General features: G+C 43.3%; 6 protein-coding genes and 2 long non-coding RNA genes across 16 annotated transcripts in view; 5 read left to right on the top strand and 3 right to left on the bottom strand.

The window, feature by feature from the left end:
* The first annotated feature begins 9745 nt into the window (after positions 1-9745).
* tmem178a (transmembrane protein 178a) lies at positions 9746-20375 on the top strand. 3 transcript variants are annotated; one of them, XM_047366766.1, is made up of 5 exons: positions 14380-15143; positions 16103-16259; positions 16426-16539; positions 16995-17132; positions 17931-20375. In XM_047366766.1, the coding sequence occupies exons 4-5, from the start codon at positions 17027-17029 to the stop codon at positions 18170-18172; spliced, it is 348 nt and encodes a 115-aa protein (XP_047222722.1). In that variant the 5' UTR covers positions 14380-15143; positions 16103-16259; positions 16426-16539; positions 16995-17026; the 3' UTR covers positions 18173-20375. The 3 variants fall into 3 exon arrangements, with proteins under 3 accessions (XP_047222720.1, XP_047222722.1, XP_047222721.1); XM_047366764.1 differs by lacking the exons at positions 14380-15143; positions 16103-16259 and adding an exon at positions 9746-11961; XM_047366765.1 differs by lacking the exon at positions 16103-16259 and having other exon boundaries at positions 14383-15143.
* A 9877-nt stretch (positions 20376-30252) lies between these two features.
* LOC124868148 lies at positions 30253-34322 on the bottom strand. The gene is made up of 3 exons (XR_007038251.1): positions 32662-34322; positions 30507-30536; positions 30253-30343 (listed from the first exon to the last, which is right to left on the bottom strand). It is a non-coding gene; the product is annotated as an uncharacterized LOC124868148 (long non-coding RNA).
* On the top strand, positions 31909-96846 carry LOC124868143 (son of sevenless homolog 1-like). 5 transcript variants are annotated; one of them, XM_047364984.1, is made up of 25 exons: positions 31952-32617; positions 37164-37289; positions 39118-39249; positions 39334-39498; positions 39648-39857; positions 39927-40070; positions 40148-40258; positions 41382-41480; positions 45960-46087; positions 62953-63611; positions 64020-64101; positions 71137-71253; positions 71419-71522; positions 76095-76317; positions 76387-76506; positions 76582-76744; positions 86079-86196; positions 86270-86442; positions 86535-86651; positions 86728-87001; positions 87445-87489; positions 92578-92699; positions 92993-93044; positions 94445-94519; positions 95729-96846. In XM_047364984.1, exons 1-25 carry the CDS (start codon positions 32531-32533, stop codon positions 95827-95829), a joined length of 3747 nt encoding a protein of 1248 aa, XP_047220940.1. In that variant the 5' UTR covers positions 31952-32530; the 3' UTR covers positions 95830-96846. The 5 variants fall into 5 exon arrangements, with proteins under 5 accessions (XP_047220939.1, XP_047220940.1, XP_047220942.1 ...); XM_047364986.1 differs by lacking the exon at positions 94445-94519 and having other exon boundaries at positions 31954-32617; positions 95729-95746; XM_047364983.1 differs by lacking the exons at positions 94445-94519; positions 95729-96846 and having other exon boundaries at positions 31909-31985; positions 92993-93890.
* A 1698-nt stretch (positions 96847-98544) lies between these two features.
* On the bottom strand, positions 98545-101162 carry gemin6 (gem (nuclear organelle) associated protein 6). Its single transcript, XM_047364990.1, has 2 exons — positions 100909-101162; positions 98545-99602 (listed from the first exon to the last, which is right to left on the bottom strand). Exons 1-2 carry the CDS (start codon positions 101049-101051, stop codon positions 99203-99205), a joined length of 543 nt encoding a protein of 180 aa, XP_047220946.1. The 5' UTR covers positions 101052-101162; the 3' UTR covers positions 98545-99202.
* A 5969-nt stretch (positions 101163-107131) lies between these two features.
* LOC124868145 (serine/arginine-rich splicing factor 7-like) lies at positions 107132-118592 on the top strand. Its single transcript, XM_047364987.1, has 8 exons — positions 107132-107285; positions 108719-108899; positions 108975-109154; positions 109223-109285; positions 109358-109456; positions 109531-109566; positions 109650-109694; positions 118399-118592. The coding sequence occupies exons 1-8, from the start codon at positions 107258-107260 to the stop codon at positions 118433-118435; spliced, it is 669 nt and encodes a 222-aa protein (XP_047220943.1). The 5' UTR covers positions 107132-107257; the 3' UTR covers positions 118436-118592.
* A 13-nt stretch (positions 118593-118605) lies between these two features.
* LOC124868146 (reticulon-3-like) lies at positions 118606-130132 on the top strand. Of its 2 annotated transcripts, none has more exons than XM_047364988.1 (8): positions 118606-118810; positions 120219-120369; positions 120448-120504; positions 120575-120713; positions 120779-120848; positions 121091-121137; positions 129860-129918; positions 130005-130132. In XM_047364988.1, the coding sequence occupies exons 1-8, from the start codon at positions 118750-118752 to the stop codon at positions 130051-130053; spliced, it is 633 nt and encodes a 210-aa protein (XP_047220944.1). In that variant the 5' UTR covers positions 118606-118749; the 3' UTR covers positions 130054-130132. The 2 variants fall into 2 exon arrangements, with proteins under 2 accessions (XP_047220944.1, XP_047220945.1); XM_047364989.1 differs by lacking the exon at positions 118606-118810 and adding an exon at positions 119721-119928.
* A 135-nt stretch (positions 130133-130267) lies between these two features.
* Positions 130268-134272, bottom strand: LOC124868149. The gene is made up of 3 exons (XR_007038252.1): positions 134197-134272; positions 131176-131236; positions 130268-131034 (listed from the first exon to the last, which is right to left on the bottom strand). It is a non-coding gene; the product is annotated as an uncharacterized LOC124868149 (long non-coding RNA).
* Positions 134273-134522: 250 nt separating this feature from the next.
* cdk15 (cyclin-dependent kinase 15) overlaps positions 134523-142543 on the top strand; it is an 18738-nt gene continuing 10717 nt past the window's right edge. For both annotated transcript variants that reach the window (XM_047366959.1, XM_047366960.1), the window contains exons 1-5: positions 134523-134745; positions 135130-135270; positions 135356-135450; positions 137929-138008; positions 138096-138190. In XM_047366959.1, coding sequence (XP_047222915.1) covers positions 134557-134745; positions 135130-135270; positions 135356-135450; positions 137929-138008; positions 138096-138190 — 600 coding nt within the window. In that variant the 5' untranslated portion in view covers positions 134523-134556. The remainder of the gene's footprint in view (positions 134746-135129; positions 135271-135355; positions 135451-137928; positions 138009-138095; positions 138191-142543) is intronic.

The raw sequence follows: 142543 nt of genomic DNA on the forward strand, positions 1-142543 counted from the left end.
GGACATAATGACCACTTTCAACCTCTGCTACATTCTCAAACTACTCTCCAATTTTGTATTATGGCAGGATGAGGCAGAGTAAAGGTGATTTAGAATCACCAGTAGTTAATCCAAGGTATCAACTTGTTGTATGCAACACTGATTGAAGTGTTTTGATTTGCTGTGCGGCTGAATCGTGCAGCGCGGATGCGATCAGCAAATGTTCATATTTTTGTCCCGCTGATCCCAAATCAGCCAAGAGTCAGAAGTTGGACTTTTCCATGTGTTGATCTGGAGATGGTTCCACTGGCACCAGTCCACAAAGTCCTGTTTCCACTTTCTGTACTCTGAGTCATCCTCACCTGGGTCACATGGGGCCGACTATGGTAGAATCATGAGAGAACCTCTGTAGATGACAGCCTGGGGAGTTGATGGAGAGATCTGTGGTGTAGAGGGTGAAGAGGAATGGTGCCAACTCATTTCTCCATGGGGCTCCGGTACTGCAGACCAGGCTGTCAGAGACACAGCCCCGTGTCCTCACATACTGTAGACAGCCAGTGAGGTAGTCCAGTATCCACTAGAAGAGGTGGTGGTCCACTCCCAACAGCTCCAGCTGATCCCTCAAAAGTCCAGGCTGGATGGTATTAAAAGCACCGGAGAAATCGAAGAACACAATCCTCACAGTGCTTCCAGGTTTCTCCCGGTGGGTCAGAGCTTGGTGCAGAAAGTAGATGATGGCATCGTCCACCACAACGCCAGGCTGCTTGTCAAGCTACAGCAAACCTAATGAAGACCTCACCAGGGGGCAAAGATGGTTGAGGACCGGCCTTTTCAGGGTTTTTATCAGATGTGAGTGTCATGGTATGACATCCTTGGACTTGGTTTGTGTTTTTGTATTAACCGTTCTTAGGTCTATGTTTTCCTTTATTGTTAATTAGTTCCACCTGTCCCTTATGCCTCCGTGTCTCCTTGCCACACCTGTTCTTAGTTCCTGTGATTACCTGCCTTTGTTTACTCCCTATATATTAGTTGGTCTGTGTTCTTTGTTCCCTGCTGGTTCCTCCGTCACTATTCCTCGTTCACTACCCCTGTTTATGCTCAGTTTTGCTACGTTACAGAACTGTGAACACATGTAAGTTTTTGGCTTGACTCATGTTTGTTCATGCTGGATTATGTTACATTTTGGAGACCTTTAATTAAAGAGAAGCCTTTCTCTCATCATGCAGCTGCCAAGCTCTTATCTGCACTTTGATCCGATCCAAACCCAGAATGTGATAGTGAGGTCCGTGCCACCAGCCTGTAGCTGCAGAGGTCTCAGGGTTGTGTGGTCTTTGGCACTGGGACCATACAGGGGGTCTTCCACAGCAGTGGTACTTTCCCCAGCTTCAGACCTATGTTGAAGACTCACGCCATAATGCTACACTGCTGATCTGCACAGCAACTCAGGAGCCTGGAGCTGATGCCCTCTGAATCTGCATATATATATATATATATATATATATACTCCAAGTCTGAACCCTAACCCTTAAAATATATAGGTAGTAGTAGTTTATTTTCTGTTGTGCCATACACCATAAAGGTGCCCAGTGTATAAGACACACAGTCACATTCACAGATGCAGAGACTAACATCGTCGTCCTTCATCAAACAGTCCATTCCTTGAAATCGTATACAGGGGACAATAAAACAGAAAGTGGATTTCATTTTCTAGTTCATTTAAGTCACACAGAAAACATTTTTGGTCCTCCTCTGGGATTGAGTGGGATCGTTTAATTTCTAATGCTAGAGTTAGAGTACCTGATCTGAACTGTGCACATACTGACCTCTGGGCTTAGGTTAAATTACATGTCACATAAGGCTCTGGACCATAAACATCTTAATTAGTTCACAGTTTTGGTTGTACGTAAAATGTCACTAGACCATTCACACTTATAAGCTTTGAATTAAGATGTTTTAATTTGGTCAATATTACATCTCATCTTATTTCTGTTAATGTACTTAAGATCAGCCCCCTCAAATATCTTCTCCACCTGTCTAGCCAAGGTGCATCTGTTGGATAAGTCCCAGTTAAAGATATGTTTCTGACTTCACACGGTCCTATGTCTCCGTATAAAGCCTAGAAAATAGCACAGGGCTCTACACTGGACTGCCTTGCTGTAGGGCTGTTGACAGTAACCCCCAACCCCTGCTCCATAATCTAAAACAGGACAGACACAGGATCTGTACAGTTCAGTGTATGTTTTACTGCCTGGGTCATTTTATTTATAACAGCTCCTAATGCTCTACCTGCTGAGCGTGATTGGACTTTTATTCATTCTTCAAATGTAAGATGTTCGTCAACTATGAATCCCAGATATTTATATTTGTCAGTAATAGACAAAGTGGTAGGACCAAAACAGATGGTAAATGTAGTCAGTGTGTGACTCAGCTTTCTAAAATGAATAACTTCTCGTTTATCACAGTTTATCTTTAACTTAATTTTGTTACATCACAAATAAACAGTATTTAACACTTTCTGAAGATCATTTTCATAATAAGTACAATGTCATCTGCATACAACAATATGCAGACTTTTGAATCACCTACACTCAGTCACACATCTACCTTTTTAATTACAGTTACCAAATCATTTATATGTTGTGCAAAGAGTATAGGAGACAAGAGATCGCCTTGTTTGACACCGTATGGAGCTGGTAACCAGCCTGTTCTTCAGTTGTTCACCTGAAAACAAGATTCTGGATCCGGACAAATAGCTTTTACAGTGTTGTAAAATTTCCCATCAATTCCTGCTTTAGTAATTGGTACCACTCCTGGTTAACACAGCCAAAGGCTTTCTGAAAATTTATAAAACACAGACTTTCCTGCTTGAATTGAATTAAACTAGTTGCCTGTTTCAATTTTGTGAGTCTCTGCTGGCCTGCTTTGACTGCACAGAATGGAAACTTCTGTCATTGATTTAAACCAGCTTACTGAGGAGGTGACATCATACATCAGTTTATGTGAGGACATGTGTGCAGACCAAGACCTTCTGTACATACAATAACAATAAACCTTGGTTTACTTCTCATCTGAGGCAGCTGTGCAGGGATAAGGAAGAGGCTGTTGTGATTATGAATATGAATATATTATTTAATATTTAATATTAATATTTTAATATCTTATCAAATAATATTTGGGTCTGTTAAGGGTTGTCCTGTGAATACCAGCCCAGTAAGGCGATGGTTTTAGGACAAAATAGAAAGGTGTGAGACGAGCTCTGACATTATTGAACAACATAAACTCTGCACATATATGGAATAAATTCACACAATTTCTTAAAATACAAGAATTTATTAACAAAAATAAGTCAACTCAAAGTCAAACATATTTCAATCAACAAACTCTTTACTTTGCTAAAACAATCCAACTAAACTACCAAGCAGAATTAAAGAATAATGAAGACTAATGGACTATGTACAATATAAACAAGTTGATTAAAGATGATTGATAATTATGACCAAAAGAGTGATGCAACATTATCATGCAATGTTTATGTTTGAGAACCAAGGTTGGTTTTATTCAGCAGATCATTATTTAAAACATTATTTTATTAAAATAATATTTTATCTGATCTTGCATTGTGAATGGTTGTCTAGATGTTGCTGATTATTGTCTAAGTTGGTTTCAAGACTAACTTAACTTCATTTCCAGATTCTTCAAGATAATCCTTCTGGATGACTAATTCTCAACAGTGTCTCATTAGCTGCCTTTACTTATTGAAATAATATTTAAAGAAATATTATTAAAGGAATATTTTGGAAAAGAGCCAAATCTTTCTGGAGAAATGGGGCTTAATTGTGTTTACTTAGTTATCAAGTTTAGTAAAATAGTATTTAGGGAAATATTATTTCACTAGATTGAAAACTAACAATCTTTTTTGGTAAATGATCTTTAGCAACAAGCACGTGTTCTTAGCTGTTAGCAGTTGAAGTTAACAAAAGAAGCTGATAGCTTAGCACCAGAATCAAACACACACCTTTAAAATACCGTTAATAAAAGGGTTAAAATGCAAAGCGTGGACGGCGCGTTATGATCAATCTTCTGTGTTTAAAATCACCCTTTAAATAAAGTTTGTCTTGACTTTAATAAAAACACATAACACATAAACTGAGCACATGTGCTGAGCAGATAATCTGCTAGCACTAAGATAGCACTTCACAACAGTCAGGTTCATACATTCTAATTAATCGTAACCATTGAACAGTTCAGTCAGATTCAGTTATTTATTCAAATTGGATAAAAAGTTTTTCTATCTAAGGAAACCCAGCAGATTACATCCAGTCAGTGACTTGCAGCATTCACTCCTCCTGGATGAGCATGTAGAGACAGTGGACAGTCACTGGTGTTGACTTTGCAGCAATCCCTCATACTGAGCATGCATGTAGCGACAGTGGAGAGGAAAAACTCCCTTTTAACAGGAAGAAACCTCCAGCAGAACCAGAACCAGGCTCAGTATGAGTGGCCATCTGCCACGACCGACTGGAGGTTTGAGAGAACAGAGCAGAGACACAAAGAGAACAAAGAAGCACTGATCCAGGAGTACTTTCTATGGGAAGGAAAAGTAAATGTTAATGGATGTAGCTCCTTTAGTCGTTTCACCTAGAAAGAAAGAACAGATAAACTCTGAGCCAGTTTTCAAGGTTAGAGTCTGAAAGAGAGAACATAGAGTTAGTTACAGTAGAAGCTCAGTCAGTAGCCATGTCTAGGAGAGAGAAAGGGTTAAACACTGAAAGACAGGGCCATGTGGATCATCTGTAGAAGGTGAGCATTAAGTTGTTGCCAGCAGAAGCTTGGACGATGCCCCTCTCCAGAAAGGTGTCACAGGTAGACACAGAGTCAGGCCAGGTGTAGCTTCTAGGAAGAGAAAAGAGAGAACAAAGTTAAAAACTGAAATAACAGCAAATAATGCAAAATTGGAGAGTAGTTTGAGAATGTAGCAAAGAGGGTGATAGTCCACTTCTTCTCCCATGATAGAAATAGTGTTTGACTTATTCCTGTTTCTCTTAAAATCTACAATTCCTGTACTCATCTTCTTGTCCATCTCTGATCCACCAACGATTGCAGAATCATCTGAGTATTTCTGCAGATGACAGGAGTCTGTCTTGTACTGGAAGTCTGAGGTGTACAGAGTGAAAAGGAATGGTGAGAGTACAGTCCCCTGTGGTGCTCCTGTGCTGCTGACTACCTGGTTAGACTCACAACCCTTCAGTCTCACAAACTGTGGTCTGTTTGTCAGGTAGTCTTTGATCCAGGAGATTGTTGAGGCCTCCACCTGAGTCTTCTGGAGTTTCTGACAAAGCAAATCAGGTTGGATTGTATTAAATGTTCTGGAGAAATCAAAGAACCTGATCCTCACAGTGCTGCTGGCTTTGTCCAGATGACAGTGGGTTTGTTGAAGCAGATGTTTGATGGCATCTTCAACTCCAACTCCACAGCGATAAGCTAACTGAAGGAGGTCCTGATGTTTTACTGTTTGCTTACTCATGTGGGCCAACAGGAGTCTCTCTAGGACCTTCATGATGTGAGATGTCAGGGCAACAGGTCTATAGTCATTGAGGACTGATGGGTGAGTTTTCTTTGGTACCAGAACAAGACAGGAGGTCTTCCACAACACCGGACCCTTCTTCTGGGCCAGGCTAAGGTTGAAGAGGTGCTGCATAATCCCACAGAGCTGCTCTGCACAGGCCTTCAGGACTCTAGGGCTGACATGATCTGTACCTGCAGCCTTATTCCGATTTAAGTGATCAAATATGTATTAATGTATTAAATACCTCATTAATTTGGGGGATTTGTGTCATTGTTAGTCTTCAATGAATATGATCTGGAACATGTTCTAAGGAGGTGAACTAAAAAATCCAAAGTATGGAGCAGATATGGGGGGAAGAACGGAAGAGGAGGGTCAGGGAGAACATGGAAGGAGAAAGAAGGAAACAGAATTGCAGTATCAATCATGGCTTTAAATAGTAAATTTGAATTAATTTTCTACTAGTTACAGAATACTCAGGGTGGGGTCCCATCTAAAATTATCTTGTCCGGGTCCCAGGCAAGGCTGGCCTGGGTACACACATTAATATTGATTATATTAAAGGTGAATCAGCTATTTTCTTTCTGATCCCCTAATTTTGGAGGTGACATCATCACACCTGCCATCAAGACGACCATCTGGTCAGTCCATAAACATTTCTTGTCACCATCTTGGTAGTACCTAACTCCATTTAACAATAATTCACTGTGAGGGCTAATTGACAAAATATAAGAATCAATTACCCAAAAGGTTATTGATTTCTAATTCTAATTTCTAATTCTAAAGTATATGTAAAATATAATTTTATTAAAATATTGTTTTATTTACCCTTCTGCTTTGCATTGTGAACTAGTTGTTTAAACACCTAACAGCTGGTTGACCTTTGACCTGAATCCCAATTTCTCAAAACAAACAGGCACATTTACACTAAACTGTGAGCTTATTGAATTGATTTATTGGCTATTGGTTTCAGTTAATTCTTTTGTTTCTCTTTTTGTAGTTCATTAGTTGTTCTTCTTATTTCATTAATTTACTCAGTAGTTTAGTTGAATGCTTCTGGCCTAGTTGAAAAGTTTGTTAACTGAAGTATTTTAACTGAAGGTTGAAGTATTCCATTAATAAACTCTTGCATTTTTAAGGACTTAGTTTGTGTTTATTCTGTTTATGTGTGCAGGGCAGATGGAGGACACCAGAGCATGAATTCACTCCTTCATCTATGTTCTATAACACCAAACCTCCCCAGGCATGTATTCATACAATAACTGACAAAGACGGAGAGCTGATTGGCTGTTAACTCCTGATAATCAGGTGGTGACCTGACTTGGTAAATTTGATCTGAATTACTAACTACCTTGTTAATGATTTCCTCTGGCACTTATTAATAGTTTTATCTTAATAGTAATAGTGAACCCCGCCTCTCGCCCGTAGACTGCTGGAGATAGGCACCAGCTTCCCCGTGACCCACTATGGAAGAAGCGGTTTAGAAGATAAATGACTGAATGAATGAATGAACTTATTAATAGTCTTTCATAGCCAAACCAACCTATCGTTGCCCAACGAAGGTGAGGACAACACAAAAAGTGAGGACAGAATGCAACCTAGGAAATGAATTGTGTGTTGCATCACTTCCTGTTTTTGTTGTTGATATGGTGGAACTGGATCGGTATCTGACGCTTGGTTCTGCCAATCAGAGGTCACTATAATTAGTGTTGCTTCCAAAGTTTGCCTCCAGAGTTTGCCTGAAGAACATTTTGGGCTTCATGAGGAAATTCTTGTCTCATCCATGGCAATAGCGAGGACCAGGAGGCCCAGAACCACGGACTCTTGACCACGGTGAAGTTAGTTTTAGGTTGGATGTTGCCGAATGTCTCTCTTTGCCCTTTTTCCTGTCTACCTACTGTCCAAAAATGAAAAATAAAGGCCTCTAGTGCTGCAAAAAAATATTTAATATCGTCCACTATGCAGGAGGACAATCAGGTCCAAAACCTTCAGAAACACAGAGGTTGGAGGACATCAAAAAGAAAGCTTTATGTTGATGTCCTGAGAATGTTAAGGCTCCTTTAGGAATTACCAGGCTAAAGAACCTCTGCAGAACCCATGTAGAACCTGCTCAGGTGTGACTTGCCTGCAGAGTTCCTTCCTATTCTTCTCCTGGATTGATCCAGTTTCTTCTAACATTCCTGTACAATTTTGATGTTTGCAGCCTGTGGTGGGCCCCTGTGCTCATCACGGTGACTTGGATAATAGCTCCTCGCTCGTCCTCGCTCGTCCTCACCATGGAAACCGCTTTGTGATCATCCACCGCTCTTCTTCTCACAGCGTCCAGGATGTTTTTTCCAACTAATGAAGCAAACTGTCAGTATCTGTGGGATGTTTCTGTTTATGAGGATGAAACAACTCATCACAACTTTGCAGCAGAAACCTTCAGAATAAGCTGATGAAGAACTAAAGATGGTGACACCCATAGCTGCATGCGGAGATGAAGAGAACAGCTAATCTGGTTCTGAGGAAAGCACATTCCAATCAGACCAGAACCTTTCCAGCTGAGATGTTTTCTCTTCTCCCAGGCAGCTGAACAGCTTTAAGTTGATCCTGTCATTAAAGAAGTCTGCAGTCAGCAGCTCAGCATGCTGCAGCTTCCTGTCTCATTAACATGCTGCAGCTCTCGCTCTGAGGCCAAACCAGAGCCAAGCTGATTCTTGGTTTACAGGAGAGGCCTCACAGATGATGTGTTCAATGACTAAGCAGCAGGCAGATGTTCGCTGCCTTTAGACTCAAGGTTTTTCAGTAAGCTAAAGAGTAAAGTTTTTTTATGAAAGGCTCCCGGTTTTCTTCTGAATGTGGATCGGATTCTTGTCTTTATCTGGAGTTTCCTCGATCTGGAAAAAGATGTTCCTTTGATTCAAACTATAATTTCCATTTCATCATCAAACTGATTATTTTCTGACACTTGACCAGAGTTTCATCGGATTCTGGATCTAATTGTTTTTCTGTAAATAGCGAACATGTTCCTCAGATTCTAGTCATTTTCATGTGATTCTGAAAGAGATGTTTGGGGGATTTAGATTGTTGGTCTCCAGGTAACAGTTTGACTGATGAAGACAGGTGGCTTATTTAAAGCTGGAGATCACACAGAGAAGGTGGGAGATTCCTGGAAGGTTCCAGAGAGGTGAGGATGGGGGAGGTAGGGAGAAAGGTGTTGAGTTACAGGAAGGAGCAGAGGCCAGCAGGGACACTGCTGAATTATTGATCAACCTCACAGTTGAGCTTTTATTTTTTTTTCTGAGAGAACCAGAGCTGCATTCACCTGAGATTTCCCATGAGACCTCAGTCACCTTGTTTCCGTGGAAACAAGATAAAGCTGACAAGGACAAAGATGAGTCCAAGTGAGGCACAAAACTCAAATTCTCAAAAACAAGAAAATATTTACACATCTGGAACAGTCCTGTTTCTGCTGTCGTCACACCTGTCTACTATAATCACACCTGTCTGCTGTAATCAGAATCAGAATCAACATATTGGCCAAGTTTGTGAGAACAAATAAGGACTTTGACTTTGGTTTCCATCGCTCACATTACATATCAAACATCAGTTTAAAACAACAATCACAATATACATTTTTGAGTCTTTTTTTTATTTTTTTAAATATACACCATCATCTTCACCATCATCTCCATCTCTCAGGTTTAGCTCCAGATGGGTTCTGAGGGCACCAGTGTACCAGCGGATCCCCCCCTGTCTGTATGTAGGCTCATCACTGTCCTGAATCAGTTTAAAAATAGTGTTGTCATCTGCAAACTTTAAGAGTTTCACAGACGGGTCCGCTGAGGTGCCGTCATTTGTATGTTGGGAGAAGAGGAGTGGGGAGAGAACACACCCCTGGCGGTCGCAGGTGGTGACGAATCATGAGCAGAAGACGGTGCTCCCCAGCCTCACCTGCTGCTGCTGGTCCGTCAGGAAGCTGGTGATCCACTGTTGGCACTGTGAGCTGGGTGACTTTCTGGTGGAGGATGTCTTGGCTGATGGTGTTGAAGGCTGAGCTGAAGTCCACAAACAGGATCCTGGCGTACATCCCTGGGTGGTCGAGGTGGACCAGTGTATAAAGTGGATAAAGTGTAGCCCCAAGTTAACTGCATCATCTGCTGATCTATTTGCCCCATAAGCAAACTGCAGGAGGTCCAGCAGAGGACCTGTGATGTCCTTGAAATGGTTCAACGCCAGTCGCTCAAAAGATTTCATGACCATGGACGTCAGGGCGACAGGGCAGTAGTCATTTAATTCTGTTATGATGGGTTTCTTAGGTACTGGGATGATGGTGGAGTGTTTTTTAATCAGAAGGGAACCTCACACAGCTCCATAGACCTGGTGAAGATATGCATGAAGATGGGGGGTAAGTTGGTCAGCGCAGGTTTTCAGGGCGGTGACACCATCAGGACCCAGAGCTTTCTTCCCAATCAGAACCAGAAGACCCTATCAACATCTTCCTCTTTGATCTTTAGTGCAGGCAGGGAGAGAGGAGGGGGTTGTAGAGTTATTGGTGGGAGATGCAGGTTGACCTTTCCTCTGAGAATGAGGTGGGAAAAGCTGGTAATCAAACCTACAATGAAAACAGTTTAGATCCTCAGCCAGGCTGGGTGTCGTCACAGCATAGAGATTAGTATAGTTGGTAACAGACTGAAGGCTCTTCCACACTGAAGAAGTGTTGTTAGCCATGAAGCTGCTTTTTTGATCATACCTGTTTCTGCTGTAATGACACACGTGTTTGCTCTAATAAGACCTGTGAAACCTATCAAAATTCTTCCAGGGAACGAGGTTATGGGCTGAATACCACTAACAGCCATGAACATCATCATATTTCATCTTCTTCTTTTTTTCTCCACAGCGATACCAAGTTAGTAGCAGGTGATAATGCCCACCTTGAAATTTGCTCCATTTATTTTCAGATGTATTTAAGAATACATTTAATCTGGAGTTTATTTCCTTTACTGTCATTACTATTTATCACCACCAGTTATGTCATTTCCATCTATATGACCTTAAATTTCCTTTTGAATTTCAAAATAAAATCACTGAAATGTATCGCATGCTTATCGAGCTCTGTGCTGTTGTACCTGACCTTCAATCTATAGAAACTGGTGCAGAGCCTTATAGATAGGACAGATGCAGAAAGGAACATGAGGAATAGAACAGAATAGTTTATGACTAAGAAGATAATACTCATTTGTTTGTCCCTTAATAAAGCATGTTTTGTTGATGGTGATAGTAATAAAAACAGGAACTGTGAATACAGAGGAGCACAGTGACTAAAATGGAGGTTCTCTGAGTGAGAAGGTTCGTAAGAGCAGACTGACTTTGCAGAAACAGGAGGTGGTTTGCACATGGAAGGGACTAAGGACAACATCATTAGAACTTTCTGTGGTCTGTAGGGAGCAGCTGATTACATATTTCCCCATCTGCGTGGAGGAAGTGGGAACAGGAACGCTCTCCACTGCAGCTGCCTGTTGATGACAACCCAGGCTGGGAAACGGTTTTATGTACGGAGGGTGTTTTGGCTTCATAAGGTTTCCCACCTTCTGCACTGGTCAGGAGGCCCAGTTTAACCAGTTGTTTCTTGTCTGCATCTGAAAGGATGTTTAAACTTTAGGTGACCCACAAGGAGCTACAGATCAACGTTCGCTTCAGTTGATACATGCCAGGCCAGGAGGAAGCACCGGAGATCAAACTCTAATAACACACTGTCACTAGGATTTTGTTTTTATTATAATAATGATGCCGGTATCCTGTTTTATTTTGAAGGGGTGTCTTCCGGTGCGGCAGCCAACCTGCAATCACCTTGACTAAGCTCTGAGGCCAGTCGGCATGACAACGCGCTCTCCAGGGCAAACCGGGAACAGCTGATGGAGGAGGAGGATGGCCGCTCAAGATGCCCAGTAACGGAACCAGCACTGAAAACGGGACCAGAACCGTCACCGGTTCGGTCCAGGTTCCGGCCATGGAGAGAGCCCGGCCCATCACGGTAAAGGTGTCTGCTGTGAGCCTGGCCCTCAGCTCCCTGTCCTTGCTGCTGCTGGTCACAGCCATCTCCACGGACCACTGGTACCAGACCGACACGCGCAGGCACAAGAAGAACTGCGACGGTTCCGACTCCAACGACCAGAAGAACCGGGAGATGCCCATCTACCACCTGCCTCTAGTGGACACTGGCGGCGCCGCGACCCGGCAGAGGGACGTGGCGCTCATGAAACCAGTACATGTTGGGAGCAGGGAGGAAGAACTGCTGGAAAACTGGAGGGCCATCCTGGGAATGGGAATCCTGGAGACGGAGTGCGGAAGGCCGCTGTTTTCAACCCACTCCGGCCTGTGGAGGAAGTGCTACTTCAAGGGACTGGACCCGGACATCGACAAGCTTATCGACCGGGGTCTGCACACACACACACACACACACACACACACACACACACACACACACACACACACACACACACACATATATATACACATATATATATATGAATCACCGGTTATATTTACCTGCATTTAGCATGATGGCTGAATAAGTGAATAGATACACAGATGTATGGATGTATGATTGATTGAGGAGTTAGATTTGAGGATGAGCTGCTGATCTGTGTGTCAACATGTTCATGTATGTTCAGAGGATCATGCAGCTGCAACACACACATAGGTCAGACTCCGTGCACAGAAGTCTCAAGCTGTGTGTGTAATGACATCACAGCTGTGTGTGTAATGACATCACAGCAGGGTGTGTAATGACATCACAGCTGTGTGTGTAATGACATCACAGCAGGGTGTGTAATGACATCACAGCTGTGTGTGTAATGACATCACAGCAGGGTGTGTAATGACATCACAGCAGGGTGTGTAATGACATCACAGCAGGGTGTGTAATGACATCACAGCAGGGTGTGTAATGACATCACAGCTGTGTGTGTAATGACATCACAGCAGGGTGTGTAATGACATCACAGCTGTGTGTGTAATGACATCACAGCAGGGTGTGTAATGACATCACAGCAGGGTGTGTAATGACATCACAGCTGTGTGTGTAATGACATCACAGCAGGGTGTGTAATGACATCACAGCAGGGTGTGTAATGACATCACAGCTGTGTGTGTAATGACATCACAGCAGGGTGTGTAATGACATCACAGCAGGGTGTGTAATGACATCACAGCTGTGTGTGTAATGACATCACAGCTGTGTGTGTAATGACATCACAACAGGGTGTGTAATGACATCACAGCAGGGTGTGTAATGACATCACAGCTGTGTGTGTAATGACATCACAGCAGGGTGTGTAATGACATCACAGCAGGGTGTGTAATGACATCACAGCAGGGTGTGTAATGACATCACAGCAGGGTGTGTAATGACATCACAGCTGTGTGTGTAATGACATCACAGCAGGGTGTGTAATGACATCACAGCTGTGTGTGTAATGACATCACAGCTGTGTGTGTAATGACATCACAGCAGGGTGTGTAATGACATCACAGCTGTGTGTGTAATGACATCACAGCAGGGTGTGTAATGACATCACAGCTGTGTGTAATGACATCACAGCAGGGTGTGTAATGACATCACAGCAGGGTGTGTAATGACATCACAGCTGTGTGTGTAATGACATCACAGCAGGGTGTGTAATGACATCACAGCAGGGTGTGTAATGACATCACAGCTGTGTGTGTAATGACATCACAGCAGGGTGTGTAATGACATCACAGCTGTGTGTGTAATGACATCACAGCTGTGTGTGTAATGACATCACAGCAGGGTGTGTAATGACATCACAGCAGGGTGTGTAATGACATCACAGCTGTGTGTGTAATGACATCACAGCTGTGTGTGTAATGACATCACAGCAGGGTGTGTAATGACATCACAGCAGGGTGTGTAATGACATCACAGCTGTGTGTGTAATGACATCACAGCAGGGTGTGTAATGACATCACAGCAGGGTGTGTAATGACATCACAGCTGTGTGTGTAATGACATCACAGCAGGGTGTGTAATGACATCACAGCAGGGTGTGTAATGACATCACAGCTGTGTGTGTAATGACATCACAGCTGTGTGTGTAATGACATCACAACAGGGTGTGTAATGACATCACAGCAGGGTGTGTAATATCACAGCTGTGTGTGTAATGACATCACAGCAGGGTGTGTAATGACATCACAGCAGGGTGTGTAATGACATCACAGCAGGGTGTGTAATGACATCACAGCAGGGTGTGTAATGACATCACAGCTGTGTGTGTAATGACATCACAGCAGGGTGTGTAATGACATCACAGCTGTGTGTGTAATGACATCACAGCTGTGTGTGTAATGACATCACAGCTGTGTGTGTAATGACATCACAGCTGTGTGTGTAATGACATCACAGCTGTGTGTGTAATGACATCACAGCAGGGTGTGTAATGACATCACAGCAGGGTGTGTAATGACATCACAGCAGGGTGTGTAATGACATCACAGCTGTGTGTGTAATGACATCACAGCAGGGTGTGTAATGACATCACAGCTGTGTGTGTAATGACATCACAGCTGTGTGTGTAATGACATCACAGCAGGGTGTGTAATGACATCACAGCTGTGTGTGTAATGACATCACAGCAGGGTGTGTAATGACATCACAGCTGTGTGTGTAATGACATCACAGCAGGGTGTGTAATGACATCACAGCAGGGTGTGTAATGACATCACAGCTGTGTGTGTAATGACATCACAGCTGTGTGTGTAATGACATCACAGCAGGGTGTGTAATGACATCACAGCTGTGTGTGTAATGACATCACAGCAGGGTGTGTAATGACATCACAGCAGGGTGTGTAATGACATCACAGCAGGGTGTGTAATGACATCACAGCAGGGTGTGTAATGACATCACAGCAGGGTGTGTAATGGAACAGAAGGCTGACCTGTGAAGGAATCAAAGGTCACCTGATGGTTTATTAGCTGATCAATATTATTGATAATCTGTGTATATTAAATATGAACTGGAGTGAAAACAGTTTTGATAGAAGAAGAAATGTACTAATGTGAGCTCAACCCCATGCCTGTGGATCAGTACCTGCAAGCTGATGCCTGCAGTCTGTCCATGTTATCAGCTGTTAAGAGCATGGTTGGATTGAGTTGGTCATATTGCTTCAGCTGGTTGATGTTGGGTCAGTAACTTGGAGAAGATTTAGTTGGTTGATTTTGGGTTGTTGGTGCTGGTTAAAGTGTTTGATGCTGGTTGGTTACAGTGATTAGTTGGATTTGTAGTTACTGTGGTTCTGGCATGTTGGAGCCACTAACTGCAGTTTTTCGTCTGTTATCCAGGAAGATGTTGGGCCCATTTTTCTCCAAAATGAACGTCAGCTTGGAGTGCTTTTACTTAATCTGCAACTGATCCCACTCCAGCATCTGTAGAACTCTGAGCCAATGAAGAACATGCAGTCAACAGAACCATCTGGGTCCCTATTTCTGTCCAAATATTGCAGACATTGTTGGAGTCAGTAATGCTGAGGTTACCCACATTAAAAACACTGACCGGATACATCTGGAACTGGCCGATATGGACCAGAACAGAATAGTAAGAACCAGTAGGCATATTAATCTCATTTCTAGACATGGCTACTGACTGAGCTTCTACTGTAACTAACTCTATGTTCTCTCTTTCAGACTCTAACCTTGAAAACTGGCTCAGAGTTTATCTGTTCTTTCTTTCTAGATGAAACGACTAAAGGAGCTACATCCATTAACATTTACTTTTCCTTCCCATAGAAAGTACTCCTGGATCAGTGCTTCTTTGTTCTCTTTGTGTCTCTGCTCTGTTCTCTCAAACCTCCAGTCGGTCGTGGCAGATGGTCGCTCACATTGAGCCTGGTTCTGGTTCTGCTGGAGGTTTCTTCCTGTTAAAAGGGAGTTTTTCCTCTCCACTGTCGCTACATGCATGCTCAGTATGAGGGATTGCTGCAAAGTCAACACCAGTGACTGTCCACTGTCTCTACATGCTCATCCAGGAGGAGTGAATGCTGCAAGTCACTGACTGGATGCAATCTGCTGGGTTTCCTTAGATAGAAAAACTTTTTATCCAATTTGAATAAATAACTGAATCTGACTGGTTGATAGTCAGGATTAATTAGAATGTAAGAACCTGACTGGGAATCTGTAGGATTGGACTGAATTGATTTTATAAAATCATGACATGTGATGTGAATTGGTGCTATATAAATAAACTGAATTGAATTCATTTATCAGGTTGTAGTTTCTGCATACTGGCTTCTTTCTGGTCTCTGACTGCTTTCTGACCAGTATCGTTGTGGACTAATAGTGCTACTGACCTCAGACCAGAAGACTCGGTCCTACTGCACCCAGTGGAGCTGAACTTTTTGATCTGCTCTGGATCAGAAAGCCCTGGGTCATTGTTACATGGTCTGCTTTTGTCTCAGAAAGCTGGAGGTCAGAGTGGCAGAGCTGGACTCTGGTAGCACTCAGGCCACACATCAGATTACAGCGCTTCAAATCACATCAGCTTCCATTATGTTCCAGGTCATTACAACGCATTAGGCTGGATTCTGATCCCAGATCAGATTAGACCCATCGATCCCTGCTGCGCAGGCCGGAGGAGGAGCAAAGATCACATCAACACTGCAGCCCCACTACGTTTCCCATAATGCACTTGTCAGTGTTAGCATTAACCACAGAGGTGACAGACTCCTTCAGATGGTTTACAGCTTTTCAGTGAGCCCAGCTCATTCACTTGACCTGCTTAGTGCTGCTCTGTTTGTTTCTGTTTCCGTGCGTTGTAGCTCCGTCTCTGCAGGTACATAATGACATCATCACAGGTGTTTCTCACCTGTGTGTCTCTGCAGGTATTGCAGATCGCTGTACAGCTGTGAAGTATCATTTTTCTCAGCCAATCAGATTAAGGAACATCCCACTGAACCTGACCAGAACCATCCAACAGGACGAGTGGCACCTGCTACGTAAGTACACACACACACGCAGGATGTCAAGGTTACCTGTAGTCTGAGGACACCTACGTGACATCACTCAGAAGCTCAGTCTCCTATTGGCTGCACAGATCAGAGGAGCTTCTGCTGATTCCTCTGCAGCCCTCCTTACTGTGTGTTGCCCGTTGTCATGGAAACTTTTCATGGTGGTTATGTAACAGAGGAGGTGAACAGGAACCACGGCAACGCACTCTGTATTTCTTTATCTCTGAGCCTCATTAGACACAGAAACAGATGAAAATATGTTTTCCTATTCATTTGCTGGAACCTACAAACAGAGCAGAACCAGTACCTGGTAATCGGAGAACCTTCAAACTGCATCTTGCTTATGCACAGAGTTTAATAATGCAGATCCAAACAGAATTGCTCAGCAGAACCACAAAGATATATAGCATCGTGTGTGTGTTTGTGTGTGTGCCCGTCCTCAGATCTGCGGCGCATCACAGCGGGCTTCTTGGGCATGGCGGCGGCTGTTCTGCTGTGTGGCAGCATCGTGGTGTCGGTGGGATTTTTCTGGGAGGAGAGCCTGACGCAGCACGTCTCTGGCCTGCTCTTCCTCATGGCAGGTAGATGTCTGTGTCTCCCCCTGCTGGGGAAATGTAGCTCTGCACCAGTGCACAGTGGGACAGGGCCAGCAGGGCTGAAGGTCACACCAGATTTACAGGTCTGGTTTAACACATTTCAGAACCACAAATCTGTTCACATCTAAATCCTGTTCATTAATGGGAATCTGTTCAGAATTAGGAATTTTATAAACATTTATAACTTCAAAATCAGGAATCTGTGTAGAGTAGGCCCCACACTAGCTCATCCTTTAAGCTGGGAGCCTTTTTCTGCAAGAGAGCTTCCAGTCAGAGTTAGGTTCCTTTAAAATTGGTCAGGAACAAGTACTTGACTGGAACTGGGATAAAAAGCAGCCAAAGTCCAAAAAACCTTTAGAAAGCTTGAAGAACTGCTGCAGATCACTGAAACAGTAGAAGGAAGTCTGGATCAAAGGGAAGGAAGTAGGAAGAAAGGAAGGATAGATCTGGAGTTTGTCCAATGTCATCATGGTGTCAAACTGAGTCATGAGAAAGTTCAGAGAGTATCGAACAGACGACTCGTTAACCAGGTGGTGATTCGACCCAGGAGAGAAAAACATTTGCATCTGTTTGGATTCTAGTTCTGTTTAACTCAGTGAAAGTCCTCAGCTTCTTACCCGCTGAGGTTCTGATGGTTCAGTTTAATGGTTCAGCTGCTGACTTTATGATGTTTTGATGGAACAGTTCTAGAGCAGCTCCCTTCAGAAACGGTCAACAGAAACTTTGTCTTCAGAGACCTCCACTGTATTTTCTGATCTATTGTTGGTTCTGCTCTGTCCTCAGGGATCTTCTGTACCATCTCTTTGTGCACGTATGCAGCCAGCGTCACCTATGACCTTTCCAGGAACCCGCCTTTCATCTACGGCCTTCCAGCTGACGTGGATCACGGGTACGGATGGTCCATCTGCTGCGCCTGGGCCAGTCTGGGTCTGACTGTGGCCTCCGGCTGCCTTGGAACCTCCTTTCCTTTCCTAAGTCGGGCCGGAGCGCTCAGATCCAAAACGGCCCGTGAATCCTCAGTCTGAGTCGCCAGCTGTCAGTCAGGAGAAGCTGGACAGAGTTTAGAGCTGCAGACTGATGTGGGACATTGGACCTCAAGTGGACAGGCTCATCTGTTTGTAGAGCCATTGTGCAGCTGAGCGCCCCCTGGTGGATGTCAACTCAGGAAGAGTTCATCATGTGTGATTGGCTCTGTAGGTCCAGTTTTGTTCAGGCTCTGACCACCTGCAAAGATTTTCAGGTGTTTTGCTATGACATCACAGCTGGGTGTGGTCATAGGTGACAAAAATTCTCTTTGGAATTTTTATTTTGGACAGTGAGGAACTTTGTTTCATCAACATCTGGAGATTTGGACTCGGTAACATCACAAAACTCGTTAAACAGTCAGAAGTCATTAACATCCAACAGCTCGTTATGCCTCTCTTTAACCAAGCAGTTAACGTCAAACCAGAAAAATCCAAAAGTGACAGAATTTTTGTGTTTTTTGGTAAAGTCCAAACTTTCAGGTGCAATCTGACATCATTTGTTTCAGGATTGGATGTATTTTTCCTTCTTATTTCTCAGCTTGATGAGCATCCAGGATCCAGATGTTTTTCCAGCAGGTGGGATCAGGTGATTGCAGTTTTCTATCTGATAGGTTGAAACTAACATCAACATTTGCCAGTGAGGATGTTCAGAATCTTCAGTCCAGAACTTTGTAGAACTCTGTAGGACAGACATTTTCTGATCCAGGAGTGATCTGTCTCAGGTCACTCTGTGTTCCTCATGAAGTTGTGCTTCCAAGGAGCCGCTGATCCTGCTTGTTCCACAAGAACCGGATCTACAGAACGGGCCTGAGACTGAGGGTGGACTGCAGTAAAACACACAAAGACATACAGACACACACACACACACACACACAGTGATTCATGTTACCGAACAGTAAGATTCAGCTGGCTCTCATAAACAGAACCTGAAGAACCAGAAGGTGTCGCTCCATCAGAAACATAGAAATATGCCACATAGATTCACAGAAATAAAAAAACAACCCAAACACACACTGAAAGATCAAAAGTCCAACTGTCTGCTACAGAACTCTGCTGCTCAGGTCCGGTTCCATCAGATCTGAAAGTGTGAGCAAACTGGATGGGCACATGACCTGGCCCGAATTAACACGCTGAAATGTTCTGTTTGGATAATTCCAAAAGCCTCAGGTCAGGAATGCTAATCAGTGTACTGATGAAGAAGAGCTGTCAGACCTGTTGGTTCTGTGAACTTTGTACAAGACCCCTCTGCCGGTTTGGATCCCAGCTCAGACATACCTGTGTAAATACTGTAAATGTTCTGATACTATCCGTGAATATACTGCGCTCCATGTTCTGATTGTTCTGATCATTCAGCTGCGAGCTGAGCCACAAACTGGACTGAACCAAGTGGACAGATGAGTTTTTCCAGGTCAGAGGGCTTTTGGGTCAGACATGACAGAAATTACTCTGTGGATAACTCTGGTTGCTACACAGAATGTGTTCTGTTCAAGTGTCACTGAATGGAACCAGGTGCATCCCACCGATCTTTGTGGTTCTGTCTGATCTATAGAAGAACCTGTTATGGCTGTTTCAGAACCATCTCCTGTTCGTTCTCCTGGTCCTGCTCGAGGTGTTCTGACTCCTTCAAGCCAGTTGGAACAAACTGGATTGTCTCTCAACGTCTGGATCCAAGATCTTTCTCAAGAATTCATTATACTTGCTCAGTTCTGTTCCCTGTGGAGCCAGGATCGGGAACACCTGGGTCAGAAACCAGATATTTCTTATCCATCTCAGCTGTCAGGGCTTCTGACATCCCCAGGACTTCCTGTCCCCTTTAAAATCTGATTTTTGAAGAACCACCTCATACTAATGCCCCTTTCCCACTGGCTCAATTTGTCCCGGCTCCACTCCACTTGGCTCGCTTTGTGAGTGTTTCCAGTACTGTTTTTTCCGTACCTGAACCTAGATTTTGGGTCCCTGCTCCTGAGCAGGTCGGACCGGGGCGGAGTAGGGACTACATGTGACATGAACAGACTGCTGTCTACTGATTGGCTGTGGAACCAGGAGGAACGAGAAGGTTTTCCAAGAGGCAGAGCAGGGAGAAGTAAATAAAACTCAAGAGGAACTACAATAATATTAAGGACCACAATGGCCGGAGCGGGTCAAACCCAAATATAATTTAACTATTTACTAATCATAAACCAGCCTGAAGACTGAAAGAAAAAGGACACATCAGCTTTCTGAATGACACGCAGGTAGGGGGCGCTGTAGTTAATAACATCCTAAATCAGCTGATCAGACGCACAAACAAACCACCATGAAACATCGGGTTTGGTTCTGACATCTATTGACGGTCCTTCAGAGAACCAGCATCAGCAGGAGGAGGGAGCAGGCAGAGAGCAGCTGCCCATAATCAGATTGTCTGCATCGGGTCAAACGGGAGGAAGACCTGCTGAATCTATGGAACACGAAGATCCAACATCCAACCTAAAACTGACTTCCCCACGGTCAGGAGTCTGTGGTTCTGGGCTTCCTGGCCCTCATTATTGCCATGGATGAGACAAGAACTTCCTCATAAAGCCCAAAATGTTCTTCAGGCAAACTTTGGAGCTTCACCATCCAGACAGCAGCATCTCTCCTCCCTGCTTCATCTGAAACCCCCTCCCTCACATCAGAACCTCTGAGCCATATTTTATAAGTTCTGGCTGGGCTGTGGTCCAGATAATTATCACAGTGGATCATTTTATACATAAAACACACATATAAGACATTCTTACATATCCAATGATATGAACATTAATAATATTTAGTTTATTTAGGTTTTTTATTGTTTCACACAGATTATTTTAATGAGACAATGTCACACAGTAGTTAACAGCAGCACAGCTGGAGGCAGGGCCTCAAACCATCAGTGGGTCAATAGAAACACAACAGGTTCTGTGCCAAGTGGAGTAAACCTGAGTCGCCTACACAAAGCCAGTGGAAAAGAGCCATAATACCCCGAGCAGCCCCCTTTTTATGGAAGCAAATCGTTACCATATTTCAAATGAAAAAGCATTTCCAGAAATGTTTGTTCATTTTAAGAATGTGGCTGCATTATTTGACCCATACATGAAATTAGTTATCAATCATCCTATTTGCATTTTAATTTTCTTCTTCGTGACTTCACATTTTATCCCATAATCAAAAAGAAAACAAAGCAGACATTGCTTTTTCGTGGTCTGTCCGTAAAGTACTGCCCAGAACTCGAAAACGAAAAAGCATTCCGAGCTGCGGGTGCAGAAGTGTTCGGTAGGGGGCGCTGTGCACGTCTACATTGCATTACATTGCAAACGTGCCGAGAAATTGATTGAATTGCAGCAGGACCGAGCTCAGTTTGTGGCAGTGGCAGGAAGAACTGGTAGTTCCGGTGGCAGGCTGTGGCGGACCTGCCACAGTCTGCCACAGGGTGGCACGGGATTCCGCGAGGATGCCAGAAAGTGCCAGACCGGCCGTAAAAACTTGCCAATGCGGTTGCCGCTGTTTTTGTGGAAGCTGATGCTGATTATCGGCAAATAGGATGTCATTATTGTTATAGCCTGTTACCTTTAAATAATGATTTCATTATTGATTATTATTTAATAAACAGCTTTAGACCCATAACATAAGGTGATTGTAGTTACTTGACATGGAAAATAAATAGCACCATGTGTTTGTGTGACGTGTTGAAAGGATGACGAAGATTTATTGCTCAAACAGCCGGTTTATTATAGAGAGGCTATTCTGAATTGTCACTCACAGAAAAATATAAATAAATGCTTAAAAACACGCTGGATGTCCCAGGCCATAAGGCTGCCACTGGAACTACCAGTTCTGTCTGCCACTGCCACAAACTGAGCTCGGTCCTGCTGCAATTCAATCAATTTCTCAGCACGTTTGCAATGTAATGCAATGCAGACGTGCACAGCGCCCCCTACCGAACAAGATGGGTAGCTCGGTCAGCAGGGAGCTGAGGAAGAGCAGCTGCTGACGTCACTCTTCTGCGCCCGCAGCTTGGAATGTTTTTTCGTTTTCGAGTTCTGGGCAGTACTTTGCAGGCAGACCACAAAAACGAAAAAGCAATGTTTGCTTTGTTTTCTTTTTGATTATGGAATAAAATGTGAAGTCATGAAGAAGAAAATTAAAATGCAAATAGGATGATTGATTATTAATTTCATTTATGAGTCAAACAATGCAGCCACATTCTTAAAATGAAAAAGCATTTCTGAAAATGCTTTTTCATTTGAAATATGGTAACGATTTGCTTCCATACCTTTTGGGTTCTTCTACCCGATACTGGATTCTGCAGCGTCCTGCTGCCCCCTGCTGGGTTCTGAAGGTGCCACTTTGATTTGTCCTATGATATCATTCTGATGTTTATCTGTAAATAAACTATGTAAACAGCACCAGAGTCTCTGTCTGCTCTCTGCTGTGGGTTTCATGTATTCATTATTTTAAATATAAGGCACATCTGTGGGTTTCTGCAGGATTTGGTCACTTAAACTGTAAAAAATATGAAAAATGTATTTAATAAGCAGCCTTCAGACAACATACTCTCTTAAGCCCACCGACTTTGGACTGGTTGTACTGGTCCTGTGTGTCTTCAACTGGTGTTATGTTCTTTGAATGAAGCGTCTTCCAGTTCCTCCTCATACCAGTGCTCTGCTGCAGATGGCCGGGTTTAGTTCAGAGCCAGGAGTTCTGTTTTCACAGCACCTCATTGGTCCCGCAGATGTGTGAATTCAGTCAGTGTGATTTCAGAAAAACTTCATTTATTGAAGCTACAGCTGCTGTGAAGATGAGCTTCACAGGGTCAATGTTCACATGATTTACTGTTACAGAAACAGAACCACAGGCATAAGGAGAACCTTTTTGTGTCAATGTTAAAACCAAACTTAAGATCTGATTTAAACCCCCGAATTAAACCACAGCATCAGCTCTAAATAACTGATTGCCTTCTGTTTCATAGGGACTACATTGTATAATGTAGCAAATATTGAAGTTGTAAAATAATCAATAAAATCACTGATTTGTGAGGGGGTAGAAATCAAGGTCTTGCCCTCTGCTGTTTTGTTCCATGATACTGAGGAAATTAACAATGGAAAAGATTCCTTAAATGTTGTTCCTGCTTTGTCTTATAAAGATCTACTAAAACAAAACTTTCTCCAAGGGGCAGTGTAATTCATACTCCTGAAGATGATTATTTCATCCTCAGCAAGTGAGACAACATTGGAAATAACTGCAGAACCTGATTTGTGTTTGGACTGTTCTTACCCAGTGGAGCTTCCTGAGTTATCAGAAATATTAGCTTCATCTAAACCTTCAACTTGTATGTTAGACCCAATCCCAACCAAATTATTTAAGAAAGTGTTCCCTCTGATTACCAGCCCCATTTTAGATACGATTAATCTATCATTAGTAAATGGATCAGAACCACAAGCTTTTAAGGTAGATGTAATTAAACCTTTACTTAAGAAACCTTCGCTTGATCGAGATGACTTGAAAAATTACAGACCTATATCCAATCTTCCATTCTTATCTAAAATTCTTGAGAAAATAGTTTCTAATCAAATGTGTGAACATTTATACAGCAATGACTTGTTTGAAGAGTTTCAGTCAGGTTTCAGAGCTCATCATAGCACTGAAACAGCTCTGCTGAAAGTCACTAATGATATTCTTATGGCCTCAGATAATGGACTTGTGTCTGTTCTGGTTCTGTTAGATCTCAGTGCTGCATTTGATCCAGTCGATCATAATATTCTCTTAAAAAGGCTGGAATATGCTGTAGGGATCAGGGGAACAGCGCTAGGCTGGTTTAAATCTTCACCTCCATTTCTGCTACCTGTATGACCCCTTCTCTTTTCCAATGGTTATAATCAGTCTGACAGAGAGAGGTATCCCAATCATTGTGGTTTTTAGTATAACAATGACCATCAGTGGGACCCTTTGTGGGGTTCCTTGAGACGACATTGTTGTAAATAAGCGCCGTTTAACTAAATAATCTGAACTGAAACTATCTCTGTAGTTATGCTGCTATAGGCTTAGGCTGCTGGAGGACATAATGACCACTTTCACCCTCTTCGCTACATTCTCACACTACTCTCCAATTTTGCATTATTTGCTGTTATTTCAGCTTTTAACTTTGTTCTCTCTTTTCTCTTCCTAGAAGCTACACCTGGCCTGGCTCTGTGTCTACCTGTGACACCTTTCTGGAGAGGGGCATCGTCCAAGCTTCTGCTGGCAACAACTTAATGCTCACCTTCTACAGATGATCCACATGGCCCTGTCTTTCAGTGTTTAACCCTTTCTCTCTCCTAGACATGGCTACTGACTGAGCTTCTACTGTAACTAACTCTATGTTCTCTCTTTCAGACTCTAACCTTGAAAACTGGATCAGAGTTTATCTGTTCTTTCTTTCTAGATGAAACGACTAAAGGAGCTACATCCATTAACATTTACTTTTCCTTCCCATAGAAAGTACTCCTGGATCAGTGCTTCTTTGTTCTCTTTGTGTCTCTGCTCTGTTCTCTCAAACCCCCAGTCGGTCGTGGCAGATGGCCGCTCACACTGAGCCTGGTTCTGGTTCTGCTGGAGGTTTATTCCTGTTAAAAGGGAGTTTTTCCTCTCCACTGTCGCTACATGCATGCTCAGTATGAGGGATTGCTGCAAAGTCAACGCCAGTGACTGTCCACTGTCTCTACATGCTCATCCATGTTGGGACTCAGCCATGGATTTCAACATTAAACTACGGTACAAACTCTTCTGGAACTTTTCAAAATAAAGTGCATTCATCTTCTTCCGACACAGCCAGGAAACGGGATAACTGCGGACTTCCTGTGACGCCACTGCCCAAATAAAAGCACAGCTGTTACTACATCCGCCCTCTTCCACTGTTCCTCTTTGTGGGTTCGGGATCGGAGAGGCAGCGCGCTGATGTCTCTTTGCTGGGAAAAAAGACATAACTCTTCAACTGGATCCAAGAGTGTCATAAGATCATGCGATCATATGCACAAGTTAAGTATGAGTGAATAACTGTTTGTGTACCCAGTGTTCATTCATAAAAACGGGAATTAAGGAACACGCCTGGCTTGACTTTCTCTCTGAGGCCTGCAGAAGCAAACGGTGTCCCAGAGAAGTCCCTGCAGAGACGCTGTCTCTACAAGCTGAGTGAAGCGGTTTTCCTTGCCTGAGGGAAGGACAAACGAGTAGCCGCATTACGGCAGTTAACGTGCAGTTGGTCAGCGGACAGAACGAGCCGTCTTCCAGCCACTGCTCCAGTGGTTAGCTGGAAGCTAACCCTTTGTTCACAGAGCTCTCTTCAAACTTCATCGTCGCCCGGACAGCTTTTCCTCAGCACAGTCCATACATAGGTTAGGTTTGGGCAGAGCAGAGAAATAGAAGGATTTAGATTGAAATGATCTGAACGTTTTCCATTTTATGAAGTTTGGTTTTGTTTGTGTTGAACTCAGCTATCTTAGTGCTAGCAGAATATCTGCAGCACACGTGCTCAGTTTTGTGTTTGTTGTTTGTGTGTTTTTAAAGTTAAGACAAACTTTTTTTAAAGGGTGATTTTAAACTGAAGTTTGATCATAACCCGCCGTCCATGCTTATGCATTTTAACTCTTTTATTAAAGGTATTTTAAAGGTGTGTGTTTGAATCTGGTGCTAAGCTATTAGCCTCTTTTGTTAGCTTCAACCGCTAACATCTAAGAACACGTGCTAGCTGCCAAATAATATTTACCCAGAAAGGTTTAGTTTTCAATCCAGTAAATAATGTGTCCCTAACATCATTTTACTAAATTTGATAACTAAGTAAACACCATTAAGCCCATTTCTCCAGAAAGATTTGGCTCATTTATGCTGTTCAATAATGTCAGACCTTGTGTCACACCTTTCTATTTTGTCCTAATACCATTGCCTTACTGGGCTGGTATTCACAGGACAACCCTTAACAGACCAAAATATTATTTGATAAAATATTAAAATATTAATATTAAATAATATTCTCAGATTCATAATACCAACATCCAGGAGGAGTGAATGCTGCAAGTCACTGACTGGATGCAATCTGCTGGGTTTCCTTAGATAGAAAAACTTTTTATCCAATTTGAATAAATAACTGAATCTGACTGAACTGTTCAATGGTTACGATTAATTAGAATGTATGAACCTGACTGTTGTGAAGTGCCTTGAGACGACATGTGTTGTGAATTGTCGCTATATAAATAAACTGAATTGAAATAAACCTTTAAGGTTATTAAAAATGGGTTAGACAGGACAGGGTTATGAAGAAATATAGTGTTCACACCCAGTGTTGTATGTTGGCACAAGTCCAGAGTATGAATAAAGGAGGGAGTAGGTCTGCAGATGTTTTGAGCAAAACCAATGGAAACTAAGATAGCATTATAGGCTACATTTAGGCTGTCATTTTCAGTTCCAGCATGAATGTTAAAATCCCCCATGATAATGACCTTAATAACAGTATTTAACACTAAATTACATAAGAAGTCTGAGAACTGATCTAAAAATGGGGAGTAAGGGCCTGGTGGTTGATACCAAACAACAAACAGAAGTATTTTTTAGATGAGGAAAAACTAGTTAGAGAAGAACTGTAACTGATCAGACTGATCAATGGATCTGATTGAAAGAGGAGAGAGTCTTTACAGAGCAGTTATTGAGAAGGAGCTGTCTTTAGCAGTGTGTTTCCTACTGTCCCTGATCCAATTCATACCTGCTGTGAGGAAGTGAGAGTTATGCATCCAACACATATTATCTACCAGCAAGAAGTCACTCATTTATTCTGGTTTTATTCTGGTCAGAATCCGACATTTCATAAAAGTCAACTGGATCAAACTGTGTGTAGAACCACGGGTTGGAAATATTTTGTAATATAAAAAATGTTCAATAGAATAATGCATGAGATTTGAGGAAGTTTGTGATAATATGTCTCTGATGAATCTGATGATGCATGAGGGAGATGGAGCACTTGAAATGTTTTAGGGGGCACTGTTGATTCAAATTCCAATGTAATCTAATAGAGCTGTTTGGGGGCTGACAAAGATCAACCATATTTATTTTGGAGTGAATTGGACCATGCATGTGTAATTTGGAGCCAAACGTATGGCCGTGGCGTGACATCATAATTTGCCACGTTGCCACAGCCAAACAAGTCAGTACTGGAGACTGACTTAGACCATCATGTTATCTGTCACTTGGGAGAGTTTCACATTGATTAGGTGAAGGACATCAAACATTGACTAAAGGAAAACATGACACTTCCTGTTCTCAGGGGCGGGGCTTTGATGATATCAGCATCTGATCAGTGAATATTGTTCGGGTCCAGAGGCAGATAAATCTCAGAAGGATTCAGGTCTTTCCTTGTAGGAGCTATATCAATTTCGTCTTTCATGGCGAGAAGTCATATTTTGAGGCGTGGCCACGCTGACACGCTTTCATATATCAAAAAGCTTTTGATAACTTTTGATCCCCAATCCCTTAAGAGTAAACTGAGTGATTTTCAAGTCTCTAAGTCAAAAGCTGTAGGAGGAGTTCGCTCAGATATGCGGGCTAGAAAGGGCAAAACCGGGGTCAAAATGTAAACTTCAATCCAAAATGGCTGACTTCCTGTGGGGTTTGGACCAACGCTCCAAGAGACTTTTTTGTAGGTCCTGAGAAGTTACATACGTGTTCCAAATTTCAGAATCCTCACTTAAAGCATGACTTGGGGCTGATTTTTAATTCAATTCAATTCAATTCAATTCAAAGATACTTTATTGATTCCTGAGGGGAAATTAGAAGTCCAGTACAACCCATCCAAACATACATCATGACACAAGACAAGAGGGGGACGGGTCACCGAGGCTTTGCTGCCCACTCACAGGTGCTGCCCTTGCTAGATGAGAAAAGAGGCCACATTAGGTAAGTAGAGGGAAAAAATCATATTTCACACTTTATCCTTAGCAGGATACAGTTTGAGATTGTAAAAAACCTCAGAACAAAGAAGCAACAAGTTGACAAAACAACATCATGCTGGGAACAGTGAAGGTGGTGTGAGGGGTGCATATGTTTATCTTGAGCATGTGTGTGTGTGCAAGTAAGTCCATGAAGCACTGTCACAGAGGCCATTGTCCTTGATGGTACGTTGGAATGTTCATCAACTGGCCACAAAGTTCTGAGCAGGTCCACAGATGTCCTCAGGGAAGGGAGGGAGCAGAGCGTCATGTTTACATAACTTCTAGGAGAAGTTGAAGATAACCAGCCATCAAGGCCGTGCAGGGGAGCCAGATTCAGAAAAACAATAATTATTTGGGTTAGGCTGACTCTTAATTTCCCGTCAGCCTTGAGAGTCTCGCTGGTGCTTCTCAAAGGCGAATCCAAACAGCCAAATTCCTGGTCTTTCTGCCAGATCCAAGCGAACAACTTTCTCCAAGATTTATCCCATTTCACCCCTGAGTCCAGGAACCGCAACCTGCCTGCGATCGTAAGGATTACATCCAGTCTGCGATTCAGCTCACGTAACATCTCAGTCTGAGTGTTGATCGCTCTGAAGATCCCATCATACATGCCAAGCAGCCTCACAATGGCCAGAACAGCTGCTGACATTCTCCGAATTTCTCGATATGCCAGGTAACCGCTGACTCCAAAAAGCAGAAATCCTGATATCAAACATCCAATTATATACACATCTTCCACATCCTCGACTGACATTATCGACAAACACACAATCCTCCACTTCTGCCAGGAGTCCATCGTGTATCCGGAGAAAAATGTCCTGCCCGGGCAAGTGGGCTCTCCCGACCCCTGTCTTCTCGTCGAGAAAATTTGATCAATTGCATTGAGAGACCAGCTGAACAAATCCATATTTTGGAAGAATATGTAAGATGTGCAAAAAGAGGCTCCAAAAAAGGCAAGACACAGAGCTGAAGCAGGGCAGATATGGGAGGGAGACAGAGAAAAAGCGTCCTCCTCCACCGAGAGCAGAAAAAGAAGAAATTTTCTAGAGGGCGCCTGTGTGATGCTTCGCTCAACATCCAGAGACTAACCACAGGTCTCAGTTGCAGCGTCCATCCAAGTCTCTGACCTTGTGAGAGATTTAGCCACATCGTCAGAGACTTTCTGTTCAGAAAGACATCTGCCTCTTTGTTCTGTTGAAGAGGTTTTTCCAGGAACTGGTCACTCAGGTTGATCCTGCTGTCTCCATTATAAATACTTGTACATAGTTTTATTTTATGCCTTTTGTCTTATAATCTTGATCTGTTTGAATGTTTTTTTCCACATTCTTTTTAAAATGTTATTTGTAATTTTCAAAATAAACTGTGTTTAGAAATTTAAATGAAGTTGATGTATTGTTAGATCAAATGGAAATAAAATACATTGGTGACAAAAACAATATTGAAATTTATTAGAACATCTTAAAACTTTAAGAAACAATCTGAACAAACCTTAATATTATTTCTTATGTAGCACCTTATTTCAGTACCATTCTTTCTAAGATGGAAAACAGTCTGTCCATTCTCTGTACCCTCATGTCCTCCCTGATCAACTCCATCATCTCTGTCCCTCTTTCTTTTCTGACCCCTTCCTGCTGGCTCACTGTCTTCCTTCTCCATCTGGTTGTCCACCGCTCCGCTTGGCCCTGGAGGGTCCTCAGGGATGGAGGCAATCAGGACAGGAGGTGTTGTGGAAGACCTCTGTCCCAACATCTCATCCATAAAGACAAACCAGGGCCAAGTAGCAGCAGTGGGCTTTTCAATGACTCCCTCTCCTGACCCTGGATACTTACAATCCTAAAGTTAGATGGAATAAAAAAAGAGTTGACTAAACAGAGAAACCAACAAGACTTTTAGAAATATTTTTTATTTGTGTGTGACATGAGAACTTCTGAACAAACTTTATATTTATTTTTCATATTGTCCCACTTTTTATTTGGCCTGCAAGGGGCTGACCTTCCCCTGTTGGTCCATCTTCTCCAGAACTGTCCTAAACCAAAAGAAGTATGTTAATCACTGGATGGATATTTATGAAAGTTAGAAAGATAGGAGTTATTGAAACTGGACAGAAACTGACTGTAAAGAATGTAGTTATTGTACCTCCAAGCCACGGTGGCTGAGTTTTTAACTCCAGTAAAAAGGTGGTGGTTCTGACCCCTGAACTTCATAAACTGCTCCTTTGTACCTAAACGACAAAAACAAAAAACATCTTGCTTAATATCAGTGTAAAAAAAGTATTTTTTAATTTTACATTTGTCTTAATTTACAGAACATATTAAAATATTTCTATGCAAATGCCTAAAACAAGCTCTTTCAAACTTTTTACTTCTTTACTGAGATTCACTTACATTTGAAAGTGTATTTCTCTTCAGCTGTACCTGGAATCACAAATTATAATTCTGGCTGAATTATAAATATACTTTTAAAAACACATATAGCACATTTCTTCATCAAAAATGAATATTTAAAAGCTTATTTATTCTCAATCACACTCTCCAGCGATACAGTAAGATTACATAAAATCATCCATTTATTCAGGTTAACTTTAATATCACCTGTAATGTCAAATCGACTTACATGAACAAATGACACAATACATTAAAATAATACTAAGATAAACTGTTAGAAATCACTTGTGTTTAACGTTCACTGTGATGACTGGCAGCAGGAGCTCAGTACCGATAGTCCGGTCAGATCTCTACCGGGCTAGCTCGCTCCACCGCCGGTAGGGCTGGTGAAGCAAACCGGCAGTTACTACGGTGGGAGCGGAAAACTCCGAACACGTCGGAGCACGTTTGAAATTAAGCGATGTCTTGATAAATCAAGCAGATATTTCACGTCTACACAGTTATATTCCCGCACTAAAAACATTGTAAAAGTTCATTTGTGTCAGAAAGTGTAATTTTTCAGTTTACTCACAGCTTTTGTTGCTGTGGTCCGCCATGGCTGCCCCTGTTTGACCAATCCGCTTTGACCCGCAATGAATCATGGGAAAAGATGGACCGCGAAGGATACTCACAACGTATCCTTCAAATCGGGCAAAAGAAGGACACATTTGTCGGCAGCATCTGACAGACCTTACGCGCCGCGCTGTAACGTAATCAGCCCACAAGTACGAACTTGGAAGGATCCAGCCCCTGAATTAGGACACACCCTCAGCCTGCACATGGATCCTCCTCCTTCCTGTATATTGACCAATAGGAGAGGAGCTGGAGAGAAGAAGGCAGCCCTCCTCATTTGCATAATGAAGCAGAAATGTATACGGTAAAGGAAAAAGAGAGGCTAGGAAATGTCAAAAGAAAAAAGGCATGTCTAAAGAAAAGGAAAAATAAAATATATATATTTCTGCTTTTATTTTTAATTTTGTCAGGATCGGTCCTCCATACATAATGACCATACTTTAGTTTGTACTTGATTTGACGACCGATTTAAAGTCGTTTCCAATAATCTACTGTAAGAAATTGTGGTTAAATGTCTGAACGATTCTGACCTCTGATCAAACTCTGGGGGACCTCCTGATGACTGATATGATTCGCTTCCTCAGATGACTCAGATGACTACATCATACGTTCTCAAATGATGTATGAGACGTTCCCCTCAGGAACGAATTGACCAATTGTCGGAACGAAACGTCCAGTGAGAGACGGTACCATTTGGTATCCGAAAAACTCGGATTCGAAACAACCAAAACTGCAAACGTAGAAACAGCGACGTGAGCAGCTCACTGCAGACCCTCGCTAATGTACGTCAGGAATGTGTAGACCGCGCATGCGCAGCTGAGCACCGCGTAAGGTACCGCCACAGCGACAACCGCCGCCGTTTGATAGGTGAGTGTCCGTCCGCCGGGCCCCGGAGCCTGACAAAGACCCGGTCCGGTTTACACACCCGGAACAGAGGACGCCTCTAGAAGCCGTAGGCTCGGAACAGTGCCTGTGAGACCCGGTAGTACCGAGCTGAGCCCACCGAACCAACCCAGCTACTATCAGAGTCCCCTCTACAGCCCCGAGAGCCGGACACCGGCAGCTGCGATCCGTCAGCCCCGCAAACCGGAGGATATCTGCCGCTAGCAGACCTCGAGCTAACAGCACCATGCCCTCCTCCCGCTGAACCGAACCGGCGGACGAAGCGACACCCTGTTGCACACCGCGGAGCTAACGTTGTAGCGTCCGGTCACCGCTCACCCTCCGTGGAGCGGCCGAGGATGGTCGCGGGGACAGGGTCCGTTACGGAGGCTCGTTCCGGCTTTGCCCGCCTCGCTGGACCCGAACACTGCGGGACTCGGTTCATGTAGCCGGGCCAACGGAACGAGTTGGTCCCGCTGCGGTGCTCTGGGCCCGCTGCAGGGTTCCTGCTCTCGGCCCAGGCTGCAGACATGCAGGCCGCCCAGCTGCAGTACGACTTCTTCAGCGAAGACAACGCTAGCAAGTGGAGAGGCCTGCTGGTTCCGGCCCTGGAGAAGGTGCACAGTACACACACAGAACCAAATCCACACAGAACCCTTACCCCGTCACAAAATGTCCATGGTGAAATGACTCCATCTCTCAGACCTGCGGGATCTCTCAAGGTGATGGTACCAGAACAGAGCCTGAGCAACACAGTGACAGAGCTCAGATCAGTTTTCCGGAACCGGTCCAACAGAGAGATTGCTACTAATAGGCCTAGCAAGTTTCTGGCATGTGCAGAGGCACCTTCTGTCTGTCAGGAATGCTGGTCCAAGATTATCTAGGCCAGGTTCTGGAAATGAACTCAACTAAACCTGCTGTTGTCATGGTTACTCTCGGGTTGTACTAGATCTGTCTGTTCATGTGTGTGTGTCGTTTTCATGACTATGATGGCACATCTCTGCATGATGTCACACATCATGATGGACATTGAGCTCCTGAACCTTGCAGCATCATCTTTCCATTGCCTTCAGGAGCCCCAGAAGGTGTAGAAAGGCTCAGGTGAGCCCTGACGTCCTTCAGGCTCCTCCTGGGCTGCTCCATGTAAAGATATAACTGGGTCACAGTTGCTGTTCAGTTAGATGTTAGGAATCAGTTATGACCAAACTCTGGATCAGAACCTGGATGGTCCTTCAGTTCTGGAGCCAGATGTAATCATTTCCTCCTGATCTTCTGTTCTTTCTTCTTCTGAAGGAACAAGCTGCTCCAGTCTGCCTCCTGCAGGATGTAACCTGTAATGACCACTCCAATGCCAGCCAATCAGGCTGCTGTTTATAGTTCAGATGTTTTCCAGCTGAGCTTCAGTCTGGCTGCAGAGTACAGCTATGTCTGAGAGCTTCAGGTGTTACTGCTGCGTCTGGTTGAGGATACAGAGATACATTTCTGACCCATCTGCAGCTGGTTCTTCTCTTTCTGTGCTGATGATAATGCTTTTCCTGTTAGTTCTTTCAGATTTTACCCTCCGTCTGTGCGTTTTGTTTAATCCACACCCTGCTGACATCATTAACACCTAGCCAATCACTGTGATCAATGATTGTGTTTCACAATTTAAATTAATTGGACAACTGTTAATCACTGCAGGTCAGAGCTGCACCACCCTGTGCTAGTCTGAACGCATGCAGGTTCGTTCGTTGGGACACCTGTCAAGTCAAGTGATCTTTGCAGGGAAAGGTTCTGATTGTTGTAGAGTTGGACTTTGTTGGGGAGAAGTTCATGATGTGTTGATCTGCAGCTGCAGTAGACACACGTTGAGGCTGAAGGGACGCAGGGTGTTGCTGTGTGATGTTGGCGTGTAGAGAAACATGCATGTTCAAACCAAACACGCAGGTTTTCATGGCAACCTGGTGTTTCCAGGAGTCCAGCTGCCCCTGTTGAACCATGGATCAGGGTCTGTGTTGGGGTGGGTTAACTGATCAGACTGAGACTAGAGTCAGAAACCGGTTATATAGTATTCTTTTTAAATGACTGTATAGAAGCAGTTTATGTAGTGTGTTTGTGACCTGAGACAGCAGGTCACAAACACACCATAGAAGCTGTATGGTTTGTGTCTCTATAGAACTGACCACACCCCCAATAAACCAAATCATGGTGTCATCTGTTTAGTTTATTTATTTAGTGCCCACTCACAACAAATGTCTTCTGAAAACAGTTCATCATACAAACAAGCTCCTAGATTCTGAAACATATAGTTAGTTCTGTCCAGTCAGATCAGAGGACAGGAATGTCTGCCTTTTAATAGGAGGGTAACTTCTGCAGAACCACAACCGGGCTCAATGTGAGCAGACGTCTTCTCCAACCAGTATACAGGTCCTTCTCAAAATATTAGCATATTGTGATAAAGTTCATTATTTTCCATAATGTCATGATGAAAATGTAACATTCATATATTTTAGATTCATTGCACACTAACTGAAATATTTCAGGTCTTTTATTGTCTTAATACGGATGATTTTGGCATACAGCTCATGAAAACCCAAAATTCCTTTCTCACAAAATTAGCATATCATTAAAAGGGTCTCTAAACGAGCTATGAACCTAATCATCTGAATCAACGAGTTAACTCTAAACACCTGCAAAAGATTCCTGAGGCCTTTAAAACTCCCAGCCTGGTTCATCACTCAAAACCCCAATCATGGGTAAGACTGCCGACCTGACTGCTGTCCAGAAGGCCACTATTGACACCCTCAAGCAAGAGGGTAAGACACAGAAAGACATTTCTGAACGAATAGGCTGTTCCCAGAGTGCTGTATCAAGGCACCTCAGTGGGAAGTCTGTGGGAAGGAAAAAGTGTGGCAGAAAACGCTGCATAACGAGAAGAGGTGACCGGACCCTGAGGAAGATTGTGGAGAAGGGCCGATTCCAGACCTTGGGGGACCTGCGGAAGCAGTGGACTGAGTCTGGAGTAGAAACATCCAGAGCCACCGTGCACAGGCGTGTGCAGGAAATGGGCTACAGGTGCCGCATTCCCCTGACCTGGGCTACAGAGAAGCAGCACTGGACTGTTGCTCAGTGGTCCAAAGTACTTTTTTCGGATGAAAGCAAATTCTGCATGTCATTCGGAAATCAAGGTGCCAGAGTCTGGAGGAAGACTGGGGAGAAGGAAATGCCAAAAGGCCAGAAGTCCAGTGTCAAGTACCCACAGTCAGTGATGGTCTGGGGTGCCGTGTCAGCTGCTGGTGTTGGTCCACTGTGTTTTATCAAGGGCAGGGTCAATGCAGCTAGCTATCAGGAGATTTTGGAGCACTTCATGCTTCCATCTGCTGAAAAGCTTTATGGAGATGAAGATTTCATTTTTCAGCACGACCTGGCACCTGCTCACAGTGCCAAAACCACTGGTAAATGGTTTACTGACCATGGTATCACTGTGCTCAATTGGCCTGCCAACTCTCCTGACCTGAACCCCATAGAGAATCTGTGGGATATTGTGAAGAGAACGTTGAGAGACTCAAGACCCAACACTCTGGATGAGCTAAAGGCCGCTATCGAAGCATCCTGGGCCTCCATAAGACCTCAGCAGTGCCACAGGCTGATTGCCTCCATGCCACGCCGCATTGAAGCAGTCATTTCTGCAAAAGGATTCCTGACCAAGTATTGAGTGCATAACTGTACATGATTATTTGAAGGTTGACGTTTTTTGTATTAAAAACACTTTTCTTTTATTGGTCGGATGAAATATGCTAATTTTGTGAGATAGGAATTTTGGGTTTTCATGAGCTGTATGCCAAAATCATCCATATTAAGACAATAAAAGACCTGAAATATTTCAGTTAGTGTGCAATGAATCTAAAATATATGAATGTTAAATTTTCATCATTACATTATAGAAAATAATTAACTTTATCACAATATGCTAATATTTTGAGAAGGACATATATATAGTAAAGAGAATTGGCCCAAGTACTGAACCCTGTGGTACTCCACAATTAACCCTGGAGTTTAAAGATGATTTATCATTTACATGAACAAACTGGAATCTGTCAGACAGATAAGATTTAAACCAGCCTAGCGCTGTTCCTCTGATCCCTACAGCATATTCCAGCCTTTCTAAGAGAATATTATGGTCGACTGGATCAAATGCAGCACTGAGATCTAACAGAACCAGAACAGACACAAGTCCATTATCTGAGGCCATAAGAATATCATTAGTGACTTTCAGCAGAGCTGTTTCTGTGCTATGATGAGCTCTGAAGCCTGACTGAAACTCTTCAAACAGGTCATTGTTGTATAAATGTTCACACATTTGATTAGCAACAATTTTCTCAAGAATTTTAGATAAGAATGGAAGATTGGATATAGGTCTGTAATTTATTAAATCATCTCGATCAAGCGAAGGTTTCTTAAGTAAAGGTTTAATTACATCTACCTTAAAAGCCTGTGGTTCTGATCCATTTACTAAAGATAGATTAATCATATCTAAAATGGGGCTGGTAATCAGAGGGAACACTTCCTTCTGGTTGTAGTGAGGTCCAACCAGCACTAAACCACAGGAGGAAAGGGTTTAATGGTGCATCAGAAACACTTCTTATTGACATCAGAAACACTTCTTACGGGAGCCGTGAGAGACTTCGTTGAACACGTGTTGCTGCAGAAGGAGCAGGCCAAAGCCCAGATGAAGCAGGACCGGATCGACCGCAACAACTTCTGATAGCAGCCTACAGGAACGACAGTCATTAGGGCACATTTATAGGAAGACATCAGAAACACTTCTTATTGATCAGTAAACAACTGAGCTGCTGGTTCTGACGTGTGTGTGTGTGAGTGTACTTGTACGTGCTGCTGAGTGAGAACCATTTTTTGTATTTTTATCGCAAATTGAGGACATTTTGACAAAGTGAGGACATTTTCCTGTTCCTCACTTTTCCAAATTCCGTTCTTGGGACAGAGGTTGGGGTGAGTTTAGGACTAGGGTATGAATTGAGTTATGGTTATGGTTAGTTATGAACTGGTTAGGTTTGGGTTTATGGTCACGCCCTAGAAATCAAGGAAAATGAATGGAAGTCAATGGAAGTAACTGAAAAGTCCTCATAAAGATGGTAAAACACGGATGTGTGTGTGTGTAAACAGGTGTTGTACCAGGTGCATCCAAACCTGAAGTCCCAGCTGGAGGCTCTGCAGTACATCGAGGATCTGATCCTGCAGCTGCTCAGCATGTTGTGTCAGGCTCAGCCACGCACAGTGCAGGACGTGGAGGTGACCAACACACACACAAACACACACCTTTCCTGCAACATGTTTGGAAGCAGATTCATTTCGTTTGTTTAAATGAAGTTGATCTGAAAGCAGCTGACAAGCCCAGAACAAGTGTACCTCCTGATGACATCATGTAGTGGGCGTGGCGTGCGTCTCCTTCCAGCTGATGGCGGCGGCTGCGAGATAACAAGGTGCTGTTTGGAGAAACGCTGCTACTTGCTGGTGTTTTCTCCACTGACCCCGCCCCTGAGATGTGCCCCGCCCCTACCTTCTGAACCTGACCTCTCTATTGTGTTCCTGTTTGGTGATTTGTTAAGTCTGTTGGTTTCACTGAGACATACAGCCAATCAAAGCCTTGCAGCCATGATGTAATTGTCATGACATCATGTGACAGGAAGTGTGACTTCACTAAGCAGTTGATTGGTTTTAGTCAGGGTTAGGTGATGTTTGGATCAAAGAGATCAGGTGCAACAGTCAGGGTTACCATGGCAACCAACGTCCAGAGAGGTTTCAGTCCATAATTTTTTGCATTAATGTGACAGAACCGGGAGCTGATGGCCAATACTGGGACCAGTTTAAATCCATCAGATGATCTAAGCTGCTGGTTCTTTTCCTCAGAGAGGCAGACAGAACCAGACAAAAACTTAACCCTCAAGCCTCAAACAGTTGCTTTGTTAAACCTTCGCTTTTTACTTGGAAGTTGGATTTTCCACATTCCCATTTGGAAATATTAAATAAACACCGACTAAGGTCCGAGTTCTGCCTGGGACAGTTGGAGCAGAACCTGAGTTTAGGGTCCAATATGGCTGCTGCACATATAGAACGTTTATCAGAACTCTTGTCACTTTGAATCTCTTTAAAGCAGATCACAAACAGTTCTGTAAAATATCCGTGTGTGAACATGTTGTTTCAGATCTAACAGAATGTAGAATAATACATTATTGATGGGACATCTGATTGTGGTAGCTTGAACCACAACACCGAGCAAATCCCAGCGTTTTCCCTCAGCTAGAACTTGGCTGTGACGTCATTCCCAGCTCTGATCACTTTAAGCTCAGCTGACGGCGACTAACTAAAAATCTATTGTTAAATCAACAGAAGCAAAGCTCAGGCCAGAGGAGAGGTCAGTTAAAAGAAAGCCAGCAGGGGGCAGTAAACATCCACAAAATGACCACCTGCCAGAGCCAAACAGCACCACAGCTGTTACCCAACAGAACCTCTCAGCTCTTTTATTGCAGCAAGACATCAAATAGAGACGTGACAGAACCAGTAAAGCATGAAATGCAAAGTATGTGTCCAACAGAACACCATGCAGGGCCCAGTCTGTGTTCTGGGATCAGAGTCATACAAATAAGGCCCAATATATTATTGAGAGAGTTTGAATACATGAAGCAAGAAATATAAAAGCATTCCAACAATTTCTGTCCACCACTGTGCCACCTGCTTAGATGAAAGTTATCACGGATGCTGGAATTGAATTCTCCTTTACATGTAGGGATGTCCATAGATTCTCAAATATTCAAACGTATTACAGTGTGAAAATTCAGCGTGTAAAGCCGTTGTTTCCATAAACGGCTACCTGGTAACTGATCGCTTGGAGGTTCTGAAGCCCGTCGCTCTAATCCAAGGTTCTGCAGCCCCCACTCTGAGGCTCTGCCATTGATTTAAATGGTCCCAGTTCACACACGACCACAGGTCCTTACAATAATCTCTGCAGTGACTCTGAGCTCCTTCAGGTTGATCTTCTGGACTGTCCGGTCAGGTGATGGGTAGCAGATGTGATGCAGGTAGATGTCTAGTTCCAGCCATTACCTCTTTCTTTCCTCAGGAGCGAGTTCAGCGAAGTTTTCCTCACCCCATCGACAAGTGGGCGATCGCTGATGCTCTTGCTGCACTCGAGAAGAAGAAAAGGAAGAACCCGCTGGCCCTTCCTGTCGAAAAGATCCACCCCCTGCTGAAGGTACAGTTACTCTTCTTCACCTTCTTTCGATCACTCAGCTTCTTAACAGACATGATTCAGCCTTCCAATATGACTTCCGTTCAGGAGGTTCTGGGCTATAAGATCGACCACCAGGTGTCAGTTTACATGGTGGCTGTCCTGGAGTACATCTCAGCCGACATCCTCAAGCTGGCGGGAAACTACGTGAGGAACATCCGCCATTTTGACATCACCAAGCAAGACATCACTGTGGCCATGTGTGCCGACAAGGTCAGAAGACACTCAATGTGCACCAAGATAAAGCTGCAGCTGGTTGTGGTCAAGCATGGATTATGTGAGATAGTTAAATACCTGCAGGGTGAGGTGAGCTGACTGGTCACCCAGTGCTTTTGGGTCTTTCTACATTTTTGTTCCTGCAGGTGTTGATGGACATGTTCCACCAGGACGAGGAGGACATTAGTCTTTTACCTCTTTTGGATGAGGAGCCATTGGCCAATGAGGAACAGAGTTACTATGACCTAGTGAGGAGCTTCATGGCGGACAGCCGGCAGTACCTGAGGCAGCTCAACCTGCTCCTCAGGGTGTTCAGGGAGCCCTTCATCTCCAGCCCCATGCTCTTCTCGCAGCACGTACGTATCTGCAGCACACACCTGTCTGCTCAGTGGGATCAGTTCTGACCAATGGGTTTGGTCCTGCAGGAGGTGGACAGCATCTTCAGCCGGATCGTAGATATCCATGAGGTGACGGTAAAGCTGCTGGGTCTGATTGAGGACACTGTGGAGATGACGGATGAAGGAAGCCCTCATCCTCTGGTGGGCAGCTGCTTTGAAGACTTGGCTGAGGTGTGTACAGTTGCACGATCATTTTATTGATTGAGTGATTGCTCCTGTCTCTGTTTCATCTGTGATGTGATTGGCAGGAGTTGGCCTTTGACCCCTATGAGACTTACGCTCAGGACATCCTGCGTCCTGGTTTCCATGAACACTTCCTGAGCCAGGTGACCAAACCAGGAGCTTTGCTCCACCTGCAGGTAAGATGAGTAGGGGTCATACTTCGCCCTCTTTGGTCACAGCTGATGAAGGTGTCATCTTGATGTTCAGCTTAGAAATAAAGTTGCAGTTCATAGTTTTTAATCATGAATGTTTAAACTTTGCTGAGTTTGCTAGAGATGGTACTACTGGTGATGATGATGAAGGTGATGATAGTGTTGCTGGTGAAAATGCTAATGGTGTTACTGATGAAGATGTTGTTATCGGTAGGGGTGCATTGATCGATCAATCGATTGGTCCCAATGTCGTTATTTCTGGGCAATCGGCCGATACTTGCATGTGAATCCGATCTTATCTACATCTGCAAAGGTCTGAAAATCAGCCACCATCTACTTTGGGTCAGAATCTTAAACAGGTCCGGTGCTCGTTGTTGAAGGTTTGTTTGTTTTTAAAATTTAAAAAATGAAAGACGAGTTTAGCTAATTACGTCATTTGGACAGACATGTATGGAGAGCGGTTTTATTCAAAATTAAATAAATAAATACTGCTATTGATAAATTATTAATAAATATTCCATGAAATAAAACTAAATAATGACGTTAAAAGGAATTTTCATTATTTTATTTAATTCATTTCAAGATTTATTTAAGATTTATTTATTTATTTCATAATGCAGATTTATTTTGTAAAGCTACTTTACGTATTTCAGTGACTTTTACTTTTTAACCCCGTTTTTCATTTGAAGCTCTTTTTATTTCATGTTCTCATATTCAAATGAGGGGGCGGAGTTTTATCCGCTGGGCGGCGCTGGCACGGCAGGGCGGAGCTTAATTTGTGGCTGAGGCCGCCAGAAGACGGCATGCTGGAGGGAGCCATAGACATGCTCCCACGTCATGTGTAGTTCAAACAGTTTTACAAGGGTCAGGGTTTTTTAATTAAATAAGGTTGGAGCATTGAAGGTGTATTGTGACCTTTTAACACCTGATGGTGTCAGTTATTTAAAAAATCACAATCGACAGGTCAGGCTTTTTAAAGATCGGAGGTTGGCCAGAAATCGGCAATCGGTGCACCCCTAGCTACTGGTGAAGATGATGATGGTCAAGGTGTTTGTGGTCTTAATGGGAAGGGGATGATGATGATAGGGAAACTCTTCCTCTGTTTCAGTCCATCTGTGTCGGTTTCAAAGAAGCTGTTCGGTATGTTCTGCCCAGACAGCTGCTCACTCCTGTTTACCACTGTCTGCACCTGTTTGAGATGCTCAAGGTGAGACACCTGTCCCACACATCTGTCACACATGTCCAGCAAATATCCCACACCTTTTCTTCACATGTTCAACATCTCCCCTGCAACTCTGCTACACCTGTGCCCCTCCTTTCTGTCACTTCTTTCTCACCATTGCCTCATATCTCACTTTCCTCACACCTGTTCTTCACCTGTCCCACATCTGCTTCTGATCACTGCAGTGGTGAACTTATGACTCCTCCTTCTAACGGCAGGACAAAACCAGAAACCTTACATCTGTCCTCCCACATAATCTAACATTAGATGCATCCAGGTCCAAAACAAAGATCAAGTGGCTGTTCAGCTGCTTAGTTTATAAAAAGCAGATTAGCCTGAGGAACGCACTTGCAGAAAAAAACCAAAACAAGCAGTACAATCCCTCGGACCAGTAATCCGACCACAGAGTGACTGGTGCCAGCTCAGCAGAGCACCAATTGATTACCAGCTAAACAGTGAGAGAAACATAACAGCAGCATTCGGTTGTTACCACCATCCATCGCAGGCCCGTCTGGTAATGGAACATCTCTGAACACTTGGTCCAATATTCGCCATGATCCTGCCTCTCACCTGTTTACAGCGGGGAGAACAAGTATTTGATAAACTGCTGATTCTGCAGGGTTTCCCGCCTCCAAAGCTTGTAGACGTCTTTAATTTTTATCAGAGCTTCTCTTCAACTGTGAGCGACGGAATCTAGAACATAAATCCAGAAAATCACATTGTGTGATTTTTAAGTAATTAATTAGCATTTTATTTCATCAGTATTTGATCCCCTACCAACCAGTAAGAATCCCGGGTCTCTCAGATCTGTTGGTTCTTCTTCAAGAAGTCCTCCTGGTCTCCACTCATTACCTGGATTAACTGCACCTGTTTGAACTCGTTATCTGTGTAAAAGACACCTGTCCACACAATCAGTCAAACACACTCCAACCTCTCCACCATGACCAAGACCAGAGAGCTGTGTGAGGACATCAGGGATAAAATAGTGGACCTGCACCAGGCTGGGATGGACTACAGGAAAACAGCCCAGCAGCTTGGTGAGAAGACAACAACTGTTGGAGCAATGATAAGAAAATGGAAGAAGTTCAAGATGAAGGTGAGTCTCCCTCAGTCTGGTACTCCATGAAAGATCTCATCTCGTGGGGCATCAATGATCATCAGGAAGGTGAGGGAACAGGATCAGAACTACACGGCAGGACCTAGTCAATGACCTGAAGAGAGCTGGAACCACAGTCTCAAAGAAGACCATCATTAAGACCTGATCAAGCCAGCGCAGGTCCAGCCCCGTCTGAAGCTTCCAAGGACCATCTGGATGATCCAGAGGAGGAACGGGAGAAGGTCATGTGGTCTGATGAGACCAAAATAGAGCTTTTTGGTCTAAACTCCACTCTCCATGTTTGGAGGAAGAAGAAGGATGAGGACAACCCCAAGAACACCATCCCTACCGTGAAGCACGGAGGTGGAAACATCATTCTTTGGAGATGCTTCTCTGTAAATGGGACAGGACGACTGCACCGTACTGAGGGGAGGATGGATGGAGATCTTAGCCATCAACCTCCTGCCCTCAGTAAGGGTATTGAAGATGGGTCATGGCTGGGTCTTCCAGCAGGACAATTATCCAAAGCACACAGCCAGGGCAACTAAGGAGTGGCTCCATAAGAAGCATCTCAAGGTCCTGGAGTGGCCTAGCCGGTCTCCAGACCTGAACCCCAACGAAAACCTTTGGAGGGAGCTGAAAGTCCGTATTGCTCAGCAACAGCCCTGAAACCTGAAGGATCTGGAGAAGATCTGTATGGAGGAGTGGTTCAAAATCCCTGCTGCAGTGTCTGCAAACCTCATCAAGAACTACAGGAAATGTCTGATTTCTGGATTTGCAAACAAAGGTTTCTGTACCAAATATTAAGTTTTGTTTTTTCTGATGTATCAAATACTGATGTCCTGCAATGAAATGAGTTCCTTCAAAATCACACGTATTTGATACGTTGCTGATTCTGCAGGTTTTCCCGCCTCCAAAGCTTGTAGAAGAAATGTTTTAACTGTGAGTGACGAAATCTAGAACAAAACTCCTCACTGTATTCATTTCTGTGTGATCAAGCCATGAACAGAATGTTAAAAAAGGAGAAGAAGAACATGGTGACATGTTGAATAAACCAGGCGAAGATCTTCTAGAAGTGGGGAGAAGTATAAAGTTATAGTGACCTGCCCCTTTACCAGACACATGTTTACACTGATCTGATATTTACAAATAATATACATTATACTTACATATAAGCAACAATACTACTATGTATACAGCCACAACAGCAGTATAAATTTAGATTGTATATCTATTGGGTTAGTGTGTCCAAGGTACCCAGCCTTGTTAATTATTCTTACTGCTCCTTATTGAAGTATGATTAATGAATCTATTGCAGTTTTGTAATTGTTTTCCTAAATCTCTGCATAGTAACTAAAAAAAGAGTAAAACTAAGGAACAGTCCATTATGTGAAGCCCTTTATGATCTAATACATGTTTGGCTTTGTGCAATACATAAATAGCTTTTTGTTCAGATTTAGAGACAAGTTATTACGATCAAACCAAGATTGTAATTTATTTATTTCTGCAATTACCTTCTTTAACAGTTGTTCTAGCACAGAAACGTTTGTGTCTACGGCAAATAATCCAAACTTAAGATACTTTGCTTATGTCATTTACACATATTATGAAGAACTTCGGACCCAGTACTGATCCCTGAGGAACCGAACACTGAGAGCTCACATCTCCCAGTTCCACATAGTGCTGGCTGTCACTTAAATAACTTTTAGCCCAGTGTGACACAAGCCGCCTGATCTCGTAGTGTTCCCGTTGTTGATCAGTGAATCATGAGTTATTGTCAAAAAGGATTAGTCCTGCCCACCAACTTCATTCTGTCCTTCTGATTGGACATTATTGCTCTAATTTATAAATGTTTTATAAATGGGACATTAATTCAATTCAGTTTATTTATATAGCGCCAATTCACAACACACGTCGTCTCAAGGCACTTCACAAAAGTCAGGTTCATACATTCCAATTAATCGTAACTATTAAACAGTTCAGTCAGATTCAGTTATTTATTCAAATTGGATAAAAAGTTTTTCTATCTAAGGAAACCCAGCAGATTGCATCCAGTCAGTGACTTGCAGCATTCACTCCTCCTGGATGAGCATGTAGAGACAGTGGACAGTCACTGGTGTTGACTTTGCAGCAATCCCTCATACTGAGCATGCATGTAGCGACAGTGGAGAGGAAAAACTCCCTTTTAAATGGAAGAAACCTCCAGCAGAACCAGAACCAGGCTCAGTGTGAGCGACCATCTGCCACGACCGACTGGGGGTTTGAGAGAACAGAGCAGAGACACAAAGAGAACAAAGAAGCACTGATCCAGGAGTACTTTCTATGGGAAGGAAAAGTAAATGTTAATGGATGTAGCTCCTTTAGTCGTTTCATCTAGAAAGAAAGAACAGATAAACTCTGATCCAGTTTTCAAGGTTAGAGTCTGAAAGAGAGCACATAGAGTTAGTTACAGTAGAAGCTCAGTCAGTAGCCATGTCTAGGAGAGAGAAAGGGTTAAACACTAAAAGACAGGGCTATGTGGATCATCTGTAGAGGGTGAGCATTAAGTTGTTGCCAGCAGAAGCTTGGACGATGCCCCTCTCCAGAAAGGTGTCACAGGTAGACACAGAGTCAGGCCAGGTGTAGCTTCTAGGAAGAGAAAAGAGAGAACAAAGTTAAAAGCTGAAATAACAGCAAATAATGTAAAATTGGAGAGTAGTAGGAGAATGTAGCAAAGAGGGTGAAAGTGGTCATTATGTCCTCCAGCAGCCTAAGCCTATAGCAGCATAACTACACAGAAAGTTCAGGATAAACTAAGCCACTCTAACTATAAGCTTTACCAAAAAGGAAAGTTTTAAGCCTAGCCTTAAAAGTAGACAGGGTGTCTGCCTCACGGACTAAAACTGGGAGCTGGTTCCACAGGAGAGGAGCCTGATAACTAAAGGATCTGCCTCCCATTCTACTTCTAGAGACTCTAGGAACCACCAGTAAACCTGCAGTCTTTAAACAGAAAAAACATTCTAACAGCAGCTGGTTTCCAGTCAGACCAATATCCTGCAGAGTAGGTCCGGTCTGGGACTTTCCACTGAGCAGCTGTAAGCTGCTTTGTGCCAGCTGAGCTGAAATCTCTGAAATTCCTTCAGTCATGTTCTGCAGATTATTTTCCAGCTGAACTGATCAGAGAGGCAGGCATTTTATTCTGATCTGATTCTGACCCAAGACTGCAGACACTGCTTCTAGAACTGTCAGTGCCCCACTGCTTTTAGAGATGGTTCCCTCCCTGTCCTGGTTCTAAAAAACTTTTCTTGAGTTATGCTTATCAGCGTGTGAAGTTCCATGCAGTACCTGTACAGGGGGTCTTAATGCCCTGCCCCTTTGTATTTCCATAGCAACTGGAGGAGAAGAGTGAGGATGAGGAGGATAAGGAGTGTCTGAGGCAGGCTATCACAGCTCTGCTCAACCTGCAATCCAGCATGGAGAGGATCTGCTCCAGGAACCTGGCCAAGAGGAGGCTCAGGTAGGTGCACACCTGAGAACACATTCATACATGTGACCTGGAGGTCTTCTGGACGAAACTGATCATCAGTCTGATATCTTTTCAGAGAGCATCTTCAATAGTGGTCTTCCTTCTAAGGAGCTTAGGCACACTAGTCCCTAATCGGTGCGGTTCAATATGGTTCTATTTGCTTAGTAACGTTGACGTGGGTCCGTTACTATTTTTAGTTCCTGCTTGTTGGTTCCAACCGTTCCGAGTTGCCCTAAAAACGTGACATCAGGCGACTGCTGGTCACTGATTGGTTAGGGGGCGGAGTCACTAGTCACAGCATGTTTTAATAGCTACTATCTTGACCCGTTAAATCGTTGTACGCTGGGCTTATGGTGGATATGAGCACTATAGCAACCTAGCATAAGGTAGCATTAGCTCACCCTCACATGTCCTCTAGCTGGTACCGATCCATGACTTCCCTTCCTCTCCAATACTGATCCAGATGCTTCGTCTTTTCTGGTTCTTCTTCTCTGAGTCTGACGGCAGCCATAGAGAAGCAGGTCCTCCATGGTTGTTGTTGTGTCTCTACTAACGTCACGTTACCGCCTCGCTGTGATGGTCCCGCCCAACTGTAATGGAAAACGAACCAAACCGTGTAGAGCCGGACCGACCCGAGTCGGGTAGAGTAGGTACTGATGGAAAAGGGGTGTTATTGTTAGTTTGGTATTTACAGCATTATTTCCTCATTTGGAAGTCGTTCTGCGTTAAAGTGTCTCCTAAACACATAAACATAATAAACTTTAATATTTAGACAGAAAAAAGGCCGAGCTGACAGAAGACCCACAAACTGACTGACACGTATGAACAGAAACATCAGCATGTGACAATCAAATGAGAGAGTCACAGTTCTGTCTGAAACCAGATCTCTGAGTGGTTCTGGTTAAAACCACTCCAGCTGAGGTCATACAGAGCCAACACCCGGACAGAACCAGAGAGCTAATTCCAGCTGAGCAGAACTCAGTAACAGCTTCAGTATCTGCAGCAGAACAGTGAGCGGGGCTCCTCCCATCCTTTGTGTTTCCCGTTGGATCAAAATAAACTGGGGGGGTCGGTCGCAGGTGGGGGCAGGGTGGTACCGATGTTAACAGGAAGTGGCGGCAGCCTGTGGGCGGAGCTTTCATGCAGCTTATTGTTCTCAGTTAAAAGAGAGAGCTCAGGGGAGCAGAGAGGAAAACCTGCTGCTGTTCCATAACGTTTCAGACTTGGATCACAGACGAGACAAAGACGAGGAGGAGGACAGATGGGCAGGTGGAGATGAAGACGTAGGTTGCTTCATGTTGTCTTTCTCTGTGTTAATGTCTGTAGGGTGAGGGCTTTAACTCCATTTGACTGAACAGGGTCAGATGTTGTTATAAAATGTTTATCACTCAGATTCCTGATGGGTACCATTCTGAATCATGGCTGAACTGTGATTTGAAGATCCTGAGTTCCTAATTTTTTCTCGGATCAATCAGTGTTTTTCTAACTGCCCTGTCATGACCTTTAACCTGCTAACTGAGGCTTGGGCTGAACCTGCTTGGATGTACAGTCCTGGGAAGATCGGCCGCTGTCTGAAATGTTTTCCTCCTGGAAATAATCTTTCTCTCTGTAGCACGATGGACTTCAGGTAGTCTGGAGATGACCTGATGACCCTTCCCAGGTTGATGAGCAGCAACAGTTGCTTCTCTCGGGTCATTGCTGATGTCTTACCGCTGTGCGCTGTTGACAACACTCCTGCTTTCATGAAGGTCTCACACTGATGAAGATCGGTGCATCTGATCAACTCATTTGATCAGTTGATCAATGCCCTCGGTCAGAACAACAAAGTCAAGATGCTCCTGAGTTGCCTCTGTCCATTCACGGACCGCGGATGGAGATGGCGATATCTTAATAAGCTGCTGGCGTTGGACAACGGGAAGTGTGGTGATGATCCAATCAGAAGTGTCCCTATTAGTGCAGGAGGAACTGCTGCTGTTAGCCAAACTAATGCTTCAGATGATAAATCTCACCTTCTTTCTCCTCTCACCGGAGTCCAACCACTAGCTGGTCACACAGACCGTGCGTCATCACTTCATCCCTCCCTCGACCCACAAAGCTGGTGCTGAGCCGCTAATAGTTATTGTCATTATTAGTCATTTATAATGTGCTGCAAGGTAACCCTTCCAAACTCCTTAAAATCCAACAGCTTTTAATGGTTTTCCTATTTAAGATGTGGGGCGGCGTGTTTCTGCCTAAGGATTATCTGGTTAATAAAACAGATTTTTTAACAAATGAAAACCTTCCCTGATGTTCTGAAGGGATTCACATTGGAATGCTCGGACTGGTGGAAACTTCAGGTTATCTGGATCAGAATCTGATTTTGAACACCTGGTGGAAGTTCATTCCTAGTTTTAACTAATAAACCTGGACCAGACCTTCTAGTCGGTGCTGGTGCAGACTCACCACTACTGCGGCGAGTCTGAAATCAAGATGGCGCCAGCATGTGCAGCCTGCCGTCTGTCAGGCCTGGTTTTTATCATTTTATTTTTCGTTTTTAATCAGCTGGTCTGATGTGTCTGCTCTCCTGGTTCATCATCCCCATTCCCTTTTAGACATCTGACACCACCATCAGTTTTTTTTAAGGTCGAAATCTAAGGACAATTCCTTCAATTCTCAGCCACCTTACCTTACTGATATACCAGCTCACCTGCATCGCACACCTTTCTGCATTTCGTGGAGAAATCTTCGGAGGTCGTCTGCAGTGGTTCCCCAACCCTTTGGGAGCTGTTTTTATTCCATACGCTGGATCCTGACTATGGTTCCTGGAGCAGCGGTGGGCCTCTCCTCAGTTCCTAGTGGTACAAGCGCGGCGTGGCCCTCCCCAACCTCTAAACAATGATTTTGGGCAGCCTTTGCTCTAATTCATCCCAAAGGTCAGTCCTCTGCAGGCCAGTCAAGGTTCTCCACACCTGCAGCCATGGAAGTGGCTGGAACACCAGAATTCATTGTTCTGGTGGTGGGACCCAATACTTTTGGCAACATAGTGTATTTATCCAGTAGAGGTTTCTCTGTTCTGTTGGGACAGCTTTTGTCCTCCATTGCTCCTCTTAAACACAGGGTACCTCAAGGCTCCATATTAGGTCCTATTTTATTCTGATTGCACCTGCTCCCTCTGGGGTCCATTCTCCAGAAATATAATGTCATTCAATTTTCATGTGGCAATGTCTAGGTGTGTCTTCCATTAAAATCCTGCAGATCCCAGTCAGCAGAGAGGTTTTTGAAGAGCATGGATGTTCCTAAGACTTGACTCAGGACCAGGGTGACAGAGCTTTTTCAGTCTGCAGCTTCTAGGTTCAGTCTGTTTTTATCTGTGAGGTCTTCCTGTACTTTCAATCATTTTAAATCTCTTTTAAAAACTCAACAGCAGGACCCGCAGACCACACCTGGGGCCTCATGTACGAATCATGCGTACGCACAAAAACCTTGTGGCGCAATGTTTTACGCGGAACTCGTCTTGTACAAAAATAAACATTGCATGAAAATGTGCAGCAGTCGCGCAAACTTTATCAATTGACTTCTAATAAACTACAGAGAACTAAAGCTCCCATAAATCCACTGAAATATGACTCCATCCAGTTTAATTCATGGAGCATAAAACCTGATGTTTCTTCATGACTTTGAGCTTTTATGGTTTAAATCAGAGCGATGAAACTGAATCACATTCAGCCTCAATAACGTAACAAACATCAGAAAATGATGGAAACAACCTCAGTCGGATGGAAACTATGAAACTTACTCTGTTTCTGTCACGTGTAGATGAAATGCTCCTCGGTCTGAGCGCTGAGGAGCAGAAAATGCATGAGAATCATCTGAGGGACACTTTCATTCTCACTGAGAATAAAACGGTGTTGGTTCAGCAGATGAACTCCTAACAAGTCAGGTTTAATGGTTCCTAAGGTGGACAAGCTGGAGACAATCACACATGTCCATAAATAGCTGCTAAAGTTGCTCCTAACTGTGGAACGATGGCAGCTTTGGTTCAGCTGGAGGACGTCACCAATGGAAGAAGTTGGAGATCCTCCTGACCTGCTGGGACATGATTATACATGGCTCATCAGCTGGTTCAGATTGTCCAGGACAATCATCTTGGAGCTCTGCATGTAGCTGACCTAAGTGATACAGAGGGGAACCAGGAGGAACCGTGGGTCTCCGGGACCAGTTCCAGTTCTCACTACCCTGCGGTCCTTTCGACCGGAGCTTCTCAGAGGGAGCTGACTAACAGGTCGGGTATTTATCATTCCTGAACCGGGCCGTGCCAGCCATATGGGTCGGCCTCATCCAGATGTTGCTCAGATATAGAAAGTTCCCCTAAACTCAGGCTGTCATTGCAGCGAGGAGATGATTTTTGAATGTAATCAGAGCTACAGACTGGACCCATACTGTTATAAGGGCCTCGTCTGGAAGTCAATATGCTTTAGTGAAAAGAAAGTATCTTCATTCAATGTACAGGTCCTTCTCAAAATATTAGCATATTGTGATAAAGTTCATTATTTTCCATAATGTCATGATGAAAATTTAACATTCATATATTTTAGATTCATTGCACACTAACTGAAATATTTCAGGTCTTTTATTGTCTTAATACGGATGATTTTGGCATACAGCTCATGAAAACCCAAAATTCCTATCTCACAAAATTAGCATATTTCATCCGACCAATAAAAGAAAAGTGTTTTTAATACAAAAAACGTCAACCTTCAAATAATCATGTACAGTTATGCACTCAATACTTGGTCGGGAATCCTTTTGCAGAAATGACTGCTTCAATGCGGCGTGGCATGGAGGCAATCAGCCTGTGGCACTGCTGAGGTCTTATGGAGGCCCAGGATGCTTCGATAGCGGCCTTTAGCTCATCCAGAGTGTTGGGTCTTGAGTCTCTCAACGTTCTCTTCACAATATCCCACAGATTCTCTATGGGGTTCAGGTCAGGAGAGTTGGCAGGCCAATTGAGCACAGTGATACCATGGTCAGTAAACCATTTACCAGTGGTTTTGGCACTGTGAGCAGGTGCCAGGTCGTGCTGAAAAATGAAATCTTAATCTCCATAAAGCTTTTAAGCAGATGGAAGCATGAAGTGCTCCAAAATCTCCTGATAGCTAGCTGCATTGACCCTGCCCTTGATAAAACACAGTGGACCAACACCAGCAGATGACACAGCACCCCAGACCATCACTGACTGTGGGTACTTGACACTGGACTTCTGGCATTTTGGCATTTCCTTCTCCCCAGTCTTCCTCCAGACTCTGGCACCTTGATTTCCGAATGACATGCAGAATTTGCTTTCATCCGAAAAAAGTACTTTGGACCACTGAGCAACAGTCCAGTGCTGCTTCTCTGTAGCCCAGGTCAGGTGCTTCTGCCGCTGTTTCTGGTTCAAAAGTGGCTTTACCTGGGGAATGTGGCACCTGTAGCCCATTTCCTGCACACGCCTGTGCACGGTGGCTCTGGATGTTTCTACTCCAGACTCAGTCCACTGCTTCCGCAGGTCCCCCAAGGTCTGGAATCGGCCCTTCTCCACAATCTTCCTCAGGGTCCGGTCACCTCTTCTCGTTGTGCAGCGTTTTCTGCCACACTTTTTCCTTCCCACAGACTTCCCACTGAGGTGCCTTGATACAGCACTCTAGGAACAGCCTATTCGTTCAGAAATTTCTTTCTATGTCTTACCCTCTTGCTTGAGGGTGTCAATAGTGGCCTTCTGGACAGCAGTCAGGTCGGCAGTCTTACCCATGATTGGGGTTTTGAGTGATGAACCAGGCTGGGAGTTTTAAAGGCCTCAGGAATCTTTTGCAAGTGTTTAGAGTTAACTCGTTGATTCAGATGATTAGGTTCATAGCTCGTTTAGAGACCCTTTTAATGATATGCTAATTTTGCGAGATAGGAATTTTGGGTTTTCATGAGCTGTATGCCAAAATCATCCGTATTAAGACAATAAAAGACCTGAAATATTTCAGTTAGTGTGCAATGAATCTAAAATATATGAATGTTAAATTTTCAACATGACATTATGGAAAATAATTAACTTTATCACAATATGCTAATTTATTGAGAAGGACCTGTATGTGGAACCTATTCACTAGCAAGGACCACGCCTCAAGGATATGAGTTTAAAGGATTATTGAAGTAAGAAGTTAAAGAGATGGAAGAACTGGAAGTAAGGATGAGGTCACCTGAGGAGATGGATCTGAAGGCTTGGGAGGAAGAGACTCAGCGTGGGGGGTACAGTCTTCTGGATAAGGCTGTCCCGAGCCAGCTTAGGACCCCCTAGATGGAACTGGCAAAATAAAGAGAAGAGGATAAAGAAGTAGGGATGAGAAGATGGGTTGAAGGGAAGGAAGAGGGATGAGGTGAGAAGGGTTTGAGGGTAAGGGAGGGTGGGGTTGAAAGAACGTAACAAAGGTTGGGCGAACTTGGTACAAGTAGACAGTTGGGTAATTAGAGGTGTGGTTAAGGTGTGGCCCTGCTGCCAAACCTAAGTTAACGTATTAACTTCATTTAGTGATGTGAAAATGTTTCACTAATGCAATGTTGGGCTCCTCAACTCATGATTTCATTATACTATAATAATAATGAATAATAAATAATAATTATTCCAATCATAATAGTTGTGCTGGCAACAAACCTCCAACAGGCTTCGTGTGCGATAGCTGCTTCTAGGGATGGGTACCGAATTCGGTACTTTTATAGCTACCAACCGAATTCCGTCGGTACTACCGAGTACCGATTCACGTAAAATCAACCGGTATCATGTTTTTGTACCTAAATGCATCATCGTGACACTGAGAGAGTGGAGGAGTGGGCGATTTTCCATGCTGGACATGAACGCAGCATTACACACACAAGAGCGTGATGACGTCAGTAGCTGCTGGTACCGTTAACAAAGCATGGCTGATAGAAAACGCTAGAGTAAAAAGTATGGCTCCACCTTTGAAAATGCAATACTTCTAATCTGAGGAAGCAGCTGGTGAAGCACCAGATTTAAAGAGGGCACAATGTTCATCAGGCTCAGTTCTGCGTCAACAACTCCTGCATTCGGCGCCGTTAGCAACTGGTCATCTGCAGCAACATGGGAGAGGAAATGTTTGAAACATCTGAGACGGTACAAAACAAACTGCTGGGTGTTGTTTTGATGCATTCATTAAAGTTTATATATTGAGAAATAAATATGTTAAATTGAAACATTTTTGGATTTTCTTATCAAACAAATTAACATTTATTACCACAGAAACACACAAAAGTACCGGAAACTGGTACCATTGAGAACTGATACCGATTCCCAGGTACAACATTGTCTCCAAAGGAGCACGCAACCTTTTATTGTGTGAATGCCTTCAGCATTCACACAATTGAGATCCTGTTTCTCTTTATTATGTATATCTAACACTTTTTTTAGCACCTATCTCCTCCTGCATACTTTGTGCTATTTCAGCCATTCAACTTTTAAAATGTTCAGCTCACTTAGGACATTACGGCTATGACTTTTGGTATTAATACTTTTTATACTTTTTAAAATATTCAGCTTTTTGTGCCGATTTTTGGCCCATTGAAATGAATGGAAAATCATAACAATTACGCAAAATTTAGCTAAAACTTTGCGTTCTTTCACAGCTTACCACTTCTACATACTTTCAGCTAGAAACACCATTCAACTTTTAAAATGTTCACAAGACATTAAGCTATCTTCAAATGATTCAGCTTTTTGATATCTTTTACAATTCTTCTACAATTGCGATTCAAATTTAGGCAAGATTCTTGATGTTTTTGATTTTATAATGTAATCCTATGGCGGAATTCGGCAGTTGGTAGAGTGTACACTCTAGGTTTTTGAATAACCTGAGAAAGAACAAACAAACTCTCTTCACTCTCTCAATTTTCACTCTACTGGCACAAATTATTTATGAAAACGTAGGATGCTCTTTCGCGATTCTAGAAAATGTCATCCTCATTGATGTGGGACTAATGGATTTCATGCAACACGCCTGGGAGCAACGCAAAGTCAACACACCCTGAATGGGAAACCTATAAGAATTTCAGAAAAAACATCCTTAAACTCACATGTTTTTGAATCGCCACCTTTCGTAACCGTTCCAAGTTAGAGACATGAGCTTTGCACCAATTAATCTTGAGAGCTTGCTGGAGCTCACAGTGAAGGAATTATTTTGAAATCCTTTACCGTTTTGTCATAAAATAGGTTTGTTTTAGAGTACCAAATCTGCCCTTCCTCAGAAAGCTTAAAATTAAAAGATTTCTAAATCATCGACTTTCTTACACTGTCACATCTCCTACACGGATTATTTTTGACACATGAAATTCTCCAGGATTGTTCACCGATGTCTGCTGATACTGACAGTCCAAAGATTTTTTGGATACCTTTCACCGTTTTCTCATGAAGTACATTTGTTTGAGAGTGAAAAATCCATCTTTAGTCAGGTTAAAAAAGGTCAAAATGATCCACTTTTTCACAGGTTCACACCTCCCAGACAGATTGTTGTAGAAATTTGAAAAGTTCCATGATTGTTCAGCAAGGCCTGCTGATTCATGTGGTGCATGAATCAAATCAATAGCCCTTATAGCTTTCGAGTAATTAGACGTTCGGAGCATGTTCAGGCATTTTTGTGTTTTTCTCCATTTGTCCTTTTTTTCACCTAGTGTTGTGCCTTTATTATTATATTTTCAACAAAAATGTGTTAATATTCTCGTTCCCTTGTCCATTCTGAGAAAAACGGTCCAAGAATGACGTTGATAGCCCCTACGGTTTCCGAGTTATGGGCAGTAGTTCGGGAGCATGCGCCAACATGTTATAAAGCCAGGCCATGATGAGATACAAAGTGTAGTGCTGCGTGAGTGAGAAACAGCAGCTGTTGGGCCCCATTAGTTACCATAGCAACAGCAGCTGTTGGGTGCTCATTAATTACCATAGCAACAGAACACAGCTGCCAGTGAACTTTAGTAACCTCTGACAGAGAGTGGCTCTGAGGCTGAACTCAGGCCAGAAGCTTCCATAAGTGATCACAATAAGTCAGTCATAGCTGACAACCAAACTAGACTTTCAAAATAAGACCTACATATATGCTACAAAATAAAAGCCTCTTTTTACACTGAACATCAACCTTCCATATGTACAAATGATTTTTTTAAAGCTGATAATAGCATAAACAATGATTTCAGCCGAGCAAGTAGGTTGTACAGGTCCTTCTCAAAATATTTGCATATTGTGATAAAGTTCATTATTTTCCATAATGTCATGATGAAAATTTAACATTCATATATTTTAGATTCATTGCACACTAACTGAAATATTTCAGGTCTTTTATTGTCTTAATACGGATGATTTTGGCATACAGCTCATGAAAACCCAAAATTCCTGTCTCACAAAATTAGCATATCATTAAAAGGGTCTCTAAACGAGCTATGAACCTAATCATCTGAATCAACGAGTTAACTCTAAACACCTGCAAAAGATTCCTGAGGCCTTTAAAACTCCCAGCCTGGTTCATCACTCAAAACCCCAATCATGGGTAAGACTGCCGACCTGACTGCTGTCCAGAAGGCCACTATTGACACCCTCAAGCAAGAGGGTAAGACACAGAAAGAAATTTCTGAATGAATAGGCTGTTCCCAGAGTGCTGTATCAAGGCACCTCAGTGGGAAGTCTGTGGGAAGGAAAAAGTGTGGCAGAAAACGCTGAACAACGAGAAGAGGTGACCGGACCCTGAGGAAGATTGTGGAGAAGGGCCGATTCCAGACCTTGGGGGACCTGCGGAAGCAGTGGACTGAGTCTGGAGTAGAAACATCCAGAGCCACCATGCACAGGCGTGTGCAGGAAATGGGCTACAGGTGCTGCATTCCCCAGGTCAAGCCACTTTTGAACCAGAAACAGCAGCAGAAGCACCTGACCTGGGCTACAGAGAAGCAGCACTGGACTGTTGCTCAGTGGTCCAAAGTACTTTTTTCGGATGAAAGCAAATTCTGCATGTCATTCGGAAATTAAGGTGCCAGAGTCTGGAGGAAGACTGGGGAGAAGGAAATGCCAAAATGCCAGAAGTCCAGTGTCACGTACCCACAGTCAGTGATGGTCTGGGGTGCCGTGTCAGCTGCTGGTGTTGGTCCACTGTGTTTTATCAAGGGCAGGGTCAATGCAGCTAGCTATCAGGAGATTTTGGAGCACTTCATGCTTCCATCTGCTGAAAAGCTTTATGGAGATGAAGATTTCATTTTTCAGCACGACCTTGCACCTGCTCACAGTGCCAAAACCACTGGCTGATTGCCTCCATGCCACGCCGCATTGAAGCAGTCATTTCTGCAAAAGGATTCCCGACCAAGTATTGAGTGCATAACTGTACATGATTATTTGAAGGTTGACGTTTTTTGTATTAAAAACACTTTTCTTTTATCGGTCGGATGAAATATGCTAATTTTGTGAGATAGGAATTTTGGGTTTTCATGAGCTGTATGCCAAAATCATCCATATTAAGACAATAAAAGACCTGAAATATTTCAGTTAGTGTGCAATGAATCTAAAATATATGAATGTTAAATTTTCATCATGACATTATGGAAAATAATGAACTTTATCACAATATGCTAATATTTTGAGAAGGACCTGTATATGACTGTTGGAAATAACCCAGACTTGAAAGTACAACCCTGCTAGATTTTCAAAATAAGACAAAAATGCTCTACAAAATAAAAGCCTTTACATTTTAAACTATAGAAAATTGGAGGACTTGGCTTCACACTACTGTTGGCGCTCATCCAGTGTAGGAAATAGGACCATGTTGGCCTTTTAAAATAAAGCTTACTTCAGCGTATTTGTTGTTAGTTCATTCTTTTTCTGAATCTTCTGCTATTTTTTATATATTTTAGCACTGACTTCAATTTCTTGGAATATATTTTTGCTTCAGTCTATGCTTTTTCAGCTCATTTATGGGCAGCTCTTTCCTGCTTTTTTAAAGTTTTTGTCAGTTCTTGCATTTCAATAACTGTTTCAACACGTAGTTTTGAGGTAACTTTACATTGTTAAGCTGTTTTATAGCTAATAGTCTTCCTGCTTAAACAGATCAGATGACAGTTTTTCTCTGCTAATGTTTCTGGTATTTCTACTAATTTATCAGATTTCAGCAGATTTTCTGCAGTCAGTTTCAACTTGTTTCTGCCAGCTTTCAGCTAAAAAATTCAGCAAACAGCATTCACACTGCATTTTCGCAGGAAATGCAAATTTTTCTAGTTGCTGATTTTATTGCTTTTATTATCTAATTTTTATCTTGTATTTTTTATTCACCTATACAGCACATTAGTTGCCTTTTGGTTTGTAAAGCGCTTTAAATAAAATAATAATAAGGCCAGAAAATCTCTGAGAAAGAACAAGACTGATTGATGCCTCCATGGACTGAACAGCTCATGCAGAACTGCTGCCGAAGGACCTGACCTGGTCCTCAGCAGCCTAAGCCTAAAGCTGCATTCCTACCCAGCTTAGGCTAACCCAATATACCAGAGAATCCTGAACAACAGAAACAGTGTGCAGTGCTGCAGTTTGGGCCTGGAGGCTACTGGTCAGAGGAACCAAAACATTTCACCAAAACCTAACTCCATTATGAATCCCGGTGGTGGCACCATGATTGGAGGATAGGACAGTTGTCAGTACTGATGGAGCAACACAGGAAGGTTGGATCCATTTAAACATGTTAAGAGAGTTTGCTGAACAGCAGCTCTGATGCCCAAAACTGGATCCTCATCATCCGAGAAATAATCATTGATTCCATTTGTTTTTTTACTGTATCGACGGACGTCTGATGATGCTTGAGGAGAAACATCAAACTGTTCCTGATGCTGCTGGAGTTCTGTGTGTTGCAGCTTTCAGGGTTTAATCTGTAAACGGATTAACGAGCCACTCACATAAACCGCAAAAAAAAGTTAAAAGGTTATTCTATTACATTTTACTTGGTTTGACTGAATGGCCGTCACTGTGAGATGTGACATCAGCAGCTCTTCATCATGATGTCACACCAGAAAGAAAACAAGCAAATTAAGCATCTGACACACTCACCTGGGGATGGGCGTTCGTCGTGCTCGTTTATCGTTGTTGAGAGAAGAATTCATCTGGATGATAAATTCCAAATAATAACGGCTGTATTGTCAGAGTTGTTGTTTAACCGTTTTCCTGACTGTTGGTTCCATCAATGATTATCAATACATTTAAAAATATGATTAAATGCAGTTACTGAGTGCAGTTTATTGATATAGATCACTTCTGTTTATGTGACGGGCGTGGAAGCCTGTTTCAAAATGGGAAAACTTCTTTATCCTTTAAACAAATATATAAAAACTTCCATATCGCCCATGCCTTCACTCACTTGACCTCAGGTGATCTACTGTTTAGATGTTTAGCAAGACCTGCTTCATTATGTGAAAAATTATAAGCACTGCTGACCAGTGCATTCGCTGCTGGTCTGCTGCTGATCAGTGCTGGTAATCAGTGAAATCTGTGCTGGTGATAAGTACGGTTCAAGAAGAAATTTGACAGTCCATTTCTGGTATTGTAGTACTATCAAAACAAGAGTTAGCAGCATGACTTGGCAACACTTTTATGCTGAGTACTTAAATTAGATGCAGCAGTGCCCTGAGATGAAAACAAAGAAAAAAGTACTTATTATATGAATGGGCAACATAGTTTATGGGTTGGCTTCCTTCATCTCCGAACGGCTCTCTTCTGTTGTTCGACTGCAAGTGCTCGGTAGATTGCACAATAAAACGGTGGGAGTAATACCAGAAGTGCTCTTTAAAACTATCCCAGTGTACTGGTTCTGTCTGTGTATGCCAGTCTAGCACATTTAATCCGTCAGCTTAAAGTGTAACTAAACCCGATGTAAAAATAAAATAAAATTGATTTGAATTGAATTAAAATCATAACCCCGCCCCCAGACAAATTTAGAAAAATGCCGCCAAAGTGGCAAAGAGTCAAAATAGCTGCTAGCTTAATTTGACATGTTGAACCATGGAGAGCGACGCTGGTAGTTTCCCCGCAGATGGATCTTTAGAGGTGGAGGATTTTTCACCCCCCTCGTCACTGGAGGTTAAGGGAGGCTTTATGAAACCCAGCGGGCCTGAGCCTCATCAGGTGGAGCCGCTGACTCAGTAATGTCAGAAGCCGGTGCTGCAGAGGCAGTGGAGGACAGAACGGGTCCAGTTTCTGAGTGGCTGATGTTAGCAGCATCATAGCTAACATGAGCTAACGTTCAAAGCTGTAACCAACTTTCAGGCAGTTTACATTTACATGTAGATTTATATTGTCTCCAGTAAAGCATCTGATCGAAGGTATAAAGCATGAAACGCTACGATCAATGCTAGCAGGAAAGAAAGAAAACTTAACTAATAATGTTCAGATGGCCCAGTCAAAGGCCGCTCTAAACAAACAAGTTTTTAATCTTGATTTGAAGCAACTTAGGGTTTCGGTGCTTTTACAGTTTTCTGGGAGTTTATTCCAGATTAGTGGAGCATAAGAACTAAAACCTGCTTCTCCATGTTTGGTTCTGGTTCTGGTTCTGGTTCTGCAGAGTAGATTTGAGCCAGAAGACCTGAGAGGTCTGGGTGGTTGATCCACTGACAACAAGTCTGTAATGTATTTTGGTGCTAAGCCATTCAGTGATTTATAGACTAACATAAGTATTTTAAAGTCTATTCTCTGAGCTACAGGGAGCCAGTGTAAGGACTTTAGAACCGGGCCGATGTTCTCCACTTTCTTAGTTCTAGTGAGGACGAGGGCAGCAGCGTTCTGGATCAACTGCAGCTGTCTGATCCACTTTTTAGGCAGACCTGTGAAGACACCGTTGCAGTAATCAATTCTACTAAAGATGAACGCATGAATTAGTTTTTCAAGGTCCTGCTGAGACATTAGTCCTTTAATCCTGGAGATGTTCTTTAGGTGATAGAAGGTCGACCTTGTTACTGTCTTTATGTTCCTCTGAAGGTTCAGGTCTGAGTCCATCACTACACCAGGTTTCCAGCCTGACTGGTGGTTTCTAGCTGTATTAACTGAAGCTGTGTGCTAACTTTTAAACACTCTTCCTTTGGTCCAAAGATTATTACTTCAGTTTTGTTTTGATTCAGCTGAAGAAAATTTAGGCCCATCCATGCATTGATTTCTTCTAAGCATTTACCCAGCGCTTGAATGGGTTCATAGTCACCTGGTGACATCGTAACGTATAGCTGTGTGTCGTCTGCATAGTTATGATAACTTATGTTGTTGTTTATTAAAATCTGAGTTAGGGGGAGTATGAAGATATTGAATAGGAGGGGCCCTAAGATGGACCCTTGGGGAACGCCACATGTGATTTTTGTGTCTCTGATTTAAAGTTACCTACTGACACAAAAAAGTCCCTGTCCTTCAAGTAGGATTTAAACCAATTGAGTGCTGTACCAGAAAGGCCGACCCAGTTTTCCAGGCGCTCTAATAAAATGGATCAACAGTGTTGAATGCTGCACTAAGGTCCAATAATACCAGCACTGTGGTTCTTCCACAGTCTACATTTATACGGATGTCATTGATGTCACCTTGACAAGAGCAGTCTCTGTACTGTGGTGAGCAGGAAACCTGACTGGAAGACATCGAAGCGGTTGGTCGTTGTTAGGAAGTTGTTTAACTGTTGAAACGCAGCTTTTTCAATAATCTTACTGATGAAGAGGAGGTTTGATATCAAGTAACGTTGGTCCTGGAGTTGATGTGGATGTTCGGACTGTCTCTCTGATCTTTTGGGTTTTTTTCAGTGAAGAATTTAACAAATTCATTGCAGGTCCTGGTAGAGTAGAGTTCAGATGCTACAGTTACAGGAGGGTTTGTTAACCTGTTGATTGTTGCAAATAATGCACCAGCATTGTTAATGTTTTTACTGATGATCTCAGAAAATAAAGATTCTCTTACATTTTTCAGTTGTAGGTTATATCTGTATAGTCTCTCTTTATAGATAATATAGTGAACCTGGAGTCCAGTCTTTCTCCACCTGCGTTCAGCTTTTCAACACTCCTTTCTTTCACTTCTGACTGGTGGAGCACTTCTCCATGGAGACATTTTCTTCCCAGAAACGACTTTCACTTTAATTGGAGCAATTGAATCAATGATGTCCGAGATTTTAGAATGAAAGTTTTCTACCAGCTCATCTACAGTGTTACAGGGCAAAGTGGAGGTAGAAGAGTAAATCTGGTTAAAGGTTTCAGCAGCACCGTCCTTAAAGATGCGTTTTCTTATCAAGTCTCTTTGGCAAACTGAGTCATTGCAGATGATGCTTTCAAACGACTAAAGGAGCTACATCCATTAACATTTACTTTTCCTTCCCATAGAAAGTACTCCTGGATCAGTGCTTCTTTGTTCTCTTTGTGTCTCTGCTCTGTTCTCTCTAACCTCCAGTCGGTCGTGGCAGATGGCCGCTCACACTGAGCCTGGTTCTGGTTCTGCTGGAGGTTTCTTCCTGTTAAAAGGGAGTTTTTCCTCTCCACTGTCGCTACATGCATGCTCAGTATGAGGGATTGCTGCAAAGTCAACACCAGTGACTGTCCACTGTCTCTACATGCTCATCCAGGAGGAGTGAATGCTGCAAGTCACTGACTGGATGCAATCTGCTGGGTTTCCTTAGATAGAAAAACTTTTTATCCAATTTGAATAAATAACTGAATCTGACTGAACTGTTCAATGGTTACGATTAATTGGAATGTATGAACCTGACTGTTGTGAAGAACCTTGAGACGACATGTTGTGAATTGGCGCTATATAAATAAAACTGAATTGAATTATCAGAAGAACCCCACCGGACCCCACTGGCAGCTTAGGAGAAAACTGTTTAGAATGAAGGTTGTTCTCAAACCATTTATTGTTCTCAGAAGATGGATCATTGTCCTGGTTTTCATTCTGTAGTGGAGCAAATCTGTTCTGGAGGAGAACTCCATTATTTCCAGCTGTCTCACTCCTATCAGTTGTTGTGACAGCAGCTCGCTGTCGAAGTCTCCTTTTACCAGGGGAAACGGGGACATTTCTCTGTAATTCTGGCCATTCTAATTTATTTAATTGCTGAGATCTTCCAGTGAGTCGTCCACCTTGATTTTTTGGGCATGCCCCTAAAACATGCCAGGGGGGTCTGCTGGTTGGTTTATTCTCAGTGTTCTGATTGCCGGCAGAGTTGTTGAGCTGGCTGTCACTGTTTGGGATCACAGGCAGAGTTGAATCATCGTTGTACCTCATATTCACCTCCACATTCACTTCTAGTTGATGGATTTTCATCTCCAAAACAGTCCATTTCTGTTCAGGTTTGTTGAAGTCTTCTGTGGTGAAGAAAGGCGTCGACTTGTCCTTCTTTTCAGTTTCCACCGTTCAACCCAAAGAGGGCAGCACTAAGACGGTTTTAGGACAAATGTTGCAGAATTAAACAAGTTTACATGAAAATGTCAAAGTTTGCACAGGAACATAAAGATAGCACACTGAAGGCCCAATTTATACAGTATATTTCCAAAACATTTTTATTTGGGGTTTAGGGTCACTTTAATATTAATTGCCATTATCTGATTTGATATTGGTCTGATCTGACAAGGATGATGTCATAATCTAAAAATTAAATGTAGCAATTTTAAAACTCAGCACATTTAATCAAAAAATTATTTTAACTAAAATGAAATAAAATGTTTACTCAACATTTTTAACTTTTCACTGCTTATTTCAGTTATGTATTTTCCACAGCGCATTGTTGAGTTGTAGTTGTAGTTTTTAGGTCTTCTACTGTAGAGGTACAGCTGAGACAGCTCTAACCATGCTGTTTCATTCTCCTTTTCCCCCTCAGTGAGTCAGCGTGTCGTTTCTACAGCCATCAGATGAAGGGAAAGCACCTGGCCATCAGGAAGATGAATGAGATCCAGAAGAACATCGACGGCTGGGAGGGGAAGGATATCGGCCAGTGCTGCAACGAGTTCATCATGGAAGGCACGCTGACTCGTGTTGGCGCCAAACATGAGCGCCACATCTTCCTTTTTGACGGACTCATGATCTGCTGCAAGTCGAACCACGGGCCACCACGGCTGCCCGGCGCCGGCTCCACGGCCGAGTATCGCCTCAAAGAAAAGTTCTTAATGCGCAAAGTCCAGATCAACGACAAGGACGACAAGGAGGGCGAATACCGGCACGCCTTCGAGATTATCCTGAAGGATGGGAACAGCGTGGTGTTTGCTGCCAAGTCTGCTGAAGAGAAGAACGGCTGGATGGCGGCGCTGATCTCACTGCAGTACCGCAGCACGCTGGAGCGCATCCTGGACAAAGCTCTGCTGCAGGAGAAGGAGGAGCAGATGAAGCTGCCGTCGGCTGAGGAGTACAGCTTTGCCGAGCCTGACTCTGAAGAGAACGTGGTGTTCGAGGAAAACATCCAGTCCAAGTCTGGGATTCCCATGATCAAAGCGGGGACTGTTCTAAAACTGATTGAGAGGCTGACCTACCATATGTACGCAGGTAAAACATCACCCCTCAGTTAAGTTCTGAACCGGTTGTTTTCCTAGCAGCACCTGATGTGATCTGTTGGTGTATGACTTAGTGATAGGTAGATATGGGGCTGGGGGTCAGTTGATTTCAGAACCAGATGAGCATTTAATATGTTTCAGGAGATCTTTAGCTTGGCTATGTAGAGAGATCCAGAACTCACCAGATTAGAAGCTCTTGGTTCTGCTTTGACATGCTGATTGGGTTCTAAGGTGGAAACAAATCTCTTGAGTCTGAAAGACAAGCTAGGTTATGGAGCTGGTCTCAAACCAGTTCTCCTGGTCAGAACTGCTGCTACAGAACTAAAAACTGGACCAGTTCCATGTTAATGACTCCGTGTATGTGGGTCTGGTCTGATGAGTTTCTGTCATGTTTCCACAGATCCGAACTTTGTCCGGACCTTTCTAACCACCTACAGGTCTTTTTGTAAACCTCGGGAGCTCCTGGACCTGCTCATGGAGAGGTGAGCCCACCGGTTGGGTCAAATGGGCCAATCAGAACAGCTAACTTCTAGTGATGCTAAATGGTGAAGAACGGTTTGAATCTGTGTGAAATGAACCATCATATTTTACTCACAGTTCAGATCAGGGGGAGACAGCAGGTGACGGTGTTGAAGCTGATTATGACTTCATCAGTGATCAGTTTTTATCGGACCTTCTGCACTGTGATCCCGGTTCACCCTGTGAGTGGGTCCTATTTATTCAAGTCTCCAGGACAGCAGCTGGATAGATTCAGGTCTAGACTCTTGATCAAGTCAATTTAAATCTGTTTATTTATATAACGCCAATTCACAACAAATGTTTTCTAACTAAGGAACCCAGCAGATTGTATCGACAGTATAATATATTGCTACTACGTGATCCTGGTCTGTCAGGTTTGGATGGGTGTCATGAAGTCTGAATCAGAACGCTGATGATTAATCCAGCTGCTGGTAGACAACTCAGAATCCTGGATAATCAGACTGTAGAAGTCTTGTTTTTGGGTCCATCACATGAAGGAGGTTGGGCTGACCTGTAGGAAGATGCACAGTTGTAGCACTGAACTTGTTGTCTAAGGTTGGAGGTCCAGCACCTAGCCTGTCTTCTTACCCTTTGGCAAGGCAGTAAAGCTGAGACCACTCAATGGATTAGACGCCTCGGTGTGTGGATTAGCTGCACATCACAGAGAGCTCAGTGAGACTTAGTGGAGCTGTTAACCAGTACTTGGTTCTGATATTGCACAGGCAGCAGTTTGAGCTAAATAAAGATTTAAAACTACAGCTGACTGTACTAACCTGCAGATCTTCTAGGTCCATATTCCCAAAGATCCTCAGAGTCTCTCAGAGCTCGTATGTTATCCTGAACATTCCTGCCAACGAGTCTCAGCTTCAGTGATTCAGTTCTCTGCTGAGACTCTGAGGAGACATCAGAGTTCAGTTAATACAGCTAGAAACCACCAGTCAGGCTGGAAACCTGGGTGTAGTGATGAACTCAGACCTGAACCTTCAGAGGAACATAAAGACAGTAACAAGGTTGACCTTCTATCACCTAAAGAACATCTCCAGGATTAAAGGACTAATGTCTCAGCAGGACCTTGAAAAACTAATTCATGCGTTCATCTTTAGTAGAATTGATTACTGCAACGGTGTCTTCACAGGTCTGCCTAAAAAGTGGATCAGACAGCTGCAGTTGATCCAGAACGCTGCTGCCTGCGTCCTCACTAGAACTAAGAACGTGGAGAACATCGGCCCGGTTCTAAAGTCCCTACACTGGCTCCCTGTAGCTCAGAGAATAGACTTTAAAATACTTCTGTTAGTCTATAAATCACTGAATGGGTTAGCACCAAAATACATTACAGACTTGTTGTCAGTGGATCAACCACCCAGACCTCTCAGGTCTTCTGGGTCAAATCTACTCTGCAGAACCAGAACCAGAACCAAACATGGAGAAGCAGCTTTTAGTTCTTATGCTCCACTAATCTGGAATAAACTCCCAGAAAACTGTAAAAGCACCGAAACCCTAAGTTGCTTCAAATCAAGATTAAAAACTTGTTTGTTTAGAGCGGCCTTTGACTGGGCCATCTGAACATTATTAGTTAAGTTTTCTTTCTTTCCTGCTAGCATTGATCGTAGCGTTTCATGCTTTATACCTTCGATCAGATGCTTTACTGGAGACAATATAAATCTACATGTAAATGTAAACTGCCTGAAAGTTGGTTACAGCTTTGAACGTTAGCTCATGTTAGCTATGATGCTGCTAACATCAGCCACTCAGAAACTGGACCCGTTCTGTCCTCCACTGCCTCTGCAGCACCGGCTTCTGACATTACTGAGTCAGCGGCTCCACCTGATGAGGCTCAGGCCCGCTGGGTTTCATAAAGCCTCCCTTAACCTCCAGTGACGAGGGGGGTGAAAAATCCTCCACCTCTAAAGATCCATCTGCGGGGAAACTACCAGCGTCGCTCTCCATGGTTCAACATGTCAAATTAAGCTAGCAGCTATTTTGACTCTTTGCCACTTTGGCGGCATTTTTCTAAATTTGTCTGGGGGCGGGGTTATGATTTTAATTCAATTCAAATCAATTTTATTTTATTTTTACATCGGGTTTAGTTACACTTTAAGCTGACGGATTAAATGTGCTAGACTGGCATACACAGACAGAACCAGTACACTGGGATAGTTTTAAAGAGCACTTCTGGTATTACTCCCACCGTTTTATTGTGCAATCTACCGAGCACTTGCAGTCGAACAACAGAAGAGAGCCGTTCGGAGATGAAGGAAGCCAACCCATAAACTATGTTGCCCATTCATATAATAAGTACTTTTTTCTTTGTTTTCATCTCAGGGCACTGCTGCATCTAATTTAAGTACTCAGCATAAAAGTGTTGCCAAGTCATGCTGCTAACTCTTGTTTTGATAGTACTACAATACCAGAAATGGACTGTCAAATTTCTTCTTGAACCGTACTTATCACCAGCACAGATTTCACTGATTACCAGCACTGATCAGCAGCAGACCAGCAGCGAATGCACTGGTCAGCAGTGCTTATAATTTTTCACATAATGAAGCAGGTCTTGCTAAACATCTAAACAGTAGATCACCTGAGGTCAAGTGAGTGAAGGCATGGGCGATATGGAAGTTTTTATATATTTGTTTAAAGGATAAAGAAGTTTTCCCATTTTGAAACAGGCTTCCACGCCCGTCACATAAACAGAAGTGATCTATATCAATAAACTGCACTCAGTAACTGCATTTAATCATATTTTTAAATGTATTGATAATCATTGATGGAACCAACAGTCAGGAAAACGGTTAAACAACAACTCTGACAATACAGCCGTTATTATTTGGAATTTATCATCCAGATGAATTCTTCTCTCAACAACGATAAACGAGCACGACGAACGCCCATCCCCAGGTGAGTGTGTCAGATGCTTAATTTGCTTGTTTTCTTTCTGGTGTGACATCATGATGAAGAGCTGCTGATGTCACATCTCACAGTGACGGCCATTCAGTCAAACCAAGTAAAATGTAATAGAATAACCTTTTAACTTTTTTTTGCGGTTTATGTGAGTGGCTCGTTAATCCGTTTACAGATTAAACCCTGAAAGCTGCAACACACAGAACTCCAGCAGCATCAGGAACAGTTTGATGTTTCTCCTCAAGCATCATCAGACGTCCGTCGATACAGTAAAAAAACAAATGGAATCAATGATTATTTCTCGGATGATGAGGATCCAGTTTTGGGCATCAGAGCTGCTGTTCAGCAAACTCTCTTAACATGTTTAAATGGATCCAACCTTCCTGTGTTGCTCCATCAGTACTGACAACTGTCCTATCCTCCAATCATGGTGCCACCACCGGGATTCATAATGGAGTTAGGTTTTGGTGAAATGTTTTGGTTCCTCTGACCAGTAGCCTCCAGGCCCAAACTGCAGCACTGCACACTGTTTCTGTTGTTCAGGATTCTCTGGTATATTGGGTTAGCCTAAGCTGGGTAGGAATGCAGCTTTAGGCTTAGGCTGCTGAGGACCAGGTCAGGTCCTTCGGCAGCAGTTCTGCATGAGCTGTTCAGTCCATGGAGGCATCAATCAGTCTTGTTCTTTCTCAGAGATTTTCTGGCCTTATTATTATTTTATTTAAAGCGCTTTACAAACCAAAAGGCAACTAATGTGCTGTATAGGTGAATAAAAAATACAAGATAAAAATTAGATAATAAAAGCAATAAAATCAGCAACTAGAAAAATTTGCATTTCCTGCGAAAATGCAGTGTGAATGCTGTTTGCTGAATTTTTTAGCTGAAAGCTGGCAGAAACAAGTTGAAACTGACTGCAGAAAATCTGCTGAAATCTGATAAATTAGTAGAAATACCAGAAACATTAGCAGAGAAAAACTGTCATCTGATCTGTTTAAGCAGGAAGACTATTAGCTATAAAACAGCTTAACAATGTAAAGTTACCTCAAAACTACTTGTTGAAACAGTTATTGAAATGCAAGAACTGACAAAAACTTTAAAAAAGCAGGAAAGAGCTGCCCATAAATGAGCTGAAAAAGCATAGACTGAAGCAAAAATATATTCCAAGAAATTGAAGTCAGTGCTAAAATATATAAAAAATAGCAGAAGATTCAGAAAAAGAATGAACTAACAACAAATACGCTGAAGTAAGCTTTATTTTAAAAGGCCAACATGGTCCTATTTCCTACACTGGATGAGCGCCAACAGTAGTGTGAAGCCAAGTCCTCCAATTTTCTATAGTTTAAAATGTAAAGGCTTTTATTTTGTAGAGCATTTTTGTCTTATTTTGAAAATCTAGCAGGGTTGTACTTTCAAGTCTGGGTTATTTCCAACAGTCATATACAACCTACTTGCTCGGCTGAAATCATTGTTTATGCTATTATCAGCTTTAAAAAAATCATTTGTACATATGGAAGGTTGATGTTCAGTGTAAAAAGAGGCTTTTATTTTGTAGCATATATGTAGGTCTTATTTTGAAAGTCTAGTTTGGTTGTCAGCTATGACTGACTTATTGTGATCACTTATGGAAGCTTCTGGCCTGAGTTCAGCCTCAGAGCCACTCTCTGTCAGAGGTTACTAAAGTTCACTGGCAGCTGTGTTCTGTTGCTATGGTAATTAATGAGCGCCCAACAGCTGCTGTTGCTATGGTAACTAATGGGGCCCAACAGCTGCTGTTTCTCACTCACGCAGCACTACACTTTGTATCTCATCATGGCCTGGCTTTATAACATGTTGGCGCATGCTCCCGAACTACTGCCCATAACTCGGAAACCGTAGGGGCTATCGACGTCATTCTTGGACCGTTTTTCTCAGAATGGACAAGGGAACGAGAATATTAACATTTTTGTTGAAAATATAATAATAAAGGCACAACACTAGGTGAAAAAAAGGACAAATGGAGAAAAACACAAAAATGCCTGAACATGCTCCGAACGTCTAATTACTCGAAAGCTATAAGGGCTATAGATTTGATTCATGCACCACATGAATCAGCAGGCCTTGCTGAACAATCATGGAACTTTTCAAATTTCTACAACAATCTGTCTGGGAGGTGTGAACCTGTGAAAAAGTGGATCATTTTGACCTTTTTTAACCTGACTAAAGATGGATTTTTCACTCTCAAACAAATGTACTTCATGAGAAAACGGTGAAAGGTATCCAAAAAATCTTTGGACTGTCAGTATCAGCAGACATCGGTGAACAATCCTGGAGAATTTCATGTGTCAAAAATAATCCGTGTAGGAGATGTGACAGTGTAAGAAAGTCGATGATTTAGAAATCTTTTAATTTTAAGCTTTCTGAGGAAGGGCAGATTTGGTACTCTAAAACAAACCTATTTTATGACAAAACGGTAAAAGATTTCAAAATAATTCCTTCACTGTGAGCTCCAGCAAGCTCTCAAGATTAATTGGTGCAAAGCTCATGTCTCTAACTTGGAACGGTTACGAAAGGTGGCGATTCAAAAACATGTGAGTTTAAGGATGTTTTTTCTGAAATTCTTATAGGTTTCCCATTCAGGGTGTGTTGACTTTGCGTTGCTCCCAGACGTGTTGCATGAAATCCAGAAAACTGGAAAAGAGTTGAAACCCTAAGTTGCTTCAAATCAAGATTAAAAACTTATTTGTTTAGAGCGGCCTTTGACTAGGCCATCTAAACATTATTGGTTACGTTTTTGGTCCAATATACTTCTCGTTTTCTTGTGCATCATTCTATTCTCTTTATTTAATTTTTATTTTAATTCTTTTTAAATGATCTCTGTTTGATTTTCTGTATCATTGTGAAGTTTTTCTTCATGTGCAGCGCCTTGATGCCTTGTTGCTGAAAAGCGCTAAATAAATACACTTGACTTGACTTGAGGCAGGAACTCCCCTCCAACCTGAAGAGGACAAGCCACCCTTTTCCGGTCGAGAACCATGGCCTCGGACTTGGAGGAGCTGATCTTCATCCCAGCCGCTTCACACTCGGCTGCGAACCGCCACAGCACATGCTGTAGGTCTTGGCTAGAGGGGACCAGCAGGACCACGTCATCCACAAAAAGAAGAGACGAAATCCTTTGGTCCCCAAACCAGATCCCCTCCGGCCCTTGGCTGCGTCTAGAAATCCTGTCCATAAAAGTTATGAACAGGACCGGTGACAAAGGGCAGCCCTGCCGGAGTCAAACATGCACCGGGAACAGGTCCGACTTAGTGCCGGCAATGCGGTCCAAACTCCTGATCCGCTTGTACAGGGACCGGATGGCCCCTAATAAAGGAGCCCCCGATTCCATACTCCTGGAGCACCCCCCACAGGGCATCACGAGGGACACAGTCGAATGCCTTCTCCAGGTCCACAAAACACATGTGATCCAGTTGGGCAAACTCCCATGAACCCTCCCAGTACCCTGTAGAGGGTATAGAGCTGGTCCAGTGTATATACGTGTGTGTGTATGCAATTTATTTTTCTGTAAATATTTAAATAATTCTTTACTATATTGTTTGTAATTTTGTTCATTTTTTATTCATGGTTATTAATTATTGTTTCTATTATTTATTGATCCTTCCTAATATCACCTTACTAGAGGTTGACCTTTAACCTGTCCTGCTGCTGAAACTATTTCATTTCCTCCTAGAGGGATGATAAAGTTAATCTTATCTCTATATTAATAATTGTATGAATGTTCTAGAAGTTTCTGTTCTCTTTGACTCGACTGTTTAGGAGGTGGATCTCTGCACCATGGAGCTGGTAGCGTTTTATTCAATCACTGTTGTTCATTGGAGGAGAAGATCTCTCCTTTCTCTCTGTCTTTCCTCCATCTTCTCTGCTTCAGACACTCTTAGGATCACTAAAGGTCCTTCTCACTGCTCTGAACATCTCGTGTTAGGAGCTCTCTGGAGGCCTCAGATGCTTCCTGATTAACTTTGATCTTAATGAGGGGAAATTGTAATTCTAATGACATCACTAGGGTTAGGGTGAGTCTCAGGGTTCTTTGTGAAGCTGTAGTTTCTGACATCTGTGTGTCTTTTCAGGTTTGAGATCCCAGAGCCAAGGTCGACTGACACGGATCAGATGGAGGAAGGAGAGCAGCTTCTTAGCGCAGACCTGAAACGTTTCCGGAAAGAGTTTGTTCAGCCAGTTCAGCTCAGGTACAGAGCACATCCTGCTGGAAGTAGCAAACCTCGGCAATCTCCAGGCACATGTGTTCAGGGTTGAGTTTGACCGTTTCCCTGCATTCAGCTGGGTTCTGACTGTGAATTAGTCAAGGTTTTTATGAGTCACTACAGACCTGTGACCTCTATCTCATCCTGCAGAGTTCTGAATGTGTGTCGTCACTGGGTGGAGCATCACTTCTATGACTTTGAAAGAGACCCTCACCTGCTGAGTCAACTAGAGGATTTCATTGCTTCAGTCAGAGGTTGGTTCCTGCTCAAACATCTGCATGAACAACAGGTCCAATACCTGCTCTAACACCAGTGCTTAACCAGCATAAACAATGCAGGACCTGTACTTCGATGACCCGCCTGCAGCAGCAGATTTTGTCTTTTAACCTGACAAACATGTTTCTGGAGCCAGTCATTCAACGGGTCAGAAACTGGATCTGGTTTTCTCTTTAGGTCTCAACATGGACCTTTACATGTTAAACAGCTTGCTGTGAGCGAGCACAGCTGCACTTCCTTTAAACTGCAATCTAGTGTTGATCCGGTTCCTCCCAGGTTGAAGTCAGAGAAACGGATCATTAATCCGTCAGTTGATGGTTCTTCTGATGGTTCCATCAGAACGGAACTGAGTTCATGGCAGTGGTCCATTCTCTCCTTCATCATCTGAGATGATGGACTTTAGACCCAGTGGCTCCCGTTTAACAAAGTCCGGTTGATCAGAACAGGAGCGGGTTCTTGGATTACTGAGAACATTTGTAGGTTTAGAAGAACATGTCCTACAACTGAAAGGCTTTGAAGAAGTAATCTGGAGATTCTGAGGTCGAACTTTATGGAACTTATAAAGTTTTTTTACATGAGAAGATAAAAACATCCAGAACATCTTACTTATCTAATCTAAAATCCTCAAACAGAAACATCTCCAAAGTTTGGTGTGATCCAATAAATCAGATGGTTCCTCCTGAAGATTCTCCCATACCTGGACTTTCAATCTGACTGGAACAAATTTCTGACTTCCTTCTAGAATTAAATCAGGAACATGATTCTAATTCTTCTCTTCCATCTTCTTCCCAATCATGGTCGTCCTTCACATTTTCTCAGGACATCAGCACAAAGCCTTCTTCAAGCTCCGTTGATGTCCTCTAGCTCTGTGTTTCTGAAGGTTTTGGACCTGACTGTCCCCTGCATAGTGGACAGTATTCATCTGTCCCGCCCCTTTTAAACATCATGTCATTGAAGCTGGACTCCTCTCAGCCGGGCCTGCTTCTGAACGATGACCAACTGAGGTCTTCTCTGGATCAACACATTTCTGGTAGATATGAATCTGGGTTTTGGAAACGCATCAACAGAACCTGTGTAGCTGAAAGGATCTAGTGACACTGTGATGGCTGAAGACACCTGGGGAGGTTCTGTTTTAGTCTTGTTGGACCTTTCAGGAGCCACGCACCGTCTGAACCAGCAGACTGCAGAATTTACTGGGATCTCTGGAGCTATTTTAGAGCAGCTTAGATCTTACCTTCAAATAGATCAGGCAACAGATTGGACCTCTAAACCCGGCCATCGAGTCAAACGTAAAGAATTTAGCTGTTTCCAACCAACCAGTATCTCCTAAAGGTCACTGACGACAACTTCTCCAAAACTGCTTTTTTCATCCTTTCACTTCATCTTTTCTAGAACTGCTCACAGTTATCAACAAGAGACCTTCATCTCCTTCAGTCGGTCCAAAACTCCACAGCAAGACTGACCCAGACTCAACAGAACCGCTCCCATTACTCCTATTTTGTTGTCTCAGTCTCTGGTCGTCACTGGTTTCCTGTTTGTCACTGGTCAGCTGGTCGTCACTGGTCATCTGCTGGTTACTGGTGAATGAATCAACTATAGTGGATGAAGAGCTGTGGAAACACAATCAGGTGGATTAGAGAGGAACCACTGGAGATGTACATGAGGTGCGTAACTTTACAGAAAAATCCCGGTTCGCTCCGTTTTAATCCAGACAGGAATGTCTGAATGCAAAATGCTTTATTCTACAGGGAATAAAAATGCTGAAGTTTTCTTCAGAAAATAATTAGATGTTATTGATATTTCCTAGCATTTCAAAAAGCCGCCAGTAAACAACCAACTGGAGATATTTTTTTTAATTTATAAAAATGTTAAATATAAAATATAACCAAGTGTAGTTGTTAAGGACTTAAATAGGATATTAAAGACATTTGATACTAAAAAATATTAGAAACACTTTGCAGTGGTTTAGAAGTATAAACAGTCCAGTGTACGAGTCGTACTTGAATGCACCATGAAATGCACCTGGTGGTGTTTGGGCTGGCTAAATGCTGCAGGTGGCTGGATTTGGACTTAAGTTTATCTTCTCTGTACCACATTCTGCTTGACATAATTTCTGTTGAGCAGCCTGGTTGAGTTTGGGTTGAGCTATGTACCTTATTGCTGTTGACAAAAGCTGGTTTTGGTCCGCTCAAGCCACTAAATTAACTTACACAGCAAGGAAATAATAAGACATGAATAAATGATAGAAAAACTACTAAAATTGTTTATAACTAAAATTAGAATCAAATTAAAAAAACTAACAAACAAACAGTTATAAACTTGAACCTTTTAAAAGTCAGGCTTTTAGCTGCCCTTGAGTCTTCAGGAAGCCTGGTCCTCAGCTGAGGAACACCTCACCATAAGTTCTGGTTCTACCTCTAGGTACCAACAGAAGAACCTTTCCAGAAGACCTGAGAGGTCTGGAGGGGCTGTAGGACAGAAGCAAATCTGAAAAATATGGTGGACTGGGAAAATGAAGAGTTTAAATACCAGTAAGAGAACCTTAAAACCAGTTCTAAAATGGGCAGAGACTGGACAGAGAAAATCAGTGTGATGTGAGCCCAAGTTCTGGTCCTCGTCAGCATCTCTGCAGCTGGGTTCTGAAGAAGCTGTAATGGAGCCAAAGTTCTGTTGGAAAGACCAGAAAGCAGAGCACCTTAGTCTAAACTGAATGTGACTCTGAGGTTTCTGACCTGATCTGAAGAATGTCGCTGAAGATGGGCGGTTAGTTTCTCTCTGAGTCTTAACCAGGAACTGAAACTTCAGGTTTGTCCTGACTGAGATGAAGGACCTTCTCTGCCATCCATCACTTCATACCTAAAGGTAAAGATGTAGACCTGTGTGTCATCAGCATAGCCATGTAATTAATGCGACGTCTCCTGATGACATCACCCAACAACAACATAAAAGTGTAGGACTTACAATTGAGCCTTGTGGAACACCGTAGTTTAGGTCATAAAGAATTGTCTGTTGAGCTACGAGCTGAACCACTTCAGAACTGTACTAGCAGGTCCATTCTGTCTGAGCCCGGTGTGATCAACAGTACCAAAAGCTGCACTAAGGTCCAGTTATACCAGTACGGAAGGGTTGTTCTGATCCATATTATATGTGAGGTGGTGTAAAATCTTTAGCGGTACTGTTTCTGGGCTGTGATTGGACCTAAAACCAGACAGTGTTTTTTGGAATGAATCTAAATGAAATATCAGTTGATTCAGAACCAGCATCTCTAGAACTGGGCTTAAAAACAGCAGCCTAGAAATGGGTCTAAAATGATCAAACATGGAGGCATCAAGGTTCCTTCTCTTCAGATGAGGCTTAATAACAGCAGGGAAACCCGCCTGAAGACATCACTTCACAATGTGAAGAACATCATGTGTAAAGGGTTGAATCCATGTTTAAAAACGGAAGTTGGTTTGGGTCGAAAAGACAAGTTTTCTGTTTTAATGAAGAAATAGTTCTGATGAGCATCTCAGCATCAACCAAGCTGTGAGTTCTTCACACTGTCTGTTGAATCCCAGCGTTGTTCGATCAGATTTATTCAGTCGCTAAACGTCTGCGTCAGTCTGTTTGGTAAACTGGGCCCAAAGATCTGTACATGTTAGAGCCGACCCGACCCGACCTCAGTCAAACAAACTTTAATTTCTTTGGATTCAGTCGGGTTTCAGTCTGATTACCGCCCAAACACAGTAAATAATAAAGAAAAGCAAACATTTAACCAGTTTGAACAGGAAGTGTCAGTAATTTATCAAAGTGCTTCAATTGGGATTAATTTAAGAATTAAAATGTTTTGGTGAAATATTGGAATAAATATTAATATTAGAATGAATGTAATTATCACAAATTATTTATTTGTGCGATCCGGCCCAAACGTGACCATCATGCTAAAACCCACAACAACCTCAGAACATGAAATAAATGATCCAAACTCAACACCATCAGAACCACGTTCACCTGTAGGAGAATATTCAAGTATTTTAGTTTGCATCTCATTCATTTTATGGACGAGTGGAACAGAAATAAAACCCATATGAATCCTGAGAACATCTTCTTTACACAGCAAGGACACTCCAGAAACATCTGATACTAGTCTGAACACCCAATCTCCTCACTGCTCTACGTTGCTAGTCCATGAACTCTGATTAGTGGGAATAACTGGTCGAACTGGATCACCTGCTGCTGTCAGCCGACAGAACCTCCTCATCACAGTGAGCTGACAGTGTAGCGCCCTGTGCTGGGCGGTGAGGAAAACTACTTCTGGCCTATAGGCGTCTTTACCAGACTGTGAATGAGTCAGTGTAACAAAGTCCTGCCTACAGATGTACCTTTGAGCAAATTTTAAACTCACTCTGCTGTCCAAAGGAACCGTTAGGATCTGGTTCTTGTCTCCAGGTGGATCTGCTCTGATTCCTGTTGGAAATGTGATGGACAACAGAATGTGAATCCAGATCCGATCTGGTGAGGTTTTGGGTTGTAGTCATTTCTGACCCCAGTTGCTGTGCCTCTCGTTTTAGGTAAGGCCATGAGGAAGTGGGTGGAGTCCATCACTAAGATCATCCAGCGGAAGAAGCAGGTTCAGGCGAACCTTCCCAATCACAGTATCACCTTCCAGAACTCTCCTCCACCCATCGAATGGCACATCTGTAAACAAGGAAACACTGAGCAGTTCGACCTCATGACTCTTCATCCCATCGAGATCGCCCGCCAGCTTACTTTACTTGAGTCCGACTTCTACAGGTAACACACTTTTCCCAGCGTACCAGTCAGCTGGGCCGCAACCGTCTGATCTCTGACCTTTGCCTGCAGGGCGGTGCAGCCATCGGAGCTAGTCGGCAGCGTCTGGACCAAAGAAGACAAAGAGCTCCACTCTCCCAACCTGCTGAGGATGATCCGACATACCACTAACCTCACGCTGTGGTTTGAAAAGTATGACATCGCTATGACATCAGCAGACTGGTTTCCTGGAGGTGTGGTCTTCTCAGGACTGTGCTCTCTCTGCAGGTGCATCGTAGAAACGGAGAATTTAGAGGAAAGAGTCGCTGTCATTTCTCGGATCATTGAGATCTTGCAAGTTTTTCAAGAACTCAATAACTTCAATGGAGTTCTAGAGGTTGTCAGTGCCATGAACTCCTCACCTGTCTACAGACTGGACCACACCTTTGAGGTAACAGCCTCCCTGTCACATCAATCCTCTGTTGCTGCTTAGGCTCACAAAGGGAAACAAAAAGCTAATTAAACTAAAAGTAAAACGTTCTCGCAGGTTTAGCTTTTTCCTCTGAGAACCTTGGTTTTTCTTCGTTATTTGACTGAATTTCATCATTTACAATTTGATTTGTTGTGGTTGTGCTGCTGCCCTTTGAACGATAACTCCATACATTTCCAGATTATTCACAGTTTTCCGTTTCTTTAACAGTTTTGGTTTTGGTCGGAAGGAAGGAAATGCGTTGCTCCTGCAGATGTTGCACTGATCTGGGTTCTCCAAAAGCCGTCACTGCAGATGGGGCAGTCTGGTTCTGTCGGGTGAAAAATACGAATGTTGGTCAGTCTATCCCCGCTCTTATGCAGCAGAGGGCGCTGTGTTAAAAGGGTTAGGGTCAGGTGATCTATGTCAGCAGCAGAGACAGAGCGACCCATTTTTAGAATATAAACACGAAAGCTGAAGGTGAACATGCAGCCTGTGGACACCCTGAAGACCCACACTGCCAGTTAATACCTGCATCTTCACCTGATGGCACCTGTCCTAAACCCTGGGCAGCTCCATACAGGTGTTGCTTCCCTGACAGCCAAAACTATTTCTGTTGTTTTAGATGAAGGAAAGTCAGACCCGATCAGTGTTCTGCTGATCGGGTCTGACAGAACCACCCTGAAATATACTGCTGTCAGATCAACTCATTTTTAGAAGCAGGAAAGGGAAGATATTCTGGAAATATGAATATTCTTCTGCATCCCATTAATATCCTGAAGTGTGTTTAATGAACGCCACCTGGTGTTCAGAGAGTGTTACTGTAATCATGCAGTATCTTCTCACTGAGTTCTGCTTTTAAAACAGACAGCTTTCAGTGCTGGAATCAGACTGTTTACCCTCTCGCCTGCAGGGGGCGCTGCTTAGTCTGGATGTTTTCAATGGTACCAGAAGATGAATTCTGCCATGTGGTCCGGTCTACTTCCTCAGGGCCGTCTGGGATTCTAAACGTTGGTTTGAGTCCTACCTCTGTTTCTGGGGTTCTGACCGTTGGGCCGTTTCCCGCCCATCACTGGGGATCTTATTTCCTGTTGTACAAAACCAGAACCATGGAGTCAAAGCTTACAGAACCATGACACAAGAACAGAAGGATGTACTAAACCATGGCCCAAAATTAAAACTTGTTCTGAAGCATGTTCTAATGCCGTTTCCACTGGCTCTTTTTAGGTGTCACAGCGCCAGAAATGTCAGAACCAAACCCGATGTTTCATGGTGGTTTGTTTGTGCGTCTGATCAGCTGATTTAGGATGTTATTAACTACAGCGCCCCCTACCTGCGTGTCATTCAGAAAGCTGATGTGTCCTTTTTCTTCTCTCTCAGTCTTCAGGCTGGTTTATGATTAGTAAATGGTGAAATTACATTTGGGTTTGACCCGCTCCGGTCATTGTGGTCCTTAATATTATTGTAGTCTCTCTTGAGGTTCTACCTCAGGTAAAATCGTCTCATGTCTCCTGGTCCCACGGCCAATCAGTGAACAGCAGTCTGTTTACGTCACATGTGGTTCCGACTCCCGGTTGGACCTGCTCAGGAGCAGGGAGAAAAAACTGCGTACCGGTATGGAAAAAACAGTAATGGAGACACTCACAAAGTGGGCTGAGTGGAGCAGAGCCGGGCTAAGAAGAACCAGTGGAAAAGGGGATCATGGGGACAGTTTGTACTGAAGGAGCTACTAAAGCCTGAATATGAGGACCATTAGAACCAAACCACCTACTGAAGCATGATTTATGTGGTCTAAGTGTTGTGAAGACATAGCGTGACAATCACTTGCTGAAGTTTAACAGAGTTTTACTCTGAAATGTGGACTTTTATTTTGAAACCACACAACAAAATGATGCCCCAGACTCCACCTCCCGACATCACCTTAGCTACCTGGAGCCTCATGTCCTAAAGAGTGATCAGCTTCATACTAAAAGTTTGCAGTAGGGAGAAATTCTGAAACTTGCAGCGCACAAACAAATTCAGATGTAGAAACCGTGCGTAGACACCTCACTGCTCACGTAGCTTTCATACAGCCCAATTTGCGGTGAATTTGACGTAGCTGCACGTGGCGCTTGGACCGCCCAGTCTCTGCCCATAAATACATATGCAAAGTAGTATAAATAACCGGAGGGCAACCATCACGTGTCCAAATAACCATGGCAACGGTGCTGGGACAGTTACACCAGTTCCTTTCGGTGGAAAAACACTGAGAGAGACTCCGTCTGCACACCACGAGGAATGTTTGTAGTGAATTACAGCAAACCAACAACTTGAATGACATCAGAGACTCAAACCTGACTGGAAATAAAAAGTTTGTCGCCTCGAACCCGTTCAAATCTACAATGTGTGTATTAAATCCAAACAGCGCCATCTAGCTGCTGCATGGAGCTCATTCACAGCTCAATCCTGATCATTATGATGTGAATATGCCTCCATATTTCAAAGAGAAACATTGTCACCGCGCCCACTATGCGAAGAACTTTAAACCTGTACAACCATTCAGGGCGTCACCTAAAAAATAATTACCTAGAAGCAGCCACGGAGGTTTGTTCCCAACACGACTATTATTATTGGATTAATTATAATAATTATTATAGTATGAAGGCATCATGAGCTGTGGAGGCCATCATTGCATTAGTGAAACACATCTGCGCATCACTAATAGGTTGAACACATTAAATACTTTCTTTTCACTAAAGCATACTGACTTCCAGATGAGGTCCTTATAACAGTATGGGTCCAGTCTGTAGCTCTGATTACATTCAGAAATCATCTCCTCGCTGCAATGACAGCCTGAGTTTAGGGGAACTTTCTATATCTGAGCAACATCTGGATGAGGCCGACCCATATGGCTGGCACGGCCCGGTTCAGGGATGATAAATACCCGACCTGTGAGTCATCTCCCTCTGAGAAACTCCGGTTGAAAGGACCGCAGGGTAGTGAGAACTGGAACTGGTACCAGAGACCCACGGTTCCTCCTGGTTCCCCTCTGTATCACTTAGGTCAGCTCCATGCAGAGCTCCAAGATGATTGTCCTGGACAATCTAAGTGTCCCTTAGAAGACTCACATCCATTTTCTGCTCCTCAGCGCTCAGACCGAGGAGCATTTCCATCTACAGGAGACAGAAACAGAGTAAGTTTCATAGTTTCCATCCGACTGAGGTTGTTTCCATCATTTTCTGATGTTTGTTACGTTATTGAGGCTGAATGTGATTCAGTTTCATCGCTCTGGTTTAAACCATAAAAGCTCAAAGTCATAAAGAAACATCAGGTTTTATGCTCCGTGAATTAAACTGGATGGAGTCATATTTCAGTGGATTTATGGGAGCTTTAGTTCTCTGTAGTTTATTATTGTCGATTGAAAAATATCTGCGTGGATTTCTGCAACGTTCTTCTTTGTACGTGTCAAGTTGTGTGTAAAACATTGCGCCGTAATCACGCTTCGTACATGAAGCCCCAGGTGAGAGAGCTTCAGCCACTTTGCTGCTTGGGACTCCCTCAGGTGAGAGCAGGTTCTGCCTTCCCAGAAGCCATCGCAGGCCTTCAGTTCCCCAAAAAGCTCTCACTAACCAGGATTGACCAGGAAAAAGTGCAGTGGTCTCAGTTTCCTTTTAGCCAGCAGTGCTAGTTACTTCGGCCACGAGTGGACTCTGGAAACAAGAAGGACAAGAAGCAAGAGGGTTCCTTCTCCAGAGAAACCAAATGATTGGACACCAGGGTGCCGTCAGGATCCTGAAGGACCTTTTCACCCATTAAAACAATGATGTAGCAGTCCTTGGTCTATAACGTTAAGGACTGACAAACGTTGACCTGTCTCATAAAAATCTGATCCTTTCCACATCTGCCTAAAGTTCCTGTTTCAATCCTGTGGTTCCATCAACGCTTCTGCTGCTCAGCTTCTATGTTCCTTCTTTCCTGCATCAGAAAACGGAGACATTTTATATGAATCCACTTCTAACTTGGTTTTCGCTGGTCTTTGTCAGATTAAAGCCTAAAAACAGAAATGTTTTCATTTCTTTGATTTGACCAAAATTTGGAAAACAAATGAGCCTCAAAATATGTTTCATGGCTGCTGAAAGTTGCCTAGACAGAGTTAGTGAATGTTATTGAGGTCATTCATTTCTCAGACGTAGCTACGGTTCAGGGTCACTAACATTGAAGATTCAGTTAGCATTATTATTGGTGACGACCTCAGTTGGAAACCTATTAAATATGTTGAAAGCATCTCTCTGCTGAGTAAAGCAAAGCTGACACCAGAACAAAAGGTTCTCCACGATCTGGACCATTCTCTAGTTGTACTATCTCTAGGTTATTTTGCAGAGGTTTGGGCAACGGACCGGGCCCTACAGTCAAGTCAAGTTTATTTATTTAGCGCTTTTCAGCAACAAGGCATCAAGGCGCTGCACATGAAGAAAAACTTCACAATGATACAGAAAATCAAACAGAGATCATTTCAAAAATATAGAGAATAGAATAATTGATAAGGAAATGAAAGGAAAATTGGACTGAAAACTTTAATGTTCAGATGGCCCAGTCAAAGGCCACTCTAAACAAATAAGTTTTTAATCTTGATTTGAAGCAACTTAGGGTTTCAACACTTTTCCAGTTTTCTGGCAGTTTATTCCAGATTAGTGGAGCATAAGAACTAAAAGCTGCTTCTCCATGTTTGGTTCTGGTTCTGCAGAGTAGATTTGAGCCAGAAGACCTGAGAGGTCTGGGTGGTTGATCCACTGACAACAAGTCTGTAATGTATTTTGGTGCTAAGCCATTCAGTGATTTCTAGACTAACAGAAGTATTTTAAAGTCTATTCTCTGAGCTACAGGGAGCCAGTGTAGGGACTTTAGAACCGGGCCGATGTGCTCCACTTTCTTAGTTCTAGTGAGGACGCGGGCAGCAGCGTTCTGGATCAACTGCAGCTGTCTGATCCACTTTTTAGGCAGACCTGTGAAGACACCGTTGCAGTAATCAATTCTACTAAAGATGAACGCATGAATTAGTTTTTCAAGGTCCTGCTGAGACATTAGTCCTTTAATCCTGGAGATGTTCTTTAGGTGATAGAAGGTCAACCTTGTTACTGTCTTTATGTTCCTCTGAAGGTTCAGGTCTGAGTCCATCACTACACCCAGGTTTCCAGCCTGACTGGTGGTTTCTAGCTGTATTAACTGAACTCTGTCGTCCTTTAATCCTGGAGATGTTCTTACTTCCATGACAAAAACGAGCAATAAGAGTAATTAATAAGGCTGGTTATCAGGAAGAAACTAACACACGTTTTATATCATGAAAATGGTTCTGATTTTTTGACAGTGAATTTCCAGACAGTTTGGATTCAGTTTAAAGGCAACAATAAACAACCAGGAGAAAATGAATATCAGATAAAACGTGTTTTATTAGAAGAATCAGGAGGACTTCCAGTGTTTCAGTAGATGGAGTAAAGCTGTGGAGCTAAGGCCAGCTCCACACATGAAACCAGGCTCATTATTAGAACTACTATTATAGGTAGTAAATTATCATCATAGTTTATTACATGAATAAGTTGATTATAGTACAAGGAATGATTATTATGCATTTCAGTGCTGTTATAGGAGCATATTCATTGAAATGTTAGGACTACTGTAAAATATAAAAGAATGACAAACATGTCAATATTGCATGTTTAACGTAGTCTATCTATGTGCTCCAGAAATGACTGATGATGGTGATACATGGAGGAGGAGTGGGATTAAATACATTTATACTAATCTATGAAGTGTACAGATTATTGTTATGCTGATGATAACCTGAACATGTTCAATAAAACAAGCAGAGCGTAGCCAGAGAAACGAAGCTTCTCAGGTTCCTCCTCTAGGTTTGTTCATGTAGCAAACGCTGCTCAGTATGATGTCAGAGTTTAGGTGCAAATTAATGAATGAGGACACATGGGTCCCATTTTCTAGTTCATATCTGGAGATATGCGTATGATGCTAGGACCAGACAGAGAATGAGAAAGATGGAAGGAGATGAAATCTTTTTCAATCTCTGTGTTTCTGTAGCTTTTGTGTCTTGTTGGGCTTTATTCATTTATTTTTTCTTCTGTTGCAACAGAACAAATTCTCACACATTTTCATAAACAATGACAGAACCTTTCAGACCTCCTTGTTCTGTGGGTCTGGATCAAATCCATCCAGCTCAATTCTGGTTCTCATCCATCCTCAGCTACAGATCTTTGCCTGAGGAATACCTTCTAGAACAGCACCAACCGGGCTGAGGCAGTCGCTCGCTGCATGCATACATGCATGCCTAGCCGCTCTGCTGCGAGTCACCACAGAATGAAAACTTGCAACTCTGCTGATTTCTGACTTAACATTGAAGTCTGATGATATTTTAGGGCCTTAAATTTTCATAGACGACTTATTCAACAACAAAAGGAGAACAAAACAGAACCTGAACAGATATTTTCCTACGAACAGCACAATATACTTACTACCTTACAATCTTTGATTGGTAGCTCAGTCTTTTACTAATCAAGTAAAACATGGAATGAATTACCATTTTGTGCTCAGCTGTGCTCCCTGTAGTCTCACGATGTGCCAATTTTTCTATCAAAAATCAGAACCAGCTTTGTTCAGACAAACTGGGAATTTGACTCCGGTCCACTTTGCTCTCAATAACAAAGAATATCTTTTTAAATGTACATATAAACAGAGTGACTTTCCAATAGAATATAATGTGGGATCAGTCCAATCATGCCTGGTGTTGTTCTGGAGTTCTGACTGTCAGATGTTCATCAGAGAAACAGCCTGGAGGAAGAAACTGTCTCTGTGGCGGCTGGTTTTAGTAAACAGTGCTCTGTAGCGCCACCTGAAGGTAAAACTCTAAACAGTTTATGTGCAGGGTGTGTGGGGTCTGCAGAGATTTTAGCAGCTCTTTTCCTGACCCTTGACCTGTATAAGTCCTGGATGGAGGGAAGGTCAGCTCTGATTATTCTCTCTGCAGTCCTGATTATTCGTTGCAGTCTGGACCTGTCCTGTTTGGTGGATGATCCAAACCACACTGAGATGGATGAAGACAGGACAGATTGAATGATGGCAGTGGAGAAGATGACCAGCAGCTCCTGTGGAAGGTTGAACTTCTTGAGTTGCCTCAGGAAGTACAGTCTCTGCTGGGCCTTCTTCTGAACAGTGTCTATGTGTGAAGACCATCTCAGGTCCTCAGAGATGGTGGTTCCTAAGAACCTGAAGTGGTCCACGGCCGATAGTGTTGTTGAGGATGGTGAGGGTGGTGTATGGGGGTGGTGTTCTCCGAAAGTCCACCACCATTTCCACAGTCAGGAGTGGGTTCAGTTCAAGGTAGTTCTGACTGCACCAGTGGACCAGCTGATCCACCTGCTGTCTGTATGCAGACTCATCACCATCCTGGATCAGACCAATGACAGTGGTGTCGTCTGCAAACTTCAGGAGTTTCACGGACGAGTCCGATGAGGTGCAGTCATTTGTGTAGAGGGAGAGCATGCTCTCCAGCCTCACCTGGTGCTGCTGGTCCTTCAGGAAGCTGGTGATCCACTGATAGGTGGAGGCCGGGACTTTGAGCTGGATGAGCTTTCGGTGGAGGGCGTCTGGGTTGATGGTGCTGAAGGCCGAGCTGAAGTCCACTAACAGGATCCTGCAGGGATCTTCAGGAGCTTCAACACCAGCCGCTCAAAGGATTTCATGACCACCGGCGTCAGCACGACAGACCTGTAGTCATTTAGTCCTGTGATGGTGGGTTTCTTGGGTTCTGGGATGATGGTGGAGCGTTTGAAGCAGCAGGGAACCTCACACAGCTCCAGTGACTTGTTGAAGATCCTTGTGAAGATCAGAGGCCAGTTGGTCGGTGCAGGCTTTCAGGCATAATGGGGAGAGATCATCAGGTCCTGAGGCCTTCCTTGTTTTCAGGAGCTGAACGATCCTGTTTACATCTTCCTCTGAGATCCTTGGTGCAGACAGAGGGTCTGAAGGTAGGAGGTGGTTGGTGTATGGAGAGAATTAGTGTCTGATTGAGATGTGGAGGAGTTGGGTTGAGGTGTGAACTGCTGCTTTTCATACCTGCAGTAGAAGCCAGGTGAGAATTCTGCTCAGGGTTGGAAGAAGGTCTCCTGTAGGCAGTCAGGTTTTCTGAACCATTCCAAGCAGCAGAAACATCTCTTCATCTGAGAAGCTTTTCTTTAGCTTCTCATTTTAGCTTCTCTTCGCTGCTTTAATCTCCTTGGTCAGTTTGTTCCTGGCCTGATAATACAGGGCCTGGTCCACAGCTACCTCAGATGAGAAGTGAACCAAGGTTTATTGTTATTGGGTGTGCAGAAGGTCTTGGTCTGCACACATGTCCTGACAGAAAATGATGTATGATGTCACCACCTCACCAAGTTGGTTTAAATCAGTGGCTGAAGTTTCCAGTCTGTGCATTGAAAGCAAGCCTACTTTGATCAGTCAAATTTCTTCCACCTTCGTTGTCCATTGATCTTACATTGGTATCATCTCCCCTCCATGGTTCCTGGTGATGTTAGCTGCCACCAGCAGTATTAACATGGCGAGGGGTCAAAATGCCTTCTGAGAATCTGCATGGATACAGCACTAAGTCCAGGCGCTGTGGTTTCTAACATTCCTCTCTAATATTTCTGTCTGCTGTGCAGCTGCTTACTTTTCATTTTCGGGTCAGGTTCTTCCAAGCAGTTCCCTCCACATTTGTGAATTGGTGGATGAGTGGTGCATCTTCCACATTTGATGCCATCTAAAATTTCTACATGAAGTTCTTCCTCTTGTTACGTAACACGTACTCAGAAACAGCCCAGTTCTAACTTCGCCTGTTGGAGGTCCAACATAGAACCTCCTCTCCTACACCGTAAAAAGATCCACTTTAAAAGGAACCAAGTTTCTAAGCACCCAGCTGAGCAGAACACCGAGAGACTTTAGTTCAAGATGTTTTTGCTTTGATTTATTTAATCTGTGGGATTTTATCATAAATAATAATAATTCTTCTTTTTCTTTTTAATCATTTGTCTTTCTGTTCATGTTTTAATGCTTCTACACCAACAAATAAACCTTTCTTATGACCCAGGACTAGGTTCTACACAGACACCTACATATCCAGGTCCAACACCAACAGGGGCACAGCACATGACCTTTGGTCTACTGGATCTGCCATCTTGTTACCAAACCAGATTGACCACATGCTGATGGCAGCCATTTTGGAAATGTGTTGATTTGTTGAACAGAACCACCTGTACATGATACTGACATGATCCAAATCTGCTTCTGTTGGCAGCAAATCCCAAGTCGACAGAGAAAAATCCTGGAAGAAGCTCATGAGCTGAGTGAAGATCACTACAAGAAGTATTTAGCCAAACTGCGCTCCATCAACCCTCCCTGTGTCCCGTTCTTTGGTATGACCCGACCTTCACCTGCCGGTACCGCTACCACCAGAAACCTGCTTTAACAGGTGTGTTTTTGCTGCAGGAATCTATCTCACCAACATCCTGAAGACGGAAGAGGGAAACCCCGACTTCCTGCGCAGACACGGCAAAGACCTGATCAACTTCAGCAAGAGGCGAAAAGTTGCAGAGATCACCGGAGAAATCCAACAGTACCAGAACCAGCCATACTGCCTGAGTGTTGAGACCGACATCAGGGTCAGTTCCTTCTGATATCACCTCCGAGGTTTAGGAGCTCTAGGTTTATTAAGCATATTTAAAGCTGCATCTGTTGTGTTTTGGTGGAGCAGAAGTTCTTCGAGAACCTGAACCCAATGGAGGACATGTCAGAGAAGGACTTTGCTGATCATCTGTTTAACAAGTCTTTGGAGATTGAACCTCGAAACACGCGATCATTGCCTCGTTTTGTAAGTGGTGCCACAGTAACCGCTTGCCACAAAACTTGTTCAATTGTTACCTAACACTTCCTCCTTCCTGGTCCAGGTGAAGAAGTACACCTGTCCTCTGAAGTCCCCAGGGATCCGACCGACATCTGCACGGCTCGGCACCATGAGACATCCCACACCTCTGCAGAATGAGCCCAGGAAGATCAGCTACAACCGGGTCACAGATAGCGAGTCTGAGGGGGGCGTGGTCTCTGCTCCGAACTCCCCTCGCACACCGCTGACTCCACCCCCAGCCTCTGCCGCATCCAGCTCCACTGATGTAGGCAGCGTGTTTGACTCGCCTCAGGGTCCCAGCAGCCCTTTCCATTCAAGTAAGACCTGCTCACTGAGAGCACTAACTCCGCCCACAAACGGTAGCCTGCAGAGACTAATCCCACCCACATAATGTAACCCCGCCCACATTATGTAGCCCCACTGCAGACTGTCCACAGACGCTGACATCGCCCACACACACAGCCCCACCCTCTGGCCAGTGAATGATACTAACTCCACCCACTGATCGCTAACAGACCCTACCTCCGCTCTCGGTGTCGGGCGCTGCTTGAGTTCTGCAGTAAATGGGACAGAAGCCAGCACACAGAGCAACAGCTGGGTTTTACCACCAATCCACACAGTGTTCCTGATTAGCTGCCTGTTCAGTAACCAAGTATTGATCCTCTGGTCAACACTAACCTTCTTCTCAGACCCAGTTTACACAGCTGATCCAGCCTGGTTCTATTGCTCCTCTGACCTGTTTGTTCTGTTCACCCCGCAGCCTGCGACAGCATATTTGCTGTTATCTCTCTGCCTCACGGCCCACGTTAGTATTACCCTCCTGACTGTCCGCCATCACCATTTCACCTGTTAGAGTGGACCTGGGATCAGGCCGGCCAGTGCTGGGTGGGAAAGCTTTGGGTCAGAATCCACATAGGGACAATGTTGACAGGTGGGTTCTGCAGGGGCATGGAGGTGTATGAATATATCCGGGCCTGTGTGTGTATGCAGTAGAAACCAGATATTGACACGCTGTATAAAAAGACAGGCTGACGTTAAATCAGGCTAAACTTTTCCTATTTTGGGGCAGTGAGGATTAACTGGATCTTTTGTGTTGGTTAAATGACAGAATAATCCGATTTTTTTATTACTTTCCATCGATCTCCTCAGTATTTGGTAGAATTTCCTTGAACTGTCTGATTTGGTTCGATTTGGTTTGGGTTTTCTTCCAGAAGTTTCTCACAATAGTTTGATGGGATTTTGCCCCATTCCTGCTCACAGAACTGGTGGAACTGGGTCAGGTATGCAGGAACACACCTTTTCAGCTCCACCTGCAAATGTTCTCTGAGACTGAGATCAGGACTTCAAAACATTCAATATTTTGTCCTTCAGCTGTTTTCTAGCTGATCTGCTGAGGGACATTGTCCATGTGGAAGACCCATCTGTGTCCAGCTTTTAACTTCCTGGCAGATGTCTTCAGATGTTGCTTCAGTATTTCCACACCAGTTCACACAATAGATGTGAACTTGATGACGACTCTCTTAACAGCTTCATCAGCATCTTCACAAGGTCTTAATTAAAAATAATCATAAATAATTTAGACTTTATAGATCTCACAATGGAGAAATGATCCTCTGCATTTAACCCATCCTTTAAGGAGCAGTAAGCTGCCATTGTGCGGCGCCCAGGGAGCATTCAGGGGTTAAGCGTCTTGCTCAGGGACCCAGAGTGGCAGGCTGTGGGAATTGAACCTGGGTACTTGTAGCCTCTCCAGGACTGCCTTGCTCTTTAACCAGTAGGCCACCACTCTCCAGCTTTAGCTCTTGTTCTGGGGTTGATTCACATTTTCCACACCAGCGCCGGTTCATCTTAGGAACACAGAACCCGTCTCTTTCCTTGAACTGGATGACGGCTGGATATTCCCATGATGTTTATACGTGCAGATTGAGCAGATGAACGTGGAACCTTCAGCTGTTTGGACTGTAGGAAGAACCAGACTGGTGGAGGTCTATAATTCTCTTCATCTCTTGGCTGATTTCTGTGGATTTTCCGTGACGTCACACAAGGAAGCAGAGTGTTGGAGGTGTTACCTTAAAATGCAACTACAGGAGGCCCTCAATTTAACTCAGACATAAATCAGAATCTTATGAAGCTAGTGCATCATCACCTGGGGTCTTATTTCTAAGACATTGCGTAAGATCGAAACTAAAAAGATTTGTACGCCCAAAAGCCAAAAATGGTGTAAGCCAAAGAAAATCCAGCCTTAAAAAGCCAGGCGCCCGCACACCATCAGGCAGTTTCTCCTCTCTAAATCCCAGCCGCTCCTCAGCGTTTGTACCAGGTTCCTCCTCATGGATGGTCGATGTGTATTTAAAGGAGCCAGCTGATTAATGCATGGTTACCAATGGCAACCATGCAGAAAAGAGCAAAGAAACGCAGCTTTACGCTGAGTGTCTCCACGGTGTTTAGATGTTCCCAGCAGTCAGTGTTACTGCCTCACATCTTCTGGGTTAATCTGTGGTCCACATCACCCTGGAGATCATCAGGGAGAGGAAGGAGATGTTGTGAGGACTTTAAGGCTGAAGGTGACTTATAGGCCTCTATTTGTCTATCTAGGTCCTGATGTGTAGTTCTGGTTCATCAGCACCAGCATAAATAACGCTGGTTCTGAATGTTTATGATGACGTTGATCTATGATTAAAGTTTGAAATGGAGAGAAACTGAATGTCTGAGAAGAATTATGATCCAGTGTTGCTTCACTTCCCCACCTCTCCATCGGCGTCGCCAGTTACCAGTTTCCAAAAAAGCTGTACCCATGGGTCATAGTTCACGTGAGGGACAGCATATTCACCTGTCTAGTTTGTGTTTATAGATCAGAACCTTTACGTGGAAACGAACGGCAGTAGATGATCCTGGATGGATCAGAGAAAATCCATAATAAAAGTTAAATACGTGATAAAAGCCAGACCCTTGATCCTGTTGGTGATCATTCTGATTATCCATCATCTAACCTTTAAATGAGTTTAGTTTCTGGTTCTGGTTAAGACTGAAAGAACCGCACCACCCAGCACTGACCCGTCTCACCTGCTTGTCTCCATGGAAACCATCCGCTCACCATCTGTCATGACTTGTGTTTATAGGGAACGCAGCTATTGACATTTATCTTTTGGTTCCATAAATTAGTCCCATTACCACTGGGACTGCTGGTTTTACACATATTATAAGACCCCCTGAGAGGACACTCAGGTACCCATCGTTCTCCTGTTAGAAGGAAGGCTGAGCCGGATCTTTCCATAGACCAGAAACTATCGGTTCTCCATGTTTCCCTTGAATCGTACAACAGAAACCACTGGTTAGAACAGTAGAACTGCAGTAGAACTTAATAGAACTTCAAACTAAAACCAGACTACCTGGGGAACCTAGCAACGTTCTCCCAGAGGGAACCTAGGAGGGGAACCTAGCAACGTTCTCCCAGAGGGAACCTAGGAGGGGAACCTAGCAATGTTCTCCCAGAGGGAACCTAGGAGGGGAACCTAGCAACGTTCTCCCAGAGGGAACCTAGGAGGGGAAGCTAGCAACGTTCTCCCAGAGGGAACCTAGGAGGGGAAGCTAGCAACGTTCTCCCAGGGGGAACCTAGGAGGGGAACCTAGCAACGTTCTCCCAGAGGGAACCTAGGAGGGGAAGCTAGCAACGTTCTCCCAGGGGGAACCTAGGAGGGGAAGCTAGCAACGTTCTCCCAGAGGGAACCTAGGAGGGGAACCTAGCAACGTTCTCCCAGAGGGAACCTAGGAGGGGAACCTAGCAACGTTCTCCCAGAGGGAACCTAGGAGGGGAACCTAGCAACGTTCTCCCAGAGGGAACCTAGGAGGGGAACCTAGCAACGTTCTCCCAGAGGGAACCTAGGAGGGGAAGCTAGCAACGTTCTCCCAGGGGGAACCTAGGAGGGGAAGCTAGCAACGTTCTCCCAGAGGGAACCTAGGAGGGGAACCTAGCAACGTTCTCCCAGAGGGAACCTAGGAGGGGAACCTAGCAACGTTCTCCCAGAGGGAACCTAGGAGGGGAAGCTAGCAACGTTCTCCCAGGGGGAACCTAGGAGGGGAAGCTAGCAACGTTCTCCCAGGGGGAACCTAGGAGGGGAAGCTAGCAACGTTCTCCCAGGGGGAACCTAGGAGGGGAAGCTAGCAACGTTCTCCCAGAGGGAACCTAGGAGGGGAACCTAGCAACGTTCTCCCAGAGGGAACCTAGGAGGGGAACCTAGCAACGTTCTCCCAGAGGGAACCTAGGAGGGGAACCTAGCAACGTTCTCCCAGAGGGAACCTAGGAGGGGAACCTAGCAACGTTCTCCCAGAGGGAACCTAGGAGGGGAACCTAGCAACGTTCTCCCAGAGGGAACCTAGGAGGGGAACCTAGCAACGTTCTCCCAGAGGGAACCTAGGAGGGGAAGCTAGCAACGTTCTCCCAGGGGGAACCTAGGAGGGGAAGCTAGCAACGTTCTCCCAGAGGGAACCTAGGAGGGGAACCTAGCAACGTTCTCCCAGAGGGAACCTAGGAGGGGAACCTAGCAACGTTCTCCCAGAGGGAACCTAGGAGGGGAACCTAGCAACGTTCTCCCAGAGGGAACCTAGGAGGGGAAGCTAGCAACGTTCTCCCAGGGGGAACCTAGGAGGGGAAGCTAGCAACGTTCTCCCAGGGGGAACCTAGGAGGGGAAGCTAGCAACGTTCTCCCAGGGGGAACCTAGGAGGGGAAGCTAGCAACGTTCTCCCAGAGGGAACCTAGGAGGGGAACCTAGCAACGTTCTCCCAGAGGGAACCTAGGAGGGGAACCTAGCAACGTTCTCCCAGAGGGAACCTAGGAGGGGAACCTAGCAACGTTCTCCCAGAGGGAACCTAGGAGGGGAAGCTAGCAACGTTCTCCCAGAGGGAACCTAGGAGGGGAACCTAGCAACGTTCTCCCAGAGGGAACCTAGGAGGGGAAGCTAGCAACGTTCTCCCAGAGGGAACCTAGGAGGGGAACCTAGCAACGTTCTCCCAGAGGGAACCTAGGAGGGGAAGCTAGCAACGTTCTCCCAGAGGGAACCTAGGAGGGGAAGCTAGCAACGTTCTCCCAGAGGGAACCTAGGAGGGGAACCTAGCAACGTTCTCCCAGAGGGAACCTAGGAGGGGAACCTAGCAACGTTCTCCCTGAGGACACTCCTACAGAGCTGTTCCTGTGTTCCATTCCTTTTTTCCCTTTTGATCATTTTTAAACCGCCGCAGCTTTTTTCCATTCGTTCTGAATGCCAGATTCCAGTAGGAACATTGGTTGTGTGGTTCTATTCATGGTGCTCCAAACATTTCCAAGCATATTTTGTTTGTAAGGCTACGCTGCAGATTGGGACGGGAACAACCACGGAGCTCCTGGAAAACACGACACCTCGTTAAGAGTGTCTGCATCATCTCTGCTTGTAACCGTCAGGGATCTGCAGGTCAGCCATGGAAACTGACGTTCCCCCTCTCCGTTCCTGACCTCCATCACTGGGAAAGGTCTGGATGGTCTTCTTTATCATGGATCCTCAGGTCCCAATCCAGAAGCCCTCACCTATAGTTAAAGATCTTATGTCTGTATCAAAAGTTTCGTTTGGTGATACTGTCTGGTTGTAGAAGATCATCTCCTTCGTGTCTGTTTGATGAAGTTTAACGTGGAGAAACAGGCAATAGATTCTTTCTGCAGTTTCAGAGGGTTTCCCAACCTGGAAATCAGATTACAATCATGTCAGAACCCAGACAGTAGGTGGGCTTCCTGTAAACCATTCTTTCATCTCAAACCCATTGAACCCATTAACTTTTGACGATTCCTGTTTTAGGTTCTGTCAGGTTTTACTTCGTGTTCAGTTTGTGGTTCTAACATGCGTTCTGTGTCCTTGCTCATCTCAGGATCCTCCTCAGTCTCCTCAATGATGAGTTTCAGTCGGACTTCAGAGGACACAACCATTCCCCCTCCTGTTCCTCCACGCAGAAGACCAGAATCAGCTCCTTCTGAGTCTTCCCCCTCCAAGGTACCAAGGACACATCACTGCAACCATCATCTGTTACCAGAACAACCAGTCCCTTACCAGTTGGCACCAGCATCAATGTGATCTACAGTATTAATATAATCGACTTGAATTGAACAATTTTATTGCAGTTCTTATAATATTGATAAGTTTTTATCATCTTATTCATATTGTTGACTTATTTTTAAAAGTTAAAAACAAAAGATCTACTCTGGCTTCCTGTTTCTGACCCTCCCCATCCTTATTCCCTTTCTCCTCCCTCCTTAACACCTGCCCCCTCTTTGCTCCTCCTCCAGATCCAGTCAAAGTTGGAAAGCCCCCCTGCTGTGCCGCCTCGGCAGCCCACTTGTAAGCTTCTCCCCCCTCGTTACTCTTCGTCGTTGTCCTCGTCTCCTCCAGACAGCCCCCCTTTGTTGCCCCCTCGAGAGCCGCTCAGTTCCCCCCTGCACCTCCTCCCTCCCCCCCAGGGGCGCTCCCGCTGCGAACTCTTGTCTCAGGCCTTCTTTCCCTCCACCACCTCCTCTGCTTCATCAATTTGCTCTGCCCCTACGGCCTCATCTTCCTCCCCGCCGCTCCCTCCTGTGCCCGTCACCCCCACAGGAAGTAAGATGCCCTTACCTTCTCCACCACTAGATGGCCCCCCAGTACCTCCACGCCACAGCGTCCCCAAACTGCCTCCTAAGACATACAAGAGGGAGTTTCTGAGCCACGCCCCCTCGGTTGGGCACGCCCACTGCCCTATGATTGGACATCTTGTCAAAGAGGCGGAGCTAGAAACACTATACCTGGATTAGAATAAACAAAGTGGAGCCTTCAGAAGTTTCTGATCCTGTCAGAACCAAGATGAATCCAAATGGTTTGCTCTTATTCCAAAATTCTGAATCCTTTTTCTATGTGGTCATTTCATTTCTATTCCTCGTCTTGTGAGCTGGGACCTGTGGGAACCAGATCAGAACCAAATGCACCTGATGGAATCTGTTCAGAACTAATTGGACCTGATTGAACCAGATTACAATTGGTTGGAGCTTAGGGCTTTACAGAGGCTGTGGGAACTGTAGTTCACAGCCTGCAGGTACTAGTCCAGAACCTAAGAGGTACTGTGTTTGGTTCTGGTGGACCTGATGATGTTTGTCTGTTATTGTTGTTGTTGATGATGATGTAAACAAAGAAGGGAATAAATGTTTCTGCCTCTGAGCTGGACCCGTCTTTGTTTATTGGTACAGCGTCACTGAGCAGGTTCTGTTGATTCGGGTCTGGTCACTTTACCACTCACATCTCAAGTTTCAGGATTTATTCTTCTGTTCTCAGGTCAGTTCTACTTTCAAGTTACTTTTATGAAGCTACCTTCAGTTTCAGATCCAGATCTTTAGCAATGTTTGATGCTCAGCTTTAGTGGGACTGAAAATAATCAAGGAAGGTGAGAGAAGATTCAGGACCAGGTCCAGGACCTGGACATAGAAGGTAAACAGGTGAGAAATGAAGGTTGGGCTGAGGAAGGCCAGAGAACCAATCCGGTTCTTCCTTCCTGTGAAACCATTCAGGCAGAGGAAGGCCCCTTAACTCAAGGGATGAGCTCGAGTTCTACAACAAGAAATTTAGCAAAGAACGCTGTTGGACCTTTTGTCCCAACAGTCCGTCACAGAGACCTAGTCTGTTTAGTAGAGCTTTCCTGTAGACCTGCTGTTCACATCAACCTCAAAGTCCTCCTCATGTAGGTTTCTGACTTCTCCTCCCTCATTCTGCTGCAGATCGGTTCTCCTGCAGTAGGTCTTGCCTCTACCTGCTGGTTGCTGATCAGACGTTTTGCTCATTCATCTTCAAAGGTCTGAGTTTTATTTTCTTTATAGGAGACGATACATGATGACCTTTAGTAGGTCAGATTAGAATATCTGACTTTAGTCCAATGGGCCGATTGGTGCCGAACATAACAACAGATGTAATAAATAAATGAATCTGTATTACAGCGTTATAAAGGCCACATGCTGAGATCTGACAGCCATGTTTAGTAAACAACATGGAAGTCAGAAGTTCATGTTTGGTACCTGGAACCATGTTCTGGGTCTGAGAAACACAGCCTGGTGTCACACAGACCCCTCCAGAACCAGCTCTGGTTCATTTACTGCAGTTCTTCAATTGTTGAATCTGAGCCAGTAAAATGTTCATAACAGTTTTGTTTTTTGTTTTTAGACCTTCTCAGTTGGTCTTAAAGTTTCTTTCTGATGCTCAGTTTAAGTTAATCCTCTGTAACGTCCGGCGGGCTGGCTGGGCACAGTGCAGCAGTAGAACCTGACCCATATATGGAGGCTTTAGTCTCGACGCAGCTGTCGCGGGTTCAAGACCCGACCCCGAAGACCTGTGCTGCATGTCTCCGCCTCTCTCCACCCACTTCCTGTTTGCCTACTTTAAAAAAAATAAAATAGTGGCCACTAGAGGTACAATAAAAATCTTAAAACATAAAAAGTAACATGGCGGGCTCAGAATAACTGGTAAACATTTGGCTCATTAAGCTGCAACAATAACTGGTCGGTCATTCATGAGTACGCTAATGGTCCGAAAACTGACCCTTGTGGTACGCCAGGATTATTGTTAGTGATGGTCATGAGTTTACCTGCCAATAATAATGCTAATGAACCTTTATAGTGAACATGTTGCTGCCTGATTCTGATTACAGCCTGTGGTGTGAATTTCTTTTATCACTTAATGACTTTCGCACCTTTACACAACAAAAACTGACATAAAACCAGAACGTGTTTTTACATTATTTCAGTAATAACTTAAACAAATATAAATTGTGACCCTTTTAAGACCACATTCATTATGTAAAAAAACCCATCATGAATTTGATGTAGATCTTCTCATGTTCTCCTGATGTTCTTCAACTGAGTCGGGAAATAATCCATTATTTTCAGAACTTTGAATCATCAACATTTATTGTTTGGAGATATTTTAGCTCAGTTCATTTAAACACAATTTCCTCTTAACAAGATTTGTTTGATTAATTTTCACTTATTTTGTTCTTGTGACATCATCAGGATGGCTCCGCCCCCATCAGAGATATCGTACCACGTTCTCAGGAAATCTTTCACCTGGGCTTCCCAACTACGTTCTCATCAAGAAGCGACCAATTTTCTGAACAATGTTCTTCAGTACCAGTAGAGAAGCACCCTCATTAGAATGCATCAATATCCCCTTTTCCGCTGGCTCGTTTTAGCCGGCGTGACTCCGCTCTACTCGGTTTCGCTTTACTCTGTACGGTACCAGTTGTGTTTACACTGACCCGCCAACGGCTGAAGCTATGGCGACTGAAGCCCCGCCTCCAGCCATGAGTGTAGAACGCTGTGCTGCTGTTAACTACTGTGTGACATTGTCTCATTAAAATAATCTGTGTGAAACAATAAAAAACCTAAATAAACTAAATATTATTAATGTTCATATCATTGGATATGTAAGAATGTCTTATATGTGTGTTTTATGTATAAAATGATCCACTGTGATAATTATCTGGACCACAGCCCAGCCAGAACTTATAAAATAAGGCTCAGAGGTTCTGATGTGAGGGAGGGGGTTTCAGATGAAGCAGGGAGGAGAGATGCTGCTGTCTGGATGGTGAAGCTCCAAAGTTTGCCTGAAGAACATTTTGGGCTTTATGAGGAAGTTCTTGTCTCATCCATGGCAATAATGAGGGCCAGGAAGCCCAGAACCACAGACTCCTGACCGTGGGGAAGTCAGTTTTAGGTTGGATGTTGGATCTTCGTGTTCCATAGATTCAGCAGGTCTTCCTCCCGTTTGACCCGATGCAGACAATCTGATTACGGGCAGCTGCTCTCTGCCTGCTCCCTCCTCCTGCTGATGCTGGTTCTCTGAAGGACCGTCAATAGATGTCAGAACCAAACCCGATGTTTCATGGTGGTTTGTTTGTGCGTCTGATCAGCTGGTTTAGGATGTTATTAACTACAGCGCCCCCTACCTGCGTGTCATTCAGAAAGCTGATGTGTCCTTTTTCTTTTCTTTCAGTCTTCAGGCTGGTTTATGATTAGTAAATAGTTCAATTATATTTGGGTTTGACCCGCTCCGGCCATTGTGGTCCTTAATATTATTGTAGTTCCTCTTGAGTTTTATTTACTTCTCCCTGCTCTGCCTCTTGGAAAACCTTCTTGTTCCTCCTGGTTCCACAGCCAATCAGTGGACCGCAGTCTGTTCATGTCACATGTAGTCCCTACTCCGCCCCGGTCCGACCTGCTCAGGAGCAGGGACCCAAAACCTGGGTACTGGTACAGGAAAAACTGTAATGGCAACGCTCGCATAGCGAGCCGAGTGAAGTCTAGTGGGACCAAATCGAGCCAGTGGATCAGGGGCAAATGTTCTCACTAAAAACAGGAATCTGTTTTTTTGCAGCACTAGTGGCCGTTATTTTTCCCCAGTAGGCAGACAGGAAACAGGAAGAGAACGAGGGGAAGACATGTGGCACACGTAGCCTGGGCCGAAACTTGAACCCGGGGCCGACGTGTCAAGGACCAAAGCCTCTGTACAAGGGCCGCGCGCTGGAACCCCTACGCCACCGGTGCCGCGCCAAAACAGGAAGCTTTTTGCCAAGAACATTGTGAAGCTTCCACCAAGGACACAGGAATGTTCTCCTTAAAAAAGAAAAGTTCAACATAAAACCCCTCAGTGTTCTCACCACAAACAGGAGAGATTTCATTGGGAATAGAACGCAGGGAGGTTCCACCAGTGGAACCTTGAAGCTTCAGCTGTGGTTCCTGAACTACCTGCTTAAAAACACTAGTATGTTGGTTCTAAGAGCCTTTCAATATTAAATGTTCCTCTTGGAGAAATCACACCTCCAGGAAACAAACAAGTTGTCAAGACCATCCAACCCAAGTCCAGTCCAGTACAGACCAGAAGAAACCAAGACTGAGTGAAGTGAGACCAAAACAAGACCAACCAATGAGAGCCCAATTTCAAGAATACTTCTGTAGGCAGACTAATTTGGTTGTTGGTGAGGCTCATTAGCAAGTTTAGCTGTGACTGAGCTCCAGACTAACTGGTGCTTCTAACGTTTTCAGTTCAGAACCCAAAGTTGTATGTAAGCTGAACCTGAACAAAATGCCACTGGTCCAACAAATCTGGAGAGCTGGTAACTAACAGAAAAACCAGAGAACATGCAGCTAAATGTGAACTGCTTCTCATTAGCAGCAGGCCCAAGGTGGAGGACACAGGTGGAGGACTTTCGTTTGGACTGGAGAATGTTTCTGGCTCCCAGGTGGCTGCGGTAAAGTTTTCAAAGTAAAAACCTTTGATTATATTTCAATTACAGCCAGGAGTTTCCCACTAAGGTGCCGTAAGAACAAAAATGTTCTGTGGTCTTGGGTCAAGCAGAACCCAGAACGACCGAGACCAAGAGAACCCCTGGTTGAAAACCTTTGAGGGGACAAAGTTGACCAATGTATGACCAAGTAAATGTTACAGTTTCTGTCCACCAACCAGCACCTTCAGGGATTTAAATGGACCTTCGTTAGAACCACACACTAAATGAGTCTTCCATATAAAACTGAAGATTTTCACAATAAAAGCCCTCGCTCTTTTTAACCCCTGCTGTTCTCTGCGGCTTCATGTCTTCTGGGTTTTTGTGTTTCCAAATAAATAGACACTTCAGCTCCTAACGTTTTCCAGTGCCGGTCCAGTTCGAGTTTGAACAGAACCTACAAAAACAGTTCTCCTGTTTCATACAGTTGATGCTTTGCTCTGACCATCAACAGACCTGCAGCTGACCACAGACACCCACAGGGGGCGCTGTATTTCATCTGCCCTTTCCTGTGAACATCAGAGTAAAACATGACAAACACTTTGATTATTACTGAAAACAGATTTATTTGATCAGCTGCGCATCGCCAGTAGGACACTTCTCCAAACCCAGTCCATGAAATTGGGCCGTGGTTCCTTAACACGGCCAGCTGGTTCTCTCTCTCCTCGAGTTCATTGGGCTGGAGAAACAGAACCCGGCCCAGGGAAGTTCCAGGATCAATAAAGCTAATCAACACTGTGGCTTCATTTCTGAAAGTGTTCTGATCCAAATCAAACAGATTAATGATCACCTGTTTTGATGAGATCAGCAGGAGGGGGTGGGGCTCCAGCCCTAGGAGATTTTAAAGGGCAACACACATCAGTGGCATCAGACCCGCGTCTAAAGAGACGGACACACCCACAGCTGTTAGTCGGACGATGTTCCGAGGAGCGGCACCAAACTTGCTCTGTTCAGGAGAGGCTCTGGTGAAAGTATCTAGGGCTGGGGTCCAGTAACCTGTCTGGACTTGGCGTCCTAAAGCACGGCGCTTTTAAAGATCGTTTAATAATAAGTGGTTCTCCTGATGAGGACTAAAGGATCCAGATCCAGACTGACCCAGTATCACTGTGGTGCATTCTCGAATCATTCTCTGGTTCCAGCTGGACCTGGCTCATTTTCTGAATGCAAGTCAGGCTGGAAACGGGTCAGTGTGGACTCGAATCAATTAGTTACTGGATGTGATTCCAGTTCGACTTGGATCAGTCTCTGAATGTGGGTCGGGCTGGACTTGAATCAGTCTCTGGATTCGGTCCAGGATGATCTGGTTGGAGCTGCAGCAGTCCTCAGGTCCATATGGAGCCTTAATGGTCAGAGCGCCCGCCACTCTCAGCTCGTTCCCGTCCTCCTCCACAGGAACCCGGTTCTTCTGGAGCCACCTGCAGACACTGGACCTCCTCCTCCCCAGCTCCTCAGGGTCCAAGCTGATGGTCTTTGGGGGAAGGAAGCACCGGAGGCGCTCCGACATCTCCCGGTCCGCCTCCCTCAGAACCTCCACATGTTCCACAGCGTGACCCATAACCACACGCACCGATGCCCCTTCATCCCTGAAGTTCACCAGGACCACACTGGAGACAGAAGCAGAACCACATCATTTTGAATCAAACAGAACCAGGTGCGACTCTTTTTGTGGACACATCTTTGTGAAGACAAAGCTGCTATCGCCACCTGCTGCTCTGGAGGGATTGCTGCAAAGAGCTCAACGCAATTATCTGGAGTGAAAATGAGTTACTCTCTTAGATTTATTCTGGTGTTGGCTGACAACCCGAAGCAAACAGCAACACATCATGCCCTAGCCTGAGGAAAATCAAGAACAGATGAGAAACAAAGTTTGTGACATCCACCAGTCTAGAAAGGGTTACAGAACCGTCGAAAGCTTCAGAACCACAGCCAGAACCGTTATCCGCACATGGAGAAAACAGTGGAAAAGGGTCCCAGGAGCGGCTAACCTACAAAATTACTCCAATAACTCATCGATGATTCATCCAGCAGGTCACAGAAGAACCCAGAACAATATCTAAAGCTCTGCAGGCTTTACTTTCTCAGTTAAGGTCAAAGGTCATGATTCAACAGTAGGAAAGAGAGACTGGGGAGAGGTCCAGAACCACAGATGATCCAAAAGAACACAAAGGCCTGTCTTACATTTACCAAAAAAAATGTCCTGGTGATCTTCAAGACTTTTGGGAAAATGTTCTGTGGACTGACGAGACAAAAGTGGAGCTTATTGGAAGAAGTGGGTCACGTTACATCTGGAGTAAAACTAACATAACATTTCAGAACATTTTACCTACAGGTAGACATGGTGGTGGTAGGGTGATGGTCTGGGCTGCATGGCAGCTTCAGGACCTGGAAAACTTGCCATAATTGATGGAACCATAAGTTTTACTCTAGCAAAAAATCCTTTAGGAGAATGTCCGACCATTAGGACAGGACCTTAAACCCAATCACACTTTGGTTCTGCAGCACGACAATGATCCAAACCACAACAGCAAGTCCAACTCTGAATAGTTTGAAAGAAAGATTAAATGAAGGTTTTGGAGTGGTCTAGTCAAAGTATGAACTTAAGTCTGGCTGAAATGCTGCAGGTTGATCTAAACGGGCCTTAATGAATGAAAATCCTCTGATTTAAAACATTTCTGCAAAGCAGAGCTGGTCAAAACAAACACTTACTTGATAGTAGCTGTTGATGCCAAGGGAGGAACAACCAGATAGTAAGTTTAGGGGGTACTTACTTTTTCACACAGAGCCAGGTTGGTTTGGAGAAATTTTTGTTCTTGATAAATAAATCTTGATTAAAAAACATCTTATTTTTACTCAGGTTCTCTTAGATGATCTGAAACATCAAAGTGGGACAGGACAGAAGGTGTGTCTCACCTGTGGGACACCGGGTCCACGGTCAGCAGCCACCCACGGTGCTCCTCCACCTGCGGCTCTTTTCCCGCCTTCACCCTCACCTCTCTGTGGACACACCTGAGCCACAGCTGCGGACCTGAATGAAGCCAGCCGCACTGCATCATGGTCCTCTGATCAATAATCGATAACGAGCCCTCTACTAAACACAGGCACTGCTGTTGCACCGGCTCTGCAAGCGTCCGGAGGAAACACGGCAACCACAAGTGTTCCGCTTTATAGCACTGAACCAGCCTCTGCTGCCCCCTGCAGGCCGGGAAAAGCAACAACAACGAGCTTTATAACCCAAATTGTTTTTTTCTCTGGATGGAAATTTTATCTGCAAATTCCAGACGTTACATTTTATAAACATTATGTACAGATTCTCTGCAACTGAGCAGCACTGTGTTACAGTCAGCACATCGATCAATAAAAAAGTCAAAGTAAAGAAAAGAAAAAAGGCAGAAGAGGAGAACAGCAGGTTATTTATTTGTCTCAATAATCGCACAAGATTTGGGCTTTTTAATGAAAATGATAAAGGGTCGGGTTAACGGCCAGTTTGGAAATATTAAAGTTGGATCTTAATAAAAACTCAGAACCATGGATTTTCCTATCACACCAAAAAATGTTCAGATAAACGGCATTTTATTTCATAGTACCGTTAATTGGGTCAAAATCAGTAATATTCAACATGAACTATTTCAATCCTTCTTACATAATGATGTTAAGTTTTTCAATATAAGATTAAAATTGTTTTAATTATTTTTTTAAATGTTTAGCCTGACAAGGAAGTGGAGCAGTGAGGCTGTGGAGAATCTCCAGGCGTGTTTAGGCTGTACAGACTGGGATGTGTTCAGGACTACTACCAACAGTCTGGACGAGTACACAGAGGCTGTGACTTCCTACATCAGCTTCTGTGAGGACAGCTGTGTACCATCATGCACCAGGGTGAGTTACAACAACGACAAACCCTGGTTCACAGCTAAACTCAGAAGGTTAAGACTGGATAAGGAAGAGGCCTTCAGGAGTGGGGACAAAGACATATACAGAGAGGCCAAGTACAAGTTTGGCAAGGCAGTGAAAGAGGCCAAACGACTGTACTCTGAGAAGCTCCAAATCCAGTTCTCAGCCAACGACTCTGCGTCTGTCTGGAAAGGGCTCAAGCAAATCACCAACTACAAGCCGAAAGCCCCCCACTCCATCAACGACCGACGCCTCGCCAACGACCTGAACGAGTTCTACTGCCGCTTTGAAAGACAAAGGGACAGTCCTGCAACCATCTCCCACGACGCCCCCCAACAGCTGCAGCCACAATCCACCACCCCCACCTCCCCAACCTCAAGAGGGGCCTTGGCACCTCCAACCCCCACCAGCCCCCTACCCACGCCGAGGACGGCTCTTTCCATCCAGGAGAGGGACGTCAACAAACTCTTCAGGAGACAGAACCCCCGGAAAGCTGCTGGTCCGGATTCTGTCTCACCAGCCAGCCTGAAGCACTGCGCTGATCAGCTGTCTCCAGTCTTCACAGACATTTTTAACACCTCACTGGAGACATGTCATGTGCCAGCCTGCTTCAAGTCCTCCACCATCGTCCCTGTTCCCAAGAAGCCAAGGACCACAGGGCTTAATGACTTCAGACCCGTCGCCCTGACCTCTGTGGTGATGAAGTCCTTTGAGCGCCTTGTGCTCTCACACCTAAAAGACATCACCGACCCCCTCCTGGACCCCCTGCAGTTTGCCTACAGAGCCAACAGGTCTGTAGATGATGCAGTCAACCTAGCCCTTCACTTCATCCTCCGGCACCTGGACTCCACAGGAACCTACGCCAGGATCCTGTTTGTGGATTTCAGCTCTGCCTTCAACACCATCGTCCCAGCTCTGCTCCAGGAGAAGCTCTCCCAGCTGAGTGTGCCCGACTCCACCTGCAGGTGGATCACTGACTTCCTGTCTGACAGGAAGCAGCGCGTGAGGCTGGGGAAGCACGTCTCTGACTCCCTGACCATCAGCACCGGTTCCCCCCAAGGCTGTGTTCTCTCTCCTCTGCTCTTCTCCCTGTACACCAACAGCTGCACCTCCAGTCACCAGTCTGTCAAGCTTCTGAAGTTTGCGGACGACACCACCCTGATCGGACTCATCTCTGATGGTGACGAGTCCGCGTACAGATGGGAAGTGGACCATCTGTTGGACTGGTGCAGCCAGAACAGCCTTGAGCTCAACGCTCTAAAGACAGTGGAGATGGTTGTGAACTTCAGGCAGAACCCAGCCCCACCTGCCCCCATCACCCTCTGTGACTCCACAATTGACACTGTGGAATCTTTCTGCTTCCTGGGAACCATCATCTCCCAGGATCTCAAGTGGGAGCCAAACATCAGCTCCCTCATCAAGAAAGCCCAGCAGAGGATGTTCTTCCTGCGGCAGCTGAAGAAATTCAACCTGCCAAAGACTATGATGGTGCACTTCTACACAGCCATCATTGAGTCCATCCTCACCTCCTCCATCACCATCTGGTACGCCGCTGCTACAGCCAAGGATAAGGGCAGGCTGCAGCGTGTCATTCGGTCTGCTGAGAAGGTGATTGGCTGCAGTCTACTGTCGCTCCAGGAACTGTACACCTCCAGGACCCTGAAGCGGGCAGGGAAGATTCTGGCTGATCCCTCCCACCCCGGTCACAGACTCTTTGAGACTCTCCCCTCTGGCAGGAGGCTGCGGTCCATCCGGACCAAAACCTCACGCCACAAGAACAGTTTTTTCCCATCTGCCACCAGCCTTGTTAACAAAGCCCGGAAACCACCCTGACACTGTCCCTTTCACCCACACCCCCCCTTTTTTTGCTGACAGGACACCTGTAACCTGTAACTCTATGAGTTACATTAACGCTCAGCTTGGACTCCTGCTTTACTTGCACAATGATCACCTGCACTGTTGTATTGCTCTTGCATCTTATACTGCTCTATATTTACTCTCACTCACTTAAAACTGTGCACTTATATTTATATTATATTGTAGATATGTTTATACTGTTTAATTTGTACTGTATTGCACCGACTACGCCAAAACAAATTCCTTGTATGTCCAAAAACGTACTTGGCAATAAAGCTTTTCTGATTCTGATTCTGATTCTGATTATTTAATCTGAATATCATTTTTTATACTGGATATTGTTCCTAAATTAAAACTCCTAAATATTTGTCTTTGTTTTTTATTGCAATATTTGATAACTATGATTTTTATCCTTATTTGGCATTTTTTCATATTCATTTCATATTTCATTTTGGGCCAAAGTTATTAGGAGCAACAGGTCGCAGAGCCCTGGCTTGGAGTCACACGCTGAGGGGTTTAGCTTAGCATCAGTTGCTGACTCTGTTTCCAGTTTCTCCTTTTCTCAGTTGTTCCTCTTGATCTTTTGTAAAAAGTGTTTTCTTTAATTCAGCAACTTGCTACATGAGCTGAAGACCTTTATGAGGTCAGAGCTGCTTTTAAGGTGTTTATGAACCTGCCCTAATGCCTGAAACATCTGAGCCCCTGTCTTCAGTATTTATTTCATCCAGATTTGCCATAGCTAGATGGTTTCAATCTTATTTGTCTGACAGATTCCAGTTTGTTCATGTAAATGATAAATCATCTTTAAACTCCAGGGTTAATTGTGGAGTACCACAGGGTTCAGTACTTGGGCCAATTCTCTTTACTATATATATGCTTCCAATAGGTCAAATTATTGTGATGATAGAAGCCAATAACATTTGGCTATGTTCAGTTGTGGGACTGGGAGCAGGCACCAGGGGGCACTGCGATACATAAAATGCTATATTGTTTTAGAAGTCCTGAAGAAATCAGCTACATGCTGTTAATAAATTACCATCCTTAAGCGTAAGCAATGAGCTTGGTTATTAAAGAACCCACAAAACATTGGAACACGACAATGATCAGGCACCATAGGATACATTTTCACTGTTATGCTGATGATACTCAGCTTTACTTATCCATAAATCCTGATGAACCCAACCAGTTAGATAGACTACAAGCATGTCTGGAAGATATAAAAACTTGGATGACTTTACATTTTCTGCTTTTAAATTCAGAGAAGACAGAAGTTGTCGTCTTTGGACCAGGGGGACATCAGTTGAGCTTCTGCTGGCAACGACTTAATGCTCACTTTCTACAGATGATCCACATAGTCCTGTCTTTCAGTGTTTAAACCTTTCTCTCTCCTAGACATGGCTACTGCTGAGCTTCTACTGTAACTAACTCTATGTTCTCTCTTTCAGACTCTAACCTTGAAAACTGGATCAGAGTTTATCTGTTCTTTCTTTCTAGATGAAACGACTAAAGGAGCTACATCCATTAACATTTACTTTTCCTTCCCATAGAAAGTACTCCTGGATCAGTGCTTCTTTGTTCTCTTTGTGTCTCTGCTCTGTTCTCTCTAACCTCCAGTCGGTCGTGGCAGATGGCCGCTCACACTGAGCCTGGTTCTGGTTCTGCTGGAGGTTTCTTCCTGTTAAAAGGGAGTTTTTCCTCTCCACTGTCGCTACATGCATGCTCAGTATGAGGGATTGCTGCAAAGTCAACACCAGTGACTGTCCACTGTCTCTACATGCTCATCCAGGAGGAGTGAATGCTGCAAGTCACTGACTGGATGCAATCTGCTGGGTTTCCTTAGATAGAAAAACTTTTTATCCAATTTGAATAAATAACTGAATCTGACTGAACTGTTCAATGGTTACGATTAATAGGAATGTATGAACCTGACTGTTGTGAAGAACCTTGAGACGACATGTGTTGTGAATTGATGCTATATAAATAAAACTGAATTGAACTGAATTAGTGTTCTGCTCAGTATATGGACCACCTAGTTCTTGTAACGGAACCTTTACATTGTCCATATAATCCTAGAACCCAAAACCGTTGGGCTGAAAAAAGACATTTTGCCTTTTCACTTTTTCATCAGGCAGTTGGAAATTTCAAGAATTTTTGCAAATCAGTTGGGTCTCGCTAGCTTTTAATAAACTTGACAAAGTCAGAAGACTCTGCATTTGATGCAAATTTATATTATGTGTGAACAATTAAGTACAATAAAAGATTCTCGATTGTTTTCTTTCTGTTTTATCATTATTACTCATTACTTAACTATTTATATTTTGTTGTACGCAACAAATAATGACAATGAAATTTACTACGAGTACTACTATTGCTACTAGTTTATGAAGTTGCTCTGATGTCTCTATCCTCTTTCTGCTGCATCCGTTTGTTGAATATGTTCCTTTGTTGTTTTAATAACATTTCTTCACAGATATCTTTATGATCAGTGAATTCAACATCATTTCTGAAATTAAATGTAATTTACAGTGTTATTCTATTCCTTTATTGATAGTGTCTTCATTTAAATTTGACCTTCTGTTGTTTAACGTTTGTTGCAGATGGTTTACATCCTGCACCAAACGAGCCTCATTCTTTTCTTTGTTGCTTTCATCAGAATTTATTGAAATATTTCCAGCGTCTGCAGCACCTACCAATAGTCTGCTGATATTTGGGTTTTTAAAATAATATTTTAGATTATGTTAAAACAACCCCCATCCTCCAGTCTGGCAGCATTAAATTTCCAAAAATCTTTTTTGAATCTCCATCTACTTTTTGGGATTAATTTAACATGTATTAAAGTATATTAACAGTGCAGATGCTATGAATCCATGTGAAGCATATTTTAGCACATCTGTTATGCTTATCCTTAAATCAGCTCTGGATTTGTCTGTGACTCACAGACTTTAGCATTTTATCCCTTTTTAATCACAATTTATATAAAGTAGCATTTCAACATAGGATCTTCAACAGGCTATTTAACCGAGGACCTTGAGGGACATCTGTCCGTTCACCAGGTGACAAGTTCAAATCTCGACCTACCAAAACAAGCTCTATGATAACATCAGATACATCGACAGCAGCAATATTCAATATTCTGAACCAGGTTCTGGACACAACCAGAATTAAACCAAGTTATTTAACCAGAATCCAACTGAATTAATTAAACTAAACTGAAGGACATAAGTCAGTTTAAAACCGTTCCATCTGAACAGGAGCTTAAAACCAGTTTAAAACCAGATTGAACAGACAGATAAACAGATTTAAAATGAAATAAACTTTTAATGAGCAGAACTATGCCACTTAGTTCCCCATCTGTACGACGACAAACCTTTCAAAATAAAAGCCTCTTCTAACCAAACGTTTACGTTGGAAGTCCAACCGGAAGATCCGTGCTTTGTTTCCTGCGCAGGATCAGTGAGCAGCTAGCAGGAGAGCTAACCTGATCGCGGATCGATCAGAACAGTTCTGTGTCAGAATGTCCCGTTTCGGGCGTTACGGAGGAGGTAACCCGCTCTGACTTCTTTTTGAATCGGTACCGTTCTATAGAACCTTCCGCTGCACCCCCACTAGGTGGTTCAGTAGAGTTTTTGCAGCTAGCGAGCTATAACCGGAGCTAACGGCTAGCCCTCTTCTGTGACGTCACTGTTGTACCTGCCGCACGTGTCCCCAGGTGTTCTTCTTCGTGTTTGGTTTATCTCATCAGAAATATTGATCTATGAGTTTGATTAGCATAAGGAAGTAGTTAAATCAGCAGGAATTAAAACGGAGTCTAGTTCGCTCTGTGGCTAACCGCTCAGAGGATACTGCCACCTACAGGTTAACCGGAAATTACAGCAACAAGCTGAGATAGTCATGGAAAAAGCAGCTTCTGAGCCCTCCAATTTGAACAAAGATGCCTGTTTTGTTATTATTTATGATAATAGGACATTAGCACAAGTTATTTTACTTTAGTACAAATTATTATAGATAATAGACTCCTGGTTTGGAAGCTGAGAAGGTCTCAATCTTCTGTCCCTGTTTAGATGATGCTGTGATTTTTGGTCGGAGGAAACTTCTTCAAGGATCTCAGCAGATTAGTGGTTCTGTCTTATTCTTGTCTTCCACCCAGTGCGTGAGATCAGTTCATTACTGTATGAGGTTCTGCAGTGATTTCTGGAGCTGCACATGCAGATGGTTCATAATGGTGTGTTTAAGTGCCACTTGTAAACTAAATTTGCTTGAAATGATTTGCCCATTCTTACTGTGAACCTGCCTGGACACGTACTCTCTGCACCTCAGCCTGTCCAGGTTCTGTTCTCCGTCTTCTCACTGTCTTTTCCTGCTTTGGGTAAAAGACAGTTTTGAATAGCCCCATCAGTCGTCCAGGTGTCGAATGATTCCTGTGAGCATTTTTGCCAGGATGAATGTGGGATTCAGAGAAGAGGGTTAGGGTTAGATACTGGAACATCTGGAGATGATCCGTTGAGGAAAACAGCTTGTGATTCCTGACGTTTTTTTCAAGGGTTGGGTCTTAAAAAGGGACCGGCCGGACAAGCAACAGAACTCAATCCAAAGTCTGAGATAAAAGCTGCTTCCCGTTTTTCTGCTGCATTATTTGTGGCGATGGGTCTGAGCTAAAGAACTCACCAGCTGTTGGTTTTGACTGAGTAAAACAGAACCTTTCTCTGATTCAAGTTGTATGATCTAAAATGAAGCTTCTGTTTTTAGAGATCCGTTACCTCCTGGCCTCCAGTCAGTAGCAGCTGGGGATTCTGGGTAACAAACACTCCTCCTGGTCCGGTGTTGATATGTTGAGTGTTCAGGCCAGCAGGAACCTCATAACAAAGAAGCAGTGTTGCTGGGATGAACTCTCAATGTTAGTTTCTGTGTCTGTCCTCTGTTTGGCTGTTGGACCTGTTTGCTCCTCCCACCTGACCTACTCACCTGTCTGATGCAGAATCAAAGGTGTACGTGGGGAACCTGGGGACAGGGGCAGGAAAAGCTGAACTGGAGCGAGCCTTTGGGTACTATGGGCCCCTCAGAACAGTCTGGATCGCCAGGAACCCTCCAGGCTTCGCCTTCGTGGAGTTCGAGGATTCCAGAGATGCTGAGGACGCGGTCCGAGGGCTGGATGGGAAGTCGGTGTCACAAACATGAGCACAGGTGAGCTCTGAGCGACTCCCTCTGACTGACTTGATTTTGTCATGTTTCAGGGTGATCTGCGGCAGCCGAGTCCGAGTCGAACCGTCCAACGGGATGCCCCGGCGCTCTCGATACGAGAGGCCGCCCCCACGCCGACCCTTTGATCCTGACGACAAGTGTTATGAGTGCGGACAGAAAGGTCACTACGCCTACGACTGCCACCGCTACGGCCGCCGTGGCAACAGGAGCAGGTAATGTGGCACAACAGTAAGATAACATGATTTGTCTGCTTCACTTTTAATAATGTGAGCCTCTTCAGGTCCCGGTCCCGTGGGAGGCGGTACTCCCGCAGCAGGAGTCGCAGCCGGAGCCGAGGGAGAAGGTAAGTTCAGCTGACCAGTCAGTCCGGTGTCAGAATGTTAGAATCAGGCTCTAACTTTTCTGATGTCATCAGATCCAGGTCTTCTCCTCGTCGATCCAGGTCCAGCTCTCCCAGAAGATCCAGGTCTGGCTCACCCAGAAGGTTCCGGTCTGGCTCTCCTGGAAGGTCTAGGTGGGTTTAAGTGCTGTGATGTTGTTACAGTGATGTCACAGTCACCCGTTCACCACCTTTGTTTTGCTCTTCAGATCCAGGTCCCGGTCTGTCTCTAAGTGCCGCAGCAGGTAGGTGTGGCTTTTCTGAGCATGCTCAGTGTGCAGTTTACCTTTAAAAATGTTACAGTGAAGATGACATCGTCTCTCTGCAGATCAGGGTCGATGGGTCGTTCTCATTCCGGATCCCAGGTCAGAAGGTGAGACCACAGGTTTTTGTTCTGATTAGGAGAAAAGACTGAACTCCTGAAGCCACACCCACATCCTACAACCTGCACAGCTGTGGCCACGCCTACATTCACCCACACACTACAGAACATTTAACGTTTCATTCCGAGATCATGCAGAACCAGAAAACTGTACCAGGTTCCTTAAACCGGAACATGTGCTGACATGAACAGGTTACCAAATTACCAGTCAGATTACCAGTATACCAGTCAGATTACCAGTATACCAGTCAGATTACCAGTCTGCCAGTCAGATTACCAGTATACCAGTCAGATTACCAGTATACCAGTCAGATTACCAGTATACCAGTCAGATTACCAGTTGCAGGTGTGGAGCTGGGGCTCCTGGTTGTATTCTACTATCAGCTATCAACATGTGCAGCAAAGCGCTTGGTTTTGGTTTGTATTGAGCTGTATCTTTGAATCCCTGGTTTGCAGTTCAGCTAAATTTCTTTTTTGTCTGTTATGACCATCCTATGGACATGTCCTGTTGAAGCTCAGAGAAGTCCAAATGAAGCCCACGTTTGGTGCCGTTTATGGCTACACCTTTTATCGGATGTAGCTTAACCTGTGGCCTCAGCTGGTGTGTAAGGATGGATACTTCATGTGATCAGTTGATTATTTTCCATCAGTTTCCAAGATGATGAATCAAGAGGAATGTGGCTGAACAATCTCTATATAAAGCAACCACGCAAAAGCCTTAAGGTGTACTCTTTTTACTTGTGAACTAAAGCTGAGAGAGCAGGTAAATCCTTACCCTACTGCTTGGGCTGCAAGAGACGCCCAAAGAAGAAACGTCGGCTCCTAAAAAGGAGGAACCTTACTGTCTCCATGGGGCTGACAGACTTAGCTGTGCAACACCCCACAGTCCCCCTGGGTTTCCAAACTTTTCTCCCTTTTATAAGATTATCAACTAAACTGTAGCTTTCACAAACACGGAGCCAGTTTGGTAGCAACGAGCCGACATCTCTCTCTTCCACGATGACTCAGTAAAACCAGTGGCTGGCTTTTAATGGTTGTTTTTCCCTTTGCAAAGAAGTCCTTCAGTAATAAATATAAAACCTCTGACTGAACACTTGGTCATCAGAACCATCTTTATTACCAAGTTTGTTCAGACAAACTGGGAATTTGACTCCGGTCCACTTTGCTCTCAGTAACAAAGAATATCTTTTTAAATGTACATATAAACAGAGTGACTTTCAAATAGAATATAATGTGGGATCAGTCCAATCATGCCTGGTGTTGTTCTGGAGTTCTGACTGTCAGAGTTAATCAGAGAAACAGCCTGGAGGAAGAAACTGTCTCTGTGGAGGCTGGTTTTAGCAGACAGGTCAGCCTTTCTGGTCCAGCACTCAACTGGTTTAAATCCTACTTGAAGGACAGGGACATATTTTGTGTCAGTAGGTAACTTTACATCAGAGACACAAAAATCACATGTGGCGTTCCCCAAGGGTCCATCGTAGGGCCCCTCCTATTCAATATCTACATGCTCCCCCTAACTCAGATTTTAATAAACAACAACATAAGTTATCATAACTATGCAGACGACACACAGCTATACGTTACGATGTCACCAGGTGACTATGAACCCATTCAAGCGCTGGGTAAATGCTTAGAAGAAATCAATGCATGGATGGGCCTAAATTATCTTCAGCTGAATCAAAACAAAACTGAAGTAATAATCTTTGGACCAAAGGAAGAGCGTTTAAAAGTTAGCACACAGCTTCAGTTAATACAGCTAGAAACCACCAGTCAGGCTGGAAACCTGGGTGTAGTGATGGACTCAGACCTGAACCTTCAGAGGAACATAAAGACAGTAACAAGGTCGACCTTCTATCACCTAAAGAACATCTCCAGGATTAAAGGAATATTATGCTCCACAAACCTGGATGTAGTGATGGACTCAGACCTGAACCTTCAGAGGAACATAAAGACAGTAACAAGGTCGGCCTTCTATCACCTAAAGAACATCTCCAGGATTAAAGGACTAATGTCTCAGCAGGACCTTGAAAAACTAATTCATGCGTTCATCTTTAGTAGAATTGATTACTGCAACGGTGTCTTCACAGGTCTGCCTAAAAAGTGGATCAGACAGCTGCAGTTGATCCAGAACGTTGCTGCCCGCGTCCTCACTAGAACTAAGAAAGTGGAGCACATCGGCCCGGTTCTAAAGTCCCTACACTGGTTCCCTGTAGCTCAGAGAATAGACTTTAAAATACTTCTGTTAGTCTATAAATCACTGAATGGCTTAGCACCAAAATACATTACAGACTTGTCAGTGGATCAACCACCCAGACCTCTCAGGTCTTCTGGCTCAAATCTACTCTGCAGAACCAGAACCAGAACCAAACATGGAGAAGCAGCTTATTTTATGCTCCACTAATCTGGAATAAACTGCCAGAAAACTGTAAAAGCGCCAAAACCCTAAGTTGCTTCAAATCAAGATTAAAAACTTATTTGTTTAGAGTGGCCTTTGACTGGGCCATCTGAACATTAAAGTTTTCAGTCCAATTTTCCTTTCATTTCCTTATCAATTATTCTATTCTCTATATTTTTGAAATGATCTCTGTTTGATTTTCTGTATCATTGTGAAGTTTTTCTTCATGTGTAGCGCCTTGATGCCTTGTTGCTGAAAAGCGCTAAATAAATAAACTTGACTTGACAGTGCTCTATAGCGCCGGAGGAAGGTAAAGCTCTGAACAGTTTATGTGCAGGGTGTGTGGGGTCTGCAGAGATTTTAGCAGCTCTTTTCCTGACCCTTGACCTGTATAAGTCCTGGATGGAGGGAAGGTCAGCTCTGATTATTCTCTCTGCAGTCCTGATTATTCGTTGCAGTCTGGACCTGTCCTGTTTGGTGGATGATCCAAACCACACTGAGATGGATGAAGACAGGACAGACTGAATGATGGCAGTGGAGAAGATGACCAGCAGCTCCTGAGGGAGGTTAAACTTCTTGAGTTGCCTCAGGAAGTACAGTCTCTGCTGGACCTTCTTCTGAACATTGTCTATGTGTGAAGACCATCTCAGGTCCTCAGAGATGGTGGTTCCTAGGAACCTGAAGTGGTCCACAGCCGATAGTGTTGTTGAGGATGGTGAGGGTGGTGTATGGGGGTGGTGTTCTCCGAAAGTCCACCACCATTTCCACAGTCAGGAGTGGGTTCAGTTCAAGGTAGTTCTGACTCCACCAGTGTACCAGCTGATCCACCTGCTGTCTGTATGCAGACTCATCACCGTCCTGGATCAGTCCAATGACAGTGGTGTCATCTGCAAACTTCAGGAGTTTCATGGACGAGTCCGATGAGGTGCAGTCATTTGTGTACAGAGAGAAGAGGAGTGGGGATAGAACACACCCCTGGGGGGAACCAGTACTTATTGATCTGGATCGGGAGAAGATGCTCCCCAGTCTCACCTGCTGCTGTCGGTCCGTCAGGAAGCTGTTGATCCACTGACAGGTGGAGGCTGGGATGTTGAGCTGGGTGTTTTAATTTCACTTCAGTTATTTCTATTGCTCTAATTCACACCACATGTCGTCTCAAGGCTCTTTACAAAAATAATTCAATCCAATCATCCAGGTTCCAAGTCAGGTTCATACATTCCAGTTAATCGTAACCATTGAACAGTTCAGTCAGATTCAGTTATTTCTTCAAATTGGATAAAAAGTTTTTCTATCTAAGGAAACCCAGCAGATTACATCCAGTCAGTGACTTGCAGCATTCACTCCTCCTGGATGAGGATGTAGAGACAGTGGACAGTCACTGGTGTTGACTTTGCAGCAATCCCTCATACTGAGCATGCATGTAGCGACAGTGGAGAGGAAAACCTCCCTTTTAACAGGAAGAAACCTCCAGCAGAACCAGAACCAGGCTCAGTGTGAGCGGCCATCTGCCACGACCGACTGGGGGTTTGAGAGAACAGAGCAGAGACACAAAGAGAACAAAGAAGCACTGATCCAGGAGTACTTTCTACAAAAACATAAAACATTAGTAACAGCTCCTTTAGTGGCTTCATTTCTTTCTGTTGCCATGAAGCTGCCTCTCGCTTTAACTACGATTACCAGTTTTCCAGGTGGGCAGTGACCGTTACAGTGAGTGATTTATCAGCAGCATTTGGAAAAACTCAGCCCCTAGCAAATTGTATGCAGACAAGTAATAGCTGCTGTAGAAATTGATATTGATACTGGCAAGAATGATTTTAATGTTGCATGAGAAAAATCTTGCTATGTTATACATATATAGCCCAGAAATTGATTCAATTCAGTTCATTTATATTATTCACTATAAATGTTGTCTTAAGGCACTTTACAAGACACACCAAGAGTGTTTGGGATTTTACTTAAAAAAAGTAATAGTTACTAGTTACTTCTCTCAAAAAGTAACTGAGTTTATCCACTATGAACGTAACTAGTTAACAGGGAAAGTAACTATTGCGTTACTTTTTTTAAGTTTAAATATGTCTGCCAATTTAGATTTTTTTCTAAGGTTTCACAAACCAGTTGCACAAAGTTGAAAAATGTAGACAAGTACTTAAACCGAACTTTTATTCCACCTCAACAGACCAAAACTGGTAGACATTGTACTTCCAAGTATTTTCTTCATCATAACAATACACAGTATAACACTTTACTTTTTTACCTTGAGAAACAGTATGTCTACCAGATAGCAGTTAACACTTTAACAATATGAAGTACTTTTAAAGCAGCATCTGTCCATACATACACTCTTTCTTAACATCCATCCATCCATGCATGGATGGATTCATTCCTCCACCCAGCCAGATAACCCAGTTATCTGCCGTGACCATCTTACCCCTTAAGCCAGTGATTGTATCTTAAAAGCTTTTCAAACTTCTGGCCAGAGAACCTCCTTCCTGTCCTTCGTCTGCAGCCAACGTAGTTTAAACCTGGGCAGAGTCACAGCAGCCAAGATGGCATTCTCGCTTTCCAGCACCTCTGCAAATCTTCCTTTGATTGCCTGCAGTGATCCATAATGCAAAGGAAGAATTATACTGACTATCCACACACACACAGCATTAAACATTGAGTACTTTTATAAATGTATTTTATTTTATATTGTACATTTTTATTATGTATAGATGTATTTTTTGTATTTAAGAATAAACACTAGTTCTTACTGTAACAACTGCCTCTGGAAGGTCAACGAGGATTTGCAGATCACTCTTCAGGTCCAGGGTCTTGAACGTCAATGTCTCCGATGTGGTTAGGAGTGCGCCACGGAAACAGTCGTCCTCCTCTTGAAGAATGTCTAAGGCTACTGTCAGTGGCTTCATTACCATACAGTACTCCCTGAGGAACTGATGCGCCACTTCTGTGATGGCTTTCGAACCAAACTTGGAGGAGATGGTGTTCAGTTCAACTATTGGCATCTCAGCATCATAAAATGAGTTCCATCTTGTACTGCAAGGGACCAGCAGCTTCCTTGCAATATCATCATCGACAGTCTCTGCAGCCACAGTTGAACGGCTAGCTTTGTTCCATAAGGCCATGCTTTTTGTCGTAGCACTTCTGTATATCGCTTTTGTTTCTGATCTTGACAGTATCCCCTTGTCAACATCAGTACATGAAACAAGGTTTAAGGTCTCTGATGTGGCGGCAAAGTAAATACAACATCATAATTATCACCAACACTGTTTTGCAAGACATCATTAATGTTCATAAAAGTCACCTCATCTTTGTCATTCCATTCCCAGACTCATCCTCCTCCACAGGCTGGTCCTTTTTGAAGGCCTTGGAAATTTAGAGCCTTTATCCGTGACAATTGATGTTATTTGGAGGGATACGCCATAGGATGATTGAATGTTGTCAGGCTCAGTTGCAATACTGTCATGAGTATGACGGCTTTGAAATCATCTGCATGCCAGGGCTGCTTTCCTTCTTTTCATGCTATGTGAATGTATCTAATGGGCAGTTACTCCAAGATGGCTTTTATTATATGCAGTCCAATTGTCTGCATTAGTAGAGACATATTCTAATTCTTCAAATCCCCTTTTGACCTCGGCATCTATTTTAGCGTACTCGGCATCTATATATTTAGAAAATGTCTTTTTGCGGTATTTTGCCAATGAGGGCTCTGAAGGAGTCGGGGTGAACTGTTGATAACAGGAGTATGTTTTCAACAACATACCAGCCTATCACTCCTTTCTGTTTTCAGTCTGTCAGCAAAAAAATCCAGCTTTAGCTGTTTGAACGGCACGGCGTCTTGTCTTTCTTTGTTAGCAGAGCTCACGTTAGCCACACCTGGCCTGCTATTATCAACAGGGTCAACAACGATGTTTTTGGCCACTAGTTCTATTGAACTGTGTGCCAATAAAAGATGCTTCATTAAATTAGAGTTGCTTACAACAGACGTGGACAAACACTTGCTCTGGGACATAACGTACACTTCACATGTGTGTTCTTGCCTTTTTACCTCAAGGAGAATAAAGTAGTGTCTGTACTTCTACTTTGAAATCTCAATCTTTCTGTCCAGTCCTGGTATTGTTGCAGCTTACATCCGCTAGTTTGTCTCACCTGTTGTCCTCCCTTCACCAAAGGAAACAAGCTTAGCTCCTGTGGCTGTGAGCCACAACTGATGACAAGAGCTGCAATGAGTAGCTTTAGTTTATAGCACGCTCCATTGAACTGTTGGTAACGGTGTTGTATCGATGGAAGAAGTAATTAGTTTGATACCTCTTTACTGAAAAAACTAATGCTGTTTATTTAATTGTTTATATAACAGTATTATTTCCATCACTGCAAACCGATTCAGTTTATTTACAGAAATATAAAGTCAATTCAATGCTATTACACAGACATATTCAAAATCGGTTACATTCCAATTCAAGCCTAGTTCTGAAATAATGCAATCGAGTTCAGCTTATTATTCTAATTAGGGAAAAACGTTTTTTTATCTAAGGAATTCCAGCCGATGGCGTCATGTTGCTGACTTTGCAGCAATCCTTAGTACTAATTATGCATGTGGCACTGGAAAGGAAAAGCCCCCTTTTAACCTCCAACAGAACAAGAACCTGACTCAGTGTGAGCATCTATCTACCACAACCAACTGGTGGTTAGAGAAGACAAAGCATACACAATAAACGCAGAAGCACTGTTAATTAAACTAGTAGGTCCTTTAGCTGGTTTGAGAGAAGAGACAGGGTTAATCACAGAGGGACAGGGAGCAGTGTATCGGTTACAGAAGGAGAACATGAAGGTTTGGCAGCAATAGCTCAGTTGATGACCCCTCCAGGAAAATGCCACAGCTATGAAAGAACAAAAAAGAGAGAGAACATAGAGTTAATTCTCAGCGATATGCATATAATGCATAACTGTAGGCTAGTAGGAGAATGTAGCAAAGAGAGTGAAAGTGGTCATTATGTCCTCCAGCAGACTAAGCCTATAGCAGCATAACTACAGAGATAGCTCAGGATAACCTAAGCCACTCTAACTATAAGCTTTATCAAAAAGGAAAGTTTTAAGCCTAGCCTTAAAAGTAGACAGGGTGTCTGCCTCACGGACTAAAACTGGGAGCTGGTTCCACAGGAGAGGAGCCTGATAACTAAAGGATCTGCCTCCCATTCTACTTCTAGAGACTCTAGGAACCACCAGTAAACCTGCAGTCTGAGAACAAAGTGCTCTGTTAGGAACATATGGACCAATCAGATCTCTGATGTATGATGGAGCTAGATCATTAAGGGCTTTATATGTGAGGAGGAGAATTTTAAATTCTATTCTGGATTTAACAGGGAGCCAATGAAGGGAAGCTAAAATATGAGAAATATGATATGGTGTGGGATTTAAATGACTTGTCCTAGTTAAAGAAAATGTCAAGGTTTTTTACTTCATAACTGCAGGCCAGTTTAATGCCATAAAAGGTAAATGATTGACTAAGCAGTTTGTTTTCCAAAGACTCTGGGCCATAGGTGACAACTTCTGTCCTTTTATTCTTGTTATTTTTTCAAAAGTAGCCAAACAGGAAGTGGGTGTATAGAGGTGGAAGACATGCAGCACAGGTGTCCGGGGTCGGGACTCCAACCAGGGACAGCTGAAACTCTTCAAACAGATGATTACTGTCTAAATGCTCACACATTTGATTAGCAACCATTTTTTTCAAGAGTTATAGATAAGAATGGAATATTGGATATAGGTCTGTCATTTATTAAGTCATCTTGATCAATCAAAGGCTTCTGAAGTAATTGTTTAATTACAGCTACCTTAAAAGCCTGTGGTTCTGATCCATTTACTAAGGATAGGTTAATCATATTTAAAATAGGGGCGCAAATCAAAGGGAACAGTTCTTTAAATAATTTGGTTGGGATTGGGTCTTAAAAGTTGGAGGTTTAGATGAAGCTAATGCTTTTGCAGGCAGATTATTTGGTTACATTAAACCCAAAGGTTTTTGAAGATTTGTCACACAGGACAGGGTTGTGAGAAAATATTATTTCTTCACACTTGCTGCTGTATGTCAGCACAAGGTCCAGAATATGAAGACAGGAGTGGGTAGGTCTGTGGTAATTTTGAGCAAAGCCAGTGGATAACATTAAAGACTACATTTAGGCTATCGTTTTCAGTGAATGTTAAAATCCCCCACTGTAATCTATCTATAAATCAATGATAGCATTCAGGGCTACCCTCTCTCTCCATGTTGTAAATGATTGTTTCTCTCTCTGTCTTTCTCTCCAGTCGCTCGGCCTCCAGGACTCCTGCTGACAACAACTGACTTCCTGTTTGTTCTCTGATGTTTTGTATGAACTCACTCTGTTGTGTAGCAGCTTTGTGATTATTAATTAGTGATTATTGGTTTCTGATCAGCCTGTGTTGGTTTGTCAGCAGTTTACTTTCTGCAATGATCTGTTAATAAAGGTTTATCATTCAAACCTGTGTGAATGTCCTGTCGGCCATTTGGGTCAACAAATCCAACACAACTCTGTGCGCAAAGGGATCGGATTGAATCATGTGATTGGTAAAGCCCTGCCGCCTGAGCTGTTGCAGTGTTCTTAAGAGTCTCTGAAAGGTTTTAACCTGCAGAAGAAGATGGAGCACTCTTCGTCACCCAACCATTCCTCTTCCTCCTTCAAGGACCTCTTTCAGACAGGTAAGACACCTGAGCACTTCTGCTGTTTGGTTGCTATGAAAACTCTGTGTTCAGAGAGCTGATCAACAGCTGATTGACTGTTTGTGATCCAATCTGCATGTCCAGTTCTAACCAGTCAAACCAGTACAGGAACAGAACCTTTAACTCAGCCAAAGCCAGAGTGCAACTCTGCCGAACCTTAATAAGGCATCTGATGCAGGCGTTTGAGACCGCTTTAACAGGACCTGTTAACGAGTGAACCAAGAAGCTGCATGGCTGTTTCAGCCTTAACCAGTTTTATCCAGTACACAGAATCTTCAACTGGACCTTGGACCTGTTAATCTGCTGGGTGCTGCTGGTCATCTGACTGTGATCAGCGCAGCATTTGACTAAAAAGTGGATCTGAGAACAGACGTTTGTTCTTGATCCCACCTGTAGGGGTTCCTCCACTGTCAGGAAAATCATCAGCATTCCCACAATGTTCTCTCATTTTCCTGAGGATAAAAACATGGATTTATGAGGTGTGTTCTCTACATTTAATCAGGACAAAGTCACCTTCTGGTTGAGAAGGCATAGACACCATGTTCAAGGAGCTTTACTCATGCATCAGGTGACAGCAGAATGACCAATAACAGAGCAGTTTATCTCCCTGCTGTTTCATAAAGGGAGAGCTTTAGTCTGGGAAACTGGAAATGAGCATCTAAAGTTTAAACAGATTTCTATTTCTTTGTGCTGCTGTTTGTCATGTTTGATGCTGACACTAAATATTTAGTCTCAGTCTTTAGAGCACAGGTGTCAAACTCTAGTCCTCGAGGGCCAGCGTCCTGCAACCTTTAGATGTGCCTCTGCTTCAACACACCTGAATCTAATAATTAGGTCATTAGCAGGATTCTGGAGAACTTGACTGCATACTGAGGAGGTAATTCGCCCATAGATTCAGGTGTGTTGGACCAGGGACACATCTAAAGGTTTGAGGACACCGGCCCTCGAGGACTGGAGTTTGACATCCCTGCTTTAGAGAGAAACGATCCACAGAGAAAGTCTGGAAAATTAGACTGTTTTCAGCAAGTGGAAGAACTGGAGTATTTTATCAGAACCAGTTTCTCATAAGCCTCCATAAGCAGGATTCTACCAAGAAAGTGAGTCTGTCAGGAAGATGCCATGTTTTGGAGATGATGAAGCATCAATGTGTTCTTTTATCTTTTGTATTAAACTGGACAGAATGAATCCGGACTAGATCTGAATTTTGCATTATCTACTTTCCAAGGCGTTCAGGTTTGATTGGAGCGTTTTAGGTGTTCATGAACTAAACTGACAGTCTACTACAGTCAGCATGAAGCTGCTACTGTTCCCATCTTCAGCTTCTGTATTATTACCCATAATGCCCGGCACAGCGAGTCGTTAGTGTCTTGTTCTGCGCTGTTCACAGCTGTACATCTCATCCACTGGAGGGAGCCCAAGAAGTCGGCGGCGGCGTTCAGCTTGTCCTTGATGGTCCTTGTTGCCGTGGCGACGCTGTCAGTCATCAGTGTGATGTCCTACCTGTTGCTGGCCTGTCTCTGCATCACCATCACCTTCAGGTGGGTGGGGTTCAACTGACAGTGAGGTGATAGAAACAGGAAATGATGTCATGATGGGGTTCTGATTCCTACTGACAGGGTTTACAAATCTGTGATCCAGGCGGTCCAGAAGTCCGACGAGGGACATCCGTTTCGGTAAGTGAAAGAACCCCTGAGACTTCCTATGGTCCCTTACATTTTAACATCCACTATCGTCCTTCGTCAGGTCTCAGTTGGACCGGGACATGTCCGTGTCCTCTGAGTCGGCCCGGCATCTAGCCGAGCAGTGCCGGACACATTTGAACTGGTTCAGCGTCCAGACCAGGAGGCTGCTGCTGGTGGAAGACCTGGTGGACTCTCTGAAGGTTGGGCTTCTTGGGATGACTGTTGGCTGTTTGGTGCAGTCAGCTGATTTCTGTTTGTGTTGCAGCTGGCAGCGGTCATGTGGCTGATGACGTACATCGGTGCGGTGTTTAACGGCGTCACCATTCTGATCCTTGGTGAGTGGTTCTGATTCTTTTCGCAGTCCGTTGACGGACTCAGAAGCTGTCAGCTGTCAATGGCTACGTGGTTGTCTCTCGTTGTAATACCAACAATCACCACTAGTGGGTGATTCTTATCCAATCACTTTTCAGGCATCACTCTAGCTTCCCCCAGTCATCCAAATATGGTCACTTCTGGTTAATGGCAGAACTGGAGTCCAGTCACAGAGTTTGGTACTGATTATTTTTTCTGTCTGCAGCTGATGTCGTCTTCTTCACTACGCCGCTGATCTACTGGAAGAAGAAGGTACCACCCACCTCAACCCCCTTCCTGTCTGCACCTGGTGTTGCGATCACTGCTCTGATTATTGCAGAACTTTATTCTGTGCTGCCTTCAGGTTCAGGGCTTGTTGAACTGATGATGTTGATTGTTCAGATGGTCAGAGATCATCCTCTCCATCAGAACCTCTGAGCTTTATAGTCTGGGTCATGATGTATCCAGCCCACTGGTAGACTGTTTACTGAGGGCCTGTTCAGACCTGGGGTTGACATGCATCCTGATTGGTCATGTCTGTGAAATATGCCTGCTCTACATGCTAATAATCACTTAACTGTGTCACGGTGTGAGTGAGTCAGCTGTAAGGTTTATGATTATTGATTTATAAATATTTATCAACAATTATAATTAAAAATCATAATTAGAAGAAATGAATTCTAACCAAAAAGGATTTCTTATGAATAAAGATCAGAGATACACTTTGGTGGTGTGATTATTAGGCTTACAGCACTTCATAATTACAATTAGTTAATTATCATTAATAATAATTATTAACCAAAACCATGCTAAATCTCACTGTGTTATCAAGCATTTCACTGAATGGTGGAGTCCTAACCTTATCTTGACAGATAATCACTCTTACACAAAATAAACACAAAGTCTGCCTCTTAATCTATGTGAAAATTTATTAAACCAATAGTTTCTCTTACAATCAAACTATTCTGGTCCAACAGCGTTCACCTAACTAAGCATGCACTATTCTACAAGAAGGTGTACACTAGTAATCAAAAATAAGGATATGTGTTGGAGGTTAGATGGAGATCAAACCAGCAGTTTATGGGAAAAAGGGGAATAATGAGAATGATAAATGAGAATAATACAACAATTTGGATTAACTCCTGACTGATTAGCAATCAGCAGGACGAACGCATCCAACTTGAGCACAGCGGCTCGTTGTGCTTCTCCAGTGTTCAAACAGCAAATCAAAATACTTCAGCATAAAACACTTTAATCAATGTTGCATGAAACAAGTTAAAACCTTTAATTAACTACTGGTGATACTAATTCACTTTAAATATGACTCACTCTGCCCAGACCTCTAAAAACTCCTATTTGATTTAATATAAAAAGAACAAAATTACTTTGACGTTGACTTCTTCTCTTCACCGGCCTTCGGATGAGTCGTAGGTCTGAAGAAAAACGGGGGAACCAGAGAGTCACACGTCTGTGATCAACTCAAAATTGGTAATGGCGCTGGTGGTGTAGGGGTGCAACAATATATAGAGGCTATAGTCTTGGATGCGGCTCAACTGGGTTCGAGTCCCGGACCCGGCGACCTTTGCTGAATGTCTGCCCCTCTTTCCTGTCTGCCTACTGATGAAAAACAAAGGCCTCTAGTGCCAAAAAAATGTCTTAAAAAACTGTAAACTTTTCATCCATCCAAAACGTAGAAAATAGGAGGAACCATTGCAGTCGACTGAATAAACATGGAGAAAACTGTTCTCCCCTCCCGGATGGCCGAGCTCCTCACCCTATCTCTAAGGGCCACCCTACGGAGGAAGCTCATTTCAGCCGCTTGTATCCGGGATCTCCTTCTTTCGGTCAGGACCCGAAGTTCATGGCCATAGGTGAGGGTAGGAACGTAGACCGACCGGTAAATCGAGAGCTTTGCTTTTCGGCTCAGCTCTCTCTTCACCACAACGGACCGGCACAGCGCCCCCATTACTGTGGCAGCCGCACCGATCTGTCTGTCGATCTCCCGCTCCATTCTTCCCTCACTCGTGAACAAGACTCGGGATACTTAAACTCTATTGCTGGCAATGCGGACCAAACTCCTGCAACACTTGTACAGGGACCGGATGGCCCCTAATAAAGGGCCCCTAATTCCATACTCCTGGAGCACCCCCCGCAGGGCTTCACGAGGGACACAGTCGAATGCTTTCCCCAGGTCCACAAAACACATGTGAACCGGTTGGGCAAACTCCCATGAACCCTCGAGCACCCTGATGAGGGTATAGAGCTGGTCCAGTGATCCACGGCCGGGACGAAAACCACACTGCTCCTCCTGAAGCCGGGGTTCGACTATCGGCCGGACTCTCCTCTCCAATAACCTGGCGTAGGCCTTACCAGGGAGGCTGAGGAGTGTGATCCCCCTGTAGTTGGAACACACCCTCCGGTCACCCTTCTTATGAATGGGGACCACCACCCCGGTCTGCCAGTCCAGAGGCAATGTCCCCGTCCGCCACGCAATGTTGAAGAGGCGTGTCAACCATGACAGCCCCACAACATCCAGAGATTTAAGGTACTCAGGGCGGATCTCATCCACCCCCGAAGCCCTGCCACCGCGGAGCTTTTTAACCACCTCGGTGACTTCAGCCTGGGTGATGAAAGAGTCCAACCCCCAGTCCCCAGCCTCTGTTTCCACCAGGGAATGCGTGATGGCAGGATTGAGGAGATCCTCGAAGTACTCCTTCCACCGCCCGATAATGTCCTCAGTCGAGGTCAGCAGTCTCCCACCTCCACTGTAAACAGTGTTGGCGAAGCACTGCTTCCCCCTCCTGAGGTGCTGGACGGTTTGCCAGCATCACTTCGAGGCCAACCGGTAGTCCTTCTCCATGGCCTCACAGAACTCCTCCCAGGCCCACAGACCGGGCCGCGGCACGCTTGGCCTCACGGTACCCGTCAGCCGCCTCAGGAGTCCCACAAGTTAACCACAGCTGATAGGACTCCTTCTTCAGCTTGACACCGTCCCTTACTGCCGGTGTCCACCACCGGGTTTGGGGATTGCCGCCGCGACAGGCACCGCAGACCTTACGGCAGCAGCATCGACAATAGATGCGGAGAACATGGTCCACTCGGACTCTATGTCTCCAACATCCCCCGGGATCTGGTCAAAGCTCTCCCGGAGGTGGGAGTTGAATACATCCCTGGCCGATTGCTCCGCCAGACGTTCCCAGCAGACCCTCACTATGCGCTTGGGCCTACCAAGTCTGTCCGGCTTTCTCCTCCTCCAGCGGATCCAACTCACCACCAGGTGGTGATCAGTGGACAGCTCAGCCCCTCTCTTCACCCGAGTGTCCAAAACATGTGGCCGAAGGTCTGATGATACGACAACAAAGTCGATCATTGACCTCCTGCGTAGGGTGTCCTGGTGACAAGTGCACTGATGGACACCCTTATGTTTGAACATGGTGTTCATTATGGACAATCCATGACTAGCATAGAAGTCCAATAACAAAACACCACTCGGATTCAGATCGGGGAGGCCATTCCTCCTGATACCACCTCTCCAAGTGTAACTGTCGTTTCCCACTTCGGCGTTGAAGTCCCCCAGCAGAATAATGGAGTCCCCGGGAGGGGCACTATAACAATGTGGGCTACATTGATAATTGGTGAACATTTTGGGGAAAACCTGGTCTGATCTGGAGAGACGGCATCCATCCCACTTTGGATGGAGCAGCTTTTCTTTCTAGGAATCTGGCCGAATTTATTAGTTCACCAAAACTCTGACAACCCAGGGTTCAGACCAGAAAGCAGGGTTGTAGTTTAACACTCCTCTCTGCAGCTTCTGTACTGCTACCCACCCATTACCCTATTAAGACAGTGTCTCGCCCACGGCCAAAATTGAATAGATTAAAAAATATTCTAAAAGGAGGAAATCAGGAAAATCTCATAAAAATAAACACAACTCAGACTGAAAAGAAAAATAAAACAATTAAATGTGGCTTACTGAACATAAGATCTCTCTCTTCAAAGACTTCGCTAGTTAGCGACCTGATTTGTGACAATCAGATTGATTTATTTTGCCTCACAGAAACCTGGCTGCAGCAAGAGGATTATGTTACTATAAATGAGTCAACTCCTACTAATTATTTAAATTTTCACATTCCTCGAAATACTGGGCGAGGAGGAGGAGTAGCAACCATCTTTCAGTCTGATTTATTGATTAGTCCCAGAGCAATCAATAGCTACAACTCTTTTGAATATTTAATCCTTAGTTTTCCTCATCCAAATTGCAAAGCACTAAAACCTCTTCTGTTTGTTGTTTTGTACCGTCCACCAGGCCCTTACTCTCAATTTTTAGATCAGTTTTCAGACCTTTTATCTGATTTAGTGTTAAATACAGATAAAGTTATTATAATGGGGGATTTTAACATTCATGTAGACACTGAAAGTGATAGCCTAAATATAGCCTTTAATGCTATCTTAGACTCAATTGGCTTTGCTCAAAACATTAACAAACCTACCCACCTTTGTCTTCATTCTCTGGACCTTGTGCTGACATATGGCATTGAGTGTAAAGACATAACAATATTCTCTCATAACCCTGTCCTGTCTGACCATTTCTTAATAACCTTCAAGTTTAATTTAACCGAGTACTCCACACCTGAAAGAAAATTTCATTATAGTAGATCATTATCAGACAATGCTGTAACAACCTTTAAAGAATCTGATCCACTTTTAATTTCCTCATTATCACTGAAAAGCACAGTGGAGGGCAATAATTCTGTTTCTGCCCCTTAACAAATTGATTCTCTTGTTCATAGTGTTACTTCATCATTGCGTGATGCATTAGACAATGCAGCCCCCTGAAAAAGAAGGTAATTATTAATAGGAGGCTAGCTCCTTGGTTTAATTCAGAGCTGCGTACTTTAAAGCACAATGTTAGAAAATTGGAGAGAAAATGGCGCTCTACATACCTAGAGGATTCCTACATAATCTGGAAAAATAGCCTACTGTTGTATAAAAAGACACTTCACCAAGCTAGAACAGCTTATTTCTCATCATTAATAGAAGAGAACAAGAATAATCCTAGGTTTCTCTTTAGTACAGTTGCTAAACTTACACAGAGTCATAGCTCTGTTGAGCCATCCATTCCCTTAGCTCTTAGCAGTCATGACTTTATGGGATTCTTCTTAAATAAAATTGATTCTATTAAAAATAAAATCTTTGACATACTCCTGAAGATGATTACTTCATCCTCAGTGAGACAACATTGGAAATAACTGTAGAACCTGATCTGTGTTTGGACTGTTCTGATCCTGTGGAGCTTCCTGAGTTATCAGAAATATTAGCTTAATCTAAACCTTCAACTTGTATATTAGACCCAATCCCAACCAAATTATTTAAGGAAGTGTTCCCTCTGATTACCAGCCCCATTTTAGATATGATTAATCTATCTTTAGTAAATGGATCAGAACCACAAGCTTTTAAGTTGGCTGTAATTACACCTTTACTTAAGAAACCTTCGCTTGATCGAGATGACTTAATAAATTACAGACCTATATCCAATCTTCCATTCTTATCTAAAATTCTTGAGAAAATAGTTGCTAATCAAATGTGTGAACATTTATACAGCAATGACCTGTTTGAATTCAGTTTCAATTCAATTCAGTTTATTTATAAGAATCAGAATCAGCTTTATTGCCAAGTTTGTACGTGCAAACAAGGAATTTGACTCCGGTACACTTTGCTCTTTTGTTTTGTTTTTGTATTACAGAATATACATATTTACAATATACACATATATAATAAATATATAGCACCAATTCACAACACATGTCGTCTCAAGGCTCTTCACACAGTCAGGTTCATACATTCCAATTAATCATAAAGTGCAGTCAGATTTGTTTGCATTATTTGCTGTTATTTCAGATTTTAACTTTGTTCTCTCTTTTCTCTTCCTAGAAGCTACACCTGGCCTGACTCTGTGTCTACCTGTGACACCTTTCTGGAGAGGGGAATCGTCCAAGCTTCTGCTGGCAACAACTTAATGCTCACCTTCTACAGATGATCCACATGGCCCTGTCTTTTAGTGTTTAACCCTTTCTCTCTCCTAGACATGGCTACTGACTGAGCGTCTACTGTAACTAACTCTATGTTCTCTCTTTCAGACTCTAACCTTGAAAACTGGTTCAGAGTTTATCTGTTCTTTCTTTCTAGATGAAACGACTAAAGGAGCTACATCCATTAACATTTACTTTTCCTTCCCATAGAAAGTACTCCTGGATCAGTGCTTCTTTGTTCTCTTTGTGTCTCTGCTCTGTTCTCTCAAACCTCCAGTCGGTCGTGGCAGATGGCCACTCATACTGAGCCTGGTTCTGGTTCTGCTGGAGGTTTCTTCCTGTTAAAAGGGAGTTTTTCCTCTCCACTGTCGCTACATGCATGCTCAGTATGAGGGATTGCTGCAAAGTCAACACCAGTGACTGTCCACTGTCTCTACATGCTCATCCAGGAGGAGTGAATGCTGCAAGTCACTGACTGGATGCAATCTGCTGGGTTTCCTTAGATAGAAAAACTTTTTATCCAATTTGAATAAATAACTGAATCTGACTGAACTGTTCAATGGTTACGATTAATAGGAATGTATGAACCTGACTGTTGTGAAGAACCTTGAGACGACATGTGTTGTGAATTGGTGCTATATATTTATTATATATGTGTATATTGTAAATATGTATATTCTGTAATACAAAAACAAAACAAAAGAGCAAAGTGTACCGGAGTCAAATTCCTTGTTTGCACGTACAAACTTGGCAATAAAGCTGATTCTGATTCTTATAAATAAACTGAATTGAATTGAATTGAAGAGGTCATCAAACTCTTTGTAAAATTAATCAGGATAGCTGTTGGGACAAGCTGCTTTTCCACTTGTCAATGATTTAATCACCACCTCTACAGGTCCTTCTCAAAATATTAGCATATTGTGATAAAGTTCATTATTTTCCATAATGTCATGATGAAAATTTAACATTCATATATTTTAGATTCATTGCACACTAACTGAAATATTTCAGGTCTTTTATTGTCTTAATACGGATGATTTTGGCATACAGCTCATGAAAACCCAAAATTCCTATCTCACAAAATTAGCATATTTCATCCGACCAATAAAAGAAAAGTGTTTTTAATACAAAAAACGTCAACCTTCAAATAATCATGTACAGTTATGCACTCAATACTTGGTCGGGAATCCTTTTGCAGAAATGACTGCTTCAATGCGGCGTGGCATGGAGGCAATCAGCCTGTGGCACTGCTGAGGTCTTATGGAGGCCCAGGATGCTTCGATAGCGGCCTTTAGCTCATCCAGAGTGTTGGGTCTTGAGTCTCTCAACGTTCTCTTCACAATATCCCACAGATTCTCTATGGGGTTCAGGTCAGGAGAGTTGGCAGGCCAATTGAGCACAGTGATACCATGGTCAGTAAACCATTTACCAGTGGTTTTGGCACTGTGAGCAGGTGCCAGGTCGTGCTGAAAAATGAAATCTTCATCTCCATAAAGCTTTTCAGCAGATGGAAGCATGAAGTGCTCCAAAATCTCCTGATAGCTAGCTGCATTGACCCTGCCCTTGATAAAACACAGTGGACCAACACCAGCAGCTGACACGGCACCCCAGACCATCACTGACTGTGGGTACTTGACACTGGACTTCTGGCATTTTGGCATTTCCTTCTCCCCAGTCTTCCTCCAGACTCTGGCACCTTGATTTCCGAATGACATGCAGAATTTGCTTTCATCCGAAAAAAGTACTTTGGACCACTGAGCAACAGTCCAGTGCTGCTTCTCTGTAGCCCAGGTCAGGCGCTTCTGCCGCTGTTTCTGGTTCAAAAGTGGCTTGACCTGGGGAACGCGGCACCTGTAGCCCATTTCCTGCACACGCCTGTGCACGGTGGCTCTGGATGTTTCTACTCCAGACTCAGTCCACTGCTTCTGCAGGTCCCCCAAGGTCTGGAATCGGCCCTTCTCCACAATCTTCCTCAGGGTCCGGTCACCTCTTCTCGTTGTGCAGCGTTTTCTGCCACACTTTTTCCTTCCCACAGACTTCCCACTGAGGTGCCTTGATACAGCACTCTGGGAACAGCCTATTCGTTCAGAAATGTCTTTCTGTGTCTTACCCTCTTGCTTGAGGGTGTCAATAGTGGCCTTCTGGACAGCAGTCAGGTCGGCAGTCTTACCCATGATTGGGGTTTTGAGTGATGAACCAGGCTGGGAGTTTTAAAGGCCTCAGGAATCTTTTGCAGGTGTTTAGAGTTAACTCGTTGATTCAGATGATTAGGTTCATAGCTCGTTTAGAGACCCTTTTAATGATATGCTAATTTTGTGAGATAGGAATTTTGGGTTTTCATGAGCTGTATGCCAAAATCATCCGTATTAAGACAATAAAAGACCTGAAATATTTCAGTTAGTGTGCAATGAATCTAAAATATATGAATGTTAAATTTTCATCATGACATTATGGAAAATAATGAACTTTATCACAATATGCTAATATTTTGAGAAGGACCTGTATGTCTGGAACTGGGATATCTGCACTGAGGAAATCCTTGTCTTCCTGAGTTAGAGGCAGAAAGTTACAACTGTCTAGAAACTTCTATACAATTGAGTCATCCTTTACAGCTCTAGAGGAATATATTGATTCATAATATTGTTTAAATTTGTGATTCATCTCCTTCTGTCATGTGGAATTTGTTTTTTTTAACTGAGAACCATCCAGGTAATCCAACAAGGTATCACTTTGGGTCAGTTGGTGGTCCTTCAAAGTGTCCCAGGATGAAGTGTATTCAAACTCTGAACCCTTCTGACGGTGTTTTTGAGTGTGTTCACACCTATACGTAGTGCTGTCCAAACAAGTTCAGATCACTCGGGATGCATGTTAGTGTCAGGTGCAAACTGGGCCTGAGTATTATAACCGAAATGTCACCTGGCCAGGAGAAGAACTGTTCTCTGTTTCTCTGCTCTCTGTGTTCTCAGAGTCAAATTGATCGACACGTAGAGCTGCTTCGGTCCAACCTGGAGAAGGTCCTGCAGAGGTGAGTCAAGTTATCATTGTCTGATTGATTATCAGTCACTAGTGATTGGAAGTTGGTTACCATGGTGATGGTGTCCCCTGATCCAGGTTGCAGGACAGGTTACCTGGAGCTGTAAGGTGGACCAAGGCTGAGTGACACCCGGTGATCTTCTTCCTTCCTTTGAATAGCCCAATTCTCAGCTGATTCTGAAGAAATAAAGAGTTCTGATAAACCACTCTGCTGTTTTTATTATTTCTGCAGAACTCAGAAGAACTGGTTAAACCTGTCCAAAATTGATTCTTCAGTTAATCTTATGTGGTTCTGTACAATATAGTCTTAGTATCAAAGTCCACAGAAGTTCCATTGTTCTGGGTCTGCATTACTGGTGTCATTATGTACATCACAAACAAGTTCAAGTTCTGACCCATTAACAGTGGTCAGAACAGAACAGCTGGGTGTGGATTTTGTGCTGAAACATGCTGAAATCCGCAAAATGCATGGATCCATGCACCGCTGTTCATCTCAATCACCTGGAAACTGACACAACGGGAGGGAACAAAATAAACGGTAACATTAAACACTGTAGTCAAGCTCAGTTTATTAAGCAAGCTTGTAGATTTCCTATTTAAGGGAACAGCTGAGTGCATTAAAATGGAACTTTTGCAACAAATCCTCATACTGAGCAGCAGGTTTGTTCCGTGAAACCGAAAGGCTTAAGGATTGCAGGAGCCTGAGTAGTATATTTTGAAGTTTTCTTGTTATCTTTCTTCTTATAACTGTTTTTATTTTATATACATATCTTAGCGCACTTATTGCACATTCATACTCCACCTCGGTTGTGCACGTTAGCTGCTTAGCTTAGCGTCCAGGGACCATGTCCTGAGTACTTAAACGTAGTACTTACCTGTTCTGTGTTATTTGCATTCTAATCCCACTGTTCCACGGGGATCCTGCGCAGACCATGTTTGCAAGCTTGTTTTCTTTCTGTCTTCAGTGTCGTTTTGCGCAATCTCTTGGTTCTGTTTCTTCCCTCTTTGGTTGGTTTTGTTTATTATGTAGCCATACTCCTTATACCCCACTCAGATAATGGGTGATCCACTTGAAAAAGTTACTTATAATGTAAAAGGGCTCCACAATCTGGTCAAAAAGAAAAAGGTATTGAATCAATTAAGACAAATGAACTGTCACATAGCATTTCTACAAGAAACCCACTTATCTGATACAGAACATGAAAAACTAAAAAAATCTTGAGGTGATGAAGCTTTTTACTCATCGCACCGCTCAGGGAACAGGAAGGGCGTCGCCATACTCGTGCACAGACAGATAAACTTCACACAAACTTTGGTACATAGAGACACAGAAGGGAGATATGTCTTAGTTAATGGAACAATTGATGGTATAGATGTATCTCTTGCAAATGTGTATGCACCTAACATGGATGCACCTGCATTCATTAAGTCACTGTAATTTTAAAGCACAGTACTGGGCTGCTGTTGCTGAGGGGTGATTTCAACTGCACGTTGTAGCAGATGTTGGACCAACAACCCACTCCAAAAACCCCACTTTCTAGAATGAGTAGGATGCTTAAATGTCAGACTATAGAGGCAGAACTAGTTGATATATGGAGAAGTGAGTTCCCCAGAACTAAAGACTTCAGCTTCTACTCAAGCAGTCATGCATCCTGCTCTAGGATTGTCCTCTTTTGAACTCTGGTATGTCACCCATAATGTTGAGTGCATTTCAATATTTTGAGCAAAACTGTGCTCTTACCCTGATAATTGAACCTTCACACTCTGCTCTTACTGGTGCAATGTGATGTTAATATCAAAAAGAGACAGTAATAAACAAGGAAGTACACAAAATCTCGTTATATGCCGATGATGTATTATTGTATTTGACAGAACCTAAATCAATAATCCCTCACGTACAAGACCTCATCTCACAATATGGATTTTACTCAGGATATAAAGTAAATATAGAAAAAAACAGAGGCTATGGATGTAAACACCATAATTTCAGATATCACAAAATTACACAGTGGATTTAAATGGTCCGAGAATAGTTTCAGATACCTGGGCATTCATATACCCCCATCATTGAGTTACCTTTATGAGGCAAACTATAGTAAACTCCTACGAGCCAATAAAAACAATTTAGAGTGATGGGCTACACTCCCTGTTTCCCTAATAAGTCGGGTGGAAAGTATTCATATGAATGTCTTACCGAGACTACTCTATTTATTCCAGATGCTACCAGTGGAGATTCCTAAACCTACCTTTGATAACTTAGATAAAATTATATCTGGATTCATTTGGCAAAAAAGCGCCCAAGAATTAGACTAAAAACCCTGCAGTTGGAGGCCTTAAACTCCCAAACCTGAAATACTACTACTGGGCTGCACAACTTAAACCCGTACTGGTATGGATGCAGAATAGTACAGACACTTGATGGCTTGGAATAGAGGAAAGTATGAGGTCAGCGCCACTGCAAATTTTACCCTTCTTAGATGCTCTTGCAAAAGAAATGACAATTTGGACAAAAAATACTTTTAAAATTTGGAATAAAATACAATCGGTTTTTAAGTTATCAAAACAGATCTCACTCTTTACAAATACAGGATTTTTGAAGACGTTTTTACCAAACAAACTAGATACTGGCTTCTGGAACTGGTCTAATTATGGACTATGTCATGTTCATCAATTCATTGAAAAGGGAAATTTCAAAACTTTTGAGCAGATAAAAAGTGATTGTGGTCTCCCTGAGACAGACTACAGATATTTACAACTTAGAACATTTGTGACGATACATAACATGTGGGCTAAACTTTATGAACTTACACCTATAGAAAATTTCTTAATGGACATACAAAGGGGAAAGGGAAACCATAAAGTAATTAGTAAAGTATATGAATCTATTTCTGTCCACATATATGCATGATTCCAGAAACATAAAGCAGAAATGGGAGACTGAAATGCAAGAGGCAATAGTAGGGAAGAAATATATATGGGAAGGAATGTGTACTGGAGCGCATTCAGCCACAAACTCTAATACATGGAGGGAATTCAAATGGAAGGTTATAATCCGGTTTTCAGGACACCAGCAATAACTAGTAAAATGAGCCCAACACAAACCAGCTCTCGCTGGAGAAGTGGCAGGACGCAGACGGCAAACCATACTCATATCTTCTGGTCTTGTCCTAAACTAAATGTATTCTGGGATGAGATATTTAAAGATCTCAAGGTGGTTTTCAGAAGAGAGGTCCCAAAACCCTCCCCGGTGGCAGTACTGGGAGAAATACCCGAAAGAATGGACAGGAAGGATGATAGATATCTTCTAAATATACTGCTGACAGCAGCATCGAATGCATAACCATTAGATGGCTGAAACCAGGTCCTCCTACATATAACATATGGTTTCAAAAAGTTTGAGATATTTATACGATGGAGGAGATTACATACTCTTTAAGACTTCAAAAAACAATGTTTCAAACAAGGTGGGGCCCAGTCATGCCTTTATGAATAGAGTGACTCTTAGAGGCTTGCCCTTTTGCACTCACAGTATATCTGTGGACCGGTATGATTATGATTAGGAATGTATGGACCATCTTACCTCAAAGGGGACTTAATATATTTTTTTATTTATTAATTTTTTATGTAATCTTTTCCTTTTTGATGTATTGTATTCTTTGTTATGACAATTGCCAACAGTATTGCTGTCTCACCTTCTTTTGTTGATTTATAATGCAGCATATATATATATATATATATATATATATATACATATTGTGAGACAAAGAATGTAAATGTGAAAGTGTTATGTTTGTTGTTAAAAATAAATAAAAAGTTCTAAAATACAATTTACACTTTGAATAAAAATGCTTCCTTATAAAAAAAATAGAAACACATTTGTCCCGTGAACTCCTGGCATAGCAGTGTGTATACAGTTGATAACTCCAGTTACATCAGGTAAACCAGCTCTCATTGGCCAGTTTAGCTGCATTAAGGGATTTAGTAAAACTGTCCAACATATAGGTGACTCCATCTTACATGACTTGGCTCAGAGGTTGACTGGGACAGTCCCCACTGATCTGCCAGAAACACTCCTGTCGCTATAGAAACCTCTATGAGGTCAGCAGCTGTATGGGTACGGCTCCTCAAACTCTCACGTCTCCAGACAGCTCCTGTCCTGAGCTCAGGTCCATTAGAAACCAGACATCAGAAAATCATAGTCTCAGTATACACCCTGTCTCAATAATAGTAATAAAATAATTTCTGTAACTGTCGAGCTGTTCATACTTACCCGTTGTGATGGGACTGCAATAACAACACGACCAATGTCGTTAGGAAGCATCATGAAAGAAATTATTCAGTTTTCTTCTTGGACGCCCTGGATCAATTAAGGCTTTAATATGAAATGAAGTTATCTGAACATGTTGGATCGGACTACCTGTAAGTCAAAGGTTCTCCTAGAACCATAGAAAAGTAAAGACTTGAACTCCTTTTGTTTGCAAGAGACCACATAGGGGGAGCATATTCCCTGTCTCCCTGTGCTGAATGGAGATTGTTGTTCTTCTCACAGTCATGGGACCCTGTTTGCTTCTCCTAAACCATGTGAGTCATGAGAAAGAAGAAAAACAGGATCAGACGGGGAAGAGAAAACATGGAGGAATTAGCTCGCTGGATGAGGGAAGCCAGCTGCTGGCTGTGGAGCTGCTGCTGCGATGATAAACAGAAGGAGGAGGAAGAGGAGGACAACGAGACGAAGCAGAGTGTAAAGGATGGAGGACCAGAGGAGGACGACGACAGTCCAAGGAGCTGCAGGAGCTGGACTTCTATCCCGCCTTCTGTGGTACCTTAGAAATGTTTCAGATTAAATACAAATTTACTCGGACACAAAGGAACCAAAGATGTCAGAATTTGTTTAAGGAGGAACCAAGGCATTCAGATGTTGTCCAAGGTGGAGCTGTTGCTGCCAGGTGGTGTTTAAAGGGGAACCAAATTTTACGGATATTTTTTAGGGTGGCAACAAAGCTCAGAGGCTGTGTTTAGTGTGGAACCAATGACCTCAGGTGAAGTTTTAGGTGGAAGATTCTGTACTGGTTGATATAGAAGCTTTTAGGGGGTTTCATCAGTCTGTAACGGGGAAGTATGGTTGTGCTAAAGTTTTGTTGTGCCTGAAAAGTCTCCTCTTCCCACACTTCCCTTTAAACCCTGCTTCTGTCTGCATGTTTAGGTGGATCGTGAACCTACCAACCCACCTGGGCCTCAGCCTCACTGGTTCCACACTTTGCAAGTCAGACGGTTCAGGGTTCCAAGAGGACGAAGCAACAGTGACCCGCTGAGAGCAGCGACCGTGCAGGAATGTTTCCCCTGGGTCAGCTGAAGATGTCATGGGGTGTGTGATTTAATGACCATATTATGTTCTTCAGGGCCTGATGTCTGACATGTGCTGTGCTCAGAAAGCGGGTCTGGAGTTTGGAGCAGCGCACTCATACCTGAGTCTGGAGAAGTTGGGAGAAGGAGCGTTTGCGTCCGTCTACAAAGGCATCAGCAGGTCAGATTTTTTATGACATCACAGAGTAATTATTAACATGCATCATTTTGAACCAATGTAGGCTTTATTACACTTTTTAGTTTTACTGACAAAGTTCAGACATTAAACAGTTTGAAATGTTTCTGACTTTCTCATTTTTACTTTACAGTTTCATTTTTTATGTGTTGTAAAAATATTCACTGATTAAAAGCTTGTTTTTGTTATTAAAGTACGTGTACTTTTAAGCCCAAAATTATTTATACCCTCAGCAGATTTAAATTTCGTTATGTTAGGTATTATTCAGTCAACTCAGAGGTAAGAACGACACAGAGTCAGTTTTACTTGTAACAAGGGTAGCCAACTTTGCAGTGCAACTACAAAGTTTTGACACCCTATCTCTTTATTTATATGCTGTGGTCCAAACACAGTTCAATAGACAGTTCATACAGGGTGTGTGTGTGTGAGACTGAAAGGAGGCTGATTCTCACGGGCCTCTGGTGTGTGTGTGTGTGTGTGTGTGTGTGTGTACAAATAGATAACAGAATCCAACACACCAGGGAGGACTGCATACCAGAGATACAGAGCGGAGTGCAGGTGCATTACAGCACAAAGTTTTTACATGAGTGATAACAAGTCCTCACACCCATCCAACACATACTTTAGTTTATTTAAGAGGTTTCTGACAGGAAATGAGACATGTATTTTTCAAAACATATTAAAACAATGCAAAAGGAGGATAATAATTCAACTATTTCATTTTTAGTTGTTATAAATAGAAATCAATCAGAACCTATTCTATCAGTTCAGCATCTTTCTGCATTTTTCTTCTGGTATTCAGATCATTCATCTATGACATAGATGAATGATCCATGGTGATCAGCTCCAAGTCTCAGGGTTTGGAAGGCCTCCTTACCATCACCCTAATCTTTAGCTCTCTGCACAAATTCATTTTGAGATCCAAGTCTGGACTCTAACTGGGCCGCTCCAAAATGGCAATATTACTTCCAGCCAGAAGAGTCATGCGTTTAAGCCTAAATCTGCAGGGTGTGAATACTTTCTTTAACTGTTCTACTTCAACATTAACAGATATAAGACAAACAACGTTCTCAATCTATAAGGAAATACAAACAAATCTTAAAATAGAAAGAAATGCAATTAAAATTTGGATTTAAAAAACTATTGAAAATTGAAATATTCTTAATTTATTTAATTGTAAATGTACCATTAATTTCCGACTTTATTGATACAATATGAAAGAACCTGTTTTTGTCACAGTGGGGTTTTGGGGTGGACCGAAGCACAGACAAGAGCTCGGGTGCAGCATTTCAAGCAGTCTTTAGTTTATTAAAAATATCAAAAAAGGAAACAAAAACACTGTAGAAATCCAAACTTGCAAAGTTTCTGCAGGAAACATGCGGAACTCAAAGCATGGACGAGGGCAACGAAGGAAGGTGAGAGACGAGAGGAACCAGCAAAGGACAATGAAACAAAACCAACTAATATACTGAGGGAGAACAAAGGCAGGTAATCAAAGGAACTAAGAACAGGTGAGACAAGGAGGCTGAGGGAGCAAGTGAACCTAATAAAACCAAAGCATGAGGAAAAGGGACTAAAGACAAGACAGTAAGCAGACCTAAATGAAACTATAAACCAAGATAAAAATAAAACATAAGAATCAAGGATAAACATGAACTGAAGGAAACTGAGAAACTGGAGGGAACATAAGAACTTAGCAAAACAGAAACCATAAGGAAACCCTGACTACAAAAGTAAACAAACTCAAACCAACACTGATAGACTAAAACTAAGAATGAAGAAGATGAAACGAGGACTAGAATAAAAGTAAACAATAACTAACCCTAACCTATAAAGGAGGAACTAGAGAACAAAGATCAACTAGGGAGAACAAGGCTAAGAAGAACAGGAGAATAAAGGGAACTTAAACCAAGTAATAACTAAAAGGGGAAAACAAATGATGAGAGGAGTAACAAAAAAGAAACTAATAAATAAGAGAGTGCCAGAGAACTCTGATAAATAATAATAATAATCATAATAAGGAAACCCTTCTAAGAAAACAGGAAAGCGACGCCAAGGGAACTAGGAGAGCACACTGGGGGGCAGAAGATAACCAAAGCAGAAAACTACAAACATGAATACAAAACACAAATAAGAAACATCTAGCTAAAAAGGTAAACAAAAACACAAAACCAAAAGCAAAGACCAAAATGTCGCACCACAACAGTTTTTAGACAGCTTGATCAATATTTATTTATTAATTCATGTTTTCATACCTTTGATTGCAATTTTGGATATTTTAATTTAATCTTTTTAAATCTATTTTTTCAAACGTGTATTTTTACTTTGTAATCTTGAGATGTTATTGATCATCTGAGGTTGAGTAGCTCCTGACTGTGGTTGTGACGGGGTTATAAATCATCTACAAAGTGATGGATTTAATTGATGGTGGTTTCATTGTAACTCATCTCTTCTTCTGCGGAGGATAAACGGGAAGCTGGTGGCTCTGAAGGTGATTCGTATGAAGACAGAGGAGGGGGTCCCATTCACTGCCATCAGAGAAGGTGACCAATTGGATGTGTCTGTCATCTACCTGAGTCTACACCTGTGTCGGCGCTCACACTTGTGTGTGTGTCTGTGTGTGTGAGCAGCGTCTCTTCTAAAACATCTGAAACATGCCAACATCGTCCTCCTTCATGACATCATCCACACCAGTGAGACACTCACCTTTGTCTTCGAATATGTGGTGAGGAAGGCCTTTGCTCTGATTCAGCAGTATCCAGTCTGACCTGAGGGGGCGCTACAGATTCAGTCTCAGGCCTTTTTTAGTTTAACGGGGACATGTGATGCTTTTACATCCTTCCTTTTCACCATAAATCATCCAGCTATGGTCTAAATAAAGTGGAACCTCAACGCTTTGGTCTGAACTCCTTGTTCTTGTAGCTCCACAGGTTCCTCTTTTACCTGCTCTAAGGAGCGCCTGACAGCAACTCGTTTAGGTGCCGTCTCTTTAAATGCTACTGAGACGCTTCACATCCCGCCCCCCTCCAGGTCAAAGAGTGCTGCACTTTAACCCCATCGGCCATTTTTGTAGTTTAACAATTAAATGGCGTCGCAGAAAGGAGACAAAAATGAAACCTGTTGATGTAATAATATTAAAACCTGCAGTCTGGTTCTGACCTCCAGGAGCTAAAAGCAGCACACAACGCTAACATCAGCAGAAGACCCGATGCTACTGCTATCAGAACTACGGCCAGGACATCAGATCAACACAATAAATTCATGTCTAAAATAAAGTTTGTTGTCATTTTAGCGTTATTTGCAGCTTACTGCTTTGCTGTGTCCGTCGTTTCCATAGACAGAAGGAACCTGAGCCCTTAATCAGATGAAGTCTTTCAGCAAATCCTTCTTGATACTGGAGGAGGTTGATGAAGAACTCGTCCTTGAAGAGCTTCATGCAGATGAAGAGAAATTTCTCCACTGATGTGGGAACATTTCCATCAAAAATAACTTTTAACCTGGAACTTTAAAGAGGTTCTGGTGCTGGAGGACTGTGGAAAGAACTGTTAAAACACCCAACAACCGAACCACACTTATCCTTTTTCAGCTTTAGCGTACTTGAGCTTGAAATACAAAATCACAGAAAAAATTAAAAATGGCTGATAAGCGACATTATTCAGCCCGAAGTCCATGACCTTGTTTAGCTGATCGTCAGCAAAAACTGTGATGCAACAGTTGGAAAAAAGTGACAGAGGATGGAGAAAACTGAACGGACTGAAAAATACGACCCAAACAGAATATAAAGATACCTACGCAGCACCTGGAGAGACTGAATTCAACTTTTCTGCTCTTCTACATACGGTGGCCGGGAGGTGCAAACCAACATTAAAGTATCTGAGACACTTTTGCAAATTTCGAGACAAATTCACATTTCAGAAAACTATTTAAGAAGATAATAAACACTTTTATAAGTCTCGAAACAATTTTAGAAATGACAAAATCTTACGAAAAGGGAATGTACCAACTCCGACGCTGACCCGAAAGTAATAACGGGTGACCCAAGGTGGACAGCAACCGAGTGGCGTTTTGCGGCGCACATATGAGTAGTTTAACTCGGTTTTGTTTTTCGTGTGGTCGGTCCTTTGAGTCGGAGAGACAGCAGCTCAATTTGTGGCAGTAGCAACTAGAAATGGTCCTTCCGCCACCAGAGGGCGCCACGGGGTGCCAGACCAGACCAGCAGCAATAGCCTCTAAGATGCTGCCAATCTGGCTGCTGCTGTTTTTGCCGAAGCAAATGGTGATTATCGGCAAATAGATTGTCATTATAGTTATTAGGTACTGACTGATAATCAGTAATTATCATCAAATGATGATGTCATTATTTGATAAACAGTGTTAGACCCATATTATAAGGTTTACTTGTGATAGAAACTAGGTCCTAAATAGCATTAGGTGTATATAAAACGTGCTGAAAGGACGACGAAGAGACATTCCACAAACAGTCGGTTTATTATAGATCATGAATGGTTACTGTGATGTTACTCACAGAAAATAAAATGAATTATTAAAACACGCTGGCAACCTGGAGTACCTGGCCTCCAGGTTGCCTCCAGGTTGCCACCAGGTTGCCAGACCATCTGTAAAAGACTCCAGGTTGCTGCATGTTTTACTGGGGTCAAGCCAGCTGCCTCCACTTCGATAAATGATGGTCCAATCAACTCTCACAGTTTTGTTGTGCGTAAAAACATCACCAATCACGACAGTGGTGCTTACTGAGATCTTAGTAAAAGCAATATTTTTTAAATTAACTGACTTGTGGTGATGTCATTGTTGCTGTTATTTATACAGGTCCTTTTCAAAATATTAGCATATTGTGATAAAGTTCATTATTTTCCATAATGTCATGATGAAAATTTAATATTCATATATTTTAGATTCATTGCACACTAACTGAAATATTTCAGGTCTTTTATTGTCTTAATACGGATGATTTTGGCATACAGCTCATGAAAACCCAAAATTCCTATCTCACAAAATTAGCATATTTCATCCGACCAATAAAAGAAAAGTGTTTTTAATACAAAAAACGTCAACCTTCAAATAATCATGTACAGTTATGCACTCAATACTTGGTCGGGAATCCTTTTGCAGAAATGACTGCTTCAATGCGGCGTGGCATGGAGGCAATCAGCCTGTGGCACTGCTGAGGTCTTATGGAGGCCCAGGATGCTTCGATAGCGGCCTTTAGCTCATCCAGAGTGTTGGGTCTTGAGTCTCTCAACGTTCTCTTCACAATATCCCACAGATTCACTATGGGGTTCAGGTCAGGAGAGTTGGCAGGCCATTTGAGCACAGTGATACCATGGTCAGTAAACCATTTACCAGTGGTTTTGGCACTGTGAGCAGGTGCCAGGTCGTGCTGAAAAATGAAATCTTCATCTCCATAAAGCTTTTCAGCAGATGGAAGCATGAAGTGCTCCAAAATCTCCTGATAGCTAGCTGCATTGACCCTGCCCTTGATAAAACACAGTGGACCAACACCAGCAGCTGACACGGCACCCCAGACCATCACTGACTGTGGGTACTTGACACTGGACTTCTGGCATTTTGGCATTTCCTTCTCCCCAGTCTTCCTCCAGACTCTGGCACCTTGATTTCCAAATGACATGCAGAATTTGCTTTCATCCGAAAAAAGTACTTTGGACCACTGAGCAACAGTCCAGTGCTGCTTCTCTGTAGCCCAGGTCAGGCGCTTCTGCCGCTGTTTCTGGTTCAAAAGTGGCTTGACCTGGGGAATGCGGCACCTGTAGCCCATTTCCTGCACACGCCTGTGCACGGTGGCTCTGGATGTTTCTACTCCAGACTCAGTCCACTACTTCTGCAGGTCCCCCAAGGTCTGGAATCGGCCCTTCTCCACAATCTTCCTCAGGGTCCGGTCACCTCTTCTCGTTATGCAGCGTTTTCTGCCACACTTTTTCCTTCCCACAGACTTCCCACTGAGGTGCCTTGATACAGCACTCTGGGAACAGCCTATTCGTTCAGAAATGTCTTTCTGTGTCTTACCCTCTTGCTTGAGGGTGTCAATAGTGGCCTTCTGGACAGCAGTCAGGTCGGCAGTCTTACCCATGATTGGGGTTTTGAGTGATGAACCAGGCTGGGAGTTTTAAAGGCCTCAGGAATCTTTTGCAGGTGTTTAGAGTTAACTCGTTGATTCAGATGATTAGGTTCATAGCTCGTTTAGAGACCCTTTTAATGAGATGCTAATTTTGTGAGATAGGAATTTTGGGTTTTCATGAGCTGTATGCCAAAATCATCCGTATTAAGACAATAAAAGACCTGAAATATTTCAGTTAGTGTGCAATGAATCTAAAATATATGAATGTTAAATTTTCATCATGACATTATGGAAAATAATTAACTTTATCACAATATGCTAATATTTTGAGAAGGACCTGTATTAGATATTTAAGAGTCCACCCGCAAATATGTAGATGACGTTTTAGTTTATTTCACCGTTTTACGTGGTCATTTGTGTGCATTTCAGAATGTCCATTTATATTCCTGCTTCGGGAATATATATGGAATATATAATATATATATAAGCGTGGAAGCTTCTTCCACGCTTATTAAAACTAAATAGTTTCCAGTGACCAGTCTCACTTCACCTTGACTGAACACCTCCAGATGTCACTCAGTAAATTTCATCAAGATCTGATGTGGAATTTCAAAATTAAAGCCTCGATTGCTGTCCTTCTTGGGTCACCATGAGCGCCCCCGTTATCACTTCTGGGTCAGCGTTGGAATTGGTACATTCCCTTTTCATTAGATTTTGTCATTTTTAAATGTGTTTCACATGTTATTAAAATGTATTCTGAAATTTTTGTTTGTTTTCTCAAATGTAAAAGTGTTTCATGTCTTGTTAAATTGTTTTGAGAAATGTGAATTTGTCTCTGGGTTTGTAAAAGTGTTTCAGATTTTGTAATGTTGGTTTGCACCTCCCGGTCACTGTACCTACAGACTCCAAGTACACATCAAACTGTGCGATCCACCTAAACATACAGACAGAGACTGAGTTTAAAGGGCCGTGTGGGAAGAGGAC

The sequence above is a fragment of the Girardinichthys multiradiatus genome, chromosome 5, assembly GCF_021462225.1.
Source record: "Girardinichthys multiradiatus isolate DD_20200921_A chromosome 5, DD_fGirMul_XY1, whole genome shotgun sequence".
NCBI lineage: Eukaryota > Metazoa > Chordata > Actinopteri > Cyprinodontiformes > Goodeidae > Girardinichthys > Girardinichthys multiradiatus.

Excerpts from the sequence above, each read along its gene's own strand:
- LOC124868145 (XM_047364987.1), top strand. The coding sequence starts at position 107,258 with ATGTCCCGTTTCGGGCGTTACGGAGGAG. Across the intron at positions 108,900-108,974 it reads GTCCGAGGGCTGGATGGGAA|GGTGATCTGCGGCAGCCGAG; the intron begins GTCGGTGTCACA and ends GTCATGTTTCAG. Across the intron at positions 109,567-109,649 it reads GTCTCTAAGTGCCGCAGCAG|ATCAGGGTCGATGGGTCGTT; the intron begins GTAGGTGTGGCT and ends GTCTCTCTGCAG.
- LOC124868143 (XM_047364981.1), top strand. The coding sequence starts at position 32,531 with ATGCAGGCCGCCCAGCTGCAGTACGACTTCTTCAGCGAAGACAACGCT. Across the intron at positions 39,499-39,647 it reads TGGCCATGTGTGCCGACAAG|GTGTTGATGGACATGTTCCA; the intron begins GTCAGAAGACAC and ends TTGTTCCTGCAG. Across the intron at positions 86,443-86,534 it reads GTGTTGAGACCGACATCAGG|AAGTTCTTCGAGAACCTGAA; the intron begins GTCAGTTCCTTC and ends TTGGTGGAGCAG.
- tmem178a (XM_047366764.1), top strand. The coding sequence starts at position 11,466 with ATGCCCAGTAACGGAACCAGCACTGAAAACGGGACCAGAACCGTCACC. Across the intron at positions 11,962-16,425 it reads CGACAAGCTTATCGACCGGG|GTATTGCAGATCGCTGTACA; the intron begins GTCTGCACACAC and ends GTGTCTCTGCAG. Across the intron at positions 17,133-17,930 it reads CCTGCTCTTCCTCATGGCAG|GGATCTTCTGTACCATCTCT; the intron begins GTAGATGTCTGT and ends CTCTGTCCTCAG.
- LOC124868146 (XM_047364988.1), top strand. The coding sequence starts at position 118,750 with ATGGAGCACTCTTCGTCACCCAACCATTCCTCTTCCTCCTTCAAGGAC. Across the intron at positions 118,811-120,218 it reads CAAGGACCTCTTTCAGACAG|CTGTACATCTCATCCACTGG; the intron begins GTAAGACACCTG and ends CGCTGTTCACAG. Across the intron at positions 120,505-120,574 it reads GACGAGGGACATCCGTTTCG|GTCTCAGTTGGACCGGGACA; the intron begins GTAAGTGAAAGA and ends GTCCTTCGTCAG.
- gemin6 (XM_047364990.1), bottom strand. The coding sequence starts at position 101,051 with ATGATGCAGTGCGGCTGGCTTCATTCAGGTCCGCAGCTGTGGCTCAGG. Across the intron at positions 99,603-100,908 it reads GTGGACCCGGTGTCCCACAG|TGTGGTCCTGGTGAACTTCA; the intron begins GTGAGACACACC and ends TTCTGTCTCCAG.